This window comes from Pituophis catenifer, unplaced genomic scaffold (assembly GCF_029215685.1).
Source record: "Pituophis catenifer annectens isolate HBS135680 unplaced genomic scaffold, rPitCat1.0.hap2 SCAF_6, whole genome shotgun sequence".
NCBI classification, from domain to species: Eukaryota; Metazoa; Chordata; class Lepidosauria; order Squamata; family Colubridae; genus Pituophis; species Pituophis catenifer.
Window position 1 is genome coordinate 43,437,362 of NW_027256886.1, and position 105,615 is coordinate 43,542,976.

General features: G+C 37.4%; 1 protein-coding gene across 2 annotated transcripts; it reads left to right on the forward strand.

Moving 5' to 3' along the window:
* The first annotated feature begins 30,296 nt into the window (after positions 1-30,296).
* FBXW4 (F-box and WD repeat domain containing 4) lies at positions 30,297-103,166 on the forward strand. 2 transcript variants are annotated; one of them, XM_070946257.1, is made up of 9 exons: positions 30,298-30,655; positions 37,302-37,397; positions 39,468-39,653; positions 41,014-41,146; positions 45,805-45,899; positions 84,402-84,467; positions 100,883-101,023; positions 101,439-101,580; positions 102,954-103,166. In XM_070946257.1, exons 1-9 carry the CDS (start codon positions 30,432-30,434, stop codon positions 103,068-103,070), a joined length of 1,200 nt encoding a protein of 399 aa, XP_070802358.1. In that variant the 5' UTR covers positions 30,298-30,431; the 3' UTR covers positions 103,071-103,166. The 2 variants fall into 2 exon arrangements, with proteins under 2 accessions (XP_070802359.1, XP_070802358.1); XM_070946258.1 differs by lacking the exon at positions 84,402-84,467 and having other exon boundaries at positions 30,297-30,655.
* The last annotated feature ends 2,449 nt before the right edge of the window (positions 103,167-105,615 follow it).

Consider the following 105,615-nt stretch of genomic DNA (forward strand, 5'->3'; position numbering starts at 1 on the left):
TTTGTATGATTGAATTTATTCACCATTTATTCAATAAGCCATACTTTCCTTAAACATAATTTGTTGAATTAGCCATAAGTAGCTGCAAAAATGTGAAACACAGCAAATTCTGCATCTCTAATAAGGTACTGGGGTTGCTAATGTATCCACAGAAGCCTTTCTGATTTCAATCAGACCATATTTGTTTAAAAAATGTTAATAATTAGAAAAAATTTCCTAAAGTAGAACTTTATTTCCAAGAATGCTCCTGGACCCTTGATATATTTTTATATTAAAAAATGCTAGAGAATTAAACTCTAGTGTTTTGTTAGGACCATTGCTTGCCTATTGGGTGAGGTGGGTAATAGCTGAAATGGGAGTGAGAATCTTGCAGATTTAGAGAAGGCAGCTGGAAGCAACCTTACCAATGTTTTCCTCTGGTAAGGATGTTTCATGTATGGCATGATCACCATGAGAATGCCCATAACAAATTCCCAAAATTCCATATGTGCCCACTCATCTCTAAAGTTGAAGATCCTGTACTAAACTATAAATTACGGTCTACAAACTACATTGGTTTGGTCCTTACTACACAGGAACCCCAAATCAACCACGCATTCTAAGTTAGTATAATGTGTATTATCCACTGTTATAGAATGATAAAGAAATCAAGATTGTCAACTTCATTTTATTTTTATTTTTATTTTTTTATTTTTATTTTATTTGATTTTTATACCACCCTTTTCCAACAGGACTTGGCGATGAACAGCCGAGATAAAACATAACATATAAAATTTTAAAAACAGTTTAAAAGACATTAAATAATTTCAGCCCTCAATTTAAAACAACCCAGTTAAAACCAATTTCAAATTAAAACCGAAAGGATGGGATCAAGCCAGCCCGGCTAGATGAAATAGATGAGTTTTCAGGACCGAACGAAAAGTCTGGAGGTCTGGTATCGTGCGTATCTCTGGGGGTAGGTTGTTCCAGAGGGCAGGTGCTACCACAGAGAAGGCTCTCCCCCTGGGGGTCGCCGGCTGACATTGTCTGGCCGACGGCACCCTGAGGAGGCCCTCTCTGTGTGAGCGAACTGGCCGGTGGGAGGCTATTGGTGGCAGAAGACGGTCTCGTAGATACCCCGGCCCTAAGCCATGGAGCACTTTAAAGGTGGTCACCAACACCTTGAAGTGCACCCGGAAAACCACCGGAAGCCAGTGCAGCTCGCGCAGGAGAAGTGTCACATGGGAGCGCCCCGTCACTCCCATAATTCCCTGTGTGGCTGCATTCTGGACCAACTGGAGCCTCCGGGTGCACCCCAAGAGGAGCCCCATGTAGTCCAGGTGGGAAGTGACGAGTGCCTAAGTGACCGTGCGTAGGGAGTCCCGATCCAGAAAGGGACGCAACTGGTGTATCAGACGGACCTGATAAAAAAAACCCCTGGCCATGGCTGTCATATGCTCTTCTAAAGACAGCCGTGCATCCAGGAGGATGCCCAAGTTGCGAGCCCTCTCCGTGGGGGACAGTGATTCGCCCCCAATAACCAGCGATGGCACCAGCTGGCTATATCGGGATGCCGGAAGCCACAGCCACTCGGTCTTGGAAGGGTTGAGTCGGAGCCTGTTTCTCCCCATCCAGGCCCGCATGAATGAAGGCAAATATACCAGAGGTGGGTATCAGCAGGTTCTGACCAGTTCTGGAGAACCGATAGCAGTAATTTTGAGTAGTTCGGAGAACCGGTAGTAAAAATGCTGACTGGCCCCACCCCATCTATTCTCTGCCTCCCGAGTCCCAGCTGATCGGGAGGAAATGGGGATTTTGCAGTTACCTTCCCCTGGAGTGGGGTGGGAATGGAGATTTTACAGTATCCTTCCGCTGCCACGCCCACCAAACCACGCCCACCAAGCCACGCTCACAGAACCGGTAGTAAAAATTTTTGAAACCCACCAATGAAATATATGTGTTCCAGGATAATGCTACAAGGTTGAATCTGGGTCAGTCACCAGGACCAGAAATTTACTCTTCCAAGCTTTTGGACTCATGCTGGAGCTCATCTTCAGGGAACTTCTCTCTATTGGAATACGTGCTTTGGACTATTCTGTGCATCATGTTTATGTGGTGCCTTCCTATTGGCTTAGGAAAGCACCACATAAACACAACTCACAGAATAGCCCAAAGCATGTATTCCAGTAGAGAAAAGTCCCTTGTAGATAGGCTCCAGCATGAGTCCGAAAGCTTGGAAATATAAATCTCTGGTCCAGGTGACCGACCCAGATTCGACTGTCAACTTCACTTGTCCTTTGGTATCTAAGAGTTTGCCAATTAGAGGCAATCTGTAGATGAATAGGTGCCAGATGGATTTTTCTTGAAAAAAGAAACTAACAATTTTATTATATATCTAGGAGTGGATAAACAGAAGCCCCTAAACTATTTATGGTTGATTACAAAGCCATTTTTGCATCCATCTCTGGCTAGAACTGCTGACAAGTGATGAGATAGTTGCAGGAGAAACATTCAAAATCTATAGTATAAGCTTTGAAATAGGCTTGACATAGCAGAATATCCCCAAATTTCCTCCAAACCCAAGAATTTCCCTACATAGCTTCAGTTTCCCTACTTAGCATCATTATCCCTATGGTTCTTGGATATCCCAGAAATATTAAATATGGTTCCAGGACTTCAAAATATTTTCCAATTCTGTACTACAGTATTGTCTTTTTTCTGTATTGTTACTGAACATAAGCAGCACAATATGAGTTCTGCCATTCATTCAATTCCAGCTGGTTACTAATTGAAATACTTGTTAGGTGAAAAGCTTATATGCTATACTACAAGAGAAAAAAAGTTCCAAAGAACCTTAGGTTGCAGTCTAATGCTACTTTACATGGGAAGTGAGCCCCTTTATTCAGTGGGTATCCAGGAGTACAATGAGTGCATTGTAAGGTGTATAAATGGGATTCTCATATCATGCTGAGTCATAATGTAATTTGTCTGGTTTTAGCATGATGTGTGAACCAGACAACTATGGCTGGTGATTTTCTATGGTAACACCAGTACCTGTTGTTTTTTTTAAATCAGATTGCTGAGCCTCATGAGATTTTGGCGCAAGAGGCCCTAGCCACAGAAAGATTTTGAGCAAAAATACTGAATGCAAAATCTGACAAAATTGTGACATTTCAGCTTTTTTTAAAAAAAATAACTTATTTTGAAGTTTCAGAGATGTCATTTGAGAATGTTGTGAGCGACATGGTGCTGATGGGCATGCATGGCCAACTCCTGAGGTAGTGGGAGACATGACCCCAGCAAGTGAATTTTCACTCTTAGTTTATTTTCTAGTGCAGCCTCTCCAGCCAATATTTATTTGATACATCTATTTTACCACGTTCTTGACATTTAGACTATGGAACAGATTATTGTCCACTAGTTGTTGTTGCTGTTCTTTTTTAAATTATTATTTAAAGGCATTTATGAACCTATAGTAGAACTCTGAAGTTTCCTTTTATTTGGAAAGTAGAATGCTGATGACTATCAAGAGTATAGGAACAGAGTCTGGTACCAGTATATACTGTATGTGATACACATATGATACAAAGACATGTTAGAGGGCTTAGTGTTATGTATGAAAGTGCAATTCATCCTAAGGAAAAAATCATGGCCAGCAAACCTCAACACAAAGGTTAACCTATTATGCTAAGTCAGGGTTCCTTCAAACTATATTACCAACATTGATTAGCATACTCATCAAAGAATTCATCAAGTGGTTTTCTCAATCAAACATTCCTCTTTTGAAAGAAAGAAAAAAAAAGAAAGATTTATTTTTTATAGCAATCAATGTACATAGTCAATCTTAGTAATGCTACATGCATAAACCTGTCCCTGCCTGCTTTGAGTCATGACCCCCAATGATTGGAGCCTTCAGCCTTCCACTCAATATAAAAGCTGAATGGTTTCCCAGCCCTGCACTAGTCAAAACATATATTATAAGTTAATATGGTTTGTATGAACCTGTTTTTCCAGTGTTTAGAATTAGCTTTCCCAATGTAATCTATGAAAAGCACATAGAAAGGAATGTTCTGATTCCTAGAGCTTAACATTTTAGGATTTGTCCTTTAGCTCAGATAGTGATCCCAGTAATGCAAGTTATTTCACTTTGTCTTAGTTTTTGTCTTTGTAAAATGAAAAGGTCAGAGAGCTACTTCCCCTTAGCGATGATGGAGAAATGTGTTTGGAATACATTTTAGTGCAAATTTATCCAATTTGTTCTTTTTATAATGTATACAAAATACACAATATTTTTATTATGTGTTAATGTTGTATGTTGCTCAGAGTTATACTGAGTTGGGCAACTTTATAATTTTTGAAATAAAGCAAATAAACAAACTAGAAAATATGTAAACTAATGCCTTTTATACCAAAATTACCCTTTCCCTCAAATTTACAATGAATGTACAATTCAAGGGGGACAATGCACACAAAAATGTATTAGCAAAGCTTATTCGTAAAGCACATGTAATAGGCACACAAACACACATCTATTAGACAAAACGATGGTTATTAAAAAGGAACACATTAGAACAGGGGTGTCAAACTTGTGACATGTTGTCATCATGTGATGTATCACAACTTTTTCCTCTGCTAAAATGGGGGTGGACATGGGCAGCACATGATGCATCTGGCCTGCGGGCCCTGATTTTGACACCCCTGCATTAGAACATATGTAAACAAAATACATGTGGATTTTCATATGGATATTTAGACTATTGCGAGGTACTTGCAGGATCACCTCCTATCGACCTCCCACCGCCCGATGCGCGCACATAGGATTGCCTTCCTCCGGGTGCCATCGACCAGACAATGCCAGCTGGTGGCACCCAGGATGAAGGCGTTCTCTGTGGCTGCGCCGACCCTCTGGAATGAGCTACCCACTGGGCTCCGGATGGCCCCTGACCTCCGTTCCTTCCCCAAGGTCCTGAAGACATGGCTTTTTAATCAAATCGCCTGATCTGTTTAGGAGTTTTATTTTAATTGTGGGGGTTTTTACTGATTTTTATTGGATATTTATTGTTGTTTTTATCCTGTGAGCTGCCCTGAGTCCTTTGGGAGAAGGGCGGCATATAAATATTATAATTAAATTAAATTAAATTATTCCAGAGAGATGGTTTATCATTGGAAAGATGAGAATCTTTTGCTAATCTTTACTTCTAGCCTTGAATCTAACACAAACCCTTCCCAAAAGATGAGGTTTAAACAAAAAAGCCTTTGTTTTTATATTCTTATGAAATTTAAGACATCTGAGCCATGGTTTACTATTGTCATCTTCCAGGATTTTTTTAAAATACTCCCCAGTTTAGTTTACAATCCTAGAATTTTCAGTGCACTAGGGATCCATAAATCCAATATTTCATTATTGCTCTTTCATGATAAATGTGGGGAAAATAGTCTCATTTTTTTATACAGTGCACATGGCAAAAAGACTGTCTGGGTACACAGAAGTTGCCCTTTCAGTTTGTTCCTATTGCACATAAAACAACTTTTACCCCTATTAGGTTTTTCCCTATGATCTCTGCTTTAATATGAACACACTCCATGGTTAAACACCTTTACTATTTTGTGAGAATTCCAGATGCCAAATGGTAAAGATATATCAGGTGATGTTTTTCTTAGATAGGTTTTTAGTGTGGCTGGGAGGGTATAGGTGAATGTCTGGGGAAATGAAAAACTATCTGCTAGAAATAATCTGCTAGGAAAAGCAAGAACCCAAAGCAACCATAGCCATAGTTTATGTTTTCTGCCAGCAGAGGGAGCACCACATCATTAACAAATACATTGTTTTCTGCACTGAAGCTTGCAACTTGAAAAGCAAAGGCAAGAGAAGTAGAGGTAGACCACGAGCAAAAGACAACTATAAAACTCCTTGATTTAATGTTGTGCACTAAAAGTAGAATGTACAAAATGGAAAAAGATCAGGAAGAGGTAATGCTGATAGTGTGAAATGTAATCAGTTAAGGAGGAGACAGAATTTAAGACTATGAGAAACCATACAGTGTGGAATTTCCCTTAGAAACTAATGTTCCTCATAGTTAGATGCTATTAAGGTAGATCTGATTCCTGGTGACTGCATGGATAAATGTTCATCATCTTGACTCTTCTTCACCAATAATTCAAAGCTCTTCCAAGGACATTCATCGATGTTACATTTTTAGCTACATTTTATCTATAATCTATAGATATGCCAGATCCCAAAGACATCAAATTAAACGTTTTCAGGTCAAGAGTCAGTACGAGCAATGTTATGTGATTTATATGAGTATAAACTGTATAATAATAAGCTTTGGTAATGATATATAATTATCCAGAATAACTATATTATAGTATTAGCATTTAAGAATAATTTATCTTCAGTGTCAAGCACACCAGCACACTTCTAATATTAAGACTATCTTAGCAGAAGAAAACAACGTTCATGAACCAAACTAAAGATTAAATGAGACCAAAAGCACTTTGCTAGGTGTTACGATAAAACTTGATAGGTTTATTGAGAGTCGTTTTGATTGCAATAGCGTAGAAATATGTTAAGCAAACAAGGAAGCAAATAGATCACTCTAGGAGCCATTGGGTTAAGATATCACATCGAAATCCAGTGTACAAAGACAGTAGAAACCAATTGTGAAGGTTTATTTATTTAATAAATTTGACCTGAACCATATGAGAGACCTTTTCAATGTATAATTAAATTAGAACAGCTGATTCAAATTTATTTGCTTTGATACCAAAGAATCTATCACCAGGCAGCTATTACCAGATGCTTGTCTATATTTTTTTATAAACCCATACTAAGATGGGTGATTATAAATGGTATTACTTTCTGCAGCCTCTTGCCTAGTGTTACGGTTAATATTTTAGTATCCATGTTGAGCAAAGATATTGGTCTATAATTTACACATCCAGTAAGGTCTTTTTCAGGCTTTAATATTATTGTAGTACAAACCTCATAAAATAATAGAGATTAAATGATTGATTGCAGACCTCTAACAATATAGATGCCCATAGGGTTATAAAAGTTCTGTTATCATTCAGCTGGAAATCCATCTGGCCAAGGGTTTTCCAAAGTTCATAAACTGAATTGTGTCTGTAATTTGCAGTTCAGTTACAGAAATCTCTGATTTATATAGCTAAGTACCACAATCATAAAACTGAAAATTATTAAATTGTGTCAATAAATAACTGTCTATCAGCAGCCTGAATCTTAAATAAAAATTGTATTGCTTTTGTCATTTCAAATGATATGTAATAATAAGTAACTTTTACAATTACCTTTTACTGTTTTTATTTGTAAACTGCCCAGAGTCACTTAGGTGAGATGGGTGATACAGAAATTTGATAAATAAATAAACTTTGCAGCTTTTCCCCGATATTTAGTAGGGAGAATATTCAAAGTACATTCAAATTCTTTTGAGAACAATGGCCACAAATTAAGCTTTGCTTCCAAAAATGTTTGACATGATTCATCAGTGGAACAAATAGGAATATCATCTTGAGTGAAGCTAGATAATATTCAGAAAAGATTTACAGAACCTCTCTGATTCACCAGGATATAAGATAGGGAGATAAAGGATAATAGGGTTGCAATATTCTTATTATGGTCTATCTTAATAAACTTTAATTCCAATTTTGAATGGATTATTGCAATTCATTTTCCATGGATCATCCTTGAAGACTACAGCTGATGTATAATGCAGTGGCATGTGTATTTATGGTTACACCTTAACCATAACCATATGGCACATCTAAGTAATACTGATACTCTGCAAGCTACACTGGTTACTATTTGGTTTCCAGAGCAATTCAAGGTGTTGGTAATCATCTATAATGGCAAGGGCCTATCCCTCTCTCCCCCCATGCAAAACACAACTTTCATTTCTATCTGTCATTATTGTAGCCTAGTCTATCAAGTTGTATGAAGGGAGCCATGAAATAGTCATCTATATGAGTGGTGGCCAAACCTTCTATCCCAAGAATGAATGTAGCTGATGCACCAGATGAAATCAAAGGCATTACTGGCTAGTGCCACTCTCTGACTTTGCAAGAGCAATACTGGATTCAAAAGCAGCAGTAAACTGAGAATTCAGAGGAAGTGCAGGGAATAATACTACAGACTCAAAGAATCTCCAGTGGCTACCCAAGCACTTTGACATTCTTGTTATTTGATCACATGGAATGTCTAGTGTGTAGGTATTCTGGGTAAGTTCTTTCTAGCAGTTTCAGTATTCACATCATCACCAGTACTGTGTTACTCTTTGCTTTGACCAAGTTCCAGGAGATGTAAAAGTGTGAGCAATCTAGGAGGCAAGTATCAAAATGTAGATGATTCAAAAGCATTTTAGGATGTCCATAGAATGTTCTACAGGGTGAGGACAATGGCAGAGAAGGCTCTCTTTCTGGAGCCTTTCAGTCCAAATTCTTTAGTAGGTAGGGTTCACCACAAGCCTTCCCTGCCTGATTGGGTGGGATGGGCTGATGTAATGGATAAAGATGGTTCTGTAGTTAGACTGGCCATGCAAGGTTTTAAAGGTTATAACAAACACCTTGGATTGGAGCAAACTGTCACCAATGCAGCTCACACAGCAAATGTGTTACATTTGCCATTCTTTGGATACCCAAAATTGTGCAGCCACATTCTGTACCAGCTGAAGCTTCCAGATACTTTTCAAGCCCATGAAGAGTGCACTTCAGTAATCCAAACAGAGATCACCAGGCCTTTAGTGACTGGAGAGCCTTCCTAGCCAGGAAAGGGCATAACTGGTGCACAATACAAAGTTGGGTATAGGTCCTCTTAGCCATGGCTGCCACCTGCTCTTCAAGCAGGAGCCTGAGTCCAGAAGGACCTCCAGATTACATACCAGGTCTGTCTGGAGTTAGTGACTGAAGTTTGTCAAGAGCCATGACAGGGGTGCTGTAGCCCTATCTAAGACCAAAGATGATAGGGGCACACCCACCCATAAATCACTGCGTTTTACCAGGGTCCAGCTTTTGGATGACTTCTGGCTTGGGCAGGTTGGAGGTAGTGCATCTATTCTTGCCCTACTTTGACCTCACAGCAGTTTTTGATACCATCAACAATATTATCCGTTTGGATTGGTTCAGAGGATTGGGAGTTGATGGACAGAGTTTTGTTGGTTTGTCTCCTTCCTTCAAGGTTAATTCCAATAGGTGATGATTGTGGAGGAGAGGACTTGCCTTCAGCTCCTAGTATGGGAGTGCTACAGGGTTATCCTTTCCTTTTTAACATCTACATGAGGCTGCTGGGTGAGCTAATTTATTGCCATAGGATGAGGTATCATGAATATGCTGATACTCAATTATGTATCTACTTCTGGACAATTAAGTGATACTGTGAACATCTTAACCTAGTGTCTGGAAGGTGAGAGGGTCTGGATAGAGCATAATAAGCTTCAGCTGAATCCTAGCAAGACTGAATGGCTCTGGAGTTTAAGGCCTATTGTTTCCAGGGCTATGCCATCATTGGTGCTAGAAAAGTATCAGACAGACCCAGTGAGCAATCTTGGGTTGCCCTAGTCTCACAATCCTGTTTGATGAGCAGATGGCAGTAATGACTAGGAAGGCCTTTGCTAAACTTTGTCTTGTGTGCTAGTTTATTTATTTATTAATCATATTTCTATGCCACCCACTCTCCGAGGACTCTGGGCGGCTTACACCAAAGACAGTATACTAAATAGCATATTGCCCCCAACAATCTGGGTCCTCATTTTACCCACCTCGGAAGGATGGAAGGCTGAGTCAACGTTGAGCCGGTGAGATTTGATCCACTGATCTGCTGAACTAGCAGTCAGCTGAAGTAGCTGCAGTACTGCACTCTAACCACTGCACCACCTCGGCTCATGTACCTGTTGCACCTGTTCCTGGATTGTCAGGCCCTGATTACAGTCACTCATGTCCTAGTCACCACCAGATTGGACTACTGTAATATGCTGTACATGGGACTGCCATTGAAGACTATCTTGATGGACAGAGTGCATCAAGTTCATCACAGTGCAGCAACATGGGCAGTTATGTGCATTCCTAAAACAGCATGTGCAACACCACTGCTCTGACTTGCATTGGCTGCCAGTATGTTTTGGGGTCCAATTCAAGGTGCTGGTTTTAACCTTTAAGTGCCTTTATGGCATAGAACCAGGCTATCTGAAGGGTCACCTCTCCCCAGTCAAATCAACCCACCGCCCCATTAGATTTGGCAGAGAAAGCATGCAGCAGATACCATCAGCTGTGACCCACCTATTTGGTGGGTCACAGGAGACATGCCTTCTCTGCTGTGGCACCTGCCTTATGGAATATGCTTCCTCCTGAAATTAGATTAGCCCCATCCCTTTTAATATTCCAGAAGTCCCTCAAGACCTAGATATGTCATTAGGCGTGGGACTTCCAGGGAACCGGAGACATGCTTAGATAGCTTCATTATTGGGTAGCCATTCTTATCCTCTCTCTGTCTCAGGTTTGTATAGTTTTATAATATTTGCTTTTTAATATGTTGTTTTTGAATCTGTTGTTTTACCTGACAGATTATTATTAAAACAGATGTTATATTTTAACTTGTTTTTCTATGAACTTTGAAAAATGCCTTTAAAAACAAAGAAGCTTTTTAAAAAAATCAACAGCAATCAGCTGACATTATTTATTTGGAAAAAAAGTTAAGGTTGTTTATCATAATAGCTTCGTTCTTGGAATTTAAGCATATAGTCTATTGCTTGTAAAATACTCAAAAGAATTTAAGTACTCTTTAAAATACTTAAAGAAACAATTGAATACCGTATATGGTATAAATGCCATGAAGGATATTTAAAGTACAGATATTGATTTTTGCATTAGAGTAATAATGCTTGATGATTTTTATTTTTTCCATTATTTGTACTGTATCTTGTCTGATTTCTATATAAAGAATGTTCCAATCAAAATGATTGGAAATTAATTTCATATTATTAATACGTAACTCAAATTACAATTCTACAAGGGCAATCATATATTTTTGATATTGTAAGAAGTTCTAGGAATCTGAAACGAATGCTGCAGGCATTTTAAACAATAAATAGAAAAAGCTGTTCTTCACCAAGCCCCATGTATTAGACCCTGTAAAGATCCACTACCCTTCATAAGCCAAACTGGAAGTGCAATCAGTTGTATTCCTTGGAAGATGAGTTATCTCTTTTGGCCTTTGCTTAGAAGAATAAGGCATGTAATTGTGTCAGATAGTCCTGGAAATAAGAAAAACAGGAAAAAAAATCCATTAGTCTATAATTAACTAATATGAAAATACTACAGATATGGCTGTCTATTTGTTCCTGTACTTATATATCTTAATTCTTATATTCTATCTATTCAAAGTTGGTATAAGATTGTCTTCGTGCAGCTTTCATTGTGAAGATACATTTGCTTATTGGCTAAAGAGGACAAAGAAATATTTGGGAGATATCCAATTTACTGTAATCTGGAGATATGTTGGAGGGATGCCCCCGGTTCGCACTGGTTCTATAGAACCGGTAATAAAACCAGCAGGAGGCTCCGCCCACCGACCCCAATGTCATCAAAATGCTTCTGCGTTTGTGCAGAAGAGCGCGGCCTCGTTGCGAACCGGTAGTAAAGATAAGTAGAACCCACCCCTGGTTCACACCTCATGCAGGTGCTTGAATCCTTATAGTCCTCACTGGTCAGCAGTAGCTCTATCAACGTGAGAAACACATTGGATTAAATATCCGCCCCACCCCACCCGAAATGAATGGCTAAGCTTCTTTGGGTGGAAAAGTTTTGTACCAGGATTAGAGTGCTCTTTCCTACTGATTGCTGGATCAGGATAACTGTATGTTTAAACACAAACAGCATTCTCTACAAGACGTTTGAGTTTCTTTTTATGAAATACAAACTGGTTTTTTAAAATCACTTTTTAGCCCAATGCTTATTCACTGGGCCATTTACTGATTCATCGTGGAAGGCTGTCAGCTATTCTGGTGGGAGCATAAAACTCAGCCTGGCAGGATGGAAAAGCAGCGGACAAATGATCGTCCAACCTGACTTTTGAAAAGGAGGCTCAATTTCTTCAAGATAAAGTGAGCCAAAATGAGCTGGAATGCCTTGCTAACCCCTCGAGACCATCGCTATGATAACAGTTGTTGTTCTGGAAATCTAATGCCTGCAAAAGGGTTAAATGCTGGCCAATGGGCAATATCAGTGACATGCCTCTGAATTGAACATGCTCCTAGAGTGAGACTGTGGACTGGTGTTTCTCAATGAATAGGGGCCACTCCAAGGGAGTTTTCCCTTGAATGGAATGGGGTCAGGGAGCCGCTTTGGGGAACAATGGTTGCCACCAGCAAGCTGAATTTCTTACAATCACACACCATACCCCCTGATCAAATAGCTCCTTTGTCAGGCTGATATAAAAACATGTCATACAATGATGATCTGGAAGAATGACATGGGCTAGCCTTTCATGGAGATCAGAAGGGCTTGTTATGCACAAAAGGGAGCCCCTGTCAGAGTCAAGAATGGGGGAAAGAAACAGAGAATAAAAGGGAGCGAATGGAAACAAACAGTAACAGCCACGGCAGCAGCAACAACAACAGAAAAGGGAGTGAGTGGGGAAGTAGTGCTTGGTTCTGCTGCAAGATGCTTTGGGGGACCGACAAAATTGCTCTAAATCTGCTGTGGTGTCAACAGATAATTCTAGTGGGTTCGGTCCGAGGGGCTCTATTGTCATTCTGCACTGGGACAGAAAAAATTGCTGGGTGGGAAAAGGTCAGTAGGCCCAACAAACCTGCCCCAACCTTATTTTTTAAACTTTGCCTCAATCTCTGAGAAATCAGCATTCATAGAATAACAATAAAGCTGATAAAAAGGAAATAACTGTTATATAAGAAGAGGCATTTCTTTTTTGGGGGGAAAGGGCGAATTTCCAATATTTTAAAGCCTGGTATTAAATAAAAGTGAAAGTTAACATCAAGAAAACAGTTGGGAAAAAATAAATAATTGCCTGGGGATAGTCTGAAAGTTTCATCACAGGAGATTTTAAAGAAAAGTCTTAAATAAGTATCATTGGGTATTCTTGTAAAAATCAATACAACATATACAATGGACTATTATACTATTATAGCATATTACAATTATTACCTTTGGCAATAAAGGTAGGAATGAACCATATGAATATTCTGATCATAGTTATCCCTTTTTGTTTCCTACATAGTGGGAGATTATATGCGATTACAACATTATTTGCTGACATTTTAAAACTTCTATCCACATTTATCTTTACTTATCTTTGCTAACTTTCAATATTTTTATTTCTTTTTTGGCCTAATGCCAGATAAAATCCAATCTATTTTGGCATCTGAAGCAAAAAAAATAAAAAATAAAATGTTTCCTCTTTCCCAGTGATAAAAAATATAAAACAGCATTTGATGAATAATATTAGTTATCTATCTGATGACAATAACTTAATTCCATCAAGATGTATCAACTGCATTTACTGAACAACTCATTTTTGCACTATAGCACAATTTGACTCTTGATAACTGGGATGAAATAAAATGTTAGTACTAAAGGTAGGCAATAAGAAGACACTTTTGGTGGGGCTGCTGTGTTGGTTGCATTGCAGCTTTAAAATTAAACTTTCTGCAATTAAGTCTAACCTAATTTCTTAATATCCATTGGATAGCTCAGGGGTCGGCAACCTTAAACACTCAAAGAGCCATTTGGACCTGTTACCCACAGAAAAGAAAACACCGGGAGCCACAAAACCCTTTTGACATCTAAAATGAAGATAACACTGTTTATATATCGTTTTTTACCTTTATGCTATGTATAAAAAAATGATAGTGTGTTGCATTTATGAAATCAATAAACTGCTACAGAGAAAACAAATTTTTATTTCTCCGTGCAACAAAAACATTTTGAATTCCGAAAAAAAAAGATGGGTCAAAAAGCTCAATAAATCACGTGCCGGTGGGTGTTGCACATTGGCGGGTGTGACTCATATTTTGAGCGACAGGGAGCCGCAGCAGAGGGATGAAAGAGCCACAGGCGGCTCCAGAGCCACGGGTTGCAGACCCCTGGGATAGCTGATTGTTAACAGAAGCTACTGCACTCTACATCAAGTCTGCTAAAAATATAAAAGAATGATTGTAATTTAGGACAGTGCAATTGTTTTATAAGTAACAGACTTCAAATTTAGTTGTTGTCATTTCCTGTGTTGGGAAAGATCTAGAAGAACTACTTCCAACAAGATAAGACAGTACTGAGCTAGCATAATATGATGTAATGTTAGTTCCTAATATATTTGCTATTTTCAGCTTGGGCTTCTTTCTTTACACTTTTTCCTATCTTTGCAGATGAGCAAAGACTACGTTTTGATCACTATCTCTTCACTCTATTTTTTTATACCTGTGGAATTTTTTTTCTCATGGAAACTCATCAAATCCAGAAATATGGGAGGACTTTTAGTGATGTGGTTAAATTATTTTAAAACTGCAGTATTTAATATAATAATAATATAATAAACTTTATTGTCATTGCAGGTGTATACAGAGTATACAATGAATACAACAAAATTTACTGAACACCCAAAGACCAGGTCCAACATTTATTTATTATATAATTGAACATATGGGGGAGTAAATTATATGTACTTTTTAGAACATTAGTATACTGTGTGGTAGGCTAGAAATAAGGGAAAGCAGAAAATATAAATCAAAGCTGTACCATCAGTTAATACTATCTTATCTTTCAAAACAGGGAGGTGATTCTGATCAGTGCCACACATACCACATTGATTATAGTAAATATCTGTATGCATTTAGAAAAGGAAAGAACTAGTATCATTAGCTAGTTGCATACAGCTTCAGAAACTACTGTAGCTCCAAGTTTTTGAATGATTGCAGGGATAATGATACCTGTCTTATCTCCCTCCCCTCCCTTTTTTCACTTAAATAATAAACACATTTATGTAATTAATAAATGGAAGGATCTGAAACTATAACTATAGTAGCCTAGTTAATCCAGTCATCCCAAAATAAGTTTATATGTACGTGGTGGTGGTGGTGGTGGGTAATTTCTAAAAACAAATTAGATCTGCTTTTTGTGTTAATACCACAGGAACAAGTTGATGGGATCACTTCCTTCCTTTCCAGGAATTGAAGAACAAGAATTCTGCAAACTCAAAATTCCTTCAAATTACCATACTATATTCATTTAGCAGAGAAATAAAAGTGAATCAGAACAAAGCATCTGAACATAAGGAGACTTGTATATTCATGGTATTTCTAAAAATGTTCTCATGCTTAAATATCAGATATGTGAACTTACATGTTTTAATATCAAACTGTTAGTCAAATTTAAGATCTATCCATTGCCACTGACGCTATATTATACAAAATCTCACTGTAAAATTCCTACTATTGAGTTCCTACAGTTGAATTCCTAATTAGATTTATTCAGAAGTAAGTCCAGTTGAGTTCAGTGGACTCAGTGATAAGTATCCCCCAAAGTTCACCGCAGATATCAGTACATACATACACAGTGTTACACATTTGTTTTCTTGTAACCTTGCAAGTAATTTTCTAGTAAATCTGATCTCCAGTGCTGTACCACAATGGATGACTGGTGTCATGTATTATATTAATACAAAAGCACTCAGATACCATGGTGATAAGTGCATTAGAAATCCTTAAATCAGCTGCATTCTTATTCTGCAAATTGCACCCCTCCCTACTCTGAGCATTTTGAACTGACGAGGCACTTGAAACCTATGAAAAAGACCTTGTGTTTTTACAAGAAACAGAAGCTGCTGGACAGTTCATTGCTATGGGGATGTAACTAAACTGGACTTGTTTAAGGCAGAGGGCACAAACCAAGAACAAAAAATAGACACAAGAGAGGGGGGAGAAGGAAGGAGCTGCATTGATTTCAGTCTGTTCAGGTCTAGCTAGAAAACACAATGCAACGAAACGGTCCCTTAGGCGGCAAATCTTTTTACTGAGTTTTTTCCCAGGGTTTGAAGTAGAGTTGGGCTGGTACAACAGAGATGAGGCAGAGATGTGAAGCATGTCTTACAGAAGTGTAAAGTGCTATCTTTCTGCTTGTGCTTTTGTATTTGTTTGTTGGCATAAAGGTGAAGCAGAGCCAGGTAGATAAAGATCTCAGTCTTGTCTTATTGTAGGTGCAACTTCTAAAAGTTCTAATGCCTTTGAGAAAGTCGATAGGAAAACTGATTTGATCAATTCATGAATCCTAGTCTCTTTGTTATAAGGCCTGCTCCATACTTCCTTCTATTGTTTAATTTCCACTCAGATCTCCATTATTTTCCTTTAATGTTTATAGTAGATGCTGTAGAGTGCAGTCTACGTTTCTTTCTTCCCCCCTTTTTTTTCTTTTTGTGACCCTTTAAACCACGGGTGTCAAACTTGATCACGTCATGTATCATGATGTATTGCGATATTTTTTGCCTTTGCGGAGCCGGGGTGGGTGTGGCCTGCATGTGAAACATCCGGCCCAAAGGCCACCAGTTTGACAGGCCTATTTTAATTCCTTTCTTCAGGGTGAAGTTGGGGCGACTGAATGGAGCTGAGCGTTTACTGGCTGGATGTCCTTCCTGATGCCTACATGGAGTTAGCAGCAGATATTTTCTCTTTGCGTCTTGATAGAGAACATCTGCCACTGCCTAGGATTTAACTCTCAACTTTCCAAGTTGGAGGCGAGCATCTTCACCTCTAGGTCACCACACAGCTCTTTCTTTCCTCTCCTCTACTATATAATTATTCTTATTCTTCCCCTCAAATATTGAAACACTGCTATATATCACCTCTAGTCCTACTTTTTGCTAGATTTGTTCTTCATATGTATTAGCAAAAATGGTTGCAGAAATTAAAATGGTTAAAATATTTAATAAAATTAATTAAAAATCAGAATGTTAGTTTGGTGTAGTGGTTAAGGCATTAGATTAGAAAACAGGAGACCAGGAGTTCTTAGGCACAAAGCCAGCTGGATGACCTTGGGCCAATCATTCCCTTTCAGCCTTAGCAGGCAGTGGCAAAGTACTTCCAAAATCTTGCCAAGAAAGCTGCAAGCATTAGTCCACTGACAGGAAGGAAGGAAGGAAGGAAGGAAGGAAGGAAGGAAGGAAGGAAGGAAGGAAGGAGTACACTGGATCATTTAATAGGAAATTTTCTTTGCACTCCAAATATAGCTTGCACATAACATTATTTAAGTGGTCATTTACCTTTTTTTTGGTAAAAGCTAACATTTGTTAGTTTTTCTAAGAACAGCATGATAAAACTGATCCAAATGCATGAAATAGTTTTATAAAAGAATGATGCATTGTGGGGATCAAAAAGAATAAAGAAATTGATATAATCATCAATAGTTGGATCAGGTTAGACCCAATACTAGATCTACAGCATTTTGCAAATATTCAGAACAGAAACTAGAGAAGAGTGGAATGGAGCCTTAAAGAATTCAGCATTCTACCTCTGAACTTATGTATCCTTTACTGTTTCAGAAGAGAGATTTGACATAGTTGAGTCTGGATTAAGAAAGGCAATCTCATTCATTTCTTTCATAATATAATACAGTGACATACTGCACACATATATATCTAAAAATTGTATGACCTGGCCACCTATCTACTGGATCGCAGATGTTAAAACAATCAGAAATGTCAGTCCTCTTAGTTCTGAAGAAAAACATTTACTATTTAAGAATGGGGTTGTTTTTTATGTAAACAAATAAACCCACAAAAATACCATGCTTTTCTATGGCAAGATTGACATATTAAATGAAGTGATCCTAACAAAATTGTTATATTATTAAGAACCCTTAAATGTACTATCAAAAATATATTGCTTCAATGTTATTGATGAAAATTCAGGAGCTGCCCCCCAAAATGAAAAATAGTTCCATAAAATCTGTATAATTTGTCATAAAGGCTAATAACCTTATTATTCCATTACTTCATATGGATTCTATTTTATAGCTATAAAGAAAGACTGCATATTCTGTCAAAATTATAAAAATGAAAGAAATGCAACATTTTGATCATGGCTAGCATAGATATATTGATGTTTAATAACTTGCATCCCATTCTTACTAAAAATAACTTATAACTCTATCCTAGTGTTACTCCATCACACAATTACACTTAGTACTAATATAAATTATTATAATAAAATGTAGACTTCTCAAATGTAAACTTATTCATTTAATAGTATATATTAATGTAATGTAAATCAATCTTGAAAACACAATCTTGTAAATCATAAAGTCTGTAACTAGATGCTACATTAATCATTATTGTATAGAAAGCATAGAATAAATGTTTAAATATATGTGTTTGCTGTTAAATCTACATGTAATATTTTAAATGATACTGCCATTCGAAACACACTTATCTGGGAGCAGCCCCCATTTATTTCAATAGGCCTTACTTCTGAATAGATACACATAGGAGTACCTAAATACAATGTTTTCCATCTTAACACATTCACTTTTTTTCTTTTAATCTGTAGAGGTTTTATAAGAAAAGGGAAGGACAGCTGATAATATAAGCATCTTGATCAGCAAAAATTATTGTGTAGAACATGAAAAATATATAATATTTTTAATATATAAGCTATAAATTTCTAGCAAATATAGTATACTAAATCAATTTGTACTTATCATTATAAGGGATTTATTGTTTAATTAATCAGAAAAGTATTTGTTGAACATAATTTTACATTTAGAGGACACATGCCTGAGGACAGTAATGCAAGTGAAAAGCTTTAAAAGGGCTGTGAATCTTGTGTGTGTGTGTGTGTGTGTGTGTGTGTTTGGGGGGGAGTCATATTATGGACTGTTTCTTTGACTCTTGCCTTTGCAGTAAATAGAAAGTAGGCTCAAGCAGTCTTTCTATGAAGTTCTAATTGTTCATGACAAAAGCTTTCAGCAGCCCACAAAAAATGTTCACTGAAATGGGCCCAATTCTGCTATCAAAGGAGTAGGTGGGATTTTGCTATTGATTTCTAGAAAAGCAAGGTCAGGCTTCAAGTGTGAAGGGGGGGAGGCTTCTCTTAAAATAAATATCTTTGTAAGAGCCCACTAAAAAGACCCAGGATTCAAACACATTCCTTCTGGAGATCAAGGATGTCCGGCCTTTGAAGCCTGAAGGGTTGGGGCGTTTCACAGTCTGTGTGGCAGTCACACTGTGGCATTAGAAATTGTGCATTTGGAATTGTAAAGCATTTTAAATGGAATCTTTCAGAATTCCACAGCTGGCTGGTGAGTGACAACCTGATATAGCCTGGGGCACAGGGAGAGATGACATTGTTTGGATTAAAGTTAAAATGATCTTCTTGTGAAGAGATACTTAAGAACATTTTGGTTAAAAAGAGGGAATAAAATAAAATTCAAGAACAGGGCTGAATGTTATTGTAATGAAGAACTCTGGTCCAAAAATTAAACTGAGCTGCATTAATAGCAACACAGTCCTAAACATATTTGGTTAAGACATAAGAGATATTGCATTTTATGGGATTTATCTGGACTGTTTTTTGGAGTAAACCTTACTGAACTAAATTAGACTTAGTTTTTTACAGAAATGCAGAGTAGACATTTCAGTCTGTTTAGTGGAAGCTATAAATTGATTTGTGGATTACAGTCAATCTTGAACCACCATAGAAGTAATATTGAATGTACTGGATGGAGCAGATACTAAACCAGTCATAGTCACAAGAGTCAATGTCAGAAGAGACCAATAAAATATTAAGTCTGGAAAGGAGACAGGGATGTTCCCAATATGGTTAGGTTCTATCTAAACTAAAGCTGGAACCTGATTCAACTGAACATGATTATTTTGTTTCCATACAGAAGAGGAATTTGGAGCGCAGGCACTGCTTGTCCTGTTTTCTCTTTATGCTTAATTTATGCTTAATAGGTTGCACCTAGAGACAGAAGCTGAATAGCTGGGAGATGATAGGTAGTCATATAACAGAAATTATATCTTGGTTGGATTAGCTGATACAGATTCTTACTAGAATAGGATCCTCAGAGAGCAACAGTAGAAAATTACTGAAACTTTTATTGATCCAAAGTTCTTTTATAGGAGTATTCCAAATTTTTCTTATGGTCAGAATATTATATGTATTTCAGATTTCAAATCTGCTGTGTTTTCCTATGGAAGGAAAGAGCATTATAGTCTTAATTTTTTTAATGAATAAAGTTACTTAGTAGATCTGGGAAATTGCTCAGAAGGTCAGAGGACATGGCTTTGGGGTTGGTTTCTGTCTTAACAGCTATAAATAATACTTTTTAAAAAAGTCATAAATGCAGAACAGCTCTCACTCTTTTTTGCTGTGATTTGCTTTGCTACTTCTTCAGAGAAGTGAAATCCATGAACCATAATTTGGAGAAGACTGCACCCCAAATTCAATGCAACCTTTTTTATCCCTCTTAATCCTTTGATAATTTTTTGTGCTTCTCTAGTAGAAAAGCAATTTTGCTAATCACCTTTGTGCCGATGCCTGCATTCCTGACAATAGCGTGAACAACTTCCATCAAAGTCTTTGATGTGGGAAAGACACGCATGCACACACATATAATCTGAAAACAATTCCATTCCTTGCCACTCAATGGAGAGCACTCTGCTTTAATAGAGAGCCGATTTTGTAGAAGTTTCTAATCCTTTCTGCCAAAGAAGAGAGGGACTCAGCCAGGTAGCCCACCTTATTCAGGAGTTAAAATAACATGGTTTTGCTCTCAAGAGAAAATCAAAACAACTCAAGATCAAAACCAGATTTCCCCAACCCTAACAGGGCAGCCTCTCTACTCAGATAACTCTTGATCTAAGTGTGTAACAAGTAACTGGCTTTAATCCCTCAAAGTGATGGCGTTACAGATAAGTACCTCACTAGTATCAGAGGTGTCTTGAATTTCAGGAATACACAAAAGTGTTAGCTGGAAAGAAAAACAAAAGAGAAAAATCCCATCCGCATGGCTAGTGTCATTTGCTGAAGCGGTAAAAAGCTTGAGCAGCATAAAGAACAGGTCTTTGAAAAATGAACTGCAAATAAAGTGACAGTCAGGTAATGAAGAGGTAATTTTTCAATATAGTGCCTGGTGACTTTTGGTTATGTTTTAATATCTTTCATAACTGGTTGCCCTCTGGTTATATTGGACTTGATAATATGCTAACTAGGAAGATGGGAAGTTTAAATCCAACAATGTAAAAAGCACAGATTAGGCATCAATTTGTTCCATGTTCTGAAAACCACCTTATGCAGTGCATTACATAAGCGTATCTACATAAATTCCTGTACACCTAACAAAAAGACTGGGAATCACTGACATATACAGAGAAACCTATTCTTAATAGTTCACATAAGATCTAATAACTTTATTCATTTAGAGAACATGGGGTGATTGCTCCCGATGAGATTTTTCTCTTCGATCTGAAATCTTGTTAGGTTGGCTGCCCCCCCCCACCCCATTTACATTTTTTACCCCATAGACCTACATGCCAACCAGTATGTGACCAGTCCCTGCAGATGGACATTTATGCCTATCAAATAAGCGGTCTTATTCTACATATACCGACTTTTCATAATAGTGAGTTTAAATTGTATCCACATAAACTAATCACATGGATTGAGTTTGAAGACACTTAAGACTGAACTATGATAGGCTGAATTAAATGCAGCCTAAAAAGGGCATAAATCAGGGAATGATGGCTTTGTGTGTGTATGGAGGCAGGAAAATCATTAACACATCATATTTACTTCAGAAATTGGTTTCAGCATAAACACCAAATGGAACACTGAATAAGGGTTTATTCAGTCAAACTGCATGACTTTTGATTGAAAGTGGGCTAGTCCTATAAGAGAGAAGGAATCTGTGCTTATTCAAATTTTGTTGACTACAGTATTCCAGTGGTTATTCTATCTGAGATGGGAGAATTGTAGATTTCCCGTAACTGCTGTAGTAATTCTAAGGCTGAGCAATATATTCTATGACTATTCCTATTTTCTTCCAATGTTACTTATGTCAGAAGGACCAAGACAATTCTATATTTCTCACTATTAATTCACAGAATTAAACCTATCATGAGATAGAATTTTAAATATTTTTCTCCTTTGGTGGAAAAAGCTTACTTCTTCAAGGATAATTCTCAATTGGCAACAAGGGGTTTCTTTTTTTCATTGCAAGATGAATTTTCTTCAAGATCTTTATATCAAATAGCTAAATTTCCACTTCTTGCCTTCTAGGATTCTATTAAATATCTGTTCATTTGCCCCCTCAACAAATCTGGATGGGGAGGAACAGGCTCAAGCTCAACCCTTCCAATACTGAGTGGCTGTGGCTCCCGGCATCCCGATATAGTCAGTTGACTACATCATTGACTATTGGGGGCGAGTCTTTGGCCCCCACAGAAAGGGCTCGCAATCTGGGAGTCCTCCTGGATATGCAGCTGTCCTTGGAGGAACATCTGACAGCTGTAACCAGGAGGACCTTTTGTCAGGTTCGCCTGATTCGCCAGTTGCGGCCCTTTCTTGATCGGGATTCCCTGTGCACAGTCACTCATGCCCTCGTCACCTCTCGCCTTGACTACTGCAATGCTCTCTATATGGGGCTCCCCTTGAAGAGCACCCGGAGGCTCCAACTGGTCCAGAATGCAGCAGCGCGGGTAGTGACGGGAGCAGCATGGCGCTCCCATGTAACACCGCTCCTGTGCGAACTGCACTGGCTTCCAGCGGTCTTCCGGGTGCGCTTCAAGGTGTTGGTTATCACCTTTAAAGCGCTCCATGGCATCGGGCCTAGCTATCTTCGAGACCGCCTGCTGCTACCAACGACCTCCCATCGTCCCGTGCGCTCCCACAGAGAGGGCCTCCTCAGGGTGCCATCAGCCAATCAATGTAGGCTGGTGACCCCCAGGGGGAGGGCCTTCTCTGTGGGGGCACCTACCCTCTGGAATCAGTTGCCCCCAGAGATAAGGAGAATCCAAGACCTTAGTGCCTTCCGCCGTGCCCTTAAAACCCACTTTTTCCAGCAAGCCGGGCTGGCTTAAGAAGAAATTTTAAATGTTTTAATTGGTTTGTATTTTTAATTTTGGGCCAAATTTATATATATTTTAATTGTTTTTTAATATTTGTATTTCATGTTTTTTAATTCTGGCTGTACACCACCCTGAGTCCTCAGGAAGAAGGGCGGTATATAAATTTAAAAATAAATAAATAAATAAATAAATAAATAAATAAATAAATAAATAAATAAATGCTATTTTTTAAGAAAACCTAGAATATTAAATGAAAATACATATCTAGTTATAGCTTTGAAACAGAAAATGGTAGAAGGGGATTCAATCAACAAATTTAGGGATTTCCAAGGTTTCCAGACATAAGAAACAACTTTAAGACATCTAAAAAGCCACCTCCTCAATGGAAGATCAATGAGGCTTGAATGTGCCTAGGAGCCACAATATATTTCCTGCGAGTTATCAAAGAAAAATCTAAAATTGTGATGAAGGCTGAGCCCCTTCATGCTGATATTCTGGAAGAATAAATAACTATTGTTTGAATCCTAAAGAGCAGCACTTACATTGGTGGGGAAAGAATACCCTGTACTCCTTTTCTCTTTTTAAAAACAGAATCTTCTGATGCCCATCTACCAATTTCTTCAATTAAAAAACCAATAATGATCTTTCTCGATGTCTGAATAGCTAATAGGATTATCACTTGGAAGATCATTTCTTCCATCTTGAAAAGAATAGAATAAATAATGCTGAGGGGTTGAGAAACCTATTACTTTCTCCAGATATTAGTGATCCTAGTGTCAAGGATAGTGTCAGTTTTGATCCAAGAAAATATAACCATCTATTTTATGTAGTACTGCTTGTTAACATTTTAACAATAATAAGCCAGAGTGACTTGCTTTTTCTATAACAGACTGGTTTATTAGGTTGGTATGAAGAGACTTTTGTTAGAATAGCCTTTCCCAAATAGTTCCCTTAAAAAGCGAAAGTTAGAATATTTTGGACATGTGATATGACACCCGGAAAAATACGGCACACTTCACTTAATCCTCCAGAGAAAGATTGAAGGCAAACAAGGTCCAGGCAGAAGAAGATCATGGCTTCAAAATCTAAGGGATTGGTTTGGACAAAACTCAGCAGCACTTTTTTGTGTGGCTGTTGATAAAAATAGGATCGCCAACATGATCGGCAACGTCTGATGATGGCCATGGCACAAGAAAAAGAAGAAATAGTTCTCTCAAGCCCTGTTAGCTCCTGTAATTTGTAATCACGAGCACAACTATAAAATTAGGAAATAATTATAAAAAAAAATCAGAATTTTTTATGGAATGTGTTTTAGGAATTCAAACCTATCTATTTAAGCAGACATGATAATAAACTGACTAATAATTTACTTCTTTTAAGTTATTTGATTAAAAAAAATTCTAAGCACGTTCAGTCCACAGATAATTTACTAGTTAAGTGTTGAGATGTTTCATTATATAGTATGGAAAAGTCTGATGTTTCTTTTTTAGAGTGTCCTTCACATTTCAATGCCTTCCAAATCCTGCTATGTTGTCCCATTATGGTGGCGACGGGTGTTTTGGCAGAAGTGAGCAAAGAACGCTGGAGTATATGCCAAGAGTATATAACACATCAATGATTCTGATGCCCGGTGTAATAGGCAATGTGATACTGTATAGGAAGATGTTGGGAGTAAATGATCACTTTAGTGACAAAAGCAATAGCATCATTTCATCCTGCATTTGAGAAGATTACGGTAAACCACTCCTTTTTTACCCAATAATCACATGGATATACATTGTGATAGACAATATAATGCTGGATGATGACCCGCTTATGTTGGATGCTACTTTACTGAAGCAGACTGAGGGTATTTTACAGTACTAATGAAGTTTACAACGTGACTAGATTAAAGCCTTTGAGACATCTAGTTACTGATGTTGCCAAGCAGAAAAAGAAAAGCTGAAGCTGAAAAGGTAGAATTTGTGGGAACATGTAATGTAAAAAACATGAACACAGGAAACTCAATACAATGAAAGATGAAATGAATCTATGAAACAAACATAGCTGTCAAACATCTTAAGACATCAACAAATTGAAAGGGATTGAAATTTGGCCATATTCTTTACTACTCATGACACACATACAAAACAATCTTTCTTGGCAAGATTTTTCAGAAGTGGTTTGTCAGCCTTCCTAAGGCTGACAGAAAGTGATTGGCTAAAGGCCACACAGCTGACTTTGTGCTTAAACAGGACTAAAACTCAGTCTCCCAGGTCCTAATCTAGTGCCTTAACCACTTCACTAAGATGGCTCTTGTAGTGTTAGATAGTATTTCTTTCTTATAAATATTTCGAGTACTGGAAGACGAAGGCAAACAGTAGTGTGATTATTACCAAGGTAGAAGGCTAGCAAATGTGAGGGAATATTTTCAGAAATATAGTAAACAACAGAAGAATCTATAAAGATTCTATAATCAAACTATCCCAATAAATCTGGAGAATGATACAATGATTAACAGAGTGGAAGAGGTTGATCTGCATACTATTACCAAATAAAGGAGTCTTAACAGGATATGCAGACTGTCATATAACATCCTTAATTCCACGTGCGAGCAAAATAATGCTTAGGATCATCCGACAGATACTGGCTTTGGGAAAGGCTGAAAAACAAGAGACTTTATTGCTGATGAATGCAATTCAATGAAGAATGAATTGAAAAAGCTAAAAGAATTCCAAAGAAGTCAGTATTTGCTTATAAAAAGGCCTTCAATTGTATTGATGTCAAGCTGTGGAATGTATTTAGAAAAATGGGAATTCCAGAACATCTCATTGTCCTCATGCAAAATCTACACACAGGTTAGGAATCCTGTCTAGATTAAACATGATGAAACAACCTGTATATGGTTAGTAAAGAACTGAAACAAAATTGTAAATGCTTCCTATCTATTCAACATTTATACAGTATATATATAGAGGAAAACTAGACTGAAAGATGAGCATTGTTTTAAAATTGGAGGAAGCATAATCAATAACCTAAGCTATACTTTTAATAGCTGAAAATGCAAATGATATGCAAGCAAGAATAGTGAAAAATGGATTAAGATTAAATATGAAAAAACAAGTGCCAACAAAGATACTTAACTGATTCAATACAGAATCTCTTACTTTTGGATTGAATGCTACAATGAACCTGCAATCAACTTTCAGTTCTTTATATTGTAAGCCATTCAGTCACCTCAAACCATGAGATGGGCAGCATATAAATTTAAATGATGATGATGATGATGTGCCTTATACCTTTCTTGACTGAATTTGTCAGCTGTATGGTCCTCCTCATTTATTTTTTCTTTTCTGCACTGAGGTATGCATTCTGTCTGGGCTTTCAAAGTTGTTGCTTTAAACGGTTCCATGTACTTCAAGGAAATTGGGCCTTGCTAATTCCCACCCCCACCCCCCAGCTTCCTTTTAATCAGTTTCCTTTGTATCTTACCTGATCTCCAAAATTTTACCTTCTCGTAGTAGTGAAGAAACAAAATTATGTAACCAATCTGTAAATATAATCAAATAGTTTTTCTAACAATCTGATTCTGCTGGTGTACAAGAATAGCCTGCTTCTGTGAAAGGCATTTTATTTAATTTGAAAGTTCCATGGAAATTACTGTCCATAATGACAGCAGAAGCCCCACAAATGCTCAGTGCTCTATTAGGCTCTGCATGCTTGTTTTTAATTTTGCAGATAAAACGGAATTAATGCTGTAGTCAAATGAAAGAAAAAGGCAAGTTTATTAACCTAAGAAAACACTTAAATAATGGCTCAATATCAGGAAAAAAAAAAGGAAGCCTGCAACCACAGGAGACTAAATGTATTTCAAGTAGCTATAGTGCATGACCATGACTTTTTGCTGATTACAGTGTAGGATAGACATGATGCAAATTTGCAAAATTTGATGGCTTTTGTGATTCATGTTATTTATTATATGGAAACATGTTTTTCACATTTGGAAATAAAAACGAAGTTAATTAATTAGTTGTAAGTTTCCACACAATTACTTGCTTTTAGACTTGAATTCTAGCATGATTTTTGGCTTTACTTTATGATAACTATGATGTAACTGGTTTGGCACTGCAGTGTATAACCAGTATCAAAACTTGGACCAGAGCATCAGTTATCTATGTCTACTAGAGTTACTTGTAGAGTGCATCAAAGGCATGGAACTGCAAATCAATGTAGGGTTTTTTTTTTTTGAGTATCAAATATGGAGACAAAAGCTCAGTCAACCTATTAAGAACCCGTCTCTATCCAAATTTTAGATTTTTTTTTAAAGAACCTAATGTAACTACTACTATTATTACTACATCATCCTAGGTACTCAGAAAATTAATATATTTGACTTCTTTTAATGGATAAGCACTCCAATATCATTTATAAGAGGGTAAATGTATTCAGTCTCAAGGAAGGTCTTGATGTATTTTAAATGAACTTTTGTTATACAATATTTTATAATAATGTATATAATAAATATATCACAACTATGTAAAAATGCATGAAAACTGGCCTTGGACTGTAATAAAGAGATACTCTAGTTTGCAAAAGTAAGAGCAAATAATGCTATTTAATGAAAATATTTCCATATCTGTGAAAACTTTATGGAATACAGTTTATCACTGTTCATTCCTTTCATTCAAGAGTTACAATTGTTTAGAATTGTGTATCTGTTTCAAACTAACAACTTTTCAACTTTCAGCTCCACTCTATAAAGAGGTAATCTGTCTCCCGTATTTATTTACAGGATTACTATTCAATACAAGAAGATCCCTGATTCTAATTATCACTAGATTCTGTGACAGTATGGACCAGGGGTCCTCAAACTTTTTAAACAGGGGGCCAATTCAAGGTCCCTCAGACTGTTGGGGGGGGGTTTGGGTGGGTGTGGCTAGGTCATGTGACTAGGTGGGTGTGGTCAATTTAAGAGTCCATTAAACAATGCACACAAATTAAACTTTGTTTTCCTCCTGGTTGTTTTTTTTGCTTTTGTTTGCATGTTGCTCTTTTGGTTGACTTTTCTTTTTACTAGATCATTTTTTCAGTTGTTTAGGAGTCTAGTGGTCCACTTCAGGAAACTCAGTTTTGCAGCAATTCTTCTCAGCCCCAAGGAGTTTACAATCAACAAGTCTCTCTCTCTTTGTGTCTCTTCTCTCTCTCTTTTTCTCTCTCTTATTTTCTGGAGGCAGGGGAGGTGAAAAATGCCCCCGTTTTTTACCTTTCCCACGTCCAAAAGCATTCTGCAGGCCAAAAACAGGCTAAAACGGCTCATTTTTTGGTCAAAAACAGGCTAAAATGGCCTATTTTTTGACCACCCGGGGTGTCTGTGTGCCCCGTTTTTCACCTCCCCCGCCTCCAGAACGTTGTTGGCCTTACCTTCCAGTTCCAGCCCATGGGGCTTGCAAAGGTGAGTCCTATGCTTGGCCAAAGGGTGGGGGCCGGCCGGTCAATGTGGGCAGGGCAGCCTCGTGGTCCTGCATGGGCCGGATTAATGGCTTTGGCGGGCCATATGCGATCTGTGGGCCATAGTTTGGGGACCCTTGGTATGGACATAACTGCATCCCTTCCCTTTATACTTGGAAAAAAAAAATCACCGTATTGATAGTAAAATCTGTAGCCCATATTAACTGTTATTATCAATGTATTTCTTCTATACTACGGGGATTTTGGCAACATTAAAATAGCATCTATTCAGACATCCAACTGTTTTGATGATGATACACATTTTATTAAATACCTATATTTTTCATTCATTTGCTTGCCCTCTTCAGTGTACATGAAAAGAAATGAAAAACTTGCAGATACTGGGCAAACAGCAGTTAGTTATATTTTTAGATATTCTGGAGATGGTAAGTATGGAGTGTCTGAGGACAAAAGGAAAATTAAATGTCTATACTTAAACATACATTTATTTACATTGTTCCTGAAAGTGTGCTGGACTGTAATAATAAAGTATCTCTATGATGGACAGATGTTTCTGAGATGTTGTGTGAACATCTGATTCTTCTTAATGTATAATAATACTTATTGCTCTTTATGAGGAGACGTATCTGGAAACACACACACGCACACACACACAAAATTCTGTGCAGTCTCTAATGTTTCCCTTCATGACAATTCAAAATAAATAGGCTAAGTTTGTAAGGTAGTTATGTATATGTACAAAACCGCATATAAGGTGATTCTTTAATACCTCACCTGAAACGCTGGTTAAAAGGGGAGAATAATAATTCCATCAGAATATTTGTGATATTATTCCTCAAATTTAGATCAATACATACACTAAATTTTCTAACAGTATCCTCTGTAAAAAGTAAATATCCTTGTGCTTTTAAAAAGTTATTTCTTATGATTGTGTAATATCAGGATACAGGACAAATGAAGATATACTACTTGCATTTTATAGTTCCATAAAATGTCTGGGATCATAAGAGCATCTTTTCTACATGATTGTTTGGTTAAGTATTGCAATAAGGCTATATTATTTTTATAAGAAGTGTAATACTAATTAAAAGTAACTGGATAGAAGTCCTTCATTTTGCAGAACTTTTTCCAAATATGGCAGTTCCGAAATATGAAGTGGCTTAGAAACAGATTTTCACTTAGGAACTAAGGACCTGGATTTTTAGTAGTTGTGATGTTCCCTAACAAGAAAAGTTTAGTTTGGAGTTTTAGTGTTCAAGGATACTGTCCATAGAACAATTGTCAATTTGCTTTCAAGTCCTATCTCAATACATATAGACATATCTTTTCTGAAATGACAAGTTAGCAATTCAAGTAACACAGATACCTGCCACTTGTTTAGGAACCAGGAAGATACATATTTATTTCTATTGTCTGTATAAAGTCGTTACAATCCTGAGGGAGGAAAATATGCAGAAAACGCCTGCAGAGATAATAAATCTAGCCCGAGCAGTTTTTGCATAAGATACTTAGCCATTAATAATCGACCCGTTTTCTGAGCTTGTGCATGAATTAAAATAACCGCCCAGGCTAGGTTCTCACAATATGCTAGACTACGTATTGCCTACCAGCTCATTTAGCAGAACTAGGCCTGCCTCCAATTAAGTCTATCCTTACGAGAAACATATGCTGGGCCTGGGGAGAAAAGAGTATCCGGCTGTCTTCTTCTATCCTGAACTCCACGCAGAGCCAGTTCAGGCGTTTAATGCATTACCGAAGACCGGTCTTTGGAGGGCCGGGCGCACTCATGTGACCGCTCCGGCAGGCGGGCAGAAACAGCCGCCCCGAAGAGCGACGGCCTACCCGGGCCCGGCAAGCAGCAGCAGCAGCGTTCCCGCTGTTGATTTTATCGCTGCCGGGCCCGGTTGGGAGAGATCACCCCTCCATGGGGAGGCCCAGCAGCCCTCCGCTGGCCGAGATCCGATCTCCGCTGTGGGCGTTGCCGGAGGAACTGCTGCTGCTGATCTGCTCGTACCTGGACGCGAGGGCCTTGGGCCGCCTGGGCCAGACCTGTCGCCGCCTTTTCCGTTTCACTTGCCGTGATGTGCTGTGGAGGCGCCTCGCCCGTTTCTGCCTCAACGCAGGCTTCAGCGCGCTGGGCGCCGACCTGTAAGCGTCTAAGCTGGGGAAGGCTGGTTGGGAAAAACAGGGCGTGCGGCCTAGCTCGTTGCTAAGGAGCGGACTCTGAAATCAAGGCCCGCCCGCCCGCTCGATAAGGGAGGAGGGCTGTGTTTGAAAGTGCGTAGTCGCGGGGCGGAAGGAGGGGGAAATGCTGCTTAAAGCCCTGGCTAGAAGCTTTGCTTTGTGCAGGGGTGGGAGGTCTCAGGTCCGGGTTGGGTTGGGTCCCGTCCTGGCTACGAAGGAGCTTTGGATTCAGTTGCTGAAAAAGGGAAACTTCCCGTTTTACGTTTCCTGGAACATACTAGCCGACTATATTGGATACGAGATTGCTGGTGACTTTTCTCACATCAGTTTTTTGATACTTGCCCCGCCCAGAGTTCGAGTTAGAATCATCGTTAAGGCAAATCCGAGTTTACTGATTTCAGGACAAGTTTAGTTGGCTCACTTTAGAGTAGTGTTTCTCAACCTTGGAAGCTTGAAGATGGGTGGACTTCAACTCCCAGAATCCCCCAGCCAGCAACGCTGGCTGGGGGATTCTGGGAGTTGAAGTCCACCCATCTTCAAGCTTCCAAGGTTGAGAAACACTGCTTTAGAGCGACTCCAGGGAATAAACCGTGGCAGTTCATTTTGAGGGGTATACCTTGTTTTTACATGCCTCTAAAAAAGATGGGGATGGAATTTTCCACTCTCCCCAGTTATTTTTGAGTGAGGCTGGGGTTTGCTTTTTTTTTTTTTTTTAAACCTAAAAACTTTGTTTTAGGAATTCTGCTACAGTGTTCATATATTTTTCCAATCAGAATAATTTTGGGCTGCCCAACTGGTTCTTTATAGTTAAAGCACTTCCTTAGAAGGTGTGCACAAGCTATTTGAACCAACAGTTGTGTTAATTCTGAAGCCTCAAAAGTGTTTTTAATTGTGTTAGAATGTGTGAGTTTCGATAGGCCTGCAGGGTTATGTGAATTTGTAGGGTTTTTAAATTGTGAAGTGAATGAGACTTCTAAATCTGCATTTGTTTCAACATGTCCATTGATAAACACAACAAGTATAGTAGTCGCAGTGGAGGTGCTTTCTGACCTTTTGTGTGACAATCACAGATACAGCACCTCGTAACCAATCTGTACATATGTTGTGCACTGACAATGAAACATTTGGAACTGAAACCTCTGAATTATGTTAATCTAGAAAGAGGAAAAAAATGGAATGTTTTCCCCAATCAGTACAAAACTGCCAATGGTTTGCCATTGCCTGCTTTCTAGGGCTGAACAAGAGCAATTGGCCCAAAGTAACCCAACTGACTTATTGCCCGAGGGAGGGTTAGAACTCACTGCTGTAACCAAACATTTAATCGCTACACCAAATTGGCTCATTATTAGATTAGTAGTAGTATTTAAATGCTTCATGGAGTAGCTGGATGCTAAAACTACTATTAACATTCTAATGAATTAACTATAAAACAAGTTTATCAGTAATAGCATTAAAGAGAAGCTGCAATTAGTATTGGATGAACCATAATTTTATGATTGAATATACAGAAGGTCCAGGTTTAATCCGTAACAGTTCAGCACAGGATCTGAGCATAGGGATTGTTCAGGAGTGGGAGAAGCCCTGTGATGGGGACGGGACCTGCACTAGGCCTTCTAGAGCCTCCTTTATCCCTGAGGCACCACCTGCTCCCCTTAATGATCCATGTGTTTGCTTAACAGTTGGATCAGGTGCAGCATGCAGTGTGGAGTTGTTAAGCGAGGTTATCTTGCTTAATGGCCATTACCATTTGTGATCGTAATGTGGAGGCTCCATTACAGTCATAAGTTGAGGACTACCTGTATATACATTTTCAAATGTATATTCATAGTTTCAATTTGATTTATTATATTGCATCCCATGGCCCAAAGAAAAGCAATCTAGTTTGCTGTTACTCTATTACAAAATCTGCTTTTTGGAAACATAATTTTCTAACAACTTAACAAATTGTTCATTTTCTCATCTCTTGCTGCTACTTCTTATATCTCCTCTTATTTGGTGCCCTCTACGTATGTTGCAACTACATTGGGAAATCTGATAATTCTAATATTACCAGTTGCAAGTAGACATATTATTTAATATATAATGTAATGTACTTTATTTTGGATTAGCATACATATGAATCCACTCATTGTGATCTGTAAGCACATGGTTTTTTGCTTCATAAACATGTCATGGTTACATGCTTAACTGTAGTTAAAACTTCATGTCCTAGGTTTAGTTTAGCCAAGTCTTAAACAGTTTCATCTATTTCAGGTTGTATTCTTATTAATTGAAATGGGGATTAGAGTTGATTATAATAGATTGTCAGAGAATTATACATTATTATTAAAAACCCCAAGCGTCCTGGCAAAATCATTAGAGTACAAATGGGATAAATAATGAGTACATTGTTTTTAACAATAGCCATTACATTTTTCTTTTAAAAATGCACAATGCCAATCAAAAATTATATGACATTTAGAATGATATGCCCTTTAGAATGAAGCATAAATGATAGATAAGGAAAATGCCACTTCTTTCCCATAGAGTTAGCATAATGTCTTAGGGTATTGTAGGCAATATAATATATTCAGGTATAGCCTTATCTCAATGAGCATTCTAATAACCTGAAGTAAATATAGACTTGTTTATTGGGTTAATGGTACCAGTGTATGATGGAGATAATGTTAGCTATGGCAATATAATAGATGCTGCTGAAAGTTTACACGTTGAAGCATTTTCAACATGTAAGGCTCAGAAATGGCAGGAAAAAGTTGGTTAAAATGTAAGGGGAGAAAAAAATACAGAATAGTTAATTTGAAAGATTGCTACATTGTAGGAGCTGATCATCATTATAACAATTTATTTTACATCTACAGTTAAAGCTTATCTGTTTGAGCCTTATCCTTAAATGGGTTTTAACTTTTAACTTTACAAGCATTCTTGGAGAGTAGTGTATTGCCATTCCCACCATGAATATGTGACATATACTAATATAGACTACTATGTCACTCACTATTTTTCTCCCAATAGTTTTTCCCCAGTTACAGTTATCCATCTGTCATATCACCTAGATTGGAGTTCACCTAGATTGGAGTTCTGAAGGTGAAATATCAAAATACAACTGCCAAGCTCTGAAATGGAAACATTTGCTTTGAGCATATAGCATTAGTTAATTCTGGAATTGGTTCAATATATCAGTATTGACATTTAACATCTTTCATGGCTTGGGTCAGAGGTAACTAAAGGACTACCTAGCAATATAAGTGGAGGTCCTTTTCTACCTTGCCACATATAGAAATAACCATTTCAGAGACTGTATGCTGACCCTGTAGTGGTCTCCCTAGATAAGATATTTTACAGTCATCTTACTCTGATACCCAGCAGAGATTTTTTTAAAAAATATTTTCCTTGCCCTTTTTCCAAACTGTTGTATATATGTCCTTTTTATAAATTTGTATTTTTTGTGTATTGCTTGGTCATGGAGCATATAGTTGAAGGGCAAAATGTAAATAGTCATATAAAATAAAATAACTCCTTTAAATAGGATGCATTGAATAATATCTGTCAATTGATTCTCTTGTGTCTATGTGACCAGGAGAAGATTTCTAGGTGAAATAAATCTATATGTTTTGTGTAAAGCTGATCCCATGCAGGGGAATGCAGTCAAATTATAATGGTGACAAAGTGCCGGAAAAGGGAGTGGAACTGAAGAGTAAGAATAATTGAGCCACAGGCAGTGGGGAAAGAGCTGGGAATACTGGTTTGGCCAGGCCTCAGGGCCAGGTTACACATTCTCCCATGCATTAACAGTCACAAGAGATCTTTGTTTAAAGGGGGATTCCCCCCCCCTCTTCTGGACACTTTGTCATTTTTGAAACAATAGTAGTGCTTGGGAAAAGAGGTAAGAAGGATAACTGTAATTCTTCTACAGTGTCATTTAGTGGTCTTTCATGTGTCGTAGTTACAAATGTGATCTTAACTGAATTCACAAATAAATCCTTAGTTGTTAGAATATCCCAACTCATCCTTTAGTAATAACAATAACAACAATAATAAATTATATCAATTATTATCTGATTTAACAAAGCAAACCAAACACATAGACATGTGCAGACAAAAATCCAAAATACATTTATTAGGGATTAAGCCCAACTGAACGTAGGATATGAATATGCTTATACAGCCTATGCCACTTATTTTATGTCAAACAAATTTTCAACACAGTGGAAAAAGGTTCATTGTTAAACAGGTTGGAGATGACATGAAAATTTCTCAAGACCATGAAAATTAATATACAACTTTCACTGGTTTGAATTGGCATGTTTAAAACATTATGTTATAAAATAAATATGATTTTAGTTGTCTAAGACTTACCACCCAGCAAGTAATGCTTAATATCCCTTTAATTCTAACATAGCCTATTGAGACACAAAAAGAAAACTATTTAAAAGCACCACTTTTTGTGTGTGTTTCTATTGTTTTAAATGTATTATTCATGATTTTTGAGGTCTGTCCAGTGATGCATGAAAAGAGCTTTTTCTTTGTTATCCCTCACAGCTAATGGGAAGTTAGAGATCTTCAATTCAGCGTCATGTTTGACGAATGGAAAATCTCCAATTGCAGCCTTTTTGTTTGTTTATTTGGCAGCAGAGCCTAGTTCATGTTTCCACTCCTACTTGTTTACTTATTTACATACTTCTATGACTATTTCTGTGATTGTATTGAGCAGGACTAGTTCTAGTATTGAATTTCCAATATAACAAAGAACGAAAGATGTCACCAAAAACTGCTATGTATCTCTCTTTTTTTAAAGTAACTCTGTGATGGACAAGGATAGATGCCTTTGGCACACATGAATTTTGTTGAGCTATAAGTGCCTTGCATTTTGTGTTGTACTTTGTAATGGCCTTGGGAAGCAAATCTTACTTAGGGTAGTGGCCTTGAAAAAAATGTGTTAGCCACTGTTATTCACTATGGTAACCTTGTTTTAAAAGGTAAAGCTAGACCATGAGTGTTTAATGGAAAGTAGATTTTTGTATGAAAATTTGTACAAAAATATTGCATGCAGATGTGAAGAATTGGTCTAGATTAATATTGCTTTTCTAGGCTTACCATAAAGATTCTAAAGTTACATGTAATGATATGGACTCTCTCCCCTTCAGACTTACTCTATCATGGAAAGTCTGAGAATTTTGGTTGAGTTCCTGGAAGAAAATATTTGGAAAGACAGTGAAAAATATGTACAAGGAAAGCATGGAATGTCAACATATTTGTCAATGGACCAACATATGCCAATAAATGAGCATTATTGGACAAAATAAGTCATTATTACAAGTAATTTTGAGCCCAAAATTTAACAATAAGGATGGCCAGAATAATAGGAGAGGAAAGTGTGAAGTAAGGGTAATGAAGGATGGAACATGCAGTAACACCTGTTTAATCTAGACTGTTGAAGTTGACTGTAGCTAATTAGCCTGAACTCACCTTTCCAGCTTCATGAGAACAATATCCTTTCAAATTTGTGTTAATAATAAACAGCTACAATAACTCTAGTTTTGCAGCTTGCAAATTTGAATTTGAGGGGTCGGTGGTCAAGAGCTTGGTGATAGAATACACAAGGCCTTGATAAAAACATTTCTGAAGGTTGCTTCTCCCACTGTTATATATATATATTTAAAAGTAGTTAGATTTCATGCAGAAGATTTAGGATACTCATTCTTCACTTTATTACGGTAGTCTACCAAGTACTAAATTTAAACTCTGACCTCTTAATAGTGCTGGTTAAAGAAAACCTCCTTGATGTGTGACTGATCTTTTTCATTTTTCATTTAAAAATAAAATGCTTGTTTCTTTCCCTCTGTACTGTTTTGGGCAAGTCCTGTTTGCTCTGAACCAGTTAAAAGCTATGAGCTATAGTTACGAATATATTCCTCTGCATGAGGATTCATTGTGTACCACATGCTTTCAAATGAAAATAAACTGTAAGCAGTGACTTGGAAAACAGGAATGAGAAATGATCAGGAAAAAAAAGGTCCTAAGTTTAATATTGACCAGAAAAAGAAGTTGCCCAGTTTAATAGCCAGTTTATTAAGCTGACCTCTCCCCCCACAAAAAATCAAGTTGTGGAACCATATAGAACAATTTTAAAGCAGTAATAAGACAAATTGGTGAATAGGCGGCAATATAAATTCAATAAATAAATAAATTCTTTTTCAAATTGATATTTAAAACAATTTTAAATAAAGGTACATCCCAGGTTCCTAAAATGGTGCACTTAGAGTGTCAGAAGCATATGATAACTATGGAAAGAAATACTGTTCATTCACATTTTCTAAATTCATGGAAAATAATGAGATAAATATGCCAAAGTCTGCTAAATTGCTGGAAATATGTACAGTCAATATAATGTGTTAGAAGACACATATCTGGAAAATTTCAAAGAGTTTAGTCGCTTGTGTACTAGGACTGCAAGTATTTCAGTGAAGTGGATTACATTGAATGGCCAATTCTGTTTTTCTTTTCCTTTGAAAACTGGAATTGTAATAAAATCACCATTTCTTTAGGACATATCATAATTTTCATGGAGTCCTATCAGGCCCTGACTTTATATTGTCTTTTCTTCCCACAGAGTGGTAGGAGTCCCAGTTAAAGAAAGGGTCAAAGTTTCTCAGAATTGGAGGCTTGGACGCTGTCGAAGAATTCCACTCCTCAGATGGAAACGCAAGCAAGTGATTCCTTTTCTTTCCTCACCCTACTATCTACAGCTAGAGTTACCTTTCTTTGGAATTCATCCCATTTTTGGTCTCTATTGGGCTCTTGAATTTGGACATTTTGCAATTGCTTATTGTAAGGCTTATATCACTAATATTTTTCTAATATTCCAGTTCCCAGTATATTTTTAGTTTTATGCTATCCTTTTCCTGTTACCTAAATGCAGACAGTGGTGATTACTAATTTTAAGTAGGACTGAGTAAAGGTTAGTGAGAAAATAGCCTCTCTTTCATTACTTCTTGCTTCCAAGAAAGGTAAAGAATTTTCCACTACAACAAATAAATATAGATATAGAAAAAGAAAGAAAGAAAGAAAGAAAAGAATTAATTAATTAATTAATTAATTAATTAATTTCAGGTAATAGCAGACTTTTCCACAAATAATAAAACAATATTTTCTGTTTCCCAAAAAATAGGAATTTACTATGATCTGTAAATTAGGTAATCTTTTGTGTGAATCTGTTCTGGGGCTTGAAAAAATTCCATTTGCTACTTAATGATTATTCCACTTTGAACTCATACAGGATATATTATGTATACATATGTGTGTTTGTGTGTATATTTGTATGCCTGCATATCTGTATTATCTTAATGCAAACATTATAGGATTAACCTAAACTGGCAAATGTATCCTTCATTACCATTTTTTCACAATTTTGGTAGTTGTATATATTTTTTTCTGCTGCAGCAGCAATCTCCCATATTTTAAATGCCCCTGATCAGATGTTCTGTAATAACAAAGCTAGCATCAAGAAATGAAGCTATTCTTTAAATTGTGTTTGTTAATATAGCATAGGAAATAGGAGCAATGAACCAGCATTAGAAAAACACTATTAACTGATTTTAACAATTTCTTTCAAAACTTTCAACCAAAAGGCCTGGATATTGATTGACCATTGCTTCAAAAGACAATAATATATACCATTTTGTCTACAACATTGCCAAAACACTCTGGAAAAATTAGAATTTATATGGTTTAATTTTAATGGATTGTAGTGCTGCTCATGAATAATCTTCATAGTCAATTCTTGGTAATTTGTTGAATTGATTGAAAATAAATTCTGTGCTGTAAAGGGAATCATGAACTTCATCAAGTTCAAATTCCAAATCTTCACAAAGTTTTATTAATATTTGAAGAGAAACTGGTCATGCTTAGGGTAAAAGCGTTATATAATGATAATGAGATTCCCTTGAATGAAGTAGATACGAACTATTAAATGTTATAAATAATCTTAATTGATGAGACCTATATATTTTTAAAAGGAACAATGAAACTGGCCCAGACTATTTTGCAACTTGTTAGGTTGGTATATTATTTATTTTTTTAAGATTACCTTCCACTTCCTATATAATGAACTACTTTGTTGCTTTTAATTTTTCTTGCAATATCTGCCATTATATAGAAGTCTTTTCTGTCACAATATTTTTCCAGTATAGTTTTTTGTGCTTGTTTTCACATCATTTGTATGGAAGGGCTCCCCTACTTACCGTATTCACTGCTTTCTTTATAGCATAGAATATTTTGTTTTAAGTTTGCAAAATAGAAGCATGAATACACTCCTATAAAGGAGGTTTCTTCTTAATTTGAGTAGATTTGGTTGGGATTAATACAAAATACAGCATGAATGCTTTAAGAAAGGAGAAATTTGAAATTCTAATTTAGGATTTCATTTCACTTGCATTTGAAATCAAACTGATTTTATGTACACCACCCAGACTAACAGCTAGATTGAATATTGGGTGTCCTTCAGATGTTGTACTTTACCAATGCTATGGTGTAGTTTTAGATAGAAAATGCACTTAAAGATCTATTAGTTGCACAGCAGATTACAAATATGATATATGGTATACAATGTTTGCATTGATTTTTATACAATATATTTATGTATTTGGTATAAATACCACATGAAACCATTACCAAGTGGAAATTGACTGACTGATTTATTAATTTATTTATTAAACAAATATATATGGCTACCCAAATCACACACACTGATTTCTATTTAAAATATTTTCCTCTCCAGTTTAATGCCCTGGATGCAACTAGATGGTGATTACCTCTATCTATCCCAAGCAGAAGACATCCACCTTTATTGGCTCCACCCTAAAGATACCAATTTGGTATGGTATCCTCAGAGAGTGTTCTCTGGTCACCGGGAGGATGTGTGTCGTTTTGTAGTTGATAATGGCCATATTATCAGTGGAGGAGGGTAAGTTCCTTGTTGAAGAGAAACTGGGAGGAGAATGAAGATGGCTGAGTGATTAGCATTGATATATAGATGAAGTAGAACAGGAAGAACTGACTTTCAGAACACCTGAATTGTGTGACTGCTTTCTATTGGTTATGAAGAGAGCTTTATAATAGTGAGCTATGTACTGTACTTCTTGCCTCTTCCAGTTGCACCAAAATTCAAATAATTGTACCAAAAAACAAGACATGGGTATGGAATATATAATACTGAAATAAAGGAAGATTCTGAATTTTATTGAATAGGTATATAAATAATCTGATTTTCTTGGTTCAAAATAGGAATTGAGTTTGCATAATAATGCAGTAATCTTGATTCTTTGAAAAATTGTCATCTAATGTGTCAAACTATATCTGTATATGCTGGTAATTTGCATGAAATTAAAACTGTAGACCTGATTTTTTAAAAAGAATATACCCAGAAAAATATACCCAGAAAGGTATATTTTAGGATCAATTTGTAGAACCTTTTCACATGCAGAATTTATTAGCATTTTAAATATATACTGAACTCTATGTTGTGAAACTTGCATTTTGCTCATATCTCTACTGTAACCCCAGCTAGATCCTGAGGAACCATTCTTCCACTAATTCCCTTTTCTGCTGTAATTTTGCACATATCTAGTGACTGCAGCCTAGAATAATTTAAAGCAGAATCCAGTAAATTGGCTTACTTACAGAATAACAGGTCCCTCATCTGGATATGCCCAGCTGTTTGTCATATGCAACAGTATTATATGCCTTATGACCGTAATGGCGAACCTATGGCACACGTGCCACAGGTGGCACGCGTAGCCATATCAGTGGGCACGCAAGCTCAGCTCTGGCACGCATGCACACACCGGCCAGCTGATTATCGGGCCTTCTGGGCCCACCAGAAGTAGGGAAACAGGCTGTTTCTTGCCTCCGGTGGGCCTGGTGGGGGGTGGGGAAGGCCCATTTTTCTTTCTTATCTGGCTCCAGATCCTCTCTATGCATCTGGGAAGGGCGAAAACAGCCTTTCCCACTTCCTCGGAGGCCCTCCGGAGGCCTGAAAGGGACCATTTCCCAACTCCCAGTGGGACAGGAAGTGACATTTTTTGCTGTCCCAAGCCTCCAGAGCCTCACTTGGAGTCTCTAGGTAAGAAAGAAAAATGGGCCTACCAGCCATCGCGTGCTAGGAGTGGGGGGCAGGGGAGGAGGGGGGGGGCGCATAGAATTATGGGTGTGGGCACCTCCTCCACCTCTCCTCTCCTGGCACATGATGGCAAAAAGGTTAGCCATCACTGCCTTATGATTTTATCTGAGATGGTGATTTTCTTGCTTGTGATTTTCTTTTCTAGAGATGGAAATATTGCCCTCCATAAACTTAATGGTTCCTTCAGTTTTAAGATCCTTGGGCATCAACAGGAAGTGAACTGTGTGGATTGCCAAGAATCTATCATTGTGAGTGGTTCTCGAGACAGAACAGCAAAGGTGGGCACATACATTATACTGTATATTTGTGGTATCAGGTCAATGTACATAAAGATAGTTAATGGCTGCAACTAGTATGTACTTCTTATATTTAACTTTGCGAACAAATAAAAACCCAATGCCAAAGTCCTGCTAACTAACTAATCCAGTCCTTGGATAAAGGCACCAAGACCAGCTGTTTAGAAGCCTAGAACATAATATTTTACGTGTTTCACTTCCTTAAATGTCCTAAAGATGGGACAAAAATAATCAAAAATAAAAAACAGATTGGGAAAACAATCTGTTGGAGGTGTATGCATCTATTTTATGTGTGAGATCAAGGTTGTACATTTATTAACAGAAAATATCTAGCTTGGGTTTTTTTTATAAAAAAAAACATAGTATTTTTCCCAACCAAAGGAAAAGTACTGGATCAATATGGCAATGTGGTCATTTTCTTTAAATTATTTATTTATTTATTTATTTTGTTGCATTTCTATGCCGCCCAACTCCCAAGGGACTCTGGGCGGCTTACAACAGAGAATAAAACAATGCAACAATATCCCATACAAAAGTTAAAAGAAAACATTAAAACATTAAAACATTAAAACATTAAAACACATTCACTCCAATTTGTGGCCGGGTCTCGCAAGATCACTATAACGAGATCAACGGCCCCAGGCCTGCTGGAAGAGCCAGGTTTCACCGCTTTCCGGAAGGCCAATAGGGTGGGGGCAGTCCGGACTTCAGGAGGTAATTGGTTCCAGAGAGCTGGGGCAGCCACAGAGAAGGCCCTCCCCTGCGGGCCCGCCAGCCAACATTGTTTAGCTGACGGGACCTGGAGGAGACCGACTCTGTGGGATCTTACCGGTTGCTGGGAGCTATGTGGTAGAAGGTGGTCTCGAAGATAGCCTGGTCCTGAGCCATGTAGGGCTTTAAAGGTAATAACCAACACCTTGAATTGCGCCCGGAGACCGATAGGGAGCCAGTGCAGCTCGCGGAGAATTGGTGTAATGTGGGTTTATCTAGGTGCACCCACTATAACTTGCGCGGCTGCATTCTAGACCAACTATAGTCTCCGAACACTTTTCAAGGGTAGCCCCATGTAGAGCGTGTTGCAATAGTCCAACCGTGAGGTGGCAAGGGGATGAGTGACTGTGAGGAGAGCCTTCTGATCCAAGTAGGGTCGCAATTGGTGCACCAGACAAACGTGTGCAAAGGTTCCCTAGCTACAGCTGTCAGATGTTCCAATCTCAGCTGTGAGTCTAGAAGGACACCCAAATTGCGAGCCCGTTCTGAGGGGGGCACTTTCCCCCTGTTGTGACTCCGACCCCCGAGCCTGTCCTAACAGAGGGAGAGGACTCAGAAGGTGAAGGAGAGGATTTGGCAAGGCCTCCCTCTCCAGGACCCTCCTCTCTGGCAATGCCTCAGGTTTCCTCCGAAAGCCAAGAGATATGCCAGGAGCAAGGCACTTCGGAGCAGCCGCAGATAGAGAGCGAGGGGGATGAGTTTTGGCTGGATCCCAGACAGCGTTGGAAGGATAAGCGCGCACAGCAGAGAAAGAGGCATGGGCGGGCCAGAGATTGAGCTGAGTCACTGGACCACACCCCACAAGGGATAAAAGGGGGTGTGTCGGCTATTCAGGCCTTGTGACGGACAAATTGAAAAACTTGGAAGTCATATCGCATTTTTGGAACCTGTTAGAATCTCTTTTTGGATTTCTTCGGACTGGACTTTGACAATTCTTTGCTTTGAGGAATTAATTTGGTATATCGGACTAAGGAGAAAAAACCTCCCTTAGTGAGTAAAATCTCTTGGCAGGCAGTTCATGGTTCGCTGCCAAGACTGTTATCTTAAAGGAATTCCTGACTATTTGATTCATTAACTCCTGTCTGTCTGTCTGTGTGTGTGCGTGCGACGGGGACAGAACACCCCCCAAAACCAAGGATGGACAATCAACATAGTCTTTAGGAGGCAATACCCAGAGCGATTCGGTCTTGTCTGGGTTAAATCTGAGCCTGTTGACTCCATCCAGATCCTCACAGCCTCCAGGCACCGGCACATCACATCTACCGCCTCACTGAACTGACGAAGGGTGAAAATATATAGCTGGGTATCATCAGCATATTGCTGATATCCCACTCCGTGTCGTCGGATTATTTCACCAAGTGTTTTCATGTAGATGTTAAATAGGAGGGGAGAGAGGACCAAGCCCTGAGGCATCCTGCAGATGGGCCTAGGGGACGACCTCTGTCCTCCTACCAGCGCCAACTGTGATCGACCAGAGAGATAGGAGGTGAACCATTGCAATACGGTGCCTCCCACTCCCAGCTCTCTCAGTCGCCCCAAAAGGATACCAAGATAGCACCAAGATAGAGGAATGACCCCTGTCTCGGGCTCACCAGAAACCATCCATCAGCGTGACCAAGGCAGTTTCCATGCTGTAGCCAGGTCTGAAGCCGGGTCCTGAAAAGGGTCCAGATAATCTGTTTCATCCAATGACCGCAGGAGCTGAAGTGCCACCACTTTCTCTACAACCTTTCCCAGAAAGGGTAGGTTGGAGACTGGACGAAAGTTTTTTAATTCAGCTGGGTCCAGGGGCCTTACAACCGCTTCCTTCAATGGCTGCAGGAAGGACCCCTCCCTTAAGGACACGTTAACTAAAGCCTGGAGCCAGTCTCGTGTCATCTCCTTGCTGGCCGAAACCAGCCAGGAGGAGCACGGGTCCAACAAACAAGTGGAGGAGCTCATTGCCCTTACAGCCTTATCCACTTCCTCAGGAGTCACTGGCTCAAACTCCTCCTACACAATAGGACTAAGACCCGCCCCCATCATCTCGGTCGGTATTGCCCAATCAGAGTCCAGGTCCATCCGAATCTGAGCGATTTTATCCGACAGAAACTGCACAAATTCCTCAGCTCTACCTGCAAGGGCTCCTCTGTTCCCCCAACCTTAAGGAGGGAGCGAGTTACCCTAAATAGGGCGGCTGGGCGAGAATCTGTGGATGCAATAAGTGTGGAAAAATGTGAACATTTTGCTGCCCGTATGGCCACTAAGTAAGACTTAACAAAGGCTCTCAAAAGTAATTATAGCAGTATGAATGCATTTCTTAACTGTGACACTCATACTATGCTACAATATCTACAGCATATCTTAAGTGATTTGTATAGTCCAAAAGCTTTGAGAACATGTGATGTTTTAGGCCTCTGCATTGGCGAAACAATGAAGGGGAGCAGAGAGCAAGAGGAAGAGTTGTATAACATTTTCTTCATTTTTTTTCAATTTCCTTCTCTATTTCTCCTCCCAATGCATTGAGATAATTATTTTTAGAACCAGGATTTATTTTTATTAGTTTCTATATATAGGTCAGAAATAATTTTTGCATTTACTGAAAAACAGTTCTATGTAATTTGGAAGTTTCTGCATTCGTCCCCAGAAGCTGTTGTAAAAAGCATAGTTAAATATAATATGTGTTATTGTTATTCATATGATTTGAAATGGGACAGTGATTCTAACCATATAACCATATAGAAACATGACTCAGTAGGACAGTGGAACTTGTCTCAAGACAGCATATTTCGATACGGGGCATTTTCTATGTCACAATTAGTCTTGGAGGATTTTACTGACTTAATAGAACTGTAAAAATGTATACCAAGTGTTTATGAGAAGATAGATAACTATTTAATTATGGTGGATATTCCACTATGCAGAATTCTGTAGGGTCCAGTGTGCTTGCTCTGTTGTTCTGAAGTTGAAAGCATCCTATGACCTTGGGGGCATTTTGAAAGTCATAGAGAATTTTCCTTTAATTGTTTTGGTTTTTTTTTTCCAACACAGAAATGGAATCTGGCTCAACTAACACTCTTCAAGCCTGATCCTCATGAGCAGAGAATTGCTTTTATTTTTACCCTGACATTTTCCTTGTGTTAACTCCTAACTTGAAGGGAATCCCTATTAGGTCCCCTAATGGGAGCTGTAAGTGCATTGGGTGCTTTGGAAGGATAGCAAGTGTTGATTAGGGTTGAGCTTTGAGTAGCTGCTAATGCACATTCCACATTGATAGGCACCAGATAGCATGCTCCTAGCAATATTTTTAACCTCTATGAGATAGGGATGCATTAAAAGAGCTAAGTTTTTTCTGCTGCTTTTGGTGACACTAGGTGCCAAATTCTTCACTGACACTGAATGGCCTGCAATCCTAAGCATTATCAATGTCAACAAACAAACACAAACAATATGCCAACTTTGAAAACCCCTAAGATTTTGAATAGGGGGGGGGGAGGAAAAATGCAGTGAGGACCAGATATTTGTATGTGAAAAGTAGAATATCTATTTGGAGGGTGAAGAGAAATTTTGGAATTTGAAACAAGTTCTGCAATGCAGATTTAATCTACTCCGTACCTCAATATCCATTTTTTTGTAAAATCATTCTCAAACCATTTTAGACTGGGAACAAATAATATATAATGTACAATTACTATTAAGTGTATGACATTCTATTATTTCAATGCTGTAATCAATGTTATTCTCCTAAAATCTTGTAACTGAAATAATAGAATGGAGGTTTTACATTAAGAATGTGTTCAAAGTATCTCATTGGGAGGAATTTTCTTTTTCAACACAACAACTATTACTACATCTATCTTATGCATCATTCATTCTTTTTCTCTCTTCAGGTTTGGTCCTTGTCATCAGGCAGGGCTGGGCAGTGTCTGCATACAATACAGACAGAAGACCGGGTCTGGTCTATTGCTATTAGTCCATTATTAAGGTAACAAAAAGGACATTGAAAAATCTCTCTTCAATATATGGATACCTCACATCTAGTATAATGTTTTTTGTTCATAGAGTTGCATATCCTACAATAAGAAGTTTAAAATTTTGTTTCATGATAGAATCAGTTTTATGACTCAAAAGCCTTATTTTGTAGTGCAGAAAAAGATGCGAATGGTTTGAACAATATTTATTAGTCATTAGTCATATTTCTATGCCGCCCACTCTCCGAGCGGCTTACACCAAAGACAGTATATTAAATAGGTATTGCCCCCTAACAATCTGGGTCCTCATTTTACCCACCTTGGAAGGATGGAAGGCTGAGTCAACCTTGAGCTGGTGAGATTTGATCCACTGATCTGCTGAACTAGCAGTCAGCTGAAGTAGCTGCAGTACTGCTTTCTAACCACTGCGCCACCTCGGCTCAATATTCCAATTGTGTATATTTTCCCCCACTAAACTGATCCCTAAGACTTGAGAAATTGAAAGTTTTTATTTTATTTTATTGATTTATTTTTTTATTTATTTCATTTGAGGTGGGGGTGAGAATAAAACCTTGGAATAGTTTGATATGCAATAGTTGTTAAATAAATGACCAAGCAGTCAGTTCTGCTTCTTACTTGAAACTACAAAATCAGTTTTTATTTCAGCCTTTTTCAAAAACTTTATTATATAGCCATTCAAAGTAAGGAGTTGGTTCTCTTAATAACAGCAAATTTAACCTTCATATAATACATGTAAGAGCTGTACATATTCAGAATAATTTATGAAATAAAATTAAATATAGGAAACTATTAAAACTTAGTATCGTACTCCGTTTCCCCCCCACTATTGAACTATCTGACTCATTTGCACAATGCATTACATCTTCACAATTTCATGATCCTTGTTCACTTTTTCTTTTATTTTCCAATATTTTTCAGATCACTTCAATTAATTTTGTTTATTTGTTGATGTTTATGAGTAGTATTGGATTTGCTTTAGCCAGTAATCTGATTCTTGGTACTGTTTCTAAAGGATTGAAGGATAAAGAAGTTGTGATTTTCTTCTGCTTTCAGCCTTTGAATGAGTGGTGTGGCTCACCATGATTCTTTTAGAAGGCAAAGGTTTCATATATACCTGCATATAATTTGTACTAATTATACAAATTTTCAAATTTACAAGTTATTGTTTCTGCATATTTTGATGTGAGCACACATTTTAATTGAATAAAAAGTGCAGTCTCATTTACTTTCAAAATTCCAGCACTATTCTTGTGGCCCATGTTCCCATTATAAGCACTAGTTTGAAAACACGTGATATTTCAAGCTGTTTCTATTTCTTCCACAATTCTGATGCTATGCATTCTGTAACACTTAATTCTTGTATTACAGATGCATGAAGTGCAGTGCTGTATTCAATAATATGTCCCTGTGTACAGTGGATCCTTGGAAATGGGATTTGCATGTATCAATTCTATTTCTAATTGGTATCATATTACTATTACAATGTACTGCACTGTCCAAATATTGGATTATTTAAAGTACAAATTCAGAGCCTTGCTAAGAAGATGAAAGTCAAAAATAGCATGAAATGAAAAATTGCATTTGTACTATTTAACCTCAGAATATTGCGATATTAAGTATCACATTACTGATAAACATCAGTATTAATTACAATAGCCTCTAATAAACATCAATATTAATTACAATAGCCTCTCTCTATATATTTTGTATTCTGTATTTCTTAAACTGACAGAATTACTGTTGAACATCCAAATTGGACTGGTGCAAAACCAGAACTCATAGTCTTCTAGTTTCTAGCCTGATGCTTTAACCACTACACCAAAATAGCTCTATACATACTTGCTTATAGAATATAATATAAGCCTAATAATTACTGATAATTATAATCAGTATTGTTTAAGTACTTACAATTGTTTTTTTTTCTTTTTAGGAATTTGATATTGTAATGAATATTACAATACATTATGCAAAAAGATTTTACATAGCCCCTTCTTTTTCATTATTTCTCCATTTTTTCTTCCTTCTTTGGATGTATTCTGAACTTACTGAAACTTTAATTATTAATTAAATTGAAATGTTTATACAGTTATAATGATCTTATACGGCCCCAAACTCAGTAGATATTAATTAAATCTTTTTGGGAGAGATGAAGGATGCAATAATTTCGTAACAGTATAACAGAGTTCAAAGGGACCTTGGAGGTCTTATAGTCCAACCCCCTGCTCAAGCAGGACATTCAACCTATTTTTGAGGGAGGCAGGAAATGAATGCCTCTTTTGTGCATTGGAAGCTGTGGGTACGGAGCAGGTTGGGTATCACTATAAGACTGGGGAAGGACCGCCTGCTATCCCAGGGGAAAAAGCCCAAGCTTGCCTTACTGTAGGAGGGAGGGCTGCTTAGTAACTCTGTGGACTCTGAGACCTAATGAATTTGCCTGTCGCATGGTGTTTTCACTCAATCTGCACTGCTGCAGTGTCATGTGATAGTCGCTATTGCTGTTAGGATGAGGTGGCAAGCTTGTGCAGGACTCCTCACAAGTTGTGAGCTCAAGAGTTTTATACGGATACATTTATTTAAACTTAATTTTGGGTGCACTTACTGTGTCTCATAGAAGTCCTTTCTCTTTGAAAAAAGAAGAGGCAGCTGGGAGTTTACAGTCAGAGACATATAGGAAAGGCAGGTTTTAAGAAGGAGCTCTTAAATTTGTGAAACTGATCAGTTGCATTTGTTTGGCAAAACAAGTGAGGGTGAGGCTGGACTTTTTATGCTAAGTTGTATGCTTAGTTGTTTGTTGAGCATATGGACTTGGTTGGGGGGGGTGCCTTATAGTTGGGGACTGATTTTCTGGTTAGATGATCAATCAATAGCTTAGTCCCAGGGAACACAGAGGCAGAAAGAGGAGAGGTAATTGGGAGCTTGTGATCAAGAGAGCAAATTAGAACAAGGTTTTTAAATTTTTATTTTATTTTATTCTTTGCAAAGGAGTTAGCTGGGGCAGAAGAGTGGGAAAAATGGTTTTCTTCTTTGACACTAAGCATCAAGGAGTGGAAGACACAATTGCAAAATTAGTAAAAATATAGTGTAGGGGTTGTCATTTAGATTAGAATTCCTAAAGAATAAGAAAACCAAGATGATAATACTAACACCTTGGAGATACAATCAACAAACAAGTTAAAAATGCAAACAGGTGCCAACAAAATGGAAGATCAGTGCAGTTCTGGGCACTTCCATGGTACAACTCAAAGAAATTCAGCAGGAATGCAGTTTAGATTAAGGAGGTGAATAAGAGTAAAAAGGAAGCTTAAATGAAAGAACGTGTAACAATAGCCAAGTGAAGATGAACTGTGACTAAAATCCAAACTCAGTTGAGGAAATGCCTCAAGGCAACTAGCAGTTGGGCAATTCCAGTCATCAGATACACAGCTGGAATAGTAGACTGGAGAACCAAGTAGAACTAAAAGTCCTGGATAGGAAAACCAGAAAAATAATGACCATGAACTATGCCCTTCATCCTTTCAGCAGTGTTGACAGACTCTACCAAGGAAAATAGGTGGGTGTGGAATGTTGTAAGTACATCAGGCAGTTGAACATTGCTAAAATACATGGAAGTACATTTAATATTATAACTGGATTTCTGTGAACATAGTCTGGTATATAAGAAATAAGCTCTAAAGGAAATTCAAAATTTTTAGTAAGTGGTTTTGATTTTTGCATTTCTATTATAATAGTATGCATTCTACCATGAAAACCAGGTAAAAGAATTGTTATGCAAAAAACTATCATTGCAGCTTGAATAGTGTATTATCTCATTTTTTATTTTGAATTACAATGTCTTTCAAAGTCAATTTTTATGTAATTAACTTGTTTTAAATTTGGAGCAATATCTGATGTAAATTTTTTTAAAGCCTAAATTAATGGTGGGAAATTAAAACAATGAAATACTCTGGGCTCAACAGTTGGGCTATCAGAACATTTTTTCTATTCTGTTTTTTGGTATGTTATTTATTTATTTATTTATTTATTTATTTATTTATTTATTTATTTATTTATTTATTTATTTATTTATTTATTTATTTATTAGATTTGTGTGCCACCAAATGTAGCATTGTCCTTACTTATGGCATAGAGCCTGGTTACTTGAAGAACCCCCAACACCTGTACTATCTGTCTGACCATTAAATTAGACATAGTTGAAGTATTCTGGGTCTCTTCAGTTAGAAATGTGCCTTCAGTGTTACATGCCTGCACTCTGGAATGAGATTTCTTCTGAAATCTATGTGATTCCAACCCTGCTGGCATTCTGAAAAGGCTTAAAGGCCTGGCTTTTCTCCCAGACCTCGGGTTAGGATGGTTGCTTATTTCTGTTTTTTCATAATTATAAAAAAATTAGTTTTATTCTGTAATTTTATTCTACATTGCCCATGGTACATTTGGAGTCAAGTGGTGCCTAAATTGAATAATTTGCTTCCTAATTCACTTCAGTAATTTGAATTAATGAGCATGTAACAGAGACCTGTTTTTTTCCATTCTACTAAGGTAAGTGAGCACTGTTTGACATTTTATTTGAATATAGAGTTAGAAACTATCAGAGCAGCTCAATATTTCCAGCACCAACAGTGAACAAAGTCATTTAACAGATTTTTTTTATTAGGTGCACAATATTAAGAATCTTTGAGCTGCTTGTTCAGAGCTCCTTCTAGAGTTTCAGGTGGTAAGCACTGAGTGAATTGCTATTACTGGGCGTGCTCTTGTACTGCACACTGTTTTATCTTCCTAAGTGATGACCTGCAGGGCTGGCCTCTTGTCAGAACACTAACGTCTCTCCCTGGAGTGAACACACACTCTCTGTCACAATATTTACCTAGTGTGTTTTTCCCCCCACTGGGTGATAAATGGAAGCTTGCAGAGTGGCTTCTCCATCAGCCACCAGGTTTGGATCACTTGCTTGTTTTATGAGACGACTGATCCCATCGCATTTCTTTTTTCTTCCCACCCCCAGTATTAGAGACGATTAACCACGTCATTAATTCTTCAATTTGATGGCTGATATAGCAAGGCCTGAAACACACTGCTGACCCTATATAATAGAACCTTAGCTCCTTAACATATTAATGATGGGAGAAGTTAATTAAAATTCCACAGAGAGAAGGTGTCAGTTAACCTATAAACCTGTCAGTTCCAAAAAACCCCAAACAAAACAAAACCTATTGCTGCTATCCTAGAAAGAAGAAACAGTTTGTGGGGTGGGGAGCAAGACTGATACTGGGTGGATTTTTCTTCATCCAACTTAGGTTTTTGAGTAAAAATAATTTTAAGGTGGCTAAGTATCCTAGTCTGGTTTTAGATTCCTGAACTTCTTTGCTCTGAATAGACACATATTTTAAACAAGGAATTATTGCCTGTATAATGGAGCATACATTTGCATTAATTCAAAATTGCTGATATGTGCTGTGACTGATCTTTTTTTTCCTTACGATATTTTAGAATTCTGAGGATTAGTGCTAGCACTTCAGTAACCTAACTCTTTTATAGTAGAAACAAGTATATCTGTGTCAGTGGTGGGTTGCCCCCGGTTCGATCCGGTTCTATATAACCAGTAGTAAAACTGTGGGAGGCTCCACCCACCCCTGCCATGACGTCATCATGGGTGATCTGCGTATGCACAGAGGTGTGCACGGTCCTATTGTGAACCGGTAGTAAAGGTAAGTAGAACCCACCTGTGAGCTGTGTGCAGGGTTGAAATCAGAAGCATCTTGAATACCAAAATGTACACTATCATACAAGATAAGCTTGGTTGTCTCCTTGATATCTATGGGACAGATGGAAAGAGGCAGGAAAAGACTAAAGATCTAGCTTTTGAGTTTACTGGGGCTACTTGTGTCTAATTTTCATCATGCCCTACAATATTAAGGCTTGCCTTTGGTTATGTCTTCAGTTTTATAATATGCAGTTAACCATTTAATAAGAGAATACATTATTCTGTTTTATGGGCTATTGTGTTAAGAGAATTTAAATTACAGCACAGCTTGCCAAATTTATTGAGTCACATTTTTGAAGATTCCAAATTGCAGTGCAAAATTCAATAGCAAAACAATGATTTTTGGTGGTATAGTTTTTATCTCTATGCTTCTCTTGCTTATGAATGACTTAGATTTAAAAATAAGCATGAGTTTAGTAGACTTATATTCAGTTGACAACGCCTTTAAAAAAAGTGGCTGACAATTGTGCTCCTAATCTGTCCTTTTTGTTATCTCTGTCTTGTTTGGCATTATGAAGCTGAAAACTTCAAAGTATAACCTCCAAGAAGAAAAAAAATAACCAACTTCTGTCCTAATATTCTGAACCCTTGTGATTTATAATACCACAAACTTAGTAATGTCCATAAGAACATATCTATCTGCATTTGCTTTGTGTAACCTACCTCCATGTGAAGGAAACTGAAGTAATGAGTCCTCCTAGATCATCCTGCAACATCTAGCAGAGAAATACATGGCTAGAGCAGGATCTCCTTTACAGGATATTTTTGTTGACTTTAATTCAATATTGAGAGCTAGGCTATAGGAGAAACTTGCCAATTCCACCATAGATGGGTACCTATCTCCTGAGATATCTGGTACCTGAAAATTCTAAGTCAGTATAATTTACCCCACAAGGCGTTTACCGTAATTAAAGCAATCATCTCAGTAAAGGGAGTTAGACAAGGCTGCACTCTTAACACCATCACAATACAGGTAGTCCTTGAGTTACAACAGTTCATGTCAAGTGCAGGGAAATCAGAAAATCCAGGCAGTTCAAATAAGTATAAAGATTTATTTCAAGCTTTAAGTTCTCTACAAGAATCTGAACTACTGACTTTCAAAGCAAATTGGCAGTAGATAAAACTGAAAGGAATTCAAGATGGTCTGGAGTTAGATCTCTTGTGGACACAAAGGGACTCATGACTGATGATGCATTTGAACCCTCCCTTGGGCTCAGCTTGGTCATCTCCTATAATTCATTTTGTGACTGTTTGAAGTTACAATGGCACTGAAAAAAGTGATTTATGACCATTTTTCACACATACAACTGTTGCAGCATCTCCATGGTCATGTGAGCAATACATACGCTTGGCAATTGACTCATATTTATGATGTTGCAGTGTCCCAGGGTGTTGTGATCACCTTTTGCAACCTTCTGACAAGCGAAGTTAATGGGGAAGCCGTTATTATTATATAAATTATTATATAAATTAATAACTGTATTAATTTAACAACTGCAGTGATTCACTTAACAACACTGGCAAGAATGATCATAAATGGGGAAATCTATTAATAACTGTCTCATTTAGAAACATAAATTTTGGGCTCAATTGTGCTCATAAATTGAGGACTACCTGTATCATACAATTTTTACACAAATTCTGTGGTTGTCCATGAGAACAAACCGACTCCCCCCTCCCCAAATTAGCCCACAGACACTTACCCATGATTTTGAATGCTAATGATGTTCTGTCCCAGATCTCCTAAATTCTTGCAAGGATGAAAAATTAGTATTAAATTATGAAAGAAGCACAAAAGTCCTATTTACTAGATGTCCAGAATCCACAAGTACCAATTAAATTGTCACAATATTGAGCAAGTCAAGACTTTCAAATACTTTGGAATTGTTTTCCCAGTGGGAGAAGTATTCACTCAGATTAATCCAGAATAGCCAAAAATCAGTCTTGACAATCAGAACGAACTATTGATCAAGGATTTTATCAATCAAAATATTTATTCCTACTGCTTTAAAGTTATTTTCTGACAAAGTATTCTCTCAGCTACTAAACTGATGCTCAGTTGGGGCCCTCTGATAATTACCCAAAATTAGAAATATACAATCTTAACTTCTACAAATCTCTTTCAAATTCCCCACTGTGTCTCAAACACAATCCTCTGCTGTGGTGTCCATCTAATTAAGATTGAAATAAAATTTCAATCTTAACTAATTTTCTTTCTTGCTGATTAAAGTTAAAATTTCTGCCTAGCTGATAATTTTAGTGCTAGAGGAGATAATCTACCCGAGTAGCTACATTTCTGTGGGTTCTCCAGAAAGACTCTTCTTTTTCTAGATATCAACAGACCAAAAAGTACTGACACAATATGGGCTGGACATAGACAATTTGATCAATCTCAGCCACCCAAATATGTTTTGTTAAGTAGTTGATCTTCCCCTCCCAAACCTGTAGGATACTTAAATGCTAACAGTTTCCATTCTCAGTAGGATTTTGATATTAGTTTAACTTAATGTTCTGCTAATTGTTGTACTAGATGGCAGGTATAAAAAAGTACCTTAGGCTACTTAGTTATGACTTTGTGACATAGGATGCTATTGAATCTATTGCTCATGTTTTATTATTGTTTGTGGCAGCTTTTAACAGGATTCCAGAATTCACTTTATTTATCTTTACATGGCAAAATATCATATCCCCCCTCTTTTTACCCTGAGGCCTTTCCTTTTGGATCAGTCAGACTATTTCCTTGGATGCTACTAAATTTTGCCATAGAATATTAAAATTAGGTGGACTTCGTTAACTCATTTGTTCAAAGCAGCTGTTCTTTATGTTTTTCATGCCAGTTACCTTGCTGAATATTAAATAATCTGATTCTGAATATTTGAAGGCTGCATTGGTTCATGATTTTTCAATATAATCAACTTTTTTCATTATGCTAGTAAATAGGAGGAAAATAATTTGAACTTCTGTTGTGTCAGAATAGTTATATAATTTAATAGATTTCCTTCATAAAAAGTAGATGAGAAATGTGACTTAATGGAAATGTATAATTCTTCTTTTATTTTGATTCTCCTGTTTTTTTTCTGGTATTGTAGATTTTTAATTACTTCCAAGGGTGGAGGTGCTTCCTGAAAGGTTAGGAGAGAAACCTATATCTTATTCCATAAGGAGAAAATGCCCATATTAGTTTTTCTTGTCACCTTGATTACATTTCAGCCATAGGACTGCAGGTTTCCATTTCCAGTCAGTGATCTTTTCTCTTCATTTTTCAAACATCCAAGGGGAAGAATGAAGAAGGTAATTTTCCTGGGCCATGGTCGCTGTTTACTTTTGCTTGACTGTGCAGCATGCCTTTGTTTTTCCACCTTTGATCAGTGCCCTGCCAGCAGATAATTTAGCAATTGCCAGAATGGAACTGTGGAGTTAATGTTAAAATTAGCTTTCCTTTTTTAAAAAAAACACAACTTTACTGGTTGAAGAAGCAGGGATTACGAGAGAGGAGGCAACAGAGGCCATAAATTCTACCACTCGTGTAGCTGTTGCAAAAAATGAAGCCTTCTGATGTCTCCAACAGCACTTTCATTAACATTTAAATTAAGGGTTTGTTTTTCGGCAACCAGGCCTTTCATGACCGAAGTCATGCAAAACTGTTTTTCTAGTCAAGTACAATAGCAATCATAGTTTGTTTGTTTGTTTAAAACTCTCTGAAGGGGACAGAGACCTGACAAATGTTCAGGGTTTTTTATTTATTTAGCATATGGTTATGTTATATTAGCCAGGAGATAATCCACAACAAATCTGCCCAGGTACCAAGGCAGCTCTGGATGCTAGCTACTTTCCTACTATTTAAGTTATCCATGTTCCTTGCCTTTTTCTCTCATCTCTGGTCTTCAAAGACTCTTTTGAGGCCCATTTGATCTGTGATTGCTTCGTGTGCATGAACATTGGACAACCTTCATGCTTTATACAAGAACTTAGGGGGGTAAAGAATCTATAAGGTGGGTGGGAATGTACTATATTATTAAAGGGAGTTAGTGGAATGAACTAATTGGGTTTTGATGTGTTAAATTTGCTCATGAATTTTGATAATCTTCAGATGATATTTCAGTATAGAGTATTGTAAAACAGTCCATCTTTTTTGAAACCTCAATGTGTGCTCAATGGAAATACCATGTGTGTGTGTGTGTGTGCAAAACTAGTCCAAAGATTTAAGTGGCAGCCTATAGCATATAGTTCTTTCTTTCCGACTTAATAATCCATCTTATTTTCATATAGATTTTGTGTCTGAGACCTGAAAGAACATCTAACCTTAGAAGAATTACATAACTTCCTTTTTGAAGAATAAAAATGTAGTCTGTTTTATCTGTCCATCATGTAAATGTTGTAGTACAAACAGCAGCATATTTAAATAATAGTAAAAAAGAATTCTACACACCTTTTTTTACTTACTTACAGCATATATTAAGAACTGGATATATACTGAATTCTGAAGTTATAGTTGAGTCAAGTGTAAACCATGAAGAGACTTTGAAGACACAGTGTGATGTTAAGTATGTACATTATAGTTAAGAATGTACATTATACCTTTTTTATCTTCATCTCTTGACTGAGATGTGATAGCACTTGCCCTCCAAAGAAGGTAAGTTAGTTGTGCTATGTGACCAAATTACTTTAGTAGCTTACATGTTGCATCAGTTCCAGGAAACCTGATCAGTATTGCAAGTACTTATAGTAACAAGGAGGTGAAAGCTGCCAGCCTCTGTCTCTCCAGGTGCTAGCTGTATTGAATTGCAGGACTGCTGTTAAAGCTACCCTGCCTGGTGATTAATGTAGGATGCAGGGAATATGCATTCTTATTCTGCCATGGTGATAATTTTCTCTGAAAGCTAATTCTCTAAATAATGTTTTCATCTGTTTACCTTGAGCAAATCTTATTGAGTATCTTTTTCTTTGATGATATGTTTTAGTTTTTTCTGTTATATTTTCAGTGGTACATTGTTGCAGAACAATATGGAGGCATTGTCATGCTATGTTTTCCATGAGGAAATTTATTTTCTGGTGCATAAAGAATTCTGTGGGAGAATCTCTCTAATCCTTAGAGAAACCAGAATCTGAAGCTATGATTCTGATTCCTGACTTATCTGGAAAAGACAAACCAGAAATCCTGATCAACTTGTGGCATTCAAGATTGCTTAGGTGCTTATGTTGATAAAAAGAAACAGATAGAAGGAATTTTTTATTTATGATAAACAGAAGTCTAAAGGGCCTGGCTTGGTGTTTCCTGACAAGTTAAAGCTGCCTCTAATAACTTTATGAATGTAAGTGGATCCAGGGACTTACTGATATTTATATGTGATGGAAACGAATTACTGTCTATATGATCTAGGTATTGAAGGAATCAGTAATACTTTGAATAAGGGATGTTTGCGGGTATGTATGTGAGGTTCATGTTATGAGGCTTTGCTTGTTTCTGGTTTTGTCTTTCTATGGGTTTCTTTAATCTTGATGGAAAATTTTGGTCACTTGTAGTAGTATAAAATAATGATCCTTTGAATGGATTTTAGGAAGGCCCAATCAGTATGTTAGCTTTGAACCACTGTTTTAAATTTCTATCAAAATAGAATCTGCTTGTCTAGTATGGTTATGTAAAGAGGGCCTGGTGTGTCTCCTGTCTGCTTACAAGGTAAATGTATACATCAAGTAACAGTCCTGCATGGTGACCATTACTCACTGGCCTACTCCAATTCCCTTTTCCTAGAAACAAATTAAACTGGTCTTACTCTGGTAGACTTTTGGACCCTTAGTTGAATTTGGGCAGCTATGATAGATGGTTTATTATTACTATTTATTGTATTAATGTGTTGTATTTTGGAATTTTTGTTTGCCAGTCCAGAGTGTGTAAGATCTATGAAACCAATAATATTGGAGCTAGCAAAGGATACATAAATAAATATAGTTGAATGGTGTTGCTGCCTATGTGACTTGCTATCATAGGAAAGGCCCCATCCTATTCCTCAGGACTCTTTGAACCTTGGAAACCTCTCTGTTGCTGGGAAAAGAAATAAATCTATTCCATGGTATCTTGCAATATCATCCTTGTCCAGTGGCTTATAAAAGGTCCAATGAATCTTTTATTAGATGTTGTCAATTTTTTTATACTGTGACCTTAATAAGTGGAAATGATTGGCAGTCTTGGCCGAAAGGGTGGCCAGTCCCTTTCATCTTCTGTAGTGTAGCTTGGGAGACAATAGGCTCAGCATATTTTCCTTGTTGTTTCTCCTTTGAAAAGGGCCTGGTATCTCTACTAGGTACCTGTGACATGGGGGTCTTGATTGGGGTCTCATAAAGGGCTTTGCCAGTGTGTCTAAAGGCCAAGAATACAAAAGAGATCAGTGGGTGGGGGCCTCAGCTGACCGCCAAAGAAAGGAGGGGAGGGTCCTGAAGGCAGTGAAGGGAGAAGCAGACCCTGTTGGGAACTCTTCAGAAGAGGAGGGGGAGAGGAGTGGCCCATTTTTGTCCCAAACTCATCAAGCACATCTGCAGAATTGTCCCAGCTGCTGCCTCCCAGTTTCAAAAGAAAATGATCGTTTGATAAACCGGCCTGATTTGCCGCTTTCTCACAAGAGAGGGAGGCCCACCTTTGACCTCTATGATTTCACATCAGACCCAGCTTTTCTTTTCCTTTTCAGTTCTTGGAGAAACTTTGAAATACATCCTTTGCTTTCTCTTTCTATCCCTTTACTATCTCTGCCTCCTTTTTCTCTTGTTTTGTTAAAGAGGGTTGGCAATGGCGGGAACAGGCATGCAACATTGCATTTTACATAAGTAATCAAAAAATTTCCTAGAGACGAACAAGCCCAAAGTATCTATCCAATATATTCTCACTTTTTAATATGTTAGTGGGCACCTAAGAGAACTGATGATATTCTTAAATATCTCTCAAGCTGGCACCTTCTGTGTGTAGGAAGAAACAAGAACGTGTGTGTGTTTGTGTGTGTCTGTGTATTTTCACAGAATGTATTTTTAGGGGAAAGGTATATGAATGAAAGACAGTAAGATCAGCTGGAAGTATTGTTCCTACTCAAATGTTTATTTACAAACTCAACAGAAAGTAAGGAGAAAAGAGAAAAGCATATATTTGTAAAAATTAATGGGAGGGGAAATATATGGGAATTTGGGCACTGGATAATTTCAATATTTTTATCGCAAGATGATGCTGTAGTGAATCATACTTAATTCCACAATCCAATAAAGTAATTTTGTGTGCTTGAATTTCTGATGCCAAGAGTGTATTTCTGCTTTCAGTGTACAATTTGTCCTTGATTTACAGTTGTTCCATTAATCATGGTTCAAATTAATGTCAATTTTTGAAAAAGTCAGTTATGACCTAAATTCAAACTTATGACTGTTGGTCTGTCCCAGCAGTCCCGTGATCACAGTTAGAGCGCTTGGCAACTGGCTCACATTTATAACTGGTTGCTGTGTCCCATGGTCGTATGATTCAATTTCCAAAACCCACTATTGGTTAAACGGGATTTGCACTTACAACTATGTTACTCAGTTTAAGACTTTGGTTTCTCAATTTACGACTGTTGTATTAGTGGTCATGAAATCAGGTCTGGTCACATGATCTTAGCTGATGACCACAATGACTTGTGGTCATTGAAGGAGTTGGATTATGAATTATAAATATTGAGACCCAGGTTCTTGACTGCCCTTAAGCATGGATGGAAGTCAGCTAGATCATCTTGTCAGCCCTAATCAACATCAGGATCTACAACTAGCTAGCTGAAAAATAAAATTTGTTGCTATGAATGTAGTACATGGACTGCAGTGCAGAACAAGTGGACCTATTAACCAGATATATGAGGAACAACATTTCTTTAATGAAAATAAAGCCGAACAGCATTGAAAGGATTTGCATTTAGTTTCTGAATTTGCCATATCTAGTTCATCTAATTGTAGGAATTCCATAGAATGTTTTCTTTCTTATGTTAAATGATTGGTTAACAGTACTGAGGAGACCCAGTTCATATCCACTTTCAGCTATGGAAGCTCATTGGTGATTTTGAGATACTTTCTCTTACCCCAGTCTACTTCAGGATCCTTTATTATTTGGCACATAATGAAAAGCGCAAGTTGTTTTAAACTCTGGGAGAAAATATGGGATCTGAGAAATCTGTTAAATAGATAAAAAAGCAACTCTTTTGCTTTTACCCTGCCCAGGAGGACTCTAATCTGGCCCACTTGTATCCATCCCTGTCATATACATGCATCCCCGGTACATAGGTGGTGGTTGTGGGGAATATAGGAGAAGGAAGATGTGTTGACCTTGAGTTATTTGTAATACTTATCGTTTGTAAAAATAAAGGCAGATATGAATAAATAAATATAAATATACACAATTCAGCTTCAGTGGAGAAAATCCTCAAACTTTGCAATGAAGAAAACACTTTCAGAATAAGATATAGAGCAAGTGTTCATGTTGCTGTTTGTATAGAGAAGTAGAGTGTAGGATAGATCCTTATCTGGACTTTTGAGTATAACATGTGGAAACCAAAAGGCTTCTTAACAGTTCTCTGCTACTTTTCTAGAAAAAAGATAGAAGTATCACTCTTGGCATATCTTCAGATCTTGAAGAAACGCACTTCTGCCAAAAGTAAAATGGGATTTTAATTAGAACATTTTTCCCCTGATGTGTATAAATATATCCAATGAGTGCTTTTTATTTCTCTCTTATTTATCAGACCTTTTTAATAATTTTGTTACATTTTTTTTGTTACAAATAATTTTGTTACAAGGCTGCAGTGCTACTGTGCTAGTTTGTAATCATTGTACAATGAAAACAGTATATGTGTGTTGGCAGTTCCTTTAAAAGCTCACAAGATGGTCTAGGTAGGACTTTTGGAGATTTAGAGATGGATTTTAAATGCAGCACCATGGCTTACTGTATATCATGCAAGTTTCCCCTTTTTATTCTGCTTGGCCATTCATTGCTTCATACTCCAGTTCTTGGACACATGGCCAAGATATAGTTGACCATAGATATAGTGGTTCACTGTATTAACTATGAATTTTTTTCTAAGCCATTATAAAACTAACAAAGTTAATAGCCACAGTGGTGGCTGTTAATTTTGCTAGCCTTATAGAGGCTTAGAAAAAAATTCATAGTGAATAATTCTATGAATAGCTACTAGTCAGGATGACAGAATTGGAGGCAATGTGCATCTCAGTACATTTTGGGAAATTTTAGTGAGAAAATGTTATTGATGCTAATGTAAATTTTGTGGATCTACCATAGGTCTTGTCTCAATACTATGGGAACAGAATTCTAGGAGGGAGGGGTCCTTCTCCGGTGCAACACAACTCTTGTATAAACTTCATGTCCTGAAAGGAAATTGAATTTGATTAAGCAAATTAATATAATCTACTTTGATTATGGAATTGAACTTCCCTGCCTCTCTCCCCCCTCCACCCTATTCCATAGGATTATTTTTAGAAGAATGCATACTTCATTTGTCCTCTGGTGTATTTTAATGCCTGAAATGATGTGCTAATGATGATTGTTCAAACAATATTTTAGCACTGACATATTTATATCATAAGCAAATAGTTTGATTTCCTTTGAAAGCAGAAGTAAGCATCAGTAATGTTTGAAGAACTTGCATTGGTTCTAGAACAGGGAATAGTTGATTGAAAGTGGCAAGGTTGTGATTATATTAATGATTATTTTTCTTCACATTTTCCTGCTTGTTCTCCCCTGTGCCCCTCTATTGGGCAGGGGGAAAAGCTTTGATTTTTGTTCAAGACAGAGGTTAGAAAGGTTGCAGGGGGCACGTAGCCCTCTCATAGGGGTGTCTTGTCAGGGCGCAGCATGAAGGGCACAAACAGATCATAACCTTTAAATGAAAATGCAATGGAGGGAAGAGATGAAAGCATTGAAACAAATTAGATACATCTATAGGGAGTGCTCAACTGGAGAAAATTAGCATTTCTTCCTAATTGGTGTGCAGGGCATTCCATTTCAAGGATTCATTACTAGGGGAAGAGGGTGCCGGGCCTCTTCACAGAATGCTTTCTTAAAGAAAAATACTCATCTAAGTTTATACATTTATAAACATTTAAAAATAATGGACAAAGAAACCTAGTCTTTAACTATCAATGTTTACAGATTAATATACACAGATGCACAATATTTTATGTTTAGAGTTTATATGTTTTGTTCTACAATCTAGTTTTGGAGCTGTAGGCTACATTTGAAGAAGTGCATTATCTGTACTGCTTTTTAAAATTCTAAATAAGATTTCCATCAAGTTTATCATAATGCTGAAGAAAATGCTTAAAAATCTAAACAAAATATTCAGCGTCCATAATATTTACCTGAGCATTTCACATACCTTTAGAAATGAAATAAGAAAAAGGGGATATTAATGTATCACAAATAATAAGAATGAAACTACCTGCTGACAAACTACCATGTATATGAGAATAGCTTAGATCTTGTGCCTGTAATTGCCATGTATCTGAATCCCTGTATAATATTTTGGACAGAATGAAAAGGTGTATCAAGTCAAGAATGGGATTCATATTCATATAATGGCAGTTTTCTTGTACATGTATGAACTATTTCATCAGAATTATCCTTCATGAGTTATATACAATAAAAGGCCCAGCAATGATTAAGCATTATGTTAAATAATTTTTCAGCATGACAAGAACAGCAACAGTGAACGTCAGATTTAAATTTCCTCTCCTTTTCCAGGAAAACTGAAGAATTTACATAGAAAGCGAAAAGAAATAAAATAAAGCAAGCAAGCAAGCAAACAGAGGAAACAAAAAAAGAAGAAGAAGCTGAAAACAGTACAAAAAATATGTTTATTGCATGGAACTCAGTTTTTATATACAACATTGAACTTAGATAGAATAATAGAACATTTAATAACCATTCTATTTTTTTTTTTGAGAAAGAGAGAATCAGTTCAAATACACAAAGTGTATTTGAAATATACAACAATCCAGAATTGTAGATCCGAGGTGGTACAGGCCATCATAATGATTTTTTCCAATTAAAATCACTTACAAAATAGTTAAATATTTGATGAATGAGAGCCATGTATTAAAAAAAAACTTTAATAAAGTTTATGTACTGTTCCTATTTCTTATCTATGCATTATAATTTCAGTAAAAGTAAGGAGAGAGACTTTCTTCTTTAATCGATTCACATAACTGATTCAGAGTTAGATATGATATAGCATAAATGATTATTAAGAGTTTGATGTGCGGTACAGAAAATTCAAGTAATCTCAGCTGTGAAGTTTCTAGGTGTTCTTTAAAAAATCCTTTCATTTTCTATTGAGAATATTAAATAATCTGTTCACCCAAGGCAGAAAGTGTTTGATGAGATTCCATACCTGCTGCAAAGTGTAGGAAGAGGGGACTCCGCATTTTTGCAGGAACTGTCCTCCTAGGAAATATTCTTCTGCCTGATAGAAGAACTGCATTGTTATTGTTGGCATCCAGAAGGGTTTGTTTGCTTTTTGAAAATGTGGCTTTTCCAAGGTGCATTTTGACACTGATGCATGACAATTACTTACTTGAGAGTAAGTATATATATATATATGAAAATTTTTCTTATGATACGTTTAATTCGGTTTTCTTCCTCCCCATCTCATAAAGTGGAGTGCTTGCTTTGAACACCTTTTTCACCTGATGAAAAAAGTTAAATGAAGATTGTTCCATGGTTGGCTAATTGGAGGGAGAAGCCCATTTCCTCTGAGGAGTGCAGACTGCATAGAAGTGATGGATGGCTTAAAGATTTATTAGCAAATGCTTGGTGCTTAAAACCACCAGCAGCAGATTATTTCCTTCAGAAAAGGAATCAGGAGTCAGTGCTTGTTACCTTTCCCCACTCCAGAAAGATAAAGAAAAAAAGGATAATTGGAAGGAACAGTTTGTTTGAAGACAACCACAAGGCTGCTTTTCATTTTTTGTTTCTTTTTTTAGATTGATTCTGAAATTTCAAAGTGGAGGGCAGCTGTTTAATGGCACACCTGTTGCTTGAATCCTTGCTTCTTAGAATCCAACCATATATCATCATTGGAAGATGCAAGCATTTCTTCCATTCTGCTTTATCTACATGTTTCTGCACTGACCTATATACAGTAGGTGGGCAGCCTTGGGTGTCTTTTAGAATTTGTTTAGAATTCAGACATATAGCTCCAATCTAGATTGATACTTATGTTTATATAGCAATAGCACTTAGTCTTATATACCACTTCACAGTGCTTTACAGTTCTCTCGAAGCGGTTTACTGAGTCAGCTTATTGCCCCCAACAATCTGGGTCCTCATTTTATTGACCTTGGAAGGATGGGCTGCTCAGAATCGAACTCCTGGAGTGAGGAGTGAATTAGCCTGCAGTATTGTATTCTAACCACTGCGTCACTATGGCTCTGTGTTAAATATCTTGTGGATGTGCTCAGGGTATGTGGGGTATATAATAATTTGGGACGGACAAGAGACACGTCATCTCTGTATATACCTTGGGCACATCCACAAGATCTATAACCTGCCAAAATCTGAATTAATTTGAAAAATGGAACTTTGGTGAAAGAAGTGTTGATGTCTCTTTGCAAAAAGTTTTTTTTTTTTGTTTGTTTATGCTGAAAAAAGGCCATATATACTTTTCGTTGTTCCATGATAATGGGGCAATTATAAATCATACCATCTCTGGTTAAGGAATTTGAGAAAGTATAAAGCATGCCAACCTATTGATTTTTGCTCCTTCCGAACTGTCAGGGTTGGAATGCCCCAGGTCCCTTCTATTACTAAGAAATGTCATTCATGGAAGCCTAGGAACTGTTCTTTCTCCGTTGCAGCACTTGCCCTATGGAACAGCATTCCCTGAGAGAAGTGGATAGCCCTTTTTGCCTTAAGTAAAAGCCTGATTTTGGGGCGTCCATTTTGATTTCTGATGGTTCTTTTATTGATGTGGAAAAATAAATAGACACACTTTTTAAATTGTAGAATGTCCCTACACTCTGCTATCTTAGTACAGAGAGGATGTATGCATTATTGAAAGTTACTACACAGTGGGTGTTTTTTTTTCTGTATATGCGGAGAATGTAAGAAATCAAAATTCACTGTAATGTGTAACCAGAAATAAGGGGTTTTTAATACTACATAGAGGCATCATTTTTTAGTGTGTAACATAGTCTGCTCCTTTTACATAACTGAATGATTTTCCTAATTTGACAATGCAGCCTCTGCCATCAAATTTTGCTAACAGGGTTTCCTGTATGCTTTTAATTGCTGCTTAACTGCTAAATCTTCATGGTAAAGGAACAACTCCAAACTGAACACAAATTATGAGCTGAACACTACTTATGAGCTGATCTTATCAGTGGGAATTGGGATTTGTCTTTGTTCCTTAGCCAGTTTTATACAAGAGTATGTACATTTTTACTCTGGAAACAAAATTGTATATATATGTATATGGGTATACATGTATGTGAATGTATATGTGCAGTATATGTGTGTATGTATGTGTGTGTGTGTATTGCATTAGTGATTAAAGTTTCCAAGAATTCGCATAGCAATATAAAAGGCAGTGAGGCAGTTGAGGTTCCAGTTGATGGCTAGATGGCTATGAAAGCATACGGAGCAGAAAAGGAGTTTAAAATGATGAAAGGGAGAGACAAAGCTGTGAAGGACACTTGACATTCCACTTACTTTATGCCTTTTCTTCAAGAATTGTCCTCATGTTGTTCAGCATAGCACTGAAAATAAGTCCAATAAAAACTGGAACGGTCAGGATATTTTATTTTTTTCCTTTCTTTTGCCTGCGTGTCTGTTTGCTTTAAATAAGTGTCCCCTGTGTGTGTCACAGCTAATGGTAGGTGTATGAGTTAGATTTTCTTATATATCTTTCGCATGCTGGGACTTGTGATGGTATTTTGTTTGACTCTTTCATGGGACAGATCTCAAGAATAAAACAGGATGATTTTTTAAAAAGTTTCCAACTATTGTAATATTCTAGGACATGAACAAGTTTCTAAGGGGAAAATTCCAAACAAATAAATGGTTCATCTTAATTTGTAGGTGAAATATGCTGTTTTTCAATCATTTTCAATCATTTGGTCTAGTAGCACTTTATTATAAATTCTGCCTTTAGATATCAAAGTAATTAAAGTATCATAAGAAAATAGGCTTTCTAATACAACCCCTACTTTCTTTTTCATTCTGTTTTTGAGCTTGGGAGAAGTTGTGTAGCTCACTCTAAAGATAGGAGAGCCTGCCTTTTGTGATGGTACCTGTGCTTCAGCCTTTGCATAGAGAACTCTCTGGTTAGAGGTGCCATTTCTCTTCACTCCCTCAACATGTTGATCCCCCAAGAAGCTTTTGTCTGCATCCTGCATGCATGTCTGGCGTTGCTATTCCCACATGGGGCACCCTCCCTTGGCAAAGTCGCACTATTCAGAGATGGTGGCTGAAAGAACTTTGACTAATTATGCTGGACTGGAAATTACCACTTTGCTGTGCACTCCTGCTGCTGAGGCTGTTTATTCAGGGGCTGTATTTAGTGGGAACAAAGCCACCCTGCAGAGCGGGTTCAGTCCTAAGTATGAAGCTACAGGTAGAAGCTTTAAAATAAAGGGGGTAATTACCAGTGTCTCCAGGTGAAAGCCCCTCTGAACTTCAATAGCTCCATGTAGCTGGTGTTGGGGGGGTGGGAGGAGAGGCAGAATTCCCATTCCCTAAATAAATGATTCCCACCAGGCAATTAAGGGGAAATAATTTCACCCAGTGAAGGGTTAGCAAGCTGCTGCTTAGAAATTGTGGGTCTTTTTTTTTTCCTCCTTTGCCCTTGTTTGTCATTGCGTGAGGAAACAAGGAGGGAGGAATGATTCCCACATATATACCCAATTTCCCTGGTTGTTAAGTGGCTTGAATGTACCTAGTGGGGAACAGAGGAGGGAGAGAACAAATAAAGCACAAAAAGGAATCACTGGAGCTTTACACCTGAGCAGGCTTTGAAGATTTTGACAATGCCATTCACAGCCTCTTGTAAGATATGGGTGTGAGTGGGCATCTCAGCAAAGAAAAAGGAATGGTGCTCTTTTTCCACAGTGTGTGGAAGACATACAACAATCCACATTCCACTCAGCTGTTAGAAACCTGCAGGGGAGTGAAGGAAAAGGGGCAGAAGATGACACATAAGAAAATAAACAGAGCTTGTTTATGTAGTCTGTCACTGAGCAATGACCATTTAATACCGTCCCTTGATTTTTTCGGTAATTCTATCTTGTTTTTTTTTATTTTTTTTTATGTTTTTTAAAAAACAAACTTTATTAGATTTAAAAAAAATAAAATTGTATAAAACATTCACAACCTTAAAATACAATCAACAGTATCAACAAACAACAAACAAAGTATATATAATGTATATAAGTACACATATATACAAAAACTTATTTTCCTTTTTTTCCTTAATTTTTTTTTTTTAAATAGAAGCCTTGATATTGTTTTTGACCATGTATTTTGGAAACAAATAAAGAAACTTTACAGTTAGGACTACAATACTTTCTCCTTTAAAACAGGAATGCCATATTTTTCTCAAAGTTTAGGAGGCAGGAATATGCATGAATAGTATTTTGAAACAATAAAAGAACATGAATTTCCATCAGTTTTGTTAGAGATACTTATTTTGTTTATACAATGGCATGACTAATCATTCTTGTGAAGGGTTGCTTCTTTCAAGTACTAATTTTCATATATTCATAGATCAAAGATAAATCACAGTTTAAATTATTGCTTTGTCTCGAGGCTGTTTTACTGTGAAAAAAATTAGAAAGCTAAGTAAATAGGAGATAAAAATATACAATGTCTGATAGATCTTAATATTTTCCTTAATGCCGATAGAGATTTTCTTCAGTTATCAATGATATTACTGAACCTTGGCCACTCCATTCGAACAGTTTAGAAAGTTGATAGCATTGCGTCTAGGCACCAGAACCTGAAAAAAGAGTCTTGAGCCATGAGAATAGCACAATTATAGGCAGTGGTGGGCTGCTGCTGATTTGGACCGGTTCGGGTGAACCGGTAGTTCTGACAATCAGCTGGCCCTGCCCATGCCCCCCTGCCATATCCTGTCCTATATTTCCTTCTTTCTGGCTCACCTGATTCACACGCACAGCTGATTTCTGCACATCTGCTATTCTACTTACCAGGGATGCCTTAGAAGGTAAGCAGCTGAGCTTCAAATTGCTGTATTTTGAATGCTGCGGACAAGCGTGTTACATGTGTGCGCACAGACAAAGCGTGTGCTTGCAGAACCGGTTGTTAAACCGGTTGCAGCCCACCACTGATTATAGTTCATACCAACAACATTGAGAAAGTAGTAGCTACATAATATCACGTACATCTAGAGCAGGGTGTCAAACTCATGTTGTCACGGTGACATCACGTGACATATCGGGCCTTCCCCCCCTTCACTAAACCAGGTGTGGGTGTGGCCAGCACGTGATGCATCTGGCCTACAGGCCGGGAGCTTGACTGCCCTGATCTAGAGGATGTTATTGTGACCCAGGCCCAAGTAGGTAGTATTAAACGCGAACAGTTCAAAAACAAACAGACTTTATTAGAACAGTTGAGAATTAACTCATTCTCAGCGTATCCAAACTAAATCAAAGTCTTCCTAAAGTCTTATCACCAACCTTGGTATAATTAGGCAAACTGCCAAAGGCTTCTCTTGGCAAAAGTTCAGAAGCAAAGAATGCCGAGCAAGAACCAAGTTTATCAATGTTGTTTTCCGACAAAAAACCCATGAGCCGTTGCTGGTCTTTTAAGCCTTATGGGAAGGGCCAATCATCTCTTGGCCCTACTCCCGAGTCGTCCTCTTTGCTTTAGCTGCTCTTGCCTTCTGGCAGCTCTTCTCATACATGCACTAGGAACAGGCTCCCCCTGTTCCTCTGCCTCTCTACTGTCAGCCTCTGGAGGCTCCGGAGTCCGCACATCACTTCTCAATGGCCCTGGCCCCATCTCTGCCTCCGACGCAGAGCCCTCATCTGGTCCTTCCCCAGCCTCCAGGACTGGCCCACGTTCTTCCTCAGCCTCAGCGCTGTCTGACTCTGCTGCCAGCTCTGCAGGCTGCTGGCGAACCACAACAGATGTTAATTAGATCTGTTTTAATTGGCTATAATATAGCTTGAGGTTGTTCTGGTCTCTTTCTGGACTACTTGTTGATCCTTGGGTATATGTATACATTATGTCCAGGGATGGTTTGGCATCATAGTTGTTGTCTATATGACAGTTGAGGAACAGCTGATGCCTATGACATCTTGGAAAAGCTTGTTATTTTTAACAGACAGAATACCAGATTTGGAAGGGACCTTGGAGGTCCTAATCCAACCCCCTGTTTAAGCAGGAGACCCTATATCATTCCAGACGAGTGGACATCCAGTCTCTTCTTAAAAGCCTCCAGTGATTGAGCACCCACAACTTCTGAAGGCAAGCCGTTGCATGGTTAATTGTTCTCACTGTTAGGAAATCTCTCCTTAGTTTTAGGTTGCTTCTCTCCATGATTAGTTTCCATCCATTGTTTGTTGTCTTGCCTTTTGGTGGTTTAGAAAATAGGTTGATCCCCTCTTCTTTGTTTTTTTATTTTTATTTATTTTTTAATAAATTTATTTGAAGAGGAGAAATTAATGAATTTTTCTAGATTATAGATGCTATAGTACTCATGATTATGTAGGTGTCAATTCCTGATCTAAGTACCTTTGTAAACATAAAAATCAGGGAAGTCACATTAAGGGATCTCACTTGAATTTTGCAGGCCTCTTCAGGAGCTGATCTTCCTATTGTTTAGATAATTCATAGACAGTTTAATAATTGGCATAGCTCATAGAATCATAGGGCTGGAAGGGACCTAGCTCGCCCTGCCCACGCCCAAGGCAGGAGTCTTCATTCCATACCAGACAAATGGTTATCCAATGTTTTCTTAAAAACCTCCAGAATTGGAGCGCCCACATGTGTGAACACTTATTTATAAACCACCTTTATTATTTTTATAAATAGTTGAAGGCGGCAATCATACCAAATACTCCTTCCTATTTTCCTCACAGCAACAACCCTATGAGGTGGGTTGGGCTGAGAGAAAGCGATTGGCTCAAAATCAATCAGCCTGCTTGCATGCCTAAGATTAGTCTAGAATTCAGTCACCCAGTTTCTAACATGGTACCTTGACCTCTAGGTCAAACAGGCCTTATCACAAAAGATAAACTAGTCTGTCTAAAAGTCATGATAAAATAAACTGAAGTATTATGTTAGAGGAAGGCAGGTTCTATTTTAAATAATGGAAAACCAGTATGAGAAGTAGAATCGTTAACCATGAGAGGCAGTGGGCTCCCTTCCACTAGGTATGTACAATCAGAGGTTGAATAGGTATCATCTATACAAGGGATGTCAAACTCGATTTCATTGAGGGCTGCATCAGGTTGTGTTTGACCTCAGGGGGCCAGGATGGGTGTGGCCAGGGTGGGCATTGCCAGTTCGACCTCACTCGTGTCGGGGGCGCCTCTGGTGGCCCGAGCACTCTGCCAGCGAAAACAAGCTCCTGAGCTCCATTTTCGGCTGCAACGGTCTCCTGCAATCGTCTGCCAGTGAAAACGGAGCTCGGGGGATCGCATGCCAACTCTGTTTTCGCTGGTAGAAGGACTGCGGGCCGGGTCTTCACTGTTTCCAGGGCAGCCACGTGGGCCAGATCTAAGCACCCCGTGGTCTGCATCCAGTCCCCGGGCCTTGAGTTTGACACCCCTGATCTACACTGACCAAATTAGACCAGTTCTTCTGGTCAGATTTTCCCAACTTTTGATTCAGCTGAACTTTTGGCTACTTCCAGGTACAATTGTTTTAATTTGCTCATTTATTTAATATAACAAATATTTTTGTAATATATTTTTCTACCTGTTTTGCTCTCTTCTTACCAATCTTTTCCTGATCATTCAGACACAAGACTGAATGTGGCTCTCAGCCTAAAAGAGTTGCTCGGTTATTTTGTCTAGCTACCAACAGTTCTATCTTTTATGATAGATAGATATTCTTGTATGTCAGCAGTTCTGACGTTCCTTTTCTAATTTTCTTCTAACAGCTACTTTAATTCTTAGAAATATTTCCAAAACAACCAAATTAATAGCAGATGCTGTTAAACTGAAATAGTAACCAATTCTGAATAAAAACTGGATTTGTGTGCAGATATGAACATTCCTCGGTTTTGTCTTATTCTTTATAGAATAGCAGCTTAATATCTATACAGCTTATAAATGTTGAGTGCTGAATCTCAGAGGAATCTGTTCTATATCTTTCATGAAGGTAAATGCAAAGGTTACCCCTGTACAGTTGTGTCCGAGTCTTAGGAGGCAGAGCTCTTCTCTGTTTCTTAGCTGAGAGAGCCAGGTTGTCTGAAAACATTTATGTGGTCATGTGGCCAGCATGACTATATGCCAAGGTGCATGGAACACTGTTATCTTCCCATGTTTCATATCCAATTGCAATCATTGTTGTATGTTCTTGGACTTCTGCATATTTGTTCTGAAGCTGTACCTGAACCTCTCTCTTCATATCACTCTTTATTCCTCCAAGCACGGGGATAGTTTTGAGCATACCTGCAAGCATTCATTGCATCTGCACAGACATTCTTTTTGAAGAATTCTTTGGGGAAAAGAAATTTCATTTCAAAACACTCCAGCTATTTATTTGTCTGCACTGACTCTTCCTATCATAATATTCTCATATTTGTATTTTCCTTCTGTGACAAGGAAACAAACTTTTTTGCAGTGGGAAAGATGGATAGATGGAGACAAGTCATCCAATAAATTTTAAAATGGAGTGTTTAGATAATTTTTAAAAACTGCATGCATCTTCATATTAATTACTATATTAGTAAATTCTGCAATTGATTTTAATGCGCACCTTCATATTAATTAGTATATTAGGAAATTAGGAAATTAAAGGATGAGAAATATAAACAGTGAATATTACCGCAGCCATCAAATTTCTCATTTCCTTTCCAAAAGAACATTCTCACTTTTGGAAAGCCATACTTCCATATATTACCAAATACAGTAACTGTTTTTCCATATTTAGAGAAAAAAATGGCAAAGGGTCTGATGACCAAAATATAATGGTGCCTGGATGTCTGGAAAAATGGTACAATAAACTGTTGTCAGTGCACATTAAAGTCCAACTGGAAGTAATTCAAACAGAGATTACATTTTTGAATGTTTTAATCTAAAAAAGAAAGTAAGCCATGCAAATAGGAATACAGCCTGATAAGGAACAGAGAAGAGTATAACCTGGGTCCCTGAAGGATTTTTTTCTTGCTTGTACTCTATGTGTCCATGGGGGGGGAGGGAGGGGGGAGATATATAAAAGAGAGATCAGTGAACATTCCTAATAACATTTCAGAAATACTACTGTCCCACCTGTAACTAATTTATTCCTCTGGATAGGTAGACAATGTCTTACTTGAGGTAGTAGTTTAGAAATTAGTAGTAGTAATAATAGTAGTAGTAGTGGTATCTTTATTCTTGGCATCAACAGCCATAATATAACATTCAAGAATAAATTTATAGTCCTCTTGTTGTAATAATCTAATCTACATAAGAAATGACCAAAATTAAAATTACCAGCACAAGCTAAACATTAAACATTTAAGATTAAGATTATAAAGATGATGATATGCCATCAAAAACAAATGTGAATACTTTTGATTTATGTAATTTGGCTAAAACTACGGGGTAATAATTAAAATAAAAATAGCTAACATGAAATATAAAATCTGCAAGCAAACTTATTAATATTAATATTGTAAATATAAAAAATATAGTAATGTGGTTAAAATAGTGTACAAGGAAATGAAAGTAAATTAAAAGTCTGAGGAGCTAAAAATGGTAAAAAAACCACTAATATACAAATTTATGGGCATATTTATGTCAGCTTGATGGATCTAATGACAGTGTAATTATGGTCCATATTTCATAGAAAAGGACCTAAACTATATTATTAGTGGTTACTAACCATCTGTGCGTGGAGTTTTGACATGATATAACAGAATTTTACTACATTTAGAGAAGTAAAGTTATTATGATAATATGGTAATTAAAATAAATAAAATTTATCAGTGCTTAAGAAATTTGGACAAATGAGGGGTAATCAGACCCTAAAGTTCCTGTAAGAATGATAGTTAAGGAGGATATGGGCTGTATTTTTTATGGCACCTGTGTCACAGAGCAGTGCTGTACTTCAAAAGAACTTCTATATTTCCTTTCCAGTAATGCTTTGTGATGGAGATTAAATGAGCTCTGAATTAAGGAATTGAAATCTGATAGATAAGAAGCTGGTTTAGAATGTAAAATGTGATTTTTTTAAAATGAATATAACCTCTGGAAGAACAGCAATCTGGGCTCAAGATAAGCATCGCTGGGAAACCCACAATAATTCATTACTGTTACTTTTTCCCAAGAGGATATCAAGTTGTCTGTTAAAATTAGAAGGACCAAGCCAAATAGGTTATGAAGTACCTTTAGCTAAATAAGTAAAAATATTTTACCAGAGGCTGGATTCAACTTCACTGATCCTGCTTCCTGCCAGAGCATAGAATTTGGAACACAGCCGGGGGAAGACATTTCTTTAAAAATTGATAGGATAGTCTTGTTGCTATACAGTCCTAATTGAGTCAAATAACTTGATTGCAGCAGGTATAAACTCTGCATCTTAGGCAAAATAATAAGTTTAAATTGCTGAAGTTCATTTCTGTGCATTTGAGCCACAGAATCCAGATGAGCATTTTGACTGCCACAGGCTAGTAAAATTTAAAGATCTTGACCTGCTTGATGGTATGCCCACCTAACTGCCAGATTCACTGTTTTGGGTACTGAGATATATGGATCTTGTCTTGGAAAAGTCTATTATTAATTCTGCCTTATTGCAATATGAAAAGGGTGATCTCAAGAATGACCTCAACACTCTTTTAACTGACAAGGATAAAAGGTAAAGTTACTGCTTTATTTGTGTTTAATAAACCACTGATATCCCTGTGGGCTAGCATTGAAAGTTGAAAAGCAAATAAGGTACCAGAGCATTTATTTAATAAATAAAACTGGCCCAATAGACATCCTTGTCTAACTCTTCTCCTTTAGCTAAATACATTTTTATTTTTGAAACAAATTTATTTCAGTCCAAGAACAGCATAAAAATGTTTCAAACTATAGGTTTTTAAACCCCCAGAGATGTTAACACTAATGAAGCTATTTGACATTGTAAAAGGAAAAAACTACTACTTTAAAAAAAACACCAGAGGCATAGCAATTTATGTATACAGCCTATCACGAAAGTAGATAAAAGATTAATTGCATAGAGCTGTAAAATAATGATATAACTGAAATCTACAGAGATGTACCATATACTTTGTGAATAGTATTAATATTAAATCATGTACTAATCTTATACAAGTCAATAACTAGTAGTAGACAAGTAGTAGAATATAATAAAAATCCATGCTGTGCAAAAAGAGAGTAATGTTGAATTTTTTTTTTAAATATAAATGTTGTATATAAACAGCCTACAATACTTAGCACTGAGACCAAATCACAGAAAATATAACAATGCAAATGTTTTTTTTTCCTGTTACATTTCGATTTTCCAGAGTATCTCTCAAGTATTCTTGTTGCAGCAACTACTAGTGGTGTTTCTTCCTCCTTTTCCTATATGAAAACTAGAGACTGCTCTATTAACACTGATTTTCTGATTGTTTATTTGCTGTTTGTGTGAGGTTTCTCTAGAGAGAAGAGCATTTTCTCAATGTCTAGCCATCTCATGAGAATATGCAGACATGTGGAAATGCTCCTCAATGCAGACACAGCTTGAGACCATTTGCTGTGCAATGCCTACTTCTTTCCTACTCTTGAATATGTTTCTAATGTTATGGCCCTCCTTCCATCATTTTCCAGAAAAAGTGGGAGGGGGTTACTGCAAGTTTGTGTGACCTTAGCACTAAATATAACTGTAGGAATTACCTTCCGTAATGATGTCAACTGATTAGGTTAGGAGGTTGATGGCAGCTACAATAAGACATGACATGTTCTAATGACTTATTTTAGAGGGACACAGAAGCAGCGTGGAGGAAGATACAGGAAAGACAGAAGGTCCACAGGTGCTGACAAAGACTTTAACCTTTGTTGCTATAATATCAGTATTTCACAGGCCAGGCGGTTTGGTAACCCACTTCCAGACCATCAAAAATTGATTTAATTGCAATTCCCCCCCCCAATTCAAACTACTGAAGCTTGACTAATTGGAGTAATAGAGAGTAATAAGGCTCTGATTTAAAAAAAGCTTTCCTTTGCCTCCTTTTGTATCTTGTGTCATTGCCTGTCAGAGGTCAGGGAGCCTGCATATTCTATGAGACTGAGTTGCCTTCATTTGGACAAATTAGTTTACCCAACAGTAATTAAAATGCCAATGTGTGTTGGGAAAAGCTGAATGCATTGATGGGCATGTTGGTGAAGGATCTGACAGTTTTGGTGGTTGCTCTCGCACTAACGTGTTGGTGCAGACTCAAAGGCTGCATAAGTTTACGTCTGTGTGGATAATACAGTTCTGTGGTTGGAAGAGGCTCTCTTGTCAGCATGCTCTGTCCCTCTGTTTCTTTTTTGACACTTAGGTTCATTCCTTCCCCATATCCAAACTCTTTGTCCAAACAAGATGTTGTTAACCTACTTTGTCATACACCAGATCTGTTCCTAAGAAATAGCGTTCTCCTAGCTTTCTCTTGCTTCATTGATTCTTTATATACAGTAGTTTTCAGAATGGGACAATTAGAACTAATTTACAAGATGTGAAGATGAGAGAAAGGACTCGGATTAAAACCTGCACGTGTAATCCAGATACTGTAGTCCAGTATATAAAAAAGTTCTCAGATAAAATTATTGACTTAAGATGAGATAAAAACTAAAGATTTTTTAAAAAGATATAAGGAGTACCTTAGATTTTACCTACTTCAACCTGCTGCTCAGTCAGGATCTTTTTTTAAGAGATTACCATCCAGCCTCTGCTTCAAAACTCCAGAAAAGAGACCCAAAGATGCTTTTTCAAGAGGCAACTGGAATTTCTGGTTTTTCTTTGAAGATGTTTCATTTCTCATTTAGCAATACATCCAGAAAAGAAAACTCAGCACTTAATGTGGCAGCCACCTGTTCTGCTAGCAGACTGTTTATATAATCAGGAAATTCTTTCTGATATCTAGCCTGAGCATATTTCCCTATAGCTTTAACTCATTGGTTCTGGTCCTGCCTCTGGATAATGTAGAATTAATCCACTCCCCCTTCTATATGACAACTCTTCAGATGTTTGAAGACTAATATCATATCTCTCCTTAGATCTCACTGATGCTATATTTGTGCCTTTCGTTTTTTGTTTGACCTAGATGTAAACCTTACATTTCTTCTTATTGCATTCAGTTTATTCATTTCATTGCATGTCAGATCTAAAGTGTTAGCTATCCATTCTAGCTTTATGTAACCGGCAGACATGGTAAGTATTCCCTCAACACTTTGTCCAAACATTGATAAAAAATGTTGAGCAGTATAGGCCTAGGACACAGCTCTATTGAACTCTACTTGATAACTTCTCTCCATGCTGAAGTGGAGGCATTAATGAGCACTCACTGGATACAGTCAATTATATTTTCAATTTTACCTTCTTGTGGGAATTGTGGTTGCTTCTTTAGTACAGTATCTTATTTCGTTGGGTTCCATATCCTTCCTGGGCAGTTTTCTTTTTCCGACATACAAGGAAATGTATGTTCATGTAAGCTATGCAGTAAAATAACATACAAATAGATAACTTGATAACGTGGTGTTTTGGATTATATCACCATATAACTCTGTAGTGTGGTCAGAGTTGCTGTTAAGATCTGGGCATTAAGATTGCCTACATCTTATATGAGGTGGGCACAGTTCTTTTCTGATTTCACCTTTCATATCTATGCTCCTAAATTATGAAACAGGACAGATCCGATTTTGGAACAGTACCATTGTTGCTATATAAGCAAGACAGTTGGCTCAGTCCTATTGCCTGTGGCTGTAATAATATTTAAATTCATTCTTCCACTCATATGTCACTGCCTCAGATTATCATCCACACTTGTTATCCAATGCCTTCCCACCCTTCTCTGTTCTGAAGGCTTTAGGTTTTCTGTAGGAACTTCAAGCAACATAGAATAGCTAGATCTTGCCAAGGCTTTCTACAAATGAACCGTAATTAGCATTGTCAAGAAGCCCTACCAAGTGCTTTTGGAAACTACATATGACTTTCTACCAGATACTTTCCATCTACATAATCACCCAAAAAGCTAGTTGACCAGGTTATTGATAATTTCCCCTTGACGGTACTAATAACAGTTGTTATTTTTCATCTGTAGTTTCTGTAATCTGATTTCAAAATGTTCCTTTTGGGGTCCTAAAATTTCTTGCCCCATATGCACTTCTGTCACATACCTGTCTCAATGATGGGAGAGGAAAAAATTGAGAAGGGAATTACAGTTTGGACTCCTGGTGCAAAAGACGCAGAGTAAAATATCTAATTTAATTGAAAAGGTTATTCAAACATAGAAAGATTGTAGAAATCAGCCACTGATGCTCATGTTTCCAATCTATTTCAACAGGTTCATTTGCAATAGCTGCACAAGCTCAGCCTGAATCTACTGATTCTTTGGAGCCTGAAGTAAAAGGATTCTGATTTGGGGAACAAGGCAATTGGTAGGGTTACTACCACAGAGAGATGTAGCACCCTATATCCAAAGCTGTGGGAGGAGCTTTGAAAAATGGAAGATAAATGAAGAAGATGCAACATTAAAGTTCTCCCTGCTGGTTGTTGGTTCTTAGGGGGACAGAGACAATTCTCCTCTGCATATCCCCTATCCATCCCTAAAGGGAAACTGTTGCTGAACAAAATGTAAGTGTTAGAAGTTCTCTCAGAATCTTCTATCTACTTTCTGTAGGAGATACGGTAGAAATTATATTTTCCCAACTAAATTTCCTTGTTAGTTGTGGAAGATTTGTCCAATAAAATAATAGATGGAGATTGAGGGATATATCTAATGTAGAAGATTATTATTGTACCTGGAAAAAAATTGTTGGAATAGCGTGTTCCTTCTTAAATACCTCAAAAAATAATAGATGAAGATTGAGGGGCATTTCTAATATGGAAGATTAAATTAAACAATTTAGGATTGAGCAGAGATGAAAATATTTGAGATACCTATATTTTCCCAAAACCAGTTTGCAAGAGATGAGCGGGAAGAAATAGCTAACTTGATATTGGCATCTTCACTATCAATATATTTAGGAAGGAATAGGTGAAGTGATTGTAGATATGCCATTCTTTTCATGAAGAATTTATTTGGAGAAAATCAGGGCGTAGCAATTGTAAAAAGAATATGTGGATCTAAATATATCCAGGGCATGTAATTCTATTGCTATTATTCTGAAAGTTTTTAATCCCAATTCTAATTCTTCATAACAAAACAAAATATATAATGTCAGAGGAGCAAATGACATTCTCTTCCTTGTAATTACAATTCAGACATTTAAAAATTAAATTCTTTGTGCTAACAACAAAAGTTAACAATTGTGAAAGTGAAATGCAACGTAAGACCTTATATTTGTCCTCAATATTAGAAATTATTTTTATTTGAATTATGAGAACTTTCAGATTCTTCTAGAATGGGAAGAATTTGTGGTTCAGATTCTGTGTAGTTTGCGGGAAGTGGTGCAATTTGCAAGCCAACCCACCAAGAAATTTCTAATCCCAATCACAACAGGCTATACAAGCAGAATAGCGGGGATTAGTGTTGATGGTCTCCACCCCTCTCTTCAGTCCTATTGACATACCTTGATGCTAATTTAGACCTGTGCAGCCACTGGAAGGATGTTGCATACCTTCTTCTGAAAGACCTGTGTGTCTGTGTTGAGCAAGGGAGAGAGAGAAAAAGCAAGACAGAAATCTTAAAAACTGAATTGCCCACTTCAGTGATTTCCAAGCTGCTATTATGTTTCTAACCACGGTAATTGGCTTTACCATTTATTAATGGCTTATGCTAAAGAGACAAAAAGAGACAAAATTCAGGATTTTTTTTTAGTTCTGGGCTCCATTGAGTACAAGACTGCTTGCTGACTTGGGGGATCAATTGATGTGCCGCCCTATATTTAAGAGCTTGCAGATGTTCTGAAGACTTATCTTGGATAGCCCATGAGGTGTGGAATGAAATCTTGTGTTTAGACATTTTGGTGAAAAGAATATGCTGCTAGCTGATGCATAAAAAGCAGTCTGTTAGTTCAGGTTCTTGGCATTCTCTATGTAGATCTTAACGAAGCAAAATCCAAAAAGTTAATACGATTATGTCCTCAAAATGTGATGAAGAACTTATAAATTCTAGAAATATGCTTTCCTTTCAAGAATATGAGAATTGTACTCCAGTACATCTAGGCACAGCAACTTACGGATAGGATGTGTGAACTGATTACATTTTATCAGAATTTCTAGACTAACAAATATTTTGAATTAAAATTCTTTGAATTTATCTCTTAGATAGAAGGAGCCACACTTTCTTCATAAATAGTTGTGAATATAATTTTTAACTTCTTTAACTACATTACATAGCTAGTAAAATGGATCATCAGTTCTGATCCATATAGTGTTATGTAATGTAGTCACTTTTTATTTTAGAGAGAAGGGCACTTGTATGTAAAGATCAGTACCTAAAGAACAAATCTATAAAATTCCATCCAAGTTATGCTTTGAGAAAGAACTGGTATAAAATGTTTTACTGATGATATAAAATTCTATCAATAATAGCCAAAATAGGTAAATCATGAAATATTGGAAGCTCCACAAAAGAAAAGAAGAAACTCACAAGAAGAAATATTCTATCATAATGTGGTGGATATGTAAACCCCCCCCCCACCCCCCCACCCAAAGTATTGGAGAAATATTGACATCACTACTCAGAGAATTTTAGGAATCAAATTGGAAATGAAACCTCTTTTTACAAATAAATTAGGCATTAATCATGAATGAGAGCATTTGATGTCGTGATTAAGGCATTAGGCTAGAAACCTGGATGCAGTGAGTTCTAGTTGTTCGATGATTTTTACTTCTGGCTGTTCACCGCCCTGAGTCCTTCGGGAGAAGGGAAGTATATAAATTTAAATATTAAATTAAATTAAATTAAATTAGTGCTGCCACAACCACAAGGTAGCTAACTTTAGGTCAATCACTTTTTATCACCCCTAGGAAGTTGACAACTGGCATGTATTTATGATGGTTGCAATGTCTCGGGATCATGTGATCGCTTTTTGCAACTTTCTGACTAACAGAGCCAGTGGGGAAGCCAGATAACAACAGTGTTACTAACTTCACAATGTCAGTGATTCACTTAACAACTGTGGTAAGAAAGGTCGTAAAATGGGGCAAAACTCAATTAACAACTTTCTTACTAAGCAACAGAAATTTTGGGCTCAATAATGTTAGAAGACTACCTGTATTATTTTTAGAAGTGTTTTTACCTTTTTCTTTGTTTTGGACATTTATAAACAATAATATAGTGGAGAAGTTGACATTAAAATTTATACTTTTTATATAATAAAAACTTCAATATATTCTGCATGAAACTTGTACTAATGTTATCAGTAATAATTGTACAATCCCAGTCAAGATCTGTTCATTCATAAATATCTTTTTTGAAAATACATCTTTGTTTTAAATGTTATAAATACTGTACACATTTTTTAAAAAAGAATATAAGAATTATAAGACTAAAAACTTACAATTATACAAGTGTAGTTAATGTACTTCTTAAAAGTCAGAAATGTTATAGTTTTATATACAGTATATAACTATATAACTATATATATATAACTATATATAACTATATATATATATAGTTATATGCATATTCTCTCTAGCCAGGTTTTACCTATGTAAACTTAGTTGTTCTTCAGCCCTAGGTTCTGTGAAATCTCATTCACAAGTTCTTGGGCCCTTTTTCTGCTGACAAACTACTAAAAGCCTATGAAAAAAGAAAAAAGATACATATAGTTATATGTATATATATATACACACACACACACATATATATATACATATATATATATAACTATATATATAACTATATAACCATATAACCATATATATATCCATATATATATATATATATATATATATATATATATATATATATATATGCAAAAAATTAAAATCTCGGGTGTTTTCCCACGTCATGTTAAATAAGTTAGTTAAAATGTTTAAAATTCTGGTTAAAATCCTATCTTAAAATCTTCCAAAAATCCTTACAGAGCACTCTGCAAGGTCCTTTAAAACCTTAGCTAAAATCCTACCAGTACCTTAAAAGTTTTTTCTTTCTAGCAACGTTTCGACAGGCTCACAACCCTGTCATCTTCAGGCTCTTGTTTAGTTTAGAAGCTATGGGTGTGTTGCGAGGTCGGAGCTGTCGCTTTTCTATGTTTGCTGCTGCTGATGTATGCTGGTTAGCCTGTAACTCTGTGTCCTGATTGGATAAGGTGACCAGATTTTAACATTGGTAAAGAGGGACATTGTGGGCGTGGTTTATTTTGTGAGCGTGGCTAGCTGGTCATGTGACTGGGTGGGCGTGGCTAGCTGGTCATGTGACCGGGTGGCCATGGCTATGTCTATAGGGTAAGGTGAACAGATTTTAACATTGGTAAGAAGGACACCATTGTGGGCGTGGCTTATTGTGTGGGCGTGGCTTGGAGGCCATGTGACTGGGTGGGCGTGGCTACCTGGTCATGTGACCGGGTGGCCATGGCTATGTGTATAGGGACTACTCAGAGGGCTGAAAAGTCATTTCTGACAGGTCCTCACACTTTTGACTGGTCCTCACACTTATGACCATCCTCACATTTATGCCCGTGCAGCATTCTTAACAACCATGTCACTCATTTCACAACTGCTTCTCTTCAACATGGTGACAAGATAGGGCAAAAATGTAAAATGTGAGGACAGTCGTAAGTTCGAGGACTGGTCAAAAGTGTGAGGACCAGTCAAAAATAACTTTTTCAGCCCTCTGAGTAGTCCATATGCACAAAAGGACTAACCAGAGAGCTGAAAAAAGTCATTTCTGACAGGTCCTCGCACTTTTGACTGGTCCTCACACTTATGACCATCCTCACATTTATGCCCATGCAGCATTCTTAACAACCATGTCACTCATTTCACAACTGCTTCTCTTCACCATGATGACAAGATAGGGCAAAAATGTAAAATGTGAGGACAGTCATAAGTTCGAGGACTGGTCAAAAGTGTGAGGACCAGTCAAAAATAACTTTTTCAGCCCTCTGAGTAGTCCATATGCATTAAAGGATTACAGCAATAGAGAGGGATGAAGGAATGGAAATTAGAGTAGGAGTGAGGGTAAGAGAGGGAGGAAGAGAGGAGGAGAAGGAGAAAGAAAGAGGAAGTAGGGAGGAGAAAAAGAGGGTGGGGGGAAGAGAAAGTAAGAAGGAAAGAAAAGAGAGAGGTGGTAGGTTTGAGGAGAAAGATTGCTGTACAATAAAAAAGATGAAAGGGAAGAAAGCCAACCCCAAGCAAATATAAAGATATTAAGATTAAGAATGAATTGTTAAACTTTAAAGAATAAAAGAGAACAAATATGAATAAATAGCAATAATTAGAAACACACATACAAACATACAATGTATTTTCTTTGAACAGAATATTTGGCTGGTTCACAAATTTAAACAGCGTTTAGTCATTTCAATTAAATTTACAATTTCTATATTTCCTTTTTGCCATATTTATTCCTCATCTATTTTTTAAAAAAACCAATATTACCCTTCATCCTCATCTCTAATCTTAATCAAATTCAATTTTTCCCTTCTATTCTATATTATACCCCTTCCCATTGTCATCTATTTTTATATCCATCCTCACATTGTTTAATTATGTAATTATGTAATACAGTTGTTTAATACAAATTCAACATTTTAATATAAATCAATTAGTTATAAAACTATCTTTTTTGTATATTAATCAATATGAACATGAATATTCCAATTATTTCCATGTAATCCAATTTCTTACAAATCAGTTAATTATATTTACCAATAATAATAAACCAAATAATTTCTCCCATATATTCCTCCGAACCACAACTTAACCATTTCTGCTTTCAACACAATATACAATTAATAGTATCTCAATTATTACAATTCCCTAGTTAAATACAGCTTTTTTTCCTTTGTGTTTTAAAATCTTGAACTCTCCTCCTAAATTTCCCATTGTTTGCAGTTTTTCACCTACCTTTTTTGGGGAGGAAAAATAAAAATAAAAATAAATCTCTCTCTGCCTCATTTTGTCACGCTGCACCAAAGACCCTGGTTTCGGTTTCGTTTCTGAAGCTTAGCTAGGGGAAAAAAAAACTGCTTTACACTGATTGCCTGTAGGGCGGCCCTTTGAAGCCCCGGGCAAGAGTTTAAACAGTTTTTTTTTCTTCTAGCCATCAGCTGGGGCTCAAGAAAAATCGGGACTTTTTTGAAACGCTGCGGGACGCGGGACAAATTGCTCAAAAGCAGGACTGTCCCGCCAAAAGCGGGACGTCTGGTCACCTTATGATTGGAGGACAGCAGTTTTTCTTCCTGCTTCCTCATCCTGGCTGTTTGGCTACGTGTTACAGGCCTAGCTTTCTCAGGTCCTCTATTATTATCTGTCTGCTGTAGAGGGGAAAGGATTCTGGTAGGCATCCCAGCACCCTTGATTGTTAGTTGAGATCTCAGCCTGTCTTCTGGCTCGATCCTCTCTCTCTCCCTATTGCTAGCACCCTCTGCAAAGAGGGAAGAATTCTGGCAGGCCTTACAACACCACTGGTTGCTTGTTGGAATCTCTGCCTCTCTTCTGATGTTAACACTCGAGTTTCTCTCAGTGCAGGTCCCCAAATACTTGATAACCTAGAGGTGTCGTCTTTAATTTTTTGCATAAAAACTGAATATAAAACATTTAAAATAAAGGCAAGGATTGCTAAAATTTGATATTAAATATAAATTAAAAGGCAGGGGTAGTGCCTTCAGGGCACTAACCAACCCTATAGCTGTGTGCTCCTTTTTTAGCCCCAAGTGGCATGAAAGAGCCAGTTCTTTAGATATTTCTGAAAGGGCAGGAGATTGGGGGTCCTCCTCCCTTCTTGGGGGAGAATGTCCCAAATGGACCAATGTTACAGATATTAGGATGATTCATCTTGAAATAGTTAGCTGACAGATGCTTTCCTTGTTTTAGGAAATGGATACCATATGATCATTATGGCACAGTTATGATTTTGCCTATATTACTGTTTTGTGTGTCAGAATTGGTATTAAAAGAACAATTTCCCATATTTCTTATTCCAGTTCTCCCTAATCTGCTATCCTCCAGTGATATTGGACTTTAATTCAATAAACTCAGCTAGCATGAAGGATTATACAAATTGGAGATGGTTGTCCTACTTAAATGTCTTGACATGGACTTCTTGAGATTTGTACTATTCTTTCTTTGTTAAATTGTCAGGTGTGGAAACTCTTATGCATTGCAATTCACAAGTCTTTGGCATATTCATTTACTTATAGCACAGATATTTAATAGCAATATAAATCTAATATGTCTTGTTTTCTTCTTTAATAGTTCATTTGTGACTGGAACAGCATGCTGTGGACATAATTCACCTTTGAGAGTCTGGGACTTAGGGAGGTAAGAATGGCATGAATAGGAACTAAAGAAATCATTTAGTTCTTCTAAATAGGAGCCCTGATGATGCAGTGGTTAAAATGCAGTATTGCAAGCAAACTCTGCCCACAGCCTGGAGCTTGATCCTGTTGGGGCTCAAGATTAACTCAGCCTTCCATCCATCCTAATATAAAATACTAACATTTTCTATGCTTTGTGTCTCATTTCCTTAGTTATTGGCAAAGTGAGTCTGCAGGGTCTTCTTTTGTCTATTCTGCTATTTTGCTAATAGTTGGCTTGTCTTTCATTTCTTTTCTGTCAAACAATTAAATTATTAGTATAGATTTAATAGCCAATAATCCATTTTATTGGCATTATTGAATCTACATATATCAAGAAGTGATTAAATTTAGTTATTGCTATAATATTTGGTAACTTATTGTGGATTTTTTTGCCATTTAAATATAAGGAATAAATACATGACATGCTTTAAGATTTCTCACTCCCTGAGACATAAAGTGCAACGATTCACAGAAAAATGTTTTTGCAGAGCAGAATACTTATAAAATTAATTGATTATAATTCTGTGCCACAGAATAATATTATTTACATTTAAGAAGACTTAATCTAAATATTGCATTTAGACTATGGGAAGATGATGTTCAGTTTAATTCATATATCCAGTCTCCTTGCCCATGAACTTTTTCTGAGTTACTCCACATAGAAATAACAACTCTTACCACGCAAATAGGGAGTGGCTGTGTCACCTTTTCTGCCTTTCCCAAGGAAGCTTCCACCGATAATAAAGCTATGTAGAAAATAGGATTAAGGTAATGAACAGGCAGGATGGAGTTTGATCTTTCAATAAGGCGAAAGCCTGACTGACAGGCAAAGCTAAAGCCTGGGAGACTAGCCAATGAGATTCTTCTTACAGTGGGTGCAAATTCATGGATCCCTCCCTTTTCAGTTGTTGTAGTGGAATGCAGTATACCACTGGGCAGCCCCTCTTGGGCCTCCCAAATGGGGAGGAGTGGACATTGCATAATTTAGATATAATCTATAGTTGGTCAAGCATTCTCACATGAGGAATGGTTGCTGGTGAAAACTGGGCCTTTACACAGAAAAAGGATCAAATAGATGTGTCTATAGCTCTCTATGCAATCCTTTTGTGCTTTTTTATTTGTTACTACATTACTTTTTTTTTAAACAAGGGCTATTTTTATTTGTGGATGTTTCTTTGGAGAGGTCCATTGACTTTACGTTATAAAACTATGTCCATCTCCATCTCTATTGTTACGAATAGCTTCAAGCATTCAAAATAATGCAACATTCACGACATTATTGTGTGGTATGATTTAGAGCATTGAATATTATTTCTTTAGAACAGTTCTGCACCTGAGTGATAGTACCACCTCATTTTTCATCTATTCAAAAAGAATGTGGATTTTTAGATTTTTTAAGAAATCCCATCTTTATTACTTTATAAGTAATTCAAGATGGCAACATACCTTCTATCTCCTCCTCCTGTTTTCTCCACAAGAAGAACCCTGTGAGGCAGGTTGGGCTGAGAGAGTGACTAGCCCAAAGTCACCCAGCTAGCATTCATGCCTAAGAAAGGAGTAGGACTCCAGAGTCTCCTGGTTTCTAGGCCACTATATCACTACATCAAATTGGTTCAATTTGTCAGTATGCTATCAGATTTTTTTTATTTTTCTCCTATTTCTGTAACTCTCATCGATGCCTTACTTGTTTCTCCTTGATATATGCCAGATACGGATGTATGTATTTTTCACATTTTTATACCACCCTCTTATTAAACATATTGTAGTGTTCCAAAATACCATCAATAACAATAAAATCCATTCATCATATCCTTCTCACAAAATCTGTATAAAATTCATTAATTCATAAAACTTAGTTGCCCCAAGTTAACAATTCAATCAAAAAACAAATCAATGGATCATAAAATAAATCGATACAGAGTACTCATTCACAGCACAAAGACCAGTCTTGGATTATCATATTTTAGACACATTATGAGAAAGCCTAGTTCTCTGTAGAAGTCTGTAATATTAGGAAAGATGGAAGAAAAAAGAGGAAGACCAGCAGCAAGGAGGATGGACTCAGTTACTATGGCATTACTGAACGGATCAGGTAAAGGATCAGATGGAGGATTTGATTGTAAAATTGACTGAATTTGCAGAAATTGTGAAGCTGACAAGTTTGGTCAGAGAAAAAGTGATACTTTTCTGAAAGACTGAAAATCTTATATGGACTTTTTATTGAAAGAAGAAGAAATTGAATTGATAATTTTAGGATTTGCAGATTAAGAAGAGGTTGCGGAAAATTTAAAATGATGCTTGATAGAGGGGTAGAAGGCACAGTTGTGTTTTACTCTTTCTTTCTTTCTTTTTCTTTCTTTTTCTTTTTCTTTCTAGTTCTTATTTTATATTTTTGTTTTTATTGTTCTGTATATTTTTACATTGAAAAAATTAAATATAAAGGATCAGACTGGAGACAGAGTGTCCTGGAGAATATCTTATCTGTATGGTAGCTGAAAGCCAGCATCAACTAGATGGCACATAATCATTGTTAAAGGCTAGATATCAAATGTGTTTTAAATGTATAGTTTTCATTCCCTTACAAAGTTTCAGAAATATAAGGCCCTGATGTGTGTCAAAGGACAGTGTTTTCTAGAATAAGGATTACCATTGAGAAAACCAGCATCCTAGTATACATATCTCTTATAGGGGCAAAATCTTGGGTCACTTTCTCTGAATGTTCATATAGGATGGGCAGAATTATATAGCATAAGATGGACTCTGAGGTACTCTTCAGCTGCACCATATAAGTCATCTTCAAACACAGCTCCATTAAGAGTGCATGATAATAATTTAATTGCATGGTAATAAGGGCATAAGCTATCATGCTCAAATAATAGCAAAGGCTTCCTTGGCTGCAACTTTCAACTCCTATTTAAGCAAGAGCCACAGGTCCCAAGTGAAGGACATCTACTTTCAGGGGAGTAGGAGCTCACCTAGAGCAACCACCAGAAATACTCTTCCCAGAAGAGTCAGATGATTATTGACAACTATCATTGTCATGCTGCTAGGGCTTAGTCTTATTTCTTTTCCCAGTCCCTTACAACCACTGATATCTTCCAAGACTTCCACAATATTTTGGGCCCAACAGCAAACAAATGATACCTCATCCCAATTCTACTTCCAAAATCTGCTTAAGTTCATTTGACAACATATTCTCAAAACCTTCCTCTAAAAAGGAAGAGTTAAAACTTGTCTAATTCAGTTGAAAGCCTCTTTAGAAAAGGGCTAATGCCATCTTTTTCAAGGTAGGTGGTATTGGGTCATCTCTTAGAGGAGTGTTAATTACATCACAATTGCCTAAAAGGAGAGAGACAGCATGGGTCTGGTCATCAAGTGGCAGTGCTCATACTGCAGAACTCCTATCCACTTTGTTAGATTTTTTTTTCTCTATCCACTCAAAAGAATCCCATGTAAGAATGCAGGATATTGCTCCTCTTATCTTACATGATTCTACTCAAATGATACTGGGAATGGAATAAATACAAGCAATTTTGCCAGCAGAGAAGCCTGCAAATATGTTCAGTTGGTCTGCAGAAGCAGTACCCTCTTTGTCCCTTCCTAAGTGTCTGAGTTATTTTGAACAGGGCAGCTGGGTGAGAATCTGAAGACTAAATAAGAGTGAAGAAATATATTACTTTGACAGTTTGAACGTGGGCTTTGCAAATCCAACGATCTCACAGTCAGAAACTGAGAAGAGGCTTCACAGGAGCAATCTTGTTCAATACTCTTATCCTCTCCTTTTTTCAGAGATTGACCAATGTGACATGGAGCAGCCTACCAGAAAATCCCCAAGTCCTTTCAGAAAATCCTCAGACTCCATCGAGTGTCTGGAATAAACCATCCTAATTGCTTCATCACCCTTACTGTCCTCAGCCTGACCAGAAAGTGCTCTGACCATTGGCAAAAATGAGACATTGCAATTTTTCATGTTCAGATTATATCAACCACATCAAGCATATATCCACCAACATAATTTGGGGTAGAATGACTTAGAACAAGCTTCTGGTTGTCCTTTGTTGTCCTGAATTTCAATGTCAAATGCATTGCTCAAAGTATATATGTTGTAGTCTCTTAATACCAGTAATCTCAGGGATTTGAACATCGCTTGTGAAATGTTGCTGTTGGGCAATGGCCCACGTGGCAAAGCAATCCAACTTTACCCGTATAGCCCAGGTTCACATACAGGCACTCACACCCGTTAAAAGTTAGTATTGCTAATCACTGCTGAATCTGCCTAATGATCACAACTATCCCTTGTGGTTTCTACAGAAACTTTAGAAACTGAAAAACTCAAAAGGACAAGCTGAAAATGACCAAATGAACTATGGATCTGTGTGCTGCTAAATAGGTGTAAACACTTGAATATATGTGCTTTCTTCTTTAAACATCTGTGGCAGTAAAACTGGCTGCTAGTGAATGTTAAGCCAGGAGAAATGTTCATCTGATCAAGGAGCTTCATACTCTAATATATACTCTGATATCATAGCTCAGTGTCAGGGCTGAGTGCAATGCTTAAATGAAGTATGCTTCAGAGCATGTGTGGTTAATCAAAGAGCACCTGTTGGCAACTTCTGAAAGCAGCTGCATCTCTTCTTGGATTGCACAGCTGCCCTTACAAGCTGAAGCATGATTCTGGGAAAAGAGGTGTTTGGTTTTAAGGAATAGTGAATGAGTATTGTGTTTGTGGCCATGCACACTTCAAAGCACCTTTCTTTTTCCAGATTTGAAATACTACACATCATATTTAAATATATTAACAAAAATGGCATATTTGAAAGAACATTTGTTCTCTTTCCCATTCCTATAAATGCTCTTTTGAAAAAAATAGTTGTGACTGCTTTTTTTCTTTTTTCTTTAAAAAAAGGAACCCTATAATTTTTACATTTCAATTCTCAATTTCCTTAATGCACTGAAACTGGCTTCATGCCATCTCTGACAGCAAACCAACGCCTTTGCATTGCCCTATTTCTTAACCCTTTCTAGCAACAGATGTTGAAATGTTGTATCCCTTTTATCTGTCCCCCTTTAACGTCTTCCTGTAATTAATTTCTCTTGTTAGCTGTGCAAAATGGGATGGCCTGCTACCTACTCCACCTTTTGAATCATTGTGACTGAGCACATATGGATGCTTTTGGCTTGTTTGGAAAGGTTTACCCCACCCACTACCCCCAGGTAATAGCAGTGGGCAGAAGGATAAAGATTTCTTTTTTTTTTTCTTTCTTTTTCCCAATGGACAGGAAAAAAAAAGAAATGGAATGAAGGAGAGCCTGCATGAAGAGAAAGACACAAATCTTTACCTTTCGGGCTCTTGGACTTATTCTTTTTCATCCTTTTGGTGCTTTTTCTTCCCATCTTCAGATAGGAATTATTGAAGTAGCTAGTATGGTACATTTAGTTTAAATACATTTAGTATGTATTTGTATGTGAAGAAACAGTCTTGACTTACAACTGATAGCAAACACTAACCCCCCTCCCTCCAAAAAAGTACTTATAAAGTTCTGACAGCCACTGCCTTCTCTTCAGAGTGACATGATCACATTTCGGGCCCTTGGCAGCCAACCTGCATTTTCAGCCATTTGCAATGTCCCATGCTCAGATAGCCCAATTTACAATGTATTTGCTGAAAACCAGTGTTTATTTCCGGTTTTCGGCAAAAACATTCCACAGCAAACAATAATGGGTTTGCTTAATGATCCTGGCACTTGCCTAATAGCCTCAGATTTGCTCAACAATCAACACACATGGTTGTAAAATAGGTGGGTTGCTTGGGTGACTCGCTTTACAACTGTCACAATTAGGATCTTAATGGGCAAGAACCATAACAGTTGTAACTTGAATATTTCCTACAGATGCATATGAATTTGTGCATACTTGCTTGCTGATGCATCTACATGCATGTTAGCCTTAGGGAATTCATACAATGAATTCCAGGCCAGAAATCAGAGACTGTGAGTTTTGGTGCTTTAGTTAACTGGATAATTTTGAGCCACTTACTTTATCCCAACTCTAGGAGGAAGGCAGAGGAAAACCACTTCCAAAAATACTGCCAAGAAAATTGCATGGGTTGGCAGTTGCTAGGAGTCATGACTGACTTCAAGACACATCCAACCCATACAGAGCTAGATCTAAATATTTCCAATGTTTTAATAAGAAAATTCAACATGTCATACATAAAACTCAAACCGAAGTTGATCTTTTGCATCTCCCTTGTGGAGAAAGGGATAAGGGCCACACACATTTGGAATTTGCATCTTAGTATTGATCAAGATAACTAAATTACCTTTTGTGTACAGTTTTGTGAAAAAATAAATACACCCAGTTGAAATTTTTGACTCTTGTCAATGTTTCACATACAGATATGTGATCTTTATAATCAATATTGATTATAACAATATATACTTATTGAAATAAGTAAACTACCTCAAATATCTAAACTCAAGTGCACCAGGAGCAGATTTCAGCCACTGTTCCAAAGCATCCCATTGCAGCTCACCCATCAGACCTTGTAGCTAGTTGATTGAGCACCACAGTGAGAGTAAGAGCGACTTGAACTTCCTGCCAGCTTCCCTATTGACTTTGCTTGTGGGAAGCTGGCAGGGAGCATGGGAAATCACTCCTGTTCTTCAGTTGACCTTTGCAACTGCCTACCATTTTATTGGGAAGAAGGGAAATAAAGGGAGCCACAGATTAAGGAAAATTGCATTCCCATGTAAGCATAAGATCCACCTCCCTCCAGGGTGGAAGGGGCTGACCCATTGACTGGCAGCATCCCCCAGCCAGCCCTGGCAGCATCTCCCAGCCAGACTTATCTTGCCAAGAGGCATCTGAGTCATCTAATTGTTTACTTGCTGCCCACTTCTGTTAAAGGATTTCAAATTTCAGCCTTGGTTCCAAAGCAGCCAATCACTGCTTCCCTGATGAACCTTTCTGCCAGTCAGTTAAGTGTAGGGGCTATAGGGAAGCGGGATGGGGATATGCCCCTCCCACTTTCCCTTGTGTCACATATCCTATGGATTTCTGGGAAATGTAGTTGGAAGGTGGAATAGTGCTGAAGCAGCCATAACTTCCTCAAATTTCATTCTCACTTGAATCATGGATCCCAGCATTATGTAAGTTAGTCTGTTTGAGTTATTTGATTCAGTAATTGTTACCCTACACTCAGTGATGGCAAAATGTTTGGGCTCAGTGCATCAAAATTTAATTTGAAAATTCCTAACTTGACTGTTACTAGTATGTCTCTTTCATTCACACATATACCCTGAACAAAAGAGAAGCATTTGTACCTCACTCCCAATCCTTAAATGGAATTTCATTAATTTCTGTGAAACATGTTTTCAAGTAAACATCTACTACCATCACAGCTTTAATATGTCCTGGGGAGACTTGAACTTTCTTTTTCTTAGCTGCTCTTTGTAGCATGGAGAATTCTTTTTCTACAGATAAAGAACTAGAATGCCCTTGAGTTTTCCTTGAATTAATGACTTTTGACCTTCTCCATTGTTTTTTTTGGCTCCCATTCCCTTGCTTACAGAGCATTTCTGTGACACCCTAAATAAATTATCTTCCACTATATATGAGAAGAGGTTCTTTGGTTTTGAGCAGATTCATGATTATAAAACATTTTTGCTATTTCTTTAGATAATAAGGAAATAAACAAATCAAAAAGAGCAACTAAATATGGTACAGGAACATAATATTTGTTCCTGGGTCTTTCTTTCTTTCTTTCTTTCTTTCTTTCTTTCTTTCTTTCTTTCTTTCTTTCTTTCTTTCTTTCTTTCTTTCTTTCTTTCTTTCTTTCTCTTTCTTTCTTTCTCCCTCCCTCCCTCCCTCCCTCCCTCCCTCTCTCTCTCTCTCTCTCTCTCTCTCTCTCTCACCTCCAAAGTGCTGACTGTTCAAAAAGAAGCTATACAGTGGTTTATTCTCACACAACTCCCTACCAATTCTCCATACTACGCTCTCCCCATTTGAGAGAATTCCCCCACCTTCAAGACATTCTTCACATTCTTTTCAGAGAAAAAGGGTTAAACGTCTGAATTTGGGGGTCACCATGTTATACAAATTGCAATCTAATAGTTTTTACAAGAACACACGTGTGCGTAAAAAAAGGACCTTGGGTAAGAAAGGCAAGGAGACAGACAGTTTGCTTTGTCCTTTCTGTCCTGAATGTTTCTTGCCATTGTCATATTGCCGTGTCTTTCTTCTCCCTTTGCTTCTGGGAGGGAGAGAATTGGTTTGATAGTTAAATTGGCCTGTAAAGCAGAAGGACTTAGTGCCATTTCTGTTTGTTTTCCCAAATAAAAGCCCCAGAGGGGTCTCTTTTGCATCATTTTGGCTTTATGTGAAGAAACTGCCTTTTTCCCATCACTAGCTTGTCAGTTTATCCTCTGAACTTAACCTTACGACAACTAGGACAACAAAAATGTCCAGGGTCTCAGAGCCAGGAAAGGTAAAGAAATTGTATCTCTTTATTGGATCCTTTAAAGTGTGTGTGGGCTAATTCAGAGTCACCAGAAGAAAAGAGGGCAAAAGCTTTATCTCCATCAGTGCAGCTATCATTACGATCCTAGCCAAACTAAAGACATGTATGCCTCCAGCTGGCAAAAGGAAGCATTATAAATTAGGTGCTGTCTAGAGTTAACATTTTTTCAGACAAGAGAAAACTACAGTAGTTATTGTGCCCCAGATTGCTTTTTATGTTTATTCTTTTATAAACAGTCTTGGAATACTTGTTAATTTATTAATAAACTTTTAGCTAGGAGTTCATCAAAGGAATAGATTGCTTTTTCTTCTGATTTATTGTTTCTCATGAATGTCTTGTACAACAATAAAATTTATTAGAAATAGGCATTGCAAATAAAAGCAAACAAAAATGACTTTTTCCCATTGTTGACATGTGCCAGGAGAAATATCTGGTTTTAAAAAATGGCACAACCTGGCCATATATAAATTGTTTTATTTATTTATATACACACATAGACATATGCTCCTGGAACGTGATAGATCGTGTCTCCTGTTCACTGTTGTATTTGCTGGAGAAAATATAGTGTTTTCTATAGTTCATGTACTTTAACTCAATGGTTCCTGCTCTCTTTAACTATACTTTCAATTTTTCTTCTTTCAATAGAGGAACAGGAATCATTACTAAAAAGTAAATGTCCAATTAGAATTACAGAAACTAAAAATTAAAATTAAATTATAAATAAATAATAAAATTTAAAAAAATTATAGATTATTTATATTATTGCATATGAATGAACTATATGATTACATGATTGAAAATATTTAAGATATGCTTTTTGGGTATGACCACACAGAATTAGTTTGGTGGAATTCTTACTCTAGTGCTTTATTCTTTAGGAAACTTGAGTGAAAAATAATTGTAGGAAACGTGATGCTGTCTTAGTGTTCATATAAGACAGGTTTTTGTTTCAAAACTTATTTTTAATTTTTGATATGTTGTAAAAGACATACATTGCTAATGTTGACTTATTTATATCAAAATTACTATTCTTAGGTATTCACACAATAGTGAATTTAAATCAAAACCGTATCATTGGGGTATTAGTACATCCTGATAAAAATAAAGAACAGGACAAAAAAAACCCCACTTTTATATGTTCAAAGAAGCATATTTGTTTTCAAATCAAAAAAATGGAAAGGGAGAAAATGATGACTCTCCAAAAGCTTAGAAAGGAGAAAAGGATATTCTTTCATGTTTGCAAAATTGTAATATTCATTTGCTCATCAAGAATAAATAAAAACTCTACAAAGTGTATAGACATTTCACAAATAACCCATTGCTATTTTACTTAACTAACTACTGTAGACTATCTAGAGATGTGGAATTTAAAAGTAATTGTATTAAAATAGATTTTTGTCTGTGAAAATACATGTCTGTCTGAATGATTGTCAAATACTATAACACACACTATTAATGTCTCAGAAAATGACTTGAGCTCACCTTTAATATGGTGAATATGGGTAATGATGAAGTACCTATATTCAACAACAAAGATAAGAAATCTAGTAACAAAGCTTTTACCAACTCATTAGATTCTGTTCTGGTTGTGAATAGTATGCAATTTTTTTTCAGTTAGCGAAATTTGCAGTTTAAGCACCATTTCAAGATGAATACTGTTGTGGCAAATTAGAACAAACTGATTCCTCCTCCATATGACTGTGTATTCAGCACTCCAGCTATTGAGCAGGCCATCTTTTGACTTTGTTAAGATGATAACTGCTACTTGAAAAGAACTTGGGTGGTAGTGATAGATACAAGAGCTTCTTATCAACTGAAAAGAGACATTATTGGTAGGAATTCAGGTATTTTTGTAGTATTTATGAACAGAAAAAATACTTTAGATTGTAGTGTAGATTTAAGATAATTTAAGAACCTTCTCTTCCATAGACTACTCAGATGATGTTCAACTAATATAGGATGAAGTGGGATTATGATTTACCTCTCTGTGATCTATAGAACTGAAGGGGATGATTGTTTGTGCCAGCTGACCCACATGAGCACTTTATAAGTACTTATTTGAGTGGTTAAATCAATTTGTCAACTGGATCTTATTCCCAAGGTTTACTTTTGCCACAGAATACCATAATAGCTCAAAAGACAAATGAACAAGTGTCCAAAAATAATACTTTGAAGAATTGTTAGATGGAAGAAATGACAAGCTGCTTTCTCTCTTTCATCCATCCCACAATATCCAGAGCAATAACCTCTCCAGTTCTCTTTAATTCCCACTTTTTTGCTGACTTAATTTTGCAAAGAAACCTCTTGGGGCTGAATCCTACCTTGTAACTATGCAATACATAGATCTGCAGCGCATTCTGGTTTTATTTTTTTCTGTGGCTCTATTGCAATACAATTAAGATTTTGGTCTGCTTATTTTATCTCTGCCCTAGTACATTTTACATATATTTGATGAAAGGGGCTTCATCTTAATAACAGTTTATGATACAATAATCCTGTTCCTGGAAAGATTATTGCATTTGCAGATACTATAGCTAATTTTTCTGAAATAATTTTATACATAAATGAGAGAACTCAGGGTTAACTCTTAGGAAAATAGAAGATCCACAAATGCAAAAATGGGGGTTGCTTCAACTGAGGAACAGTGCCAACTGAAATTAAAGAGTAGTATTAAAATATGCAAAAGGATGCCTGTTGCCCTCCTGAGATGAACTATAGTTCTCAACATCCTTAACTATAAGTGCAATTGGCTAAGGCTAATGGGTTTAAGAACCCAACATATAGAGGGTCACATGTTCCTCATACTGGACAAAGAGGCATCTGTCTGCTTTATGAGCAATCATGTACATGGCATTTTGGATTTTTTTTTTAACAAAGTGACACCCCCACCCCCCGACTCTCCCGATTTTGGAACTGGAATGCGGAAAACATATCTGATAACTTTCACTACCACATTTCCCATCTGATTTCCCACTTGGTTTATTTAAACAGATAGAAAAATGTTTTCAGTTCATCAAGATGCTTTTGCCGTACACCGTATAGCTGTGCCACCAGGGGCCTGGTGGCGCAGCTGGCTAATAGCCTGTTATTAACATTCAGCTGCCTGCAATTACTGCAAGTTCGAATCTCATCAGGCTCAAGGTTGACTCAGCCTTCCATCCTTTCTAAGGTAGGTAAATTGAGGACCCAGTTTGTGGGGGCAATAAGCTGACTTTGTATAAATATACAAAAGTATGAAGGCTGTTGCTTAACGCATTGTAAGCCGCCCTGAGTCTCTGGAGAAGGGCGGCATATAAATCAAATTAAAAAGAAAGAAAGAAAGAAGCACCCTATTAGTTGTTCCCCGTTTTAAGGGAATAAAGGAACTAAGACAGCATTTCTAGCACTAGGCAGAGGAAGGAATCCAGGCTGCACTAAGATAGATGGCTCTGTGGTCACCATTACTGGGCCCGGTGCCTAGGGTTCCTATCATGCCTCAGTTTTCTAGTTTCTAACCCGATTGTAAATTTTTCTTCTTCAGATCCTCTTTTTTCTAAAACGATGAGAATTCTACTTCTTACTTTCTTTCTGAATTATAGATGCTTTTACTTCTTGACATAGGTTTGTAAAGCAAACTGGCTATACTTCTTCCCTCCAAGAGTTAATATTTTAACAGCTTGTCCAGCGATTCCTGCTTGAGAAATACAAAGTAATAACACAGCACCCCTGGATTCAGGTTTCAGAATGGGGGGGAGAGATGAGGATTAATTCCTATACTTGATGTTAAAGCTTGTCCGAGAGGTTTGCTTTGTGGGGAGCATTGCTAGGGCCGACTGGTCTTGCTAAATGGTTGCTAAGGCCCTGGCATTGAGGTCCAATGGAGTGGCCCACAGTCACGGTCACGGAGGGAATTACACAGCCACAAAGAAATTGTTATTCTCTGTAATCTGCTCTTTGGAGAGTGACTGGGGGAGATGGACTGGTCCCAGCATGCTGTCGGTACTGTGATCACAGAAGCGTGTTGGCTCTAGTGAACGGGTAGGGCTCACCTTCTGATCTGGGGGATACCAGTGCTGCTGGTACTAATCTGCTTTCTCAGCAATTTTGCTCCTCTGACACAACGGTGTTTACTTGTTTGAACATCTCCTGGGACTCTATTTCACCTATTGTGTGGTCTTTATCCCCACCCCCCCACCCCCATGGAGCTTTAGCCCAGATTACAGATGGAATTAGGCCTCTGGCTCGGGTGCCCCAGAAAGACTGATATGGGATCAAGGAGCAGAAAGTAACAAAATAACTGGGGGGGGGGGTCGTTGCTTTAGGGAGTAGAGGCTGTATTGTCCCATGAAGCAAGGGCCAGTGCACTAGTCTGAAAAGGCGTTCAGTGCTTTGTGTCCAATTCTGATTAGACTGTTAGGGAGGAGGAGGAGAAGGGCTGGGAACATGGGAGTCTTTAGTGGCTGAATGAGCTTCATTGGATGCCGTTGTCTGAATGTTAGTGAGAATTGTGGCAGCCTGGCTTTCTCTTGTAAAGGAGATTTGGGGAGGGGGAGGACAGATGGGACATGTTGGTTCTCAATTAGGAACATGCATTAATTAATCAGAGAACCCTGTGCCAGACGGACCTTTTAAGGAACCTACTCAGCTATCTTTATCCCAAATCCCCTGTTCCTTCAATTCATTTGTTTTGCATATTCTTTTGGTCTACCTCAACTTTTTATAGTGTTGCATTTGCCTCGTGGCATGTAAAACCTAAAATGAATCCTATGTCTGATGATGATGATGATGATGATGATGATAATAATAATAATTTCTAGGGAAGAACTTGAGTATATGAAGGAAAACACTAGCTAAAGAACTGGCAGCTGTGATTTCACATTGTTGTGATCTGTGATAATAATAATAACATTAAGATTAAACATTTGAAATAAATCTTCAGGTTCTGCAACTAACACTATGCTTTTTTTCATTGTACAGGTAATCCTTGATTTACAACCATTTGTTCAGTAACCACTTGTAATTACCGCAGTACTGAACAAAGAGATGACTAGTCCCCAAAAGTTCTGGCCATTGCTGTGTCCGTGATCACATGTACAAAATTTGGGCACTTGACAACCAATTCAGATTTACATCCTTTGGTTATGTGACTGCCATTTGTGATGTTCTCTGCTGGCTTCCCACAATTAAAGTCAATGGGGAAGCCAGCAGAGAAGGTTGCTAGTTGGCTGGGTAAGACATTTATTTATTTATTTATTTATTTATTTATGTATGTATGTATGTATGTATGTATGTATGTATGTCATATTTCTATGCCGCCCACTCTCCGAGGACTCTGGGCGGCTTACACCAAAGACAGTATACTAAATAGCATATTGCCCCCTAAAAATTTGGGTCCTCATTTTACCCACCCCGGAAGGATGGAAGGCTGAGTCAACCTTGAGCCGGTGAGATTTGATCCGCTGATCTGCTGAACTAGCAGTCAGCTGAAGTAGCTGCAGTACTGCACTCTAACCACTGCGTCACCTCAGCTCTTCCCTGCCCCACTGGCCTTTCTTTGTTTCCACTTACACACCTTTGCTCAGTGCACAAATCTACTGTTCCCTAGACCTCTCTATACTAACAGGTACCTTATGTCCTCCTTCTTTCGCTTTTGTTAGCTCACATACATCCTCCACCTTCCTTCCCGGGCCTGCCTAAACTCACACACACCTGTGCCTTTTTCCTCAGCCTCCCTGTGCTTGCACCACACAACAGCATCTCCTCCCCCATCTCACATGTGGCCTGTGCCATGTCTCCCAGGGCCTCCCCACCTACTTGTAGCACTCCTGTGCTCCTTACCTGAGACTCCCACTGCTTCCCACTTAATGATCCACATACAACAACCAGGACTGACTGGATTGCTATCGCTGAGTAATGTGGTTGTGTGATTGCACTTTACATTGCATTGCTTAGCAATACCAATCTTGGTCCCAATTGCTATTGTAACTCAAGGACTACCTGTAACTCTGCAGAGAAAAAAAGCTCTAAAAAATTCTGCAAACTTGAGCAGTGATTATGGAATTGATTATTTGTGCCAAAATAGCTTTTCAGTGAATTATTAGAAATCCTCAATGATCTTTTCCATTATATACAGCAGGAGGACAATGGAAGGGAATTAATACTATTGATGACTTTGTTCCTTCCAATGTTACCTGCATTATTTCTTGCAACCATTCTAAAATCAATACTCATGCAGGGTTATAAAAAAGAAAAGCTTGCTTAGGTCCCTCAAAATTCAAGTGTCATAAGTGTCTGCATAGTTTCCTTAGGAATGTTCAATTTGGGGAATTGGGAGGAAAACAGCAAATACTGGTATTTCTGTTGTCAATATTACATGTAAGAAATAGACTGAAGAAAAAAATTTTCTGAGAATATAGGATATTTAGAGTTAACAGACTATATATCTGACCTTGACCAGAGTGACTATATTTAAAAATGCATGGGAAGGAGAAAAATTTGAAGAAAATAGACCTCTAAAATAAGATTTCTTTTCAGTTTTAAACTCTTAATATACATATCGTCAGTGACTTCCAGTCATAATATATAGTAAATTTGATTTCTCCTTGTGTTGGTATTGATAGATAAAAGGGTTGGTTGCATTTATGCCTTGTTCTTAAGACTATTAACACAATAGTGGTGAATCTAGATGTTTCCAGCATGTGTTAGATTTTATGTAGCAAATAAATGTACCTTAAATCTATCAGGGAAATTTTTTAAATGAGTAGTTATTTGTTGAAAATTATTATCCTTAGTAAATATTATTTTCTGTTTCTTTTTTTTAATTTTTATACTGCCCTTCTCCCGGAGGACTCAGGGTGGTGTACAGCCAGAGATAAAACCCACAACAATATAAAAGTTAAAAGACGAATTAAAAATATTAAATAATTTGGCCGAAAAAGCTAAAATAAAGACAACCCATTAAAATAGCATTAGGCCAGCCCTGCTTGGTGAAACAATAGCGTTTGAGGGCGCGGCGAAAGGTGCGACGGTCGGGAATCCTATGAATCTCTGGGGGCAGCTCATTCCAGAGGGCAGGTGCCCCCATAGAGAAGGCTCTCTCCCCCTGGGGGTCGCCAGTCGACATTGTTTGACCGACGGCACCCTGAGGAGTCCTTCTCTGTGGGAGTGTACTGGTCGATGGGAGGCTATCGGTGGCAGAAGGCGGTCTCGTAAGTACCCGGGTCCTAAGCCATGGAGCGCTTTAAAGGTGGCGACCAACACCTTGAATCGCACCCGGAAGACCACCGGGAGCCAGTGCAGCTCGCGCAGGAGCGGTGTTACATGGGAGCATCGAGTCGTTCCCATAATCACCATAATGTTTCTGCTGCACAGCATTCCATTCACTCAATAAATGTTCTCCCTAGTCCAGAGGCAGCATATTGGCATGGGTACATGTGGCAGCAGAAAACTTGGAATATAATATAAATATCCAAAAGAATTGTACTTCTCACACACATGGACTATCAGTTACAATAAATAATACTTTCCTTTGATTCTCTATCTACTGTATTTTCTAAATTTAACAAATCAGTGGAACTATATAAATAGTACTTGTGCTTGCTCTTCATAAAGGAGGCTTAAAGCCTGAATAGTGCTAGAAACAGAACTGAGTAATGGCTTTTATAATTTTAAACTGAAAATGAATAATACTAGTTTAACCTGATATATTTTTTACAACTAGTGATTGATATTTTTTTCCCCTAATCCTCACTTATTTGGCCTTATTCTATTTCTTTATTGGTATTGAAAATCTATGTGAAGATAAAAACCTCGGGTAATAGCCATAGAATATAGTTAGTAAGCACTGGAGTTTAATTTTTGTTTGTTTCTCTCCTCAGTGGGCAGCTGATCACCTGTCTAGGAACAGATTTCCACCGAGGAGCTGGAGTCTTGGATGTTTTCTATGAAACACCTTCAACTTTGCTCTCTTGTGGATATGATACCTACATAAGATACTGGGATTTAAGAACAAGCACCAAGTTAGTTTGGAACCTTGCTTTATTTTATTTTTTTTAAATTGGAAATACTTATTTGATAACTGTTTCAAGATGACTTGTTAACAGTCCACATTAGTCACAAGAACTTCTTTGTTTGTTTGTTACCTTCAAGTCAAAATAGACCCCTGATACCTGCCTGGGACAAGCCTCTACAGTTTCCTTGACATTTTTGAAAGTATTTCCGATTGCCCCCTTCCTAGGGATAAGAGAGAATGCCTGGCCTAAAAGTTACCCAACTGCTTTATGATTAATGCGAGTCTGGAATTCAGTCTCCCTGTTTCTAGCCTGATGCCTTAACCACTGCAAACTGGCAGTGACACAAGAACTGACAAACAGTATTTAGTAAAAAATATTCTAACATTATCTCACAGTATTTTGTTTACCATCAATTTCCCAGGGAATGTGTGAAGAAATGGGAAGAACCACATGACAGTGCCCTATATTGCATTAGAAGCAATGGAAATCATATGATTGCAAGTGGCTCCTCTTATTATGGAGTGGTACGTCTGTGGGACAAACGACAAACAAGATGCTTGCAGGTGAGGCATCATCACCATGTTCCCAAAAGTTGATTATGAAGAGAACTGCCTAACAGAGTCTAAGTAGGATAGGGTGTTCTTTTGCTTATCCCTAATGCTTTTCAAATAAACATGATGGATAGAATGGTAGATTTGGGCAGAGATGTGAGTTAAGTATTCACTAGCATGAATAATGAAACCCATGAATGTGGATTTGGATAATAACAAGTAGACCTAACTTGCAAGTGCAGCTGGAATTCCCATTGCTAAACAATGCAGTCATAAAGTGTAATTCCATTGATTAGCAATGGCAATCTCTGCACTGTCAGCTGCCATCATTAACTGAATCCCATGGTCATTAAATGAGTTAACATCCTACTGGCTTCCCATAACCAAGGCAATGATGAAGTTGGCAAGAAGTTGGAAGTCACAGGTGGCTTGCAAGCAGGCTGTCAGGCAGGCAGGTGAGTCATGGCAAGGATGCACAAGGGTGTGAGGGGTGCAGCAAGGCTTGAGGAGGGCATGTGAGGGTGTGAAGAAGGTGCAGTGAGGCTCAGGGAGAGTGGGGCTGGGGCTGGGGCGGGTCTACAGAGGTGCTTGAGGCAGTAAGCTTAGAGAAGGAGTGCAGCACAAGCCCAAAAGGACTGAAGGAGGGTGCATGGGTAGGAGAAATTTACTCCAGCATCTTGTAACCTTCCATGCCAACTTCCCCACTGATTTTCTAGAGAAGCTAGCAGAGAAGGTTGCAAATGGTGTTCCTATGGTTGCGGGTGCTGTAGCCAATCATGTGAGCCAGTTGTCAGGTGCCCAAATCATGATCACATGACTGCAGGGGTGCTAGGATGGACACAACTCTGAGAACCAGTCATAGCTACAACTGATCAGCACCATCATAAGTTTGAACAGTTGCTGAACAAATAGTATTGTTGAAGACTTCCTAAAACAGTGTATTCTTATTCAATGTAGCGCCAGAAATATTAGTAAAGATCCTAGCAGGGGTGCTAGGATGGACACAACTCTGAGAACCAGTCATAGCTACAACTGATCAGCACCATCATAAGTTTGAACAGTTGCTGAACAAATAGTATTGTTGAAGACTTCCTAAAACAGTGTATTCTTATTCAATGTAGCGCCAGAAATATTAGTAAAGATGTTTATAGTTATGATTGCTATTGCTTTGAGCTAATTTTATTCAGGAAATGGATTACTAATATATGCTGACTGTTGCCTTAGCCCTGTTTTAATACTTATTTGCAGTAGAAAAGGATTACAAAATTTGCAATAGATGCAGGTTTACAAAATTGAATTGTGAAGATACTACATGATTATCATGTTTGACTCTATTAAAAGTTTAAATAGTTTACCTAGAAGTATTTTTCTTACTGCTTTTGCAGAGTTTCTCCTTGTCATCACCTATCAGCAGTCCCGTATATTGTCTACGTTTCAGCACCACTCATCTCTATGCGACATTGGCATCGGCGTTGTATGTCCTTGATTTCACTACCTCTTAACACTGATATGCTTGGACTTCAGACGTGACAGTCAGCTCAGGGAGCACAAAGAAAGTGTAACATCTTTGAGACAATAAAACAGCAGTTGGTAAAGAAGATCCCATTTCTGCCTTCTGGTGTCAGTAAAATCTAATGTATCTTTCCAACCAATATTTTCTACACTTTTGATTTGGTTACTTTTCTTATTCCTAGAAAGGCAAAGCTCAGTAAGTCTTAGGATATGCATATTCCAGCATAGTTTGGGCTTCTGAATGTTTCATGTTCATATATTTCATTATAATTTAATTGAAGAGAAAGCAACTATATCTGGACAGTGAAGTAAAAGAAAATACTTTATTTCTGCTTTACTGACATCCAGACTTTTTCATGAATAAATATTGGGCTATAAGATTGAAAACTCAGTTGGCTCTCTATAAATTAAATCAAGTATAAATATTATTGTTTGGCACCATATAAGAACTGCTTTATTGGATCAATGCTGACAGCCCGGGTATTGAATAAATTATTGAAGTAGCATACAAAAAGTATCTTTGATTTCAAAAAGTAATTGAAGTCACAGTACATTTGACTGGATGGCTTTTATTCAGTACGATTGACTTTACTTATCTATGACATACACAGCAAGCTGAGAATAAATATTCCTGAAAAATTATCACAATTGTGAAGATAAAGGAGGATTTTTTTACTTAATACTTGAAAAAACATCTAGCCATGCATAATTCTGAGAGAAGATGCAAAAACATGGGGTGGTATCCTGGCTTCCGTCATCACTCTCATCAAACATCTGTATTTATAAATGGAATACCATGAATACTAATACTTGTTTTTTCTAAAGACAGTGTTCTGTAAACCCTAGTGTTTCTGAACAGTGCATCCCCCTTCTTGTACATATGAGTTTAAATAGGATATTCTGTTTAAGGTAAGAATATAATCAAATATGAAATTATTAGGGGACTCAAAAGTTTGCAGACACACTAAAAATAAAAAGGCAATATGAAAATATGTGAATGGAATAGATATTGGCTGGCCAAAACAGCCAACAGGAATGCCCCCACATCTTACTTTTTATTCTAATTGCAATTATTACTTTGTTAAATGGTGAAGTCTGTGTAAAACAGACCTGTATTCTGTTTGTAGAATTGATTGAAAAAATGTCTGAAACACAAACATTTATTTCATTAATGTCTGATATATAAATCAGTGTAATTGAGACAAAAGGAAATTTTTTTAGTATGACAAATCAAGAAAATTGGAATATAAACTCTGAATATTCTTCCATACATGAAGGATTGGGAAACAAGGACAACATCATGAAAATCTATTTTAAAACAAAATATTTGGAAAGGTTTATCACTGTCCATGATTCAAATTCTAGTATGCTGTAACAAATAAACCTCGTAGGGCCTCAGTATAAATAATAAAAATGTAAGACAAGTCACGTACTATGGTATAAAAAGTGACTATGTAATTGTGTAAACAAACTTTAAAAGCAGATATTAGGTGGTGGCACTGAGATTGACTTAGGGATTTCCAGGTATGGCAGTGTTGACAGTGACAGAAATGGAACAGAACTTTTGAGTTATTCTTGACCTCCCAGCCTTAAAGCAACAGGGAAGATCGTGGTACTGTATTGGAGGGAAACTAGTTTGATGGGACTAGATTTGAAATTCCCAGGAAGGCCCTTCTCCATTAAGTGGCCAGATTGAAGGGCTTCAGTGAACTGGCAGAAGGTGGGGATTTTAGGTCTCTGATTATTTACACAAAGCAACCATTGTGGTGCCTAAGAATGGCCAGCTGGCAGAAAACAGAATGTGATGCATTCAGGTTGCTGGCAGTTGGGCAAGGGGTCTTGGCATCATACCTAAGAGTAGTGCAGTTTTGCTAGGCCTAAGGTGGTGAGTGTAGTTTCCTGGGGAACTCCTATGCTACCAATGTTTTGGATGCACTTGCTGGTAATATCCTGCTGTTGCAGTGTATGTGGGAAATTTATTCTCCAGTAACTAGAATGGGCAGTCCCTCAGGTGATAGGCAAGTGGAATGAATGAATACTGATTCCCAGTAAGGGAAGGATCAGAGAGATTAAGAGATAGTACCCAGGACAATGGGAGAAAGTCTGTGTACATTTACTTCTCCTCATAGGGGTATACTAGATGATTAGATAGTCCTCATTTAGCAACCACAGTTGGAATCAACAATCTTATTTTAAACAAAGTGGTCACTATGTTTAAGTGAACTAAGTGATTAGAGGTTTGGCCCAGTGGTTTGCCAGGCTGCTGACTCCATGGGTAGATTGGTTAACAGGTAAAGTTTTAGTTTGGGAGTTGGGCTCATACCAGCTCTTACATGAGGTGAGCAAACTGTGTGGAATGGAAGTATAGCTGCTACATCCTGGCAATGTTGGGCCATAATATGGTGCAGATATCATGCTGACCATTTCATGGTATTATGGGCTTGTCCACGTATAGCACCTAGTTTTTGCTTTGGACCACTTTGATCTGGATACGGAGAGTATGACTATTACTCCCTTGTCATGGTCAGATCACTT

Coding starts and splice junctions, on each gene's coding strand:
- FBXW4 (XM_070946257.1), top strand. CDS start 30,432: ATGGGGAGGCCCAGCAGCCCTCCGCTGGCCGAGATCCGATCTCCGCTG. Junction 39,654..41,013: donor CATATTATCAGTGGAGGAGG/GTAAGTTCCTTG, acceptor TTTCTTTTCTAG/AGATGGAAATATTGCCCTCC. Junction 45,900..84,401: donor GCTATTAGTCCATTATTAAG/GTAACAAAAAGG, acceptor CTTCTTTAATAG/TTCATTTGTGACTGGAACAG.